General features: G+C 56.4%; 5 protein-coding genes and 1 non-coding gene across 19 annotated transcripts; 3 read left to right on the top strand and 3 right to left on the bottom strand.

Moving 5' to 3' along the window:
- Positions 1–7,556: 7,556 nt before the first annotated feature.
- LOC133064085 (small nucleolar RNA SNORA81) lies at positions 7,557–7,732 on the bottom strand. The gene has a single exon (XR_009694564.1). It is a non-coding gene; the product is annotated as a small nucleolar RNA SNORA81 (small nucleolar RNA).
- Positions 7,733–16,912: 9,180 nt separating this feature from the next.
- Positions 16,913–60,007, top strand: SUN1 (Sad1 and UNC84 domain containing 1). Of its 11 annotated transcripts, XM_061153853.1 has the most exons (24): positions 16,913–16,990; positions 26,017–26,153; positions 30,364–30,460; positions 33,931–34,080; positions 35,644–35,828; positions 37,465–37,491; positions 37,599–37,784; positions 42,305–42,505; positions 42,944–43,027; positions 43,215–43,325; positions 44,296–44,394; positions 44,920–45,013; positions 45,594–45,652; positions 45,804–45,949; positions 46,690–46,866; positions 47,527–47,613; positions 48,605–48,648; positions 49,944–50,079; positions 51,423–51,677; positions 52,216–52,300; positions 54,713–54,828; positions 55,941–56,108; positions 57,803–57,895; positions 58,250–60,007. In XM_061153853.1, the coding sequence occupies exons 3-24, from the start codon at positions 30,384–30,386 to the stop codon at positions 58,361–58,363; spliced, it is 2,694 nt and encodes an 897-aa protein (XP_061009836.1). In that variant the 5' UTR covers positions 16,913–16,990; positions 26,017–26,153; positions 30,364–30,383; the 3' UTR covers positions 58,364–60,007. The 11 variants fall into 11 exon arrangements, with proteins under 11 accessions (XP_061009836.1, XP_061009830.1, XP_061009828.1 ...); XM_061153845.1 differs by lacking the exon at positions 16,913–16,990 and having other exon boundaries at positions 26,023–26,153; positions 42,308–42,505; XM_061153846.1 differs by lacking the exon at positions 16,913–16,990 and having other exon boundaries at positions 26,023–26,153; positions 45,810–45,949.
- Positions 60,008–60,604: 597 nt separating this feature from the next.
- GET4 (guided entry of tail-anchored proteins factor 4) lies at positions 60,605–73,889 on the top strand. Of its 2 annotated transcripts, none has more exons than XM_061153843.1 (9): positions 60,605–60,783; positions 64,290–64,368; positions 64,582–64,663; positions 65,041–65,190; positions 66,620–66,758; positions 67,941–68,081; positions 68,218–68,293; positions 68,495–68,567; positions 73,187–73,889. In XM_061153843.1, the coding sequence occupies exons 1-9, from the start codon at positions 60,629–60,631 to the stop codon at positions 73,270–73,272; spliced, it is 981 nt and encodes a 326-aa protein (XP_061009826.1). In that variant the 5' UTR covers positions 60,605–60,628; the 3' UTR covers positions 73,273–73,889. The 2 variants fall into 2 exon arrangements, with proteins under 2 accessions (XP_061009826.1, XP_061009827.1); XM_061153844.1 differs by lacking the exon at positions 60,605–60,783 and adding an exon at positions 61,120–61,473.
- ADAP1 (ArfGAP with dual PH domains 1) lies at positions 73,777–109,736 on the bottom strand. 3 transcript variants are annotated; one of them, XM_061153840.1, is made up of 11 exons: positions 109,606–109,736; positions 94,371–94,501; positions 87,892–87,983; positions 85,158–85,240; positions 79,183–79,295; positions 78,530–78,676; positions 76,786–76,869; positions 76,430–76,492; positions 76,049–76,117; positions 75,650–75,878; positions 73,777–75,570 (listed from the first exon to the last, which is right to left on the bottom strand). In XM_061153840.1, exons 1-11 carry the CDS (start codon positions 109,685–109,687, stop codon positions 75,542–75,544), a joined length of 1,122 nt encoding a protein of 373 aa, XP_061009823.1. In that variant the 5' UTR covers positions 109,688–109,736; the 3' UTR covers positions 73,777–75,541. The 3 variants fall into 3 exon arrangements, with proteins under 3 accessions (XP_061009823.1, XP_061009824.1, XP_061009822.1); XM_061153841.1 differs by lacking the exon at positions 109,606–109,736 and adding an exon at positions 108,864–108,883 and having other exon boundaries at positions 73,833–75,570; positions 76,049–76,120; XM_061153839.1 differs by having other exon boundaries at positions 73,834–75,570; positions 76,049–76,120.
- Positions 109,737–118,486: 8,750 nt separating this feature from the next.
- LOC133063912 (cytochrome c oxidase assembly protein COX19) lies at positions 118,487–131,682 on the bottom strand. Its single transcript, XM_061153837.1, has 6 exons — positions 131,262–131,682; positions 130,560–130,628; positions 130,255–130,391; positions 122,350–122,713; positions 121,639–121,754; positions 118,487–119,081 (listed from the first exon to the last, which is right to left on the bottom strand). Exons 4-6 carry the CDS (start codon positions 122,429–122,431, stop codon positions 119,010–119,012), a joined length of 270 nt encoding a protein of 89 aa, XP_061009820.1. The 5' UTR covers positions 122,432–122,713; positions 130,255–130,391; positions 130,560–130,628; positions 131,262–131,682; the 3' UTR covers positions 118,487–119,009.
- LOC133063913 (cytochrome P450 2W1) lies at positions 127,065–133,937 on the top strand. The gene is made up of 9 exons (XM_061153838.1): positions 127,065–128,678; positions 129,591–129,753; positions 129,989–130,138; positions 130,206–130,363; positions 131,735–131,908; positions 132,207–132,345; positions 132,607–132,791; positions 132,952–133,093; positions 133,209–133,937. The coding sequence occupies exons 1-9, from the start codon at positions 128,511–128,513 to the stop codon at positions 133,403–133,405; spliced, it is 1,476 nt and encodes a 491-aa protein (XP_061009821.1). The 5' UTR covers positions 127,065–128,510; the 3' UTR covers positions 133,406–133,937.
- Positions 133,938–137,031: the final 3,094 nt, after the last annotated feature.

Here is a 137,031-nt window from a genome sequence, read left to right as displayed (position 1 = left end):
CCCCAGCTCCGCGGCTGCCCTCTGGTGCCTCTGGGTGTCCTTCCTCAGCACCACCTGGAACCTGTCAGAGATGCGTGTTATCTGGCCTCGGTCCAGACCTATGGGCCGGGGACTCCTGCCCCGAGAGCATGCGTTTTCACATCCAGCAAGAAGCCCCATCTTCTGCCTCTGGTCAGTCGGTGTCATGGGAGCCAAAAATAAACAGCAGAGAGCTTGGCTAGGAGGACAACACATGCCCGATCCCTCACCTCCCACACGGCCGGGGCTGGGTGCCCCCCACTGCTGTCCAGCCTGGCTGCCATCGCGGTGTTAGCAGTGTGCGTTTGCTTCTCTGCATCATTCGGGGAACTATGCAGAGGCAACATGGCAGTGAATCAGGACACCCAACACAATCTTAGCCTATAAAGGGGTAGTAATCTTTTTTTTTTTTTTTTTTTACCACACCCCATGGCTTGTGGGACCTTAGTTCCCTAACCAAGGATTGAACCTGGGCCCTCTGCAGTGACCATGCCGCGTCTTAACTACTAGAGCACCAGGAAATTCCCAGAAGTCTAATTTTTCAATTTGTTTTTTTATGGATTTTGCCATGATGCTGTATCTAGGAAATTTTTGATCAACCCAAGGTTTCACTTCCTAAATTTAAGAAGCTCAAAAGGTTATTTTCTTAAAGGCAATTTATCTATTTGCCTCAACCCATGCTGTGGTTCAAAAACAAGTTTTACTTCCTTTTAAAGTCTCCTTTCCAGGACCTACATGAAAATAAGACATCCTTCTAGGGCTGAGTTGGTTGGCTGAAGATGAAATACTTACCTTTTAGTAGCCAGAGATAGCCGGATATGTGCCAGTATGGAATTAAACTTCTAAAATAAATTGTAACAATCAAGGAACACTTCACTGTGTATGGAATGCACCTTATGTAGGGACTTCCCTGGTGGTCCGGTGGCCAAGACTCTGCACTCCCAATGCAGAGAGCCCGGGTTCAATCTCTGGTCAGGGAACTAGATCCCACATGCTGCAACCAAGAGATCACATGCCACACCTAAAGGTCGCGTGTGCTGCAATGAATATCAGAGATCTCGGAGCCACAGCTAAGATCTGGGCCAGCCAGATAAGTATTTTTTTAAAAAAAACAAATGCACCATACATGAAAGGAGAGAAGGAACTGCCTATATGTGCTTTATGTGCAGGAGACATTTCTAGATTACAAAGAAATTGGTAAGGTGTCATCTTACCATTTGATGACATCAAATTGGTGTCATCTGAGGAGGGCACCTGTAGGGCTGAGGGACTGGAGTGGAAGTTGGGTCTGTGCCTTTTGATACCTTTTCATTTACTTTTCTTACGCACGTGTTCATTAGTTGTAAGCACATCTCAACTGAGACTTAACTGCCAAATCAGAAATCCAAATTGACTGTGGGTGATGATCTTGGCTCCTGTCAGCACACGTCCAGGGAAGGACGTTCAGGATGAAGCAAAATGTTTACCAAAAACTTGTCTCGTTGAGAAACGAAAACGCAAAGACTTGTACCCAAGTGTTCATAGCTGCTTTATTCCAGCCCAACTGGAAATCACCCAAATGTCCATTGACGTTGTGAATGGATGAACTGTGGTATGTCCACACAACAGAAGACAGCGATCACAGGGCACCGAGCACTCTCAGGCGGTCGTGCACTCAGACCCTAGTCTGCAGCCAGCCAGGTGTGAAGAGTGCCTCTTTTGCTGGACTTCTAGAACAGGCAAAGCCGTTCAACGGTTCTCTCTTAACCACTGAATCAGTGATGGATGTTTAGGTACCTTTTCCTGTCTGCTCTACTGGTGTGTGTGTGTATCTTGTGTGAATTTTTTCATAACTGAAAGTATCAAAACTTTAGAAACAATCATTGGTTGAGTTTGGAAGTCAAAAGCTAAGATTAAGTGCTCTCAGAGGCTGCCTCCTCCAGGCAGGAACAGCAAGTATGGTGTTGTGTTACCAAAGGCTTGCCTCTCCACTACCAGTTACCTTACAACCAGCCTGGAAAATTAAATCCTCTCTAAAGATAAATCTTTCTTCCTGATTTTTCCCCATTTTCCAGGACTCTAAACAGTCGAAGATGTCTAGACACCCAGGCACTGCCTGTGTGATGCAGACAAGAGGAACAATTACTGGGTGATACTTAAGGTGACAGGCTTCGGATACACTTTTTTTCTTTGTTTTCCAGACTTGAGTCATTTATAATGTTAATGGCAGGGTTGTAGTACATGACAATTGGTATCTCAGCCAGGGGCTATAGCCTCCATTCAAGCATTACCCTCTCAGCCCTCTCCTTTGGCCCTGAACCCTCAATGGTGTAAGTTGCTTTTCTGTGACTCTTCCTATAAGCAAATGATGGCTTCAGAAGCTGGCTGGGACACAGGTCTGGAACCGGTCCCAAACGCAAAAGCACCTGCTCCGTTGTTCTTAGGAGTTTTCTCAATGTCTTAGTATAATTTGAAGAGGCAACCAGTGCCCTGGTTGGCTGACAACACATGGTAACTACAGACAAGAGAGTCCATTTAGAAGTTTAGGTGCTCTCTTCCTGCCTAACTGATGGCGCTTCTATCTTCTCGGATTACATTAGTTCCTTTCTATTTCTATTCTTGAAAAACTGAGTTGACAGTTTTGGCTAAGATTGAGAGTGAACAAAAGTGGTGAAACTGGCAAATGTAAAAATGGGGACAACAGTGGCCTTTTCAACTACTGTAGGGGGACTGGGTTTGGGGCAGAACACTGGCCCTTTTCCAGCCTCCCAGTGACAGGCGTTTGAGTTGGGGTCTTCATCCTCCGGATCAACTGTCTGAGGCCCTGTGTACCTGGGGTTTCACAAGCGCACACACATCGGTCTCGCTGCTCGCCTGGCTCCAGTTGGCCAAGGCTGCTGCGGGCAAACCCAATGGAAACGACCCTCCTGGTGGCGTTGGTCTTCGTGTGTGATGACACCTTTAGCAACTAACGCTTCTCATGGCCTCTCATGGAAGTGCTTTAGCCTGTACCTCTTCCCGTGATTAACGAGATGGAATTAACCTTTCAGAAACTACTGTGAATTTTTCACATGGCTTGAAATCCTTGATGACATTTAATGGCGAAACCAAAATTAGGAATTTCGCTTTGACGTATACAATCCCTACAGGACAACCGTATCGCCCAACAACTCAGCGACAAGGTTTCTCCAGCCCGCTCCGTCTTAGCCCAGAGGTCCCGGCGGCCGGGCTCCGGCTCCGGGGCGCGCAGCTGCGGGAGCTGACGAGCTTCGGACCCGCGATCCCGGTCCTCACGAGGGGTGCGCGGCCACCCCTCCCGGCCGCAGCTCCGCGTCAGGCAAGTGCGCGCCGCCGCCTGAAAAAGAAGTGCGACCAACACCGCGGCCGCTGACGGGCGCCGCATCCGCGCCGGCTGGCGGCCGCACTCCCCCGGGGCTCGCGCGACCTCCACGTCTGCACCCGGCCCTGCCGCACCGAACGCCCCCGCGACCGCGCGACTCAGACACCCCCAGCCCAGACAGCGGTTCTCCCAGCGGCCCTTGCGGCGAGGGCGCGGCCACGTGACCCGGACTCGGCCAATCGGGGGTGCCGGCGGCGCAGAGGCGCCTACGGCGTTGCGTTCCGGCGACCCCGGCCGCGCCCCCTCCCGCCCGGACCCTGCAGATTAGCGGCGCACCGCGCTGACGTCTACAGTGTTGAGTGGCCGGTTTTCCAGTCAGGGCGGGTTGACGTTGCTGTTGCTTTCTTGTGGAGAAAAGGAGCCAGAAACCTCGGCAAACTGCATTGCGGTCCAACCACGTCTTTTTGGTTGAGTCGCTGAAACCTGTTTAGCTTAAGCCAGTTTGAGCTGCACGTTTTGATACTTGCTCGATAAAACGTCAGAATTTAAACAAATACTACCAGAACGACCTGGAAAAAAATTCATTTTTCATGTCCTAGTTTTGTGACTCACTAAGAACGTCTTCGAGCCGACAGGGACTGTACTCCCATTCCTCCGACTGGGCTCCCCGCCCCCCCCCCGCCCACCATCCTCCAGCCCCCAGAGATTTGGGAGGGACAGGGGCGGGGGTGCTGCTCACAGATACCTTTGTCAGTTGGCAGGTATCCCTTTCTGGTGACGCTCTGAGACCCAGCCATTGCCCTTCCGAGTACAAACTCTATACCTCAAACACAACTGGGGGTCCTGACAGGGGCCCAGCGGGGCGCAGTCCGTGAAGAGCCCACCGCACCTGTTAGCAACATCCTTCCTGAAGGGAAGAATAGGGCGGGAGAAGTGGGCGAGGCAGGAGTGCCCTTCCTTCTCACCACACCCTCTTTCCTTCCTTCGGGCCTAGGGTAGAGAGCGCTGCAAGTCCACCCACACACATACCTGGGCTTCTTGAAGAAGTGACTGATTCCAGGGCTAGGTCAGGGAAAGTCCAAGGTGAGCCTGGGAAGTCCTGCATTGCCAGAAAGGAATGGCTCCAAAAAGGATGGGGACTCAGGAGCCAACCTGAAGGTTCTCCTAGTGGCCAAAACTGGAACTATGTGCCTGGCAAAATTAGTAACAAAACTGTTGGGTTGTGAGTTACAGAATAATGTAAAATAAATATCCACGAGTCCCTAGTGATATAAAAAAAATAAGTCGAGAATTCCCTGGTGGGCCAGTGGCTAGAACTCCACACTCTCACTGCAGAGGGCCTGGTCTCAATCCCTGGTTGGGGAACTAAGATCCCACAAGCCATGTGGTGCGGCCAAAAAGAAAAAAGAATAAGTGAGGCAGGAAGGACAGGCCATCCGTACAAAAATATTCCAATAGATATAGTAGGAATGAGAGAAATAGAAAATCAACATTAGGCAAACACCTCAGTAATACTTGTCCCAAACAAGATCTACTGATGATTTCTAAGATTAGTGGCCAAAAGTTTTGAGACAGCTTATTACTCAAATATGTCCCCCAAGATATTTTTTAATTACTAAGGGATTAATAGTAACTTCATGGTGGAGAAACTTGACCAAAACACCTTAACCAAGTGATGAAGGTATAAGAGATAACATTGTTGACACTGAGAAATGAGACAGAGTACATGGGAACTCCATACCATTTTCACAAAATACAAGGGAGTGAAGATGAATTCCCTGCTCTCATGGGCAAGGTGAGCAAGGAACCTTCAGAACTGGGGCTAACCCTTGTGTCTCAGAGCGGCTGGGGTGGATGGGCTTCTGTGGAATCTCTGCTGCCCAGCCTGTCTCTACTGTATTGGCAGTTATGGATGCCGTGAACAGGGACAAACTTGGCAATTTGGAGGAACAGCAAGGAGGCAGGACAGGAGCTTACAGATGAGTGAGAGGAGGACAGTAAGAGGTGAGATCAGACATACAGCATGCGTCAGACCATCAGGACCACAGCAGGTGAGGGTAGAGAACATATTCTCCCCTACCCCTTCATGTCTCCTCCCACGTCCTTTTTATTATAATTCTGTTATTCTTGTACGTTTTCCCTAAGTACCTGTGTGGCATTAAACATAACCAATCCTTAGACCTCTGTATCTTGTCCCACAAGCTTTGGATGGCATGGTGTTCTTTCCCCCCAATGGAAGAAAGGGGTCCTGTCCTTTCCTCTGCCTCTCCCACTTCCACCCACCTTCCATCACCCAAACATTTGCTTGAGTATTGTCAAGATTAGTCTTTACAGTTTGAATGGGTTGAAAATGCTTTTTCATGCTTTGCTTATAGATTGTAGAAGCTCCCAAAGCCTGTCTTTTCCCCTGGAGTTGTCTGTCTCCGAGCCCCGGTCTCTGTCCAGACCTGCTGCCTGGCTGTCACTGCGGACGTCACACGTGGCCCACCAGTCCCTCGCTTTCTCTGTACTTGGTTCCAGCTTCACATGCTGAAGTACATTTTAAGCATGTCCTCAGAAGGGGATGTCTTTATGTATCTAAAAAGGCTTTTAATTTGCACTCATAACTTGGCATCGGTTTCTAGATCCCAAATTTTTCCTCAGCATTTTGAAGGCCCAGCTCTGTCATTATCTCACAGTTGACAATTTGATAGTCATCCCTTTGGAGGAGTCACGAGTTTTATCTTCAGATGCTTCTGAAACCTCTATCCCTAATACTCTGACATTTCACAAGAACAGGTCTAAATGGGGATCTTTTTATTCATTCACCCTTCTCTGTTCTCGAGGGGACCTTCCATTTTCTACAATTTTTTGTTTGTATTTAAGAACTTTCTTTCCGTTTACTCTATTCTCTTCTTCTGGAACGTCTGTGTACATGAAGTTAAATAACCTGGACACATCCTCCACGACTCCATCATTTCTTAACTATTTTTTCTCCTCTTCCTCTTCTTTTTCTTTTTGGGTCATTTCTTCTATGTCCTAAGATCATTTTTTTTTACTTTATTTTCTAAGTATTTTATTGATCTTTTTATTTTTTACCATTTACCTTTTAAGTCTTTTTCTATAAATGAACTTTATTGAGGCTTAATTTATATACAATGAAATGGTCCCATTTTTAAGTGTATATTTTGATGAGTTTTGACAAATATATACAACTGTGTAATCACATCACAATCAAGGTATAGAACATTTCCCCCAAGTTTTCTTGGTCCCCTTCCCAGTCAAACCCCACTCCACATCCAGGTCCTGGGTAGTCACTGATCAGATTTCTGTCATTACAGATTAGAGTATCATTTCTTTATTGTCATGCTCAGCATGTGTTTTTGAGACTTACCCACGTTTTTACATGTATCAGTTGTTCATTCCATTTTTATTGCTGAGTCATATTCCATTGTATCATAGCTTTTTATCTGTTCATCAGCGGAAGGACATTTCAGTTTATCCAGTTCAGTTTTGAATAATAGCTAAAGACATTCATTTACAAGTCTCTGTGTGAACATACATCTGTATATTGCCTGAGCAAATACCAAAGGGCGGAATCGCTGGATGGCATGTTAAGTGTATGTTTAACTCTATAATAAACTGCTGATCTCATTCCCAAAGTAGTTGTACCACTTGATGGGCCCACCAGAAATGCACAAGCGTTCCATTGCCTCCGAATCTTTCTCATCACTAAGTGGGGTCAGAACTTACTTAGTCACTCCAGGTAACTTAGTGTCCTTGACAGGCCTGTCTCCTAAATAGAAAGGTTGAGGGGAGTGTCCTTTCCAAGGGTCAGTGCTATCAGGTATGCCAGGCCAAGGGAGGAATTCCTTGGGGAGCCCCACCCCACTCTAAAAGCAGTTTGCTTGGTTTCTCTGGAGAAGAGAAGCCTGGCCTTGGGACCAGGGCACCAGGCCAGCTGCCAGCTGCTCTGTGGCCTGGGTTTGTGAGGGAGCAGTTGTTCATCCCCAGACCTCTGGTTAATCCCCAGTGCCAGCCCCACCTACCCTGAGCCTCTGAGACCAGGACAGACAAGCCCCTGCCTCCGCGCAGCGCTCCTATTCTGGGATGCTGCTCCCTCTGCCCACACTTCCCCAAATTTGTTGGATGCCCCCGTCTGCGGACACCTCCCGTGCCCACCCACTGCCTTTCTCTTTTTTTTTTTTTTTTTTTACTCATTTATTAGGTTGGTCTAAAGACATATTGCACCAAATCTTAAGACAAAGGACACTGGACATTAAGAAAGAGGTCCATCCCAGTCTTTACAATCTAGTGCAGTTCCTCTTCTTCTTGTGTATACTCTGCTAGCGTTATTACAAAAACCAAGGTTATCTTGGTTTCTGTAATTTTAGCACAGTGCTTATACAAGAAGGTTCACCCACTGCCTTTCTGTGCGTCGCTGCCAATCCTTTCCGTGAAGAAGCCTTCAGGGAGAAGACAGACAGGGTGTACTCAGTTCTCTGCACTGAGACCTCTGTGGGCAGAGATGAGTGCATGCTGAGGTGGAGAAGCAGACTGCAAAATGGCATATATGGGGCATGTATTTTATGTTAATAAAAATATACGCACGTTACTGCTAAGTCACTTCAGTCGTGTCTGACTCTGTGCGACCCCAAAGACGGCAGGCTCCCCCGTCCCTGGGATTCTTCAGGCAAGAACACTGGAGTGGGTTGTCATTTCCTTCTCCAATGCCTGAAAGTGAAAAGTGAAAGTGAAGTCGCTCAGTCGTGTCTGACTCCTAATGACCCCATGGACTGCAGCCTACCAGGCTCCTCTGTCCATGGGATTTTCCAGGCAAGAGTACTGGAGTGGGTTGCCATTGCCTTCTCCAAATATACGCATATGTTCACAGAAAGTGACAGGATAGACATAAAAATGTTTGTAAGAGTTATCTCTGGGTGATGGGGTTAAAGTGATCTATGGGTTTTTAAAATTTTTTAAACACACGTTTTCTAAACTGTGGGCGTGAGTGTGGCAGTTTGTGTAGTGTCTGAAGGGGAGGATCACATGGATCTGATCTGGATTTTCAGATGGACAGGAAGGAGGGCACAGGTGGGGACTGACCTCAAGTCCCAGGTGTGACAGGAAAGTTCTTGTAAACCAGCCACAACTTCATTGTCTCCCCAAGACCACAGACAGTCTGGGGCCACTGTGTGAGCTCAGGGACACGTTGTCCCTTCATGCTCTATGGAGCTGAGTAAAGTGACATTTCCACATTCTGAGATCAGAAGTAAGACTGTGCTAAGAAATGTGCCTCCTGCCCTGACAGAGGAGAGCTGACCCTTCACCTCTCACCCCAAGGAGACTTTCCACGGGCTCCCTAAGACCCGCACAATTTGGCACCAAAACACTGTTCTTTCAGCTCTTGGCTACTTTGATTGGAAGTAAGGAGTTTCAAATCATCTTTTTCAAGATTTATTTTATTATTTTAGGCTGTGCTAGGTCTTCATTGCTGCACTGGCTTTTCTCTGGTTCTGGCAAGTGGAGGCTGTCGCCGTGCGTGGATTTCTCTTTGCGGGGGCTTCTCTTGTGGTGGAGACAGGCTCTAGGCACGTGGGCTCCGTCATGGTACAGGGGCTTAGTTGCTCCGTGGCATGTGGGATCTTCCCAGGCCAGGGATTGAACCAGTGTCCCTTGCATTGTAAGGCAGATTCTTAACCACTAGGTCACCAGGGAAGCCCTATTTTATTTAAAATTATTCTTTATTTTCTAAATCTGTGTTTCTTTTTGTGTGCATCGGGTCTTAGAAGTGCTGTGCAGGCTCTTCATTGTGGTGCACAGGCATCTCTCTAGTTGCCCCGTGGCACATGGGGTCTTAGTTCCCTCACCAGGGGTCAAGCTGGCATCCCCGGCATCCCCAGCATTGGAAGGCAGATTCTTAACCATTGGACCACCAGGGAGGTCCCAGATCACCCTCTTGATGTCTGGGAAGAGTTTGACGAGACTGCAGAATACACAGAACAAAGATTGTTGATATCTTGTCCGCAGACAGACTCAACTGTGCTTTCCATCTACGTGCTTGTTGCCAGTGCAAAGGTAGCTTCTGGCAAACCCCATCAGTCAGGGATCCTCCTACCAAGGAAACAAACAGATCATAGCTGCTAAATGCCCTTCAAGCCCTTGTACACAACCCTGCGGATAAAGGTGAGCCCTGCTGACCTGATACTGGGCTTTTCATAGTGAAGGTTGGGTCACCTTTCACTTTCATCAGAATGTGCATTAACAAGGAGATTTCTGACTTTACAGAAATGGAAGTAGAAGCCTCTTAGATACTCCCCTCAAGAAACGTGTCCTTACGTGTAAATCTATGGCTGATTCATATCAATGTATGACAAAACCCACTGAAATGTTGTGAAGTAATTAGCCTCCAACTAATAAAAAAAAAATATATTTTAAATTAAAAAAAAAAAGGTATAAAAAAAAAAAAAAGAAACGTGTCCTTGTTGCGTTCAGAGAAAAGACGTTCACATGCTGGTCTGCCGTTGAAGCTTCTCTCTCAGTGCAGACGGAGGAATGCCTCTGGTCTGGAAATTCATCAGGGATGAGAACGGAGAGACAGCCTGCCCAAAGACAGAGCTTTATGTGCTTTTCTCCAGCCTCTGAAGGCTCTTTGGAGAGACCACAAGTGGATGAGCTGGCTGCACCTGGCTAAGCGATGTTCCTTGTAGCTGCTGACAGTGACTCAGGAACAAACACTGTACGACAGAACCGCTGCAGCGCTCAGAAGATCCTGCTGTGGTTTCCCATCCCAGTCCCCTCTGTGCTCTACAACCACGCCCCCGAGAAGGAGAGGGTCCCCTTACAATGACTTCCAGTACGCTTCGGGTGTTGAAGAATGGACATTTGGACATGGGAGCATGTGTGATAAACTCACATATGCAAAGGGCCTGACGCTAAACAGCCAGTCACCGGCACATGCCTGCAGCTACCAGGCAGGTGGGTGCTTTCTGAGACTGGGAACAGCCCTCCACAAGTCCTAACCCTGGTGCTACAGGAATGTCGTCGTCACGCGAGTGAGGCTGGGAGTCGGGGTGTCACGGCTTCAGAAGAACAGAACTGCTGCTCAGCGTGAAGTGTATGTTCACCTGTATCCGGTTTCCTGCTGCAAGAAAGAAGGGCGTCCTCAGAGTCCAGACAAGTGTTGTTAGGGAGGGACAGGAGGAGGGAAGGCCTCCTGCTCACCAGGACAGGGGGTCTCGCGTTTTCGCCTCGATTAGTCCTGCTGTGTGTGCAGCCTCCTTTACATTAAAAAGGATACAAATACTGATAAACGCACCAACTTGGGTGAATCTCCAGGGAATTTTGCCGGGCTTAAAGAGCCAACCTCAAAAGTGACACACCATAGGATACCATTTAAACAACATTTTTCAAATGATGGAATTTTGGAAAAAGAGGGCAGGCTAGTGGCTTCCAGGGGCCAGGTACAAGGGGCAGAAAGGGGGGTGGGGGCTGCAGAAGGCACAGGAGAGACCCTTGGGAAGCTGAAGCCTCCCAGCACCTTTATGCCTGGGCACCCAAGCCTGGATGCCTGGATACCTGGACGCCTGACGACTGTGCCCACGCTTGGAGCGGCCTTCATTCTTGCCCCTCCAGCTTCCCGGGGCGCTACTTTCAAGCTGCCCTTCCCCCTCAGGAAGGTCGAAGCCCCCAAGCAGATGAATTTTATAGTCAGTGGGAGGATTTCTTCCATGGGAAGTACCTCGACAGGGCTGCTTTCCAGATGCCACAAAATTGTACTAAAGTTCACAAAACATTTGCCATCTCAACCACTTCTCAGTGTCCAGTTCAGAGGTGTCTAGAATATTCACGTTGTTGTGCAACCATCACCACTGTCTGTGGTGATGGACAGAACTTTCTCGCCTTCCCAAACTGAGACCCCGTCTCCATTAAATACTAACCCCACCCCCCTCCCTCAGTCCCAGGTGCCCAGCCTCCTCCTTCCTGTCTCTGTGACCCTGACTGCACCGGGGCCCCTCCCCTGAGCTCGCTTGGGCCCCCCGCATGCCCGCCGGTACTCGTGTTGTCCATTCTGACTGTTGCCATGTGATGGGGTAGAGTGGCGTGCAGTTCCCTGAATCTGCATTTCGCTGGTTGCTAAGGGGCCAAAGCGACTCTTCATGTTCTTGTCATGCACTGACGTTTCTGTTTCTGCCCATTTTCCTGATGCCTTTCTCTTTTCTTTGTTGAGTTGCAGGAGGTTCTTGTATATTCTAACCAGTCATCCTGGTCTGTTTTAAAGACAGCAGATATCTTCTGACCTGTTATCTGTCTGATTACTTGTTCACGGTATCTTTTGCTGAACAGACGTCTTTCACTTTGATGGAGTCAGACCCATCAATGTTTCGCCATAAGCTTTGTGCTTTGGAGGTTTAAGAAACGCTGCCCCCCACCCCCCACCAGGAAACAGCTTCCTTCAGTCTCTTTCAGTGTCGTCGTGTTCCTTCTCAGGTTGTCACTCATCTGGAATCTAGTTTTATTTCTTTTAAAATTTTTTCTTTAAAAATAAAATTTCAATGAGGAAGGATGGCAAAATATTCATAGTTGTTAATTTAGGATAATGGAGTCATTAAAGTACAAGTCATTATCCTAAAGTACAGTACAAGTCTGTACTTTTTCCATAGTTTAACATTTAGAAATGTTAACATTTAGAAACTTTTAAAACTTCTAAAAATTTCTCAGTATTTTGTGCAAAATACAGGTAAACTCAAGTAAGAAAAGGAAAACAATCTACGATGCCCCTACTTGGATAGAATCACTGGCAACATTTTTCTGTGCCCTGTGTGTGTGTGTGTGTGTGTGTCTACACACACATGGAATCAGAGAAGCTACCTTTTTCAGTTAACAGCTTATAATTTCCTGAGGACATTTCACACCCTGGTCTCTGCACAGATATGACAGTGTGAGCACTGTTTTCTTTTTCAAGGAGAACTGGCTTTGTTCTTGGAGCTGTCTCTTCCCTCCCTTAATTTAACTGTAAGACGTCAGGGCCTTCCTTGGTGGCTTAGTGATAAAGAATCTGCCTGACAGTGCAGGAAACACGAGTTCAACCCCTGATCCAGGAAGCTCCCACATGCAACTGAGCCCAAGCGCCACAACCAGTGAGCCTCTGCTCTGGAGCAGAAGCTGCAACTACTGAAGCCCGTGCTCCTTAGAGCCCGTGCTCTGCAACAAGGGAAGCCACAATAAGAAGCCCTCACACCGCAACTAGAGAAAAGCCCTCACAGAAATGAAGGCCCAGCACAGCCAAAAATAAAAATAAATAAAGGTTCCAGGTCAACTTCCCTCATTGTGATCCTCTTACACTGACTGAAACATTCCCCACCCCACCCCCCCATCTAGAAACCAGTGTTTCCACCCGTTTTGCTTTTTTCAGTTCAGTTCAGTTCAGTCACTCAGTTGTGTCCAAACCTGCGACCCCATGGACTGAAGCATGCCAGGTTTCCCTGTCCATCACCAACTCCCAGAGCTTGTTCGAACTCATGTCCATCGAGTTGGTGATGCCATCCAACCATCTCATCCTTTGTTGTCACTTTCTCCTCCTGCCTTCAATCTTTCCCAGCATCAAAGGAGTCAGTTCTTCACATCAGTTGGCCAAAGTATTGGAGTTTCAGCTTCAGCATCAGTCCTTCCAATGAATATTCAGGACAGATTTCCTTTAGGATGGACTGGTTGGATCTCCTTGCAGTCCAAGGGACTCTCAAGTGTCTTCTCCAACACCACAGTTCAAAAGTGTAAATTCTTTGGTGCTCAGCTTTCTTTATGGTCCAACTCTCACATCCATATGTGACTTCTGGAAAAACCATAGCTTTGACTAGATGGACCTTTATTGGCAAAGTAATGTCTCTGCTTTTTAATATGCTGTCTAGGTTGGTCATAGCTTTTCTTCTGAGGAGCAAGCGTCTTTTAATTTCATGGCTACAGTCAACATCTACAATGATTTTGGAGCTCAAAAAAATAAAGTCTGTCACTGTTTCTATTGTTTCCCCATCTATTTGCCATGAAGTGATGGGACCAGATGCCATGATCTTAGTTTTCTGAATGTTAAGTTTTAAGCCAACTTTTTCAGTTTCCTCTTTCACTTTCATCAAGAGGCTCTTTAGTTCTTCACTTTCTGCCATAAGGGTGGTGTCATCTGCATATCTGAGGTTACTGATATTTCTCCCGGCAATCTTGATTCCAGCTTGTGCTTCATCCAGCCTGGCATTTCACATGATGTACTCTGCATATAAGTTAAATAAGCAGGGTGACAATACACAGCCTTGATGTACTCCTTTCCCGATTTGGAACCAGTCTGTTGTTCCATGTACAATTCTAACTGTTGCTTCCTAACCTGCAGACAGATTTCTCAGGAGGCAGGTAAGGTGGCCTGGTAGTCCCATCTCTTGAAGAATTTTCCAGATTTTGTTGTGATCCACACAGTCAAAGGCTTTGGCGTAATCAATAAAGCAGGTGTTTTTCTGGAATTCTCTTGCTTTTTTGACGATCCACTGGATGTTGGCAATTTGATCTCTGGTTCCTTTGCTTTTTTGAATTGTGAATTCTTGCTCTGTGAGCATAGGACACATGCTCAAGCACACGTGTTACGCATGGCTCTTCCCCCTGGAATACAGGTGTCAGGTGGGCAAGCAAATTTGATTTTCAGTGGTGGATCCCAGCTCCTACTAAATATGGGACACACAGTAGATATGCAGCAAACATGTTAAATTACTGCAGTCCCAACGAGAAGGGAGACTGGGAGCAAGCAGCCAAACAGCTGTCCGGGTGGGCACACTGGAGACACAGGTGGGTGGGGTGAGCGGGGAAGATTTCTTGGAGTAAGAGGCCTGCGGGGGAAGGCGGAAAGCAGAGGAGACACGGCCAGCACAGCGAGAAGGGAGGACTCCCATGGCCCCCGACAGTGCCGGCGAAGTCTCTTCCCGCTTGGGCCTCGGCAGGGCTGGGTGCTCTGCAGGTGTCTGTGGCTGTGCTGAAGGTCACGGGGCAGCTGCAGTGCAAGCTGGACTGGCTCACACCCACAGGCTGATACCAACGAGCCGAAGCACAGACTAGAGAAGCCGTCAGGGCGGACACAGTCCCTCCAGGGAAGACCTCCAGGCGTGTGCCTGAGTTGGCGCCAGGGGCTCTGTCCCCCGTTTCAGCCTCCTTCCACCAGGGATCTGTCCCTGGTTCCACAGCCCATCCCCACCAGGTGGAGGAGGCAGGGACTGAGGAGTCCTGCATTTTCCCATCACCGGGGCCTGAGGTAGCGGCTATCAGTGCTGCTTCCGCCCTCGGGGGCCGCTTGTTTTCTTTCACTGGGGAGTGTTTCCATTGTTTTCAGCTAGGAGCACTGTCCCCTACCCCTATGCCGCACTCCCTGCTCCCCAGCCTGGAGGTCTGAATGGTGAGCAGCGAGGCTGAGGACGGTAGGGGCGGGGCCCAGGATGGGAAGCAGGGCCTTCTACTTTCAGAGGTTTTCGTGCCTTTCCCAACCGGGCCTGCTGCTCTCCCTCAGACCTGGCCGGTGGGGGCTTACCTGTCAGGACCCTTAGGATTTTGCAAGCTCCCTTTCATTATGTACTGGGGGTTCCACAGAGCCCCACCAGGACTTCTTCCCCTCCTCTGGTCTTATGGCATGTGGGTTTGCATCCTTCCTTGTCTGTTGTTGCTGGTGAAATATTTTTTTCTTCTTGTAAATTGGCCTCGGTCGTTTTGTAATTATTGGAAGGAAAACGATGGACTCTGTGACCTGCCTTCCATGTGGAATCCTTATCCAGAAGTGTCCCCCCAACATCTACACCGCTGTCCACTAGGGAACATCATGTGTGTCAACTATGAAACTTTGCATCTTCTAGAAGCTGCACTAAAAACTCAGAGAAACAGATGAAATTAATTTGATATTATGACAGAGAATGAGATGGTTGGATGGTATCATTGACTCGATGGACATGAGTTTCAGAAAACTCCAGGAGATAATGAAGGACAGGGAAGCCTGGTGTGCTACAGTCCATGGGGTCCCAAAGAGTCAGACACAACAGAGTAACTGAACAACAGATGTTTTATTTAACCAACATATCCAAAATATTGGGTTTCCCTGGTGGCTCAGTGGTAAAGAATCCACCTGCCAAGCTGGAGACAAGGGTTTGATCCCTGTGTCAGGAAGATTCCCTGGAGAAGGAAATAGCAATCCACTCCAGTACTCTTGCCTGGAGAATCACATGGACAGAGGAGCCGGGTGGCGTACAGTCTGTGGGGTCACAAAGAGTCAGACACAACTAAGCGACTAAACAACAGCAAAATCCAAAATATTACAACTTAACAAATAAGCAATATTTTAAAATGAGATATTTAACCTTCCTTTTCATACTTAAGTCTTCAAAATGCACAGCTCACCTCAATTCCAACTAGCCACATTTCCAGTGATAGTAATTACATGTGGCCGGTAGCTACTGCGGACAACTGGAAGGCCTAGACTTAATCCGGATATTTATTCTCCTCAATCCACTCCTCCCCCTGCCTTACACCCCACTCCCGCTCCGCCCTCCCAGGCAACACTCAAAAAACAAACCAAAACACAACACAAAAAACACACCCTTCTCTCCTCTCTCTGCACTGCTCCTGTTGACCACCTACCCTGCTTATAAAAAGGCATTTGTGAAATTTATACCGGGGATATGACTTCCTGCGAGCTCACCTAAAGACACAGCCCCTGTGCTGAGTTAGAAAAATAAGAGAAGAAAAAGGCCATCCTTTCTCTTAATAAACCCTACAAAGACAGCCAGCTAACACTGCATTAGTCCACTGCCATTATTGTAATAAATACGTTCTCATTAAAATAGCCCTTGCAACTGGTTTTTTCTTTGCCGCGCTGGAAGTCTTTCCGTGAGAGGCCAGTTGGGCAGTCTTCTCACCCTCACCTGCCCGCTAACCTGCTGGAGCCGCGTTTCCTCTTTTGTAAAGTAGGATCATAACAGCTTCTTCATCTACCTGGCAAATCGGTTCTGAAACTCAAAGAGATAATAAAGGTCGGGATCAAACAGCGCAACACCCCACCGGAGAGTGGTCTGTTGTTATCCGTGGGTGGAGAAGGCTGCAGGCTAGGAAGGCGCATGTGTCCTCCGCAGGCCCCGGAGCAGCGGCCTGAGAGCCCGACTCCGCCACCTCCCGCCTCGGAGGAGCGCACCTGCGACGCCTAGGGACGCGGGCGGAGCTCGGAGGCCGCACGGGTACGGGGTGTCGGGGCCGGGGGCGCGGGGACAGCCACGAGGCGCGGGGACGGGGGTCGCAGGGAGGGCGGCCTGGTTGCTCGGAGTCGAGACGGACGTCCTCCCGCGCCCGAGGTTTCGCTCGGCACGAAAACCCTGCGCGCCTCCTCGGAGCCCTCTCGCCCCGCCCGTCCCCGCGCGCGCCGCCTTGGGGGCCCGCCCACCTCCCCGCCCGCGGCTCGGCCTCCGTTGTCGATTGGGTGGGCCCCTCGGGAGGCCGCCTCTGTATTGGCCGAGGAGCTTCCAGAGGCGCGCCCGCGATTGGTGCGCGTCCGCGTTGCTCCCCGGCGCGGCGCGCGATTGGCTGGCAGGGCACGGTCTCGGGCCGGGCGGTGCAGACAAGGCCTCAGGCGGCGGCGGCGGCGGCGGCGAGCGCGGCGCGAGGCAGGTGAGCTGTGGCGGGGCTCGGGGTGGGAGGGCCGGGCGCGGTGGGCCCGGGGCCCCGGCGCCCCTCCGGGCGGCGGGGCAGGGGCGGCCGCAGCCTCTCCTCAGCCCCGCGGCCCCCGCGCCCCCTCCTCAGACGGTCGTCCCCGCCCGCGGGACGTGCGCGGCACCGCCGGACCCTGGTCGGACCGCCCCCCCCGAGGCCGCTCCTCCTCAGGCCGCGTCCCCTCTGCCGACCGAGCGCCCCGCGCCTCACCCGGCGCTTATTCAGCGCCCGCCGCCCGCTCCGCGGTCCGCCGCCCCCCGCCCGCCTTCGGCTCGCGCGCCCGGCTCGCCGCTCCGGCCCGGGGTCGCGCGTGCCCGCCGATGCGGGCGGGGGCCGAGGTCGGGCCGGCAAGGCCTGGTGCCCGGCACCGCGCCGGGTCCTCAGTGCCCGACCCGTTCCCTCGCCCCGCCCTCGCGGCTCCGAAACGTGAGCCGTCCGCGTGTGTTTTCATCCGTTTCATCGGACACTTCAGAGTTAAGTCTGGAAACGCGGGGTGACTGGGAAGTTCTGGAGAATTTTAATTTTCTCGATTTATTTGCTTTGATAGTTTTCTACTTTTTCTTTTCTTTTCTTTTTTTTTTTTTTCTGTGTGTTTGGAAATGCTACTGTATTTGGGCATTGGACCTCTTGATTTGTCGTCTTTATCTCTCCTATTTTCCACCGTTGTCTTCTTGTTTGACTTTCTAGATTTCCTTAATCTCCTAATTCATTTGTTGACCGTTTTGTTTTGGCCTTCGGATTTTACCATTTCCCAGGGGTTTGTTGATCGTTACTGTTTTTTCCTCCAAAATTTTGTGTCATGTTGTTTCTGAATGCCTTGGCGTCTCATTCTTCGTCCGTGGCCTAAGTTTTGGCTTGCTTGAGTCCTCCTGTCCTGAAACATCGGGGTATCTGAGAGTGGGACCCTGCCCAGCCCTTGGGGAGCTCTGCACCCGCGCTGGTCCTGTCACTGTTGGCTGAGAGGACGGGTTGGGTTTCCTTGAGCCATACTCAGTGTCGCTGCCCTTGGGTCCTTTGACTGGACTTTCTAGAGGTCCAGAGAAAGGCTTCCCAATCTTCTGCCTCATTTTAAAAGTAGGGTGGAAGACTGTGGCTGTGGGCTTCACAAATTAGCGAGGAAATGCTCTCTTATCCCCCGTTGCAGGAAGGCATTCTATAACTCGACTGCCCCTTGTACTTACTTGCAGGTCTAGAGAGCCCTTGGTTTTATGCTCCAGTCTTTTCTAGGGGGAGGCAGGAAGGGGAACCATGCTGTGTAGCTAACTGCTTTTTTTCCTTTTTTTGAGTTGTAAAAAACACCTCATACAATTTATGTTTTAACCTGTACAGTGCCTTGGCATTGAGTTTGTTCACAGTGCTCTGCAACCATCACCACTGCCTAGTTGTAGAACTTTTTTGTCACTCTAGATGAAAGCCCGGTACCCATTAGGAGTCACTCCCCATTACCCACTGCTCCTGGCCTCTGGCAGCTGCTAAGGTTTTTTCTGTTTCTATGAATGTGTCTGTTCTGGATTTTGTTTTTTTTTAATACAAATGGATTATTACAGTATGTGACCTTTTATGTTGACTTCTTTCACATAGCAGAATGTTTTTTTGTTTTGTTTTGTTTTGTTTTAGCAGAATGTTTTTAAGGTTTATCCATGTTGTAGAGTGTGTCAGAACTTGGATTCCTCTTTGCAACTGAATAATACTCCATTGTACAAATATATCAATTGCTTATCCATTCATCTGTTAGTGGGCATTTGAGTTGTTTCACTTTTTGTCCATTACGAATAATGTTGCTGTGAACATTTGTGTACAAGTTTTTGTTTGAGCACCTGTTTTCATTTTTGGGGTATGTGTCAGTAACGGAGTGGAATTGCTGGGTCACATGGTAACTCTATATTTAATTTGTAGAGGAGCCACCAAACTATTTTCCGCAGTAGCTGCACCATTTTACATTCCCGTCAACAGTAAGGGTTCCACTTTCTCTGCATCCTCTCCAACACTTTTTCCATTTTGTATTGTTTTATTATGGCCATCCTAGTACTTGTGAGGTGGTGTGTCAGTTTGATTTTGGTTTGCATTTCCATAGTAACTGATGATGTTGATCATCTTTTTATGTATTTGTTCGCCTTTTATATATCTTCCTTTGGAAAATGTCCATTCTAGTCCTTTGTCCATTGTGTAATTGGGTTATTTGCCTTTTTGTTGAGTTGTAAGAGTTCTTTACATCTCCTGAATACTAGACCCTTTCAGATACATGATTTGTGTATACTTTCTTCCATTCTTTGGGTTGTCTCTTCACTCTGTTGATAGTGTCCTTTGATGCACAAAACTTTTAATTTTGATGAAGCCACATTTATTTTCTCCTTTGTTGCTCAAACTTTTGGTGTCTTATCTAAGAGACTTGACAAATCCAAGGTCGTGGTGGTAAATCTCTATGTTTTTAATCTGAGAGTTTTATAGTTTTAGCTCATAAATGAAGGCCTTTAATTCATTTTGAGTCAGTTTTTGTATATGAGGTGAGGTAAGGGTCCAGCTTCACTTGTAGATGTCCAGATGTCCCAGCACCACTTGTTGAAGAGACTGTTCTTTCCCTGTTGACTAGTTTTGGCACCCTCATAGAACGTCAGTTGACCATTAAATGTATGAGTTTATTTCTGGACTGTTAATTCTGTCCTGTTAGTTTATATGTCTGTCATTATGACGGGAATACACTGTGAAGTAAGTTTTGGAATTGGAAAGTGTGAGTTCTCCAAATTTGTTCTTTTTCAACATTGTTTTTGGCTGTTTGGGATTCATTGCAATTCATATGAATTTAAGTATAAGCTTTACCATATTTACCAAAAAAGGCCTTTGTGATTTTGAAAGTACATTGAATCTATGCTTACTTAGGGGGGAGTATTGTCTGGTTAACAGCGTTGTCTTCCAGCATATGAATGGGGCTCTCTTTCTGTTCATTTATGTCTTTAATTTCTTTCAGCAATATTTTATCATTTTTAGTGTACCAGTCTTATACTTTCTTAAACTTATTCAACTAAGTTTGTTGTTGTTTTTTTTTTTTTGGTGCTCCAGGTGAGGAACAAACTCACAACCTCTGGCTAAGTTTGTTATTCTTTTTGTTGCTACTTTAAGAGCAGTTGTTTTCTTAATTTTGCTTTTAGATTGTTTATTGGTAATAAATAGAAATATAACTTATTTTTGTGTTTTGATCTTGTATCGTGCAATTTTAACGTGGCTCAGTTTATTAGTTTTAATAGTTTTTTGTGAATTCTTCAAGATTTTCTATAATGCCATCTGTGAATAGAGGCAGTTTTAGTTTTTGCTTTTTTTTTTTTTAATTTATGTATTTATTAGTTTTGGCTGCACCAGGTCTTAGTTGCAGCTTGTGGAATCTAGTTCCCCGACCAGGGCTCAAACCCAGGTCCTCTGCATTGGGAGTTCAGAGTCTTAGCCGCTGGACCACCCAGGGAAGTCCTAGTTTTTGTTTTCTAATTTGGATGCCATCTTTTTTTTTTTTTCCTTGCCTAATTGCTCTGGCTAGATCCAGTACAGTCTTGAATAGCAGTGGTAAAAGTGATGTCCTTGTTTTGTTTCTGATTTCAGGGGAAAGTTTTCAGCCTTTCACCATAGAGTGTGGTGTTAGCTGTGAGTTTTAATAAATCCCCTTGTCAGATTGAGGAAGTTCTCTTTTCCTAGTTTGTTCAATGTTTTTGTCACGAAGAACTATTGGATTTTGACAGATGCTTTTCCTGCACCAGTTGAGATGATCACATGGTTTTGCCTAGTTGCTTCTTAAACAGACTTTCATTGTTTGATTCGTCCTATATTTTGATTCCGTTCTACGTCTTTACTTCCAAGTGTTTACAGGTGTCACCATCTTAAGACTTTGGGGGTCCATGATGAAAACTGGGTTATTTCTCAGTGCTCCTCATTGAAAGCTTATGATTCCGCTTTTTCTGGCCTATGTCAGTTTTCATTCATCCATTTGTTTTCTTGTTTCCAAGTTTCTTCGTATTGTTTTTTCTCCTGTTCAGTAAATGCCAGGCACTTTTGGTAGCAGTGCTGGCGGGATGAAGCCAGCTTCAGCATTGCAACATCTGTCCGTACCTCTGTATTTCAAGGAGAGGTGAGAACCCAGAGAACTGCAGGGTATTTCATGCAGCCCACGTTGACTCAAGCTGAGTGGTCCTGAACACATCCAAAACTTGAGCACCCACATTGGGGTTCGCAGGGCAGTGGAAACAAAACAGTAATTCCAGTCAAGCACACGTGATGTTGCTGTGAATATTTTGGAGGGTAGTTGTGCTCTGTGGTTCCTGCAGGAGGGTTGCAGCATTATCTTGTTGACTGAAAACACCTGCATTTGCTTCCTCCCTTTCTTCCTAAATTGGGAACTCATTGCTATTTTGGACAGCTTAGCCCACTTGATGTCCAGATAGAAGAGACTAGACCGGCTCCATTTGAAACTATACTTCCTTTGGGCCAAAATAAATTTAGGATGGACAAAGAAAACGTGTAGACCGCAGTGCTGCTGTCTGTGACTTGCTGTTCATTATACTCAGTGCTGTAACTCGCTGCTCTGTTAAATGGCCTGTGGGGCTTGTTGGTCAGTTTTGCAGTTTGAGCTGTATCTGTAATCCTGTGTGTTAGTTGAGTGCTGTGTTTTTCATTTAGTGGCATAGGGGCACTCGGTGAACCATTATTGACTGAATTTTAGTTTAGGGAGTAAGAACCTTGTGACAGATGGTTTTAGATATTTGTGCAGAGTAAAGCTGCAGGGCCAAGACTTGAGTCGTGTGAGAGTAATTAAGCATAGATCAGTGGTTCCCAGGGTGGCGTGAGGGGTTCCCCAGGGCGCACACAGCTTCAAAACAAGAGTGCTTTGCCTAGTTGCTTTGCTCTTAGTCATTCTGTTTTCTTTGTTTGGTCTTTAATGTTATTGGAAGATGGGAGCCTCATCTAAAACATGAAAAACGTCCGTTTAAAGGTTCCTTTACTTGCTGTTTATGGTACAAACCCTGTTAATACTGGTGAACAGTCACTTTTAGCCCTGTGCTTCACATGCAGGAGGACAGAGCATTAGAAAGGGTGATCCCGAAATGGTGTGGATTAAGTGTTTTCATTTATAGCAGCAGTAAAATCCTATAATTATTGTTTCTGGTTGTTCCCAGTTATAGTTGGAAATGAAGCAGCAGACACCACAGTTCTGATTAGATGAGGAAACACACGATGTGCTTCAGGTTAATTAGGAGAAGGAGTTTGGGGACCAGATGTGTAGAGCCCTTACTGCTCTTTAGGAGTTCATCCAGCATGGGGTGGGGGTGCCAAGAGAGGGATGAGGGGAACCAGGAGTATTTTCAGGTTAAAGGCAAAGCAGTGTGATAGCGACGACTTCTCCCATTTCTCTAGGCACCTGTGTGATATTCATTGGTTCTACAAGTCAGGGTTAGCTCCTGCCCTCAGAGAGTTCACGGTCTAGTTGGAGAGAAAGACTCATTGATCAACAGATACCACAGTTCTGTTATGTGGTTAAACACCAGGGACCTCTAAAATTGGCACATAAGTTGGATGCTTCCTGGAGGTGGTCTTTCAGCTAGAGCCGGAAGGTGCATAGAAGTTACCTGGGAGCAGTTGGGGTGGCAGGAGACCAAGGGAGTGGGAATCAGGATCAGGAGGGCGTCCCAGACAAGAGAAGGGCACCAGAGTTGTAGGTAAATGGAGCAGAGGGAGAGGGCTGCCTGGGCCCGGCTCTTGGTGAAACTGTGATGTGGTGGTGGGAGATGGGGCCCCGGACAGGGGTCTCATTCGTGGGTGCTGGGAAGCCATGGGATCTGAAGGGAGGGAGATGGTTGAATCTCTCTTTGGATCATTCTGGCAGTTTTCTGGCTTGAGGAGGCAAGACTGGATAGGGGGAAATTAGGGGTGCTCGCTCCCAGGAAGCCAGCGAGAGATGGTCAGGGGGTGGGGGGCTGGCCCAAGGGAGGGCGCCGCTGTTCTGGGGGGGTAGTGGTTGCTCCCCTTGAATTCAGTGGGTGACGTGCAGAAGTAGAATCAGATGCCTGCCTCAGGTATACAAAGGAGCAACAGATGGATTAGATAAGTTAAAAATGGTGGGGAGTGCAGAGGTCAGATCTGCGTGGGCAGCAGAATCCATGACAGCCTGTTCCCAGGCTCTGGGTTAGGAAGGCCTTCCAGAGGAGGGCTGAGTGCAGGGGAGGGCTCACCCCTGGGCCTGTCACACACGTTTATTCAGCAACAGACGGGGGCCAGCCCAGGCATGTGCGACCTAAGTCCTGTGCGACGGTGAGAAAGAGACAAGCCTCCCGTGGGATGAGACAGAGGGCTTTCACCTGTCAGAGTTTCCTCTAGTGTCCCGAGGAGCCTGTGGGGTGTGGGGGCCCCGGACCACCACCCGGCGTTGCTCCGGAAGACCCTCCGTCCCTTGCTGTCACTGAACTCTTAGCAGGGGAGGTGCCGGGCGCAGCTCTTCTGACCGCACCGCTGGAAGGAGACTCAGTGCACTCTGGGTCTGAGAACTGTGGGGTCATGTTTTCTGTCTTCTAAAAAGAAAAACCCTTTACAGTAATAGGCAGAAAGTAAGTAATTTGCCTTTGCTGAAACACTGAGGCAGATCTCCCTGTCAGAGGAAACACAGGTTTTATTAAAACCTTCTGGAGCGCGTGTCATTGGGAGATGTAAGCAGGTGATAATGCATCTCCATGTAGAAGGAGTTATTTCCCCGAAAACGCTGCTATTATGTAAACAAAGCTCTCCAGCCTGCCTCTTTTCCTACTTCATCATTTCTGAAAAAAGAAACCTCAGATCTTGGCTGGCAGCTGTCAGTACAGAGTTGCTGCTGCTAATACCTGACTCCTGTTGGGTGTTCTCACTCTCGAGCTGGGCAGGCGGGGGGTGGTGACTGGCCGAGTCCTGCCGCAGCGCGAGGGCCAGGCTCCCACCACTGAACCTAACCCTAACCCCAGGTCAGGCCACCTCACACCGCTTCACAGATGAAGACCAGCCTTCTTTTTCTTTTTGAAAATAATAGTTACTGGATTAATTGTTCAAATTATAAGACCAAAACCTACTCCTTATTTTTAAAAACTTTTTATTCTGTCCTGGAGCATAGTTGATGAACAGTGTTGTGTTAATTCCAGATGTGCAGCAGAGTGATTCAGTCACACTCACACGTATCTGTTTTGTTTCAGATTCTTGTCCCATTTAGCAGACCTACTCTTTAAAAAATGTTGAACAGTCCCAGACGGGGTAGTCTCATTCTCTGAAATTTACAATTAAATTTAGTGTAGTATTTTTCTTGAAGTTTTAAAAATATATTCAAGTATATATATAAAACAGATATAATATTCTGTAAAGATCTTTCATGTATTTTTAGGTTATACTCATTTGTTTCTGATTAGCTGTTTTAAATAACGAGGTTATTTTTTAAGTAAGTAAAGTTGCTCAGTCATGTCCGACTCTTTACAAGTATAAATCATAGTTTTCCATAAACTAGCAATGTTTTGCTTCCTTAAAATGAAAACAGGTAGGTAATGCCAATTCCTGTTTATTATGTTGTGGAAGTAATTACATTGAATATGATCTTTGGAAAACAATCATTTCTAAGCCAGTTTATATTTATTTCTAATCTGTAGACAAATATAACTAATATTTTTAGTCTCTATGTTATGTAGTTTTTTTTTTTTTCACCTAGTCTCTATGTTATGTAGTTTTAACAGGATTAAGTCTGAGCAAGTGATTATGTTAAAGTAGAGTACTCAGGGCTTCCCAGGCAGTCCAGTGGTTAAGACTCTGCGCTTCTACCTCAGGGCGCGCGAGTTCAGTCCCTGGTCAGGGAACTAAGATCCCACATGCCCTGCAGTGAGGCCAAAATCACCAATAAGATACAGTACTGATTTTTAAGAAATCACTATAGTACTAATTTTTAAAGGGCACCTCTGAATTTCAGATTTAAAATTCTTCTCTACAAGGCATGTAGTAAAGAAATACCAGATCGCACAGGTGCACGTTGACAACCAAACCCTGTGTGGTGCAGAGTTGGTGGGAGTGAGGCTGGGCCTCGTGTGCAGGGGCAAGGGCCTGGGGCAGGCAGTGCAGCCTCCGCCATCAGCTCAGGGCCTTGGACATGGCCTGCGGCAGATGGTGTCTGGCCCTGTGCCCAGAGAGGGGAGGGTGCTGTCTGGCGCCGACCCCTTGGACGGCCGCGCTTCCTGAGGGCGAGGTTCGGTGCTCACAGGGGACTCTGGCGAGGGCTGACAACAAGGTCGTGTTGCCCCTGAGGATTTGTGCAGGGAAGCCGTGTCAGCCTGTGTCCGTCAGGCTCACTTCTGGGCTCGGCCCACTTGGTCAGCAACCCCATCAGTTCATAGAAACCTTGATTTGTGACTTGCTTGTCTTTATAAACACAGTGCCTTTGGAGCAAATTCTGATAGCCTTATGCATGGTTCAATAAAAAATAATTACCTACTAGATGATGATGCTTGTGGTTTATAATAATGAGAAGAAATGCTGCAGACCATTTTTAAAGTTTGATTTTTTTCTAGTTTTATTTAAGAACTGATAGCATTTCCTAAGAAAATATTTTGTGCTAATTTATTTCAGTGCTGTTTACAGTTTTATTTTCTTTCTTTGGTATTGCCATTTGCTTCAGTCTCTATTTTCAACCATGTGACTTGTAATTTTTAATATTTTTCAGGCATGTCTTCTAGATTGTCACTTGATGAGTACAAATGTTCTAAATAGTAGAGATTCAAATTATATGTCGTGGTAGAACTAAAATCCACTTTTGACCAAAGCATTCAAGAACAAAAACTGAACTTTTTATTTTACTTCTCCCACATGGTGTAAATATTACAGTGTGCCCTGGGCAAGGGGAGAGCTTTAAAGGAGAAGCCAAGTGTCACCGATGAGGCATCTTAACTCATACTTTAAAGCCCCGCTAGGATCTGCGTGTTGGTAACGACACTTACTTCATTTCCTAGGTTTGAGACCAGCGTCTGCAGCCTAGACAGAGGACCTTTTTTTGCCCGTGCGTGCTGGCCTGTGTGCGTGGCCGCCAGGACACGATCAGAGGGTGACACCGGAACTTCCTTCTCCACTCACGGCCGCATCTGCCGAGGTGAGCGCTGCACCCCCCGCCACCCCCACCGCCTCCACTCGGGACTGGCAGTTTGAACACTGTTCAAGAGCACTCTTTCCCAGGGAGCACCCCCTCCCTCCCCCCCACGCTAGCCTGCTGGGCCTGGAGGCTTCCTGGTGTGAGCCCGGCTCCGCCGTGCGCCCCGCCATGTCCACATTAGGGGCGCAGAAGACACGTGGCCCGTGAGGAGGTCAGCCCGGTAGTGACACCGTTGGGAGAAGGGTGTGGCCTGAAAGAGACTAGAGAAATGAGGACAGTGAAGCCTGCACAGGACAGCTCCTTATAAACACACGTATTTGCAAAATGTTGACTTGGAATTCTTTTCAGGATTTTCTGATGCTGATGAAAACATTTTCAATTCATTATTTCACTTGCTCTTTCAATACTGCTCAGATTATAAATGCAGATCTGATCTCCCTCAAGTCACAGGCCCTGCTGCAAGTGGGAACGTTCTAAGGTTACACTCGGGCTTGAAGTAGCAATGGTGTAAGAGGAGCCGGGAGCGGCTCTGGGGACACTCCAGGCCCTGCAGCGGGGAGACCGCTGCTGGGGGTCCTGCTGAGCCGAGGCTGGGGTGGCCTTCTGCCTGCGGGCTCTGGGGTGCGGCCATTTGAGCTGCTGCCGGACTTTCTCTTTCACTGAGGCTGGGGTGAGTGACTCTTCAATCTTGGGGATTATTAACTCAGAAGACAAAGAAAAAAATCCTTCTTTAAAAAACAATTAAAACAGACTTTGTAATTGTATTCCACAAAATAATTAAAGCTTACTTGATGAGTATTTGCCATGTATCAGGCATTGCTTTACATGCATCATTTAATTCTCCTTTGCTTTATTTTATTCTATAATTTTATCTAATGTTCGTGTTTTATGAAAGGAACTAGAGATTAATTTTAAAGTGTTGTGAAGCCACATCATGATGTGTCCAGGGAGGCAGACTGAGGCAGCAGAGTTGGCAGAGGAGAAGCGGGGTGTGGAGAGGAACAGCACGCCTGCACCCCGAGCCGCGTCCACACTGAGCACAGGGCAGCACACCTCCCCCTTCGGCGCGCTTCTGAGTCAAGCTTGCTGCAGCCTCTGTACCCACCTGCTGCTTTGGGAGGATCTGCGTGGGGAGGTGGTTTTCTGGGCACTGGAGGCAGTCAAGGCCAGGGCGGCATTTCCCTGAGCCGCAGGTCTGATTAAACAGGGGTGGGTTCTGCAGAAGATGTTACACGTGTGTACTGAACACAAAGTCTGTGGTTACAGAAGTGAAGTCAGCGTGAGTAGGGAAAAGTAAGAGCACTGACCTCAGTCTCCCATTCCTTCCACTCCTGTGGCCGCTGAGCTCCAACCAGCATGGCCAAGACTGCCCTCCACCGTCTCCTGTGTGCCTTTCCTCCAGACCTCGGCTGGTCTTCCTAGAGCTGTGTGTCCACACCAGTGCTGTCTCCACGGTGTTATCCTTGGGCGTTTTACGTTTGAAGCTCCCCTCATAAAACATTTAGCCAAAAGCCTTCCACGTGCCTGCCACCAGCTTGTGTCTGTGTTGTCGCCTGTAGGACGTTTACGCGGTCACTTTGCTGTAACCCTATCCTGCTCGTGGTAGGAGACTCGTCTGATGGCCAGTAGCTACACTTGGTTCTTGGATAGAATTTTATTTCAGAGACAAGAAGTCACATTTCTTTTTGAATTGTGGCAGAAGGCCTCTGTTAAGCCTGACAAGGGTGGTATTGCTCAGCTTCATCTGTCTTATCGATAGGAAGAACCAGGCTGAGTGGTGTGGTTGTAGCTGGTCCTTTGCTTCTGACAGCTTTGAAAACACTGTTATCCCCCCATTAGAAATTAACCTCTCTTTTAGGTAGATGAAAACGTGAGAACATATTAATGTAACTTTTCTTAAAATAAAAAGGCTGTACTAGGCAGACAACAGGGACCTATTGTATAGCAAAGGGGACTGTATTCAATATCGTGTAGTAACCTATCATGGAAAAGGATAAAAAATACTTTGTGTATATGTTTGTATGTATATATAGCTGAATTACTTTGCTATACACCTGAAATCTTGTAAATCTACTATACTTCAAGTAAATGAAGTTAGAAAGTATTATGGATACATTGCAAATAGAATAAAGTAAAAAGGCTGTCAGTTCTTCCAATGGCCTCCTCTCCAGACTCTTCTCTTCTCAGTCATGGGCTGGCCCTCACTGCAGCCCTTCTGCGGCCTTGCCTGGAGCTCTGCCGCCACTCACAGAGCTGCCTGAGTGTGAGGAGCTGGCGCAGGCAGCCAGTCAGCTCGTGGCAGAGCTGAGGTCAGAGCCCAGACCCGTCGGAGTTGGCCTTGTTCTCAGCCGGGCGTTCTGATGTCTCTACGTCATCGTCGTGATACTTCAGTGCTGCTTGGCTTTCAGTCACCTGCCACTCAGTCGTTTATAACTTTGCAAACGACTTTGTGTGAACCGATCCAAATACTCAGCTCACTAGGTTGTATTCAATACGAGTTGTAGACACATTGGTCAACATCTTCTGCAGCGGGGCTTCCCTGGTGGCTCTGTGGTGGAATCCACCTGCCAATGAAGGAAACACGGGTTCGACCCCTGATCTGGGCGCTGAGGAGCAGCCGTGTCCATGCACCTCAGCTGCTGGGCCTGGGCACCTGAGACCGGGCACCTGAGACCCTGTGTACCACACGGAGCAAGAGAAGCCGCTGCGGTGAGAAGCCTGTGCCGACCGCAGCGAGAGCAGCCGCTGCTCGCTGCAACTGGAGAAAGCCTTGCAGCAGCGAAGACCAGCACAGCCATAAATAAATAAATAATTTTTAAAAAGGTACAGGTTTGGAAATGATGAAAGAAAACCGTCATTAAAACAAAAGCAGCAGTGAGAACCGCTTTAACCTGGGGATGGTACTGAGCGGGTGGTAGACAGCCAAGTGAAAGGTCGCTTTGGGAATGAAGCTGGGGCTGGGAGCAGATTCCGTGTTGGGGCTACTCTGGTTGCCTGGTAAGCTCGCGGAGCTCCGGCAGAGCCATTGTTACCCTCTGCTGGGTGCAGCCCCGCCCGCGGAACCTGTGCCGAACCTGGGCTCCGCTGCTGGAGGGGGACACAGGGAGGCCCGTGGGCGGGTGCTGAACACAGACGTGGGCTCGCCTCAGGTACTGCTCTTGGCAGCAGGAGCTCCAGGTGTCTGTTAATAGAGTGATTGTCCTTGTCTGGCGCATGTGCTGCCTGGGCCCACGAGCCAGGTCCCCAGTAGGGGCGGGGCAGTGTCGAAATTAGTCGGCATGGTGACAGTCCTATCATGTAAACAGTGGTGTTTGTTTTTTTGTGTGTGTGGTGTTTGTTTCTGTGGGAACTTAGTTTTTAAAAGTCTACCTGGATTGTTTCAAAGAATATGGGGTGAATTTTAAGTACTTTTGGCTTAGTTTATAGAAATCAGTCATTTATGCGTGAATTTTTTTTGTCCAGGTTTATCTGCCTTGGTTTTTGAACAACAGATTAAGATTCATGTTACTCCTATGAGGGTGTGGTGGTGGTTTTTTTTTTTTTTTTTTTCTTTTTTTTTGAAGTGTGTATTTTTAGCCAGAGGAAAATTTGAGTCATTTCAAAGAAATCTGGATGACAACCTTGAAAACAATATGTTCAAAACTTTTAAATTTAAAAATAATCTGTGTTTTTTGGGGGGAAAAATAAAAGTGTAGCCAGAGCTTGTAGCTTATCTCTTATTCAGCCTGCAGTCTTCTGATTCTGAGGCACTTGTATAATTAAAAAAACTTGACCTTCGAGGAAAGCATGGGGGTGATCTTCACCGTGGAACAAGAGTCAGTGCTGTTTTACTTAATAACAACGAAAATTTATTCCCAAGGCGTGAGAATGTTTGGACACCTTCAGGAATTTAAAAAATACGCTCTGAAGAGGGTTCTGAGCTACTCTCTGTTTTCTCTTCATTTTCAGTCAATCGGTCTAGGATTTCCCCCTTTGCTTTTGTAGATTTATCATTTTAGGGAACTCAGTCTGACAACTAACTACACTCTGGACTTGGAGCCGTGAGAAAACTTGTCTCCTTTGCTTAAAAGGAAAAAAGCAACCCTGCTTTAACTTCTAACTGGCCCTGTTTGATCAAAGTGTTGACGGCAGCTCTTGAGTCAGTTTGTACAGGGCTCCTCTGTGTGTCCCAGCCTTTAACAGCCTGCGTTGCTTTTCCCACTCTCTGCAGTATGCTTTGAGACCGTGAGCATGGACTTCTCTCGGCTCCACACGTACACTCCTCCCCAGTGTGTGCCCGAGAACACTGGCTACACGTATGCACTCAGGTGAGCTGCACGTGTGCGTTGTCTTGAATGCCGGGGGGTTTTTGGGGGGTTCATAGTACTTGCACCCAGCTGCTTTGTGTTGAAAGTGAAAATGTCTATGAACTTTATGTTATGCTCTGGTTTTACAAAACTGCTAAACTGACATGGAAATTATGAGGGTGTTTTTTGAAAACCAAACGTTTCTGATGACTCAGTGATTCATCACTGCAAATGACTGATTTAGTCTCCACCCAGGGGGCTGTGGTCTCAAGAGCACATCTGTGTGGTCATGTTGGGGTTTGTGATTTATGTTGATGGCTGAGCAGTTTAAAGTTGACAGAAGTAACCTGGAAAGTGATTTGCCCTTGAGAGGAGGCACCCTGAGCAGAGTCTTGGTGAAGCCTCGGTTTCTGGAGCACGGCTTCTGGCGGATGCAGTGCCGGGTCTCCTGTTTTTATTTGTATTGTGATTTTGTGCTGCGCCTGGAAGTCTAAGTCTTAGGAGGCATTGACTTGCTCTTTGCCTTTCTAGTTTACCAAGTAGAAGGGACAGTTGAGATGAAACTTAAGTATGGTAAAGTTATGGGCCAATGGCAAAGGGATGATGTTCCTAGGTTGGTGAGGATTTGATTAGCAGACAGAAAAATCTTTGCATCCTGGCAAGATGTTTAGAGCACACAGGAAAGATGCTAGTGTCAGTTTTATCAATGGCTTGTCTTCTAAAAATTAAAAGTGTGATCGAAACTTAAAGAAAATTGGAAGGTATTTTCAGAAACATACTTCGTAGCAGCATTACTCAAACCTGATAGTTAATGATTTGAGTTTTTAGTCACAAGTTTAGATCATGTTATGCTTTTCCATAGTAACATGTACTGTTTTTATGGAAAGTCTGTAGTATTTTAGAACAAAATGAGTGGGCCAACTCAAGTAAAACTCTTCCTTATTCTGTATTTGTGGAGCATAAAAATAATTCTTGGTAATTTATTTTTAGTTTTTATAACCCATTTAATTTTGTTTTTATAGTTATTTATCTGTTTTTATGATCCATTTTAAATACAGTCTTTAAATATCCCTTTATCTGGATCTCTCCCTTGGGAGAGCAGCACTGTTTGTTTCAGTCAGGTCACTCTAGCAGAGCCACGGAGGTGGATGAGGGCTGGAGTGGGAAAGGCAGGTAGGCTGAGGTGTGCTGGTGGGAGGAGGGCAGTCAGCACAGGGTTTCCACCCAGAGGGGTGGGACCAGGTTTGTGCGGGTCTTCAGAATGGGGACGGTGCTCTGCAGAGCCTAGCAGACATTCAGCTGAGACTCCGTGGGGACAGGGCTCGGGCAGTACTGGGCAGGGTGTGGGGTTTGGGAGGGAACACTGGAGGCCTTGTGGTTGACGGGAGCGAGGGTCAAGGGTGACTTCGTAGCCTGGGAGGGCACCGGAGGAGGGCCTGGGAGAGGACCAGCTCATGGGAGGGTGTGTGAGACTCAGGCTCGAGAGCTCTGTGGGCGGCAGGCACCGTCTGGCCCTTGGCCAGCCCAGATGGGAACCCCAGTGCCCCGGGGGTCGAGGCCTACATCTCGGAAGAGGAAGTTGGTGGAGGGGTGTTAGTCCACATCTACGTGGTGAATTCTGACTTGAAATAATTACAGTTTTCATTTAAGAAAATTATGTAAAGTAATTTTGGAAGAGTAATAACTATATTTTGTATTAAAATTATGTTGAGCTTAGCATCCTCACTATTCAGTGTGGGTTAGTGCAGACTTTGTCCTGCCTCCACTCCAGCCTCTAAAGTTAAGAACCTTTTCCTTAAGCTATCGGTGATGCCTCAGATAGACACGGCAGCTTGAAGCTGTTTTGTGTTGGTTTGATTTAACATGGTCAGACCTAAAGTGGGCTTCCCTGGTGGCTCAGAGGGTAAAAATCTGCCTGCAATGCGAGAATCCTGGGTTCGGCCCCTGGATTGGGAAGATCCCCTGGAGAAGGAAATGACAACCTACTCCAGTATTCTTGCCTGGGAGAGGAACCTGGTAGGCATCAGTCCATGGGGTCGCAAAGAGTTGGACACGACTGAGCCACTAAGCACAGTGTCAGATCTAAGTTTATAATGAGCTTGATTCTGAAAAATTTTTTTGTGATTGTATTTCTTTATTCCTGGCTGTGCTGGTCTCTGTGGCTGCACGGGCTTTTCTCTGGCTGTGGAGGGTGGGCCTGCTCTCTAGTTGTGACGTGAAGTTTCTCAGCGTGGTGGCTTCTCCTTGTGAAACATGGGCTCTACGGCATATAGGCTTCAGGAGTTGCAGCTCGTGGGCTCAGTGCTCGAGACTCCTAAGCTCTAGAGCACAGGCTCGATAGTTTTGGTGCAGGGGATTAGTTGCTCTGTGGCATACGGGATCTTTAGGATCAGGGATCCAACTGTGTCTCCTGCATTGGCAGGCAAATTCTTTACCACTGAGCCACCAGGGGCACTTCTGAAAATGTTTTTATAATATAAAGTAAATTGCAGAAATGTAAAGCCCATTTACTTTACTCAGATGCTCCTGGTTACCCTGGATGTCCAGATCCTTAGCCCAGTGGTCTGCTGTCTTGACTGGGGCCTGTTCTGCTGCCTTGTGGACATGCCCCCAGGTGTCTCCAGAGTCTCCACCTCCGGCAGATAAACCACTGGGCCTGCCCGGGGCCTCCCAGGGAGCAGGTCTCCCTCCGCTTCCAGAAGGCCTTTGTTTGCAAATGGGCCCAAGTTCATGCAGCCCCACCCTTGTGCCTTCGGCTGCAATATACTTTTCCTCTGCTTTGCTCCCTGTGGCAGCTCTGCCCTCTCCCTCCCCTACCTCCTTCCTGCCGGGGTGTGAGCTCGCCTCCTGGAGGTGTGGAGTCCTCACTGTCCTGCTTAACTGCTGGACTGTCTCTAGGACCCCCGCCCGCACGAGGCACCGAGCAGGTTCTCCACTCATGTTCCCGGATCTGGAAAGCTTGCTGACAGCGCAGAAGGACCTGTGTTTTGGTTTAAGGAAATTACATGGAAGTGGGTTTTCTTTGTACCATCCGTCTCTGGACTTAACGATGAATCAGACGCAAAGTGGCACTGTTGGCTCAGTCACTGGCTTTTCCTTTCCTCTTCTTTGATTATTCAGCAGCTTCCTGGGCTCCCTGTCTCATTAACTGCATTATCAGGCAGGGTCCACTATTAACAGTAAAGGTTGTAGTTTTCTGACAGTGTTGACTTCACGGCCTATGGAGGGATGCTGGTGACTTCAGCGCGTCTCTCACACTTCCCAGAGCCAGCCCTAGACCTGAACCCCAGGCAGGGGCTGTGGTCAGAGCCCGTGGAGGGCGTGTCAGCTGTGGGCCGGGTTGGTCCCAGCTTGCTTTTACTTTGTAGGAAAGGCTTCACATCCTAATGTCTGTTTTTAAAAATTCACACTAGATTGCACGTTCTGTTAGTTTGCTTTAAAAGTGGTGCTGTAATTGGTGTTTATCTCTGACAAGGTTTTTTTCCTTCTAGTTCAAGTTATTCTTCTGATGCTCTGGATTTCGAGACCGAACACAAGTTGGATCCTGTATTTGATTCTCCAAGAATGTCCCGCCGCAGTCTGCGCCTGGTCACCACAGCCCGCGCTGCCGGGGACGGCCCTGCCGGGGACAGCACAGCCAGGTGAGCGAGACGGGGACCGGCGCTCCGCGTTCCGGCTTGTAGACCCTACTGTTGGCAGTTTGCCGTTACGTGTGTGCACACAGACCGGTGCGCACATGGCTGTAGCTCGGCTGTGGACCAGGCTGAAACCAGGCCTGGGGTATGTGGGTTGTCTGGCGTCGGTCTAGAGGGCGAGGACACCCTGCTCTCGGGCCAGTGTCCCCAGCTCGGCCGCGTGCGGGCTCCCGGGGGGAGGGAGGGGGCCTGCCCGCCGTCACACAGCCCTGCAGCGTCTGTGTCATCAGTGCGGCAGTCTGGTCACAAACTCTGTGTGGACTGATGGGCACAGGCCTAAGTTTAGATGTTTACCTGTCTTTATGGTTGTCTTGTTGACTTGATTTTGGAACTCTCCACATGCCCATCACTTATTTGTGCCCAAGAAGGAGTGTGCAGGATCCCTCTGCCATTTAGAGATGAAGAATGAAATTAACAGCTCTCCTTTAGCATTGCTCACGTTAAGAGCGATGAGTCTCCAGCCTGAGTAGTTGTCTCTCGGGAGTGGGGATGCTGACTGGTGGGAGGACAGGCCTCTGGCCTGACAGCAGGGCTGGGCGTGGACGTCCGTGGCGCCACCGCCCCGTCCACAGGACCGCTCACACACTGTGCCCCTGCGGCCACGTGGGGTTCACTTGCAGTGATGTTCTTGGACGTCCTGGTTCGAGGGCTCACTGGGGTGGCTGTGGGCACCCTGGCTCTGCAGGCTGCTTCTCTGTCCCCAGTGGCTCCAGGATCAGGTTTCCTGGTGTGCGTGCTCGTGGGGCCTTCCTGTCTCTGCTCCGTCCCTGGGGAGGAGGGCAGGGAGCTCGTCTTCCTGGGCTTCGTGTCCATTGTCACGGTGGGTCCAGTGCAGAAAGGATTGGTGACAGCCTCTCCTCGCTGTGCTGGACGCGACTCTGCCTTCACTGTGACTGAGAAACCGCAGGCTGTGCCTGTGGTGCCGTGACTTGTCTTTTTTTTTAACCCCTTTTGGGTCACGAAGTGAAAGTCGCCCAGTGGTGTCCAACTCTTTGTGACCCCATGGACTGTAGAGTCCATGGAATGCTCCAGGCCAGGTCGCTGGAGTGGGTAGCCTTCCCTTGTCCGGGGGATCTTCCCAACCGTGGGATCAAACCCAGGTCCTCCCGCATTGCAGACAGATTCTTTACCAGCAGAACCACGAGGGAAGCCCAAGAATACTGGAGTGGGTAGCCTTTCCCTACTCCAGGGGATCTTCCAGACCCAGGAATCAAACTGGGGTCTCTTGCATTGCAGGAAGATTCTTTACCAACTGAGCTATCAGGGGTCCTGGGCCCCCAAGTAATCTGCAAAGTACCTGTGCATACAATTTTCAAAGGAGTTCTTGGAGGCTAGCTTAGCAGTTCCTTTTTTAGATTAATAGGTGTTTTATTACAGCAGGAAGGATGTAAGAGAATGTTACTTTAACAGCACTATTCATTGTCAGGCAAAGATTTTGTGTTGGTAAAACGTAATCATTTATATTCACTAGACAGTTTGTAGACTTGTTCCTCACTGTTTCCTCTTTAGACTAGCCAAACAGCGCAGCAGCACACACAAGTCGGCATTTAGTGTCCACCCCAGCTCAAGGAAGGTCCTGTCCTCGGCTGTCAGCCATGGCGGCTCGGGCACCGTGCAGGCCGCAGCCTGTCCACGGCCTCCCGTGCTGGATGAGTCTCTGATCCGTGAGCAGACCAAAGTGGACCACTTCTGGGGTGAGTTGTCTCTGCTGATTTCTCTGGTTGTCCTGAGAGGAAGGAGTGTTGTGGCCAGTTTGTTGCTTTGCCCCTTCATGGTGGGGGGAGCCCAGTGAACGTTTGAGGCCTTCCTCTGAATCAGATCGGAAACGCCAGGAAACCACCTCCCATGGCCAAGTGTGTGTCCTGCTGCAGAAGGTGGCGTGGAGGGCTCGGGCCAGGCTCATGACCGTCTAATGCAGGACTTCTGTGCGCTGTTGACGTACCATCACTGGTAAACTCAGCAGCCTGGTTTCAGGTTCTGGGCCGCAGTTTCTGATTCATCGGGAAGAACCTGGTGAAGACAGACGGACTCCAGAGGCAGTGTGGCTGTGACCTGACCCCCTGAGCAGTAGCAGTGCGCCCCATCCTTGCTGCAGAGGACACGACAGCCACAGGGGCCACGGCTTGAGTGGCCGAGAGCTGCTGTGTCCCCTTGACGTTCAGGCTGCCCGTTCTGAGGCAATGCAGAGAGCAGACCAGCTCTCGAAATAGCGTGTGCTGGTCTGGGGAGGCCTGGCCTGCATGTTGGTTTTGTTTTGCTCACCAGCAGAGTAGTGCCTGGGCAGCAGAGGGGCGAGTGCACTGGCGCTACGGTTCCTGCCTGCTCCTCTGCTCACAGGGGTGCGTGAGCATGTGAGACGAGGGGTGTGTGTGACTGAGACGGGGGTGTGTGTGACTGTGAGATTGTGTGTGACTGAGATGGGGGTGTGAGACAGGTGTGTGTGACTGTGAGACGGGGGTGTGTGACTGTGAGATGGGGCGTGTGACTGAGACGGGGGTGTGTGTGACTGTGAGACGGGGCGTGTGACTGAGACGGGGGGGTGTGTGACTGTGAGACGGGAATGTGACTGAGATTGGGGGGGGGTGTGACTGTGAGACGGGGGGTGTGACTGAGACGGGGGTGTGTGTGACTGTGAGACAGGAATGTGACTGAGATGGGGGGGTGTGAGTGTGAGATGGGGGTGTGTGTGACTGTGAGGCAGGGGCGTGTGACTGAGATGAGGGGGGTGTGACTGAGATGGGGAGTTGTGACTTTGTGAGACAGGTGTGTGTGACTGTAAGATGGGGTGTGTGTGACTGTGAGATGGGGGGTGTGACTGAGACGGGGGTGTGTGTGACTGAGATGGGCATGTGACTGAGATGGGGGTGTGTGACTGTGAGATGGGATGAGTGACTGAGATGGGGGTGTGTGACTATGAGACGAGGGGTGTGACTGTGAGATGGGTGTTTTGAGCATGTGAGATGAGGGGTGTATGACTGTGAGATTGGGGTTGTGAGCCTTGTGATATGGGGTGTATGTGAGCATATGAGACGGGTTTGTGAGTGTGTGTCAGATGGTGTGTGAGTGTGTGTGAGATGGGGGGGGTGTGTGTGTAGGATGAAGAGTGTGTATAGGCATTTTCCTCAGAGATGCACTTTCTCCTGCAATGGAAAGCAGACGTCTGCAGGTACCTAGAGGAATCTTCATTAATTGTAGGCCTTATAGGAAGTCAGTCTTGACCAGGGCCATAATATTCATTTATGAACCACTGTAACCTTTATTTTTGCTTGTGTGCATTTTGTCCTGTTTTGATCATTTTAGCTCAACAGCAAAAAAATGTGTGTTTTTTAGGTCTTGATGATGATGGAGATCTTAAAGGTAATTATTTTCATCCTTTTCTCCCCCACATTTCTCAAGATGGAGGTTTTAGTTAGGTGTCTTCAGACTGTAACAAGCAGGTGCCATCTCTTTTTTGCAAACTCCAGGTGGGAATAAAGCCGCCATTCAGGGAAACGGTGAGGTGACCGCTGGGGCCACGGAGGCGGCCGGGAGCAACGGCTACACCTGCAGCGACTGCAGCCTCCTCTCCGAGCGCAGGAGCATGCTCACCGCCTGCTCTGCAGCCCGCGGTCCGGCCTCCAGGGTCTACTCCAGGGACAGGAGTCAGAAACGTAAGTCTTGCTCTTTTAAAAGTGAGGAAAAGGGTTCATGTCCAAATACTAGCTATTTCATTTTCTTTTTATCAGCCTTGTCTTACAGACTTCACGGTCTTCACCATAGGTTTGAGCTCAAAGTTATTCTTTAAGAGATGCACCAAAAATGAGCTCTGTTCCTCCTCCTCCTCTCCCAGCCTGCGTTTGATGTGGTGGGTCTTGTACCTAGGAGTGTTTGAGAGTCTGTCTGTCTGAACTTTAGAGTAAGCAGGAGAAACCCTGTTCCAAATGGACCTGCAGACGCACTCTTCCTTCTTAAGGGCACACAGGCTCCATGTGCCCCAAGGGGCGGCAGGCCGTCTCTGGTCTCTGTGTGGGTCGCTGTCCTGACCGTGGGACAGCCCACCAGAGCGCGAGAGTTCTAGGTGGCACATGGCACACCAGCGTTTTTGGGAGGGCAGCAGGCATGGCGGAGGGTCTCACGGGGCGACCGCTGACTGGCAGGGGGAGGCCCTTGGGCCCCCGTGTGCCTGCTTGATCAGTTCTGATCAGCACCTGCCCAGAGAGAGTCAGCCTCTGCCAGGTCCCCACGGAGAACGCAGCTACAGAGGCTCCTCCGGGGGCCACCTGGCCAAGGTGCCCCGTCAGTGGCTTCACGGCTGCTGCAGTTGCTCTTTGCCTTCAGGTGTGGGAGGCTGGGCGCGCTTGACTTGAAATATGCATTGCCTTGTTTCCAAGCCCTTGGTCCCACGTCTGTGTGGTCTGAGCGCTGTCTGCTTGGCACGGTGGGGGGACACGCTGTGCAGGTGGACCTGGTCGGGAGGGGACAGTGCGGGAGGGCGGGGTGGGGTCCTGTGTGTGCACGAGGGCGCCCAGGTCCTGTTTCTCGAGTGACCGTCTCACCGTGAAGGAGGACGGTCCCAGGCTGACTCTCAGTTCCATTTCCGCACCTTAGCCCCTGGCTGGGCTCTCTGTTCTGTCAGTTGCCATGTTCCTGCCCTCCTCAGGGCTGGCAGAGCAGCAGGGACACCGTGAGGAGAAGGGCAGGGAATTGGTCCTGGGGTCGTGTGTGGGTGCCGTGGAGACTTGCGTCCCGTGCACTCACACTGCCCAGGGCTCTGCCCCATGACCTCCCCGGCCCTCAAAGCAGCCCTCCGGGACAGCTGTCTCCCTTGTCGTGGTCGCTGTTAGCATCATCACCCCCATCGTACAGACCAGTAAATGGGTTCAGCCAGCTTCAGACGCTTCCCGGCGAGTGATGGAACCTGGACCTGGCCCCGAGCCGCTGGTCCTCTGGGAGCTCCCTTGGGGCTGGGGCCCGGGCCCCACACTTGATGTGCTGCGTGTCGGGCATTGAGGCTGCATTTGAAGCTTGCCGTTGCTGCATGGAGCGCAAAGCCCTCCTTAGGGTGAAAGCGCGCCCCACACGCTGCCAGACGGAGCCGCCTGTCTGTGGTCGTGTCTGCTGCTCACCCCTGGCTGCATCTCTGTTGCTGGCAGCCAGCCACTCGTCCTGACAGCTGGGGACGGTGGCCTGAGCCCCGCTGCGCTATCGGCGGGGTCTTCAGAGGGCAGCTTCTGGATACTCACCCCACTTCCTGCTTAAGTCGATCTTGAGTGTTTTTGGGGAGAAAACCAGTTACGGATACTTTGGGCTTCTATTCTTACTGTGCTCCTTGTTCTTTTAGATCATAGCAATGCTCTGTAGAGCCAGTGCTAACTTACTACCTTTGAAAAAAATTTGTTCCTGATTATTTGAGTGAAACATTTATCAAAGAACTTTTGAAAATCCCAGAGGTGTACAAGGAAGAAAATTAGAATAACTTGTAACTTGAACCCGGAGGCGCTTTCTCTGTTGTGTGGTTTAGGTCATACTGTGTGGAATCTGTTATATGAGCATGTTTACTCAAAACATGTGTGACAATCGCAGGCCAACGCCACCCACACGGTTCTGTTTTTTTTTTTCCCTTACATTCTCATTGTGAAATCTTTAAGTAGCACAGATAAGTTGAGTCCCCTCCTTGTTCCTCCCCAGTTCCTGTCTGGTGTCCCTTCTGGAGGGACCGTCACCTCACCCTGTTCGTTATGGAACGTCCTGCTGTTTTAAGGAGGTGAAAGTCACATAACGGGGGCTTAACCATCTACCATTTTAGCGTATCATTTCAGTGTTGTGTAACAGTCTAAATTTTGCTTTCATGTTCCTACAGAAACATGGAGTATGTTTTTGTCTTTGCTTCCAATAGGTGATTTTGCAAGTTGTTTCATTTTAAATGGTAATTGCCATGAACTTAGATTCTTTTTGATGCCTAATGTTGCATTATGGTTGTATCAAAATTTGTTAAGTTGGTGTGGAGGTGGACATTCAGGCTTTGCTATTTGTACACTTCTACAAACTGTGTTTTCTTTGGGTGTACATGAGTTCGTTCACAAGTCTTCAGGGTAGGCAGGCCCAAAGCAGCACAGCTGTGTCACACGCCACACGTCCTGCCTGAGCTGTGCAGTTTCTGAGTCTGAAACCTTCTGATTTAGGCTGAGTGCATTGTAGAAAAAATGTGATTTTTTGGGCTACATAAAAAAGACCTTAAAAGCCTTGCACATACTTTCCTTGGACATTGAACAGTGCTGAACAGAGCAGGATGCTAAGACTTGCGCTCATGAGCAGACTCAGTTCTGCCGTGAGGATCGGCATCTGTGTGAGAAGCCTGTGGTGTTGGAGACGTGGAGATCGGCTCTGCCAGGACTTGCTCCTGTGTGTCTGCTGCCCCTCGGGCCTGCCTGGCCCCCTGGCTGACCCCATAGGAGGACTCAGGGAGCTGGAATCTGAAAACACAGGCTTCTGTGTTCTTTCTCTTCCCTAAGGTGACACACCTGTCCTCCAGTAGAAGGTGTAAACCTAGGAAAGAAGGATAGATGAATGAATGAAAAGTCATTCCTTTGAAAATTTATCAGTTGTCTCAGTTGCTTTGAACAGAACTTCGTTTCTTGAACCAGGCCTAGTCTTTAGAGAAGGAAGGACAGAACGTCTGCTGCTTCTGGGAGAGGGGTGGGCGACTTCAGGGTTGGAGAGCTGTGACCCCGAGCAGCTGAGGTTGAAGTGGACGGCGTGGCACGGCTTCTGTGAAGCAGCTGAAATGCTGCTGTCCGGCTTTGAGGAGGAGCAGCTCTGAGCCTGTAGAAACCACCATCAGCAGTTAAATATACTTAAAAATTGTTCCAGCTGGCAGCTTGTGAATCATTATCATCACCGCTGAAAGCAGGTGATGTATAGTGTCAGTTTAGATAGATTGTTCCTGTTGACCTCCCAGCAGACTGACCAGGACTGCTCTCCTGCGTGGCCAGCTGGGGGTCCCATTCATGTTCTGTTGCTAAGTAGGAGTCTGTATTTTTGTTCTCTTAAATGTTGCCAACCGATGAATGAAAAATGGATTTTGGTGTTTGTGTCAGTGAGACAGGCCATGGATTCAGGCCTCCTTAACTTTTTTCTGTTCTTACCAACCTCTGCGTGAAGTACACACCGTGGTGTCGCACGCAGAGGACTGTGAGTGGAGGCACACAGAGTGGGCCTGACGGGTTTCTGGTCCCAGTTTTGGTTTCTTTGGTTCAGATCTCCATTTCACAAGGAGCCTGCTGTTTCACTCAGGCCATGTGGGGAGAGGGTTGGAGCTCTGACCTTATTTCTTCTAAACCACTCGCACTCAGATCCCTCCAGTCCCCTTGGCTTCACGCGTGTGCCCTGACTTCACAGAGCTGAGTGGGGATGAATGGATGGGGCCGCGTCTCTCTGCTTCCGGTGGCCCAGGCTGGCGGCCCCGTCTCCAGGCCGTCCTGTGGTTGTCACAGGGCAGGCACGAGCCTCGTTCTTCAGCTGCCACTCAGTGAAGAAACTCTGTTAGTCATGGAAATTTCTAGCCACTGTGACGTGTAGACACAGCCCTGGGTGTTGCAGGTTACAGGGGTGGCACTGTCTGTCCTGACATGCTGGCTGCTGTGGAAAGGGAGCCACGGGCGGGCAGGCACCCTTGACCAGGCTCACCGTAGCTTCCAGAGCCTCAGTGTCTGTGTCGGGGTCTCTGTCCCCGGCTGCACGAGCTGCCAGAGCGCCTCTGAGGGGGCTGCTCCTCTCTGAGGGTCTTCTTGTGGCTGGGAGCACAGTGGGCTTGCTGGGCCAGAGGTCGGGGCAGAGGCCGTTTGCCAGTTCCTGAAGGCGGTGGTGTGTTGTGAAGTGTTGGGCCTGGTGTTCTCAGAGCCCGTGTTCACCACAGCTGGCCGTGGAGAGACGCGTGTGGCGCTGCCAGTGCCCTCAGGGCAGCTGCTTTGTGGCTCTGCCGAGCAGGGGCCCACTTAAAAGTGGGTTCCCGGGAATGCCCTGGCTGTCCAGTGGTTAAGACTGCGAGTTTTCACTGCCCAGGTTGAGTTCCTGGTTGGGGAACTAAGATCCCACAAGCTGCATGACACGGCCAAAAAAAAAGGTGGGTCCCGCCTTAGCTGAAGTGCGTCACCCCGCCTTGCCGGAAGAGTAACTGCTCACGGTCTCTCAGCAGGCCGCGCAGCCCGCCGTGGGGATGGCACCTGGTCGCTGGCCGCGCACACCTCGGCATCCTGTGCCTCGTTCTTAGTGCAGCTTTTCCAAGTGGTTTTAATGAAGCTCAATTATGAATCAGAAAAGTACAAATTGAAAAGTTGTGAATCAAAAGATCGTGAATCAAAAAGCTATGAGTCAGAAAGCCATGAATCAAAAGGTATTTAAATAATTTTTTTCTCCTTTTTCCACCAAATCAAGCGCTTTCAAGGTGGAGAAAACACTCTTCCCCATGCAACGCTTAGCTCATGCCCTGCCTTTGACCTGTGCGGCCTTTCTCTGTCTCTCTCTCTCTCTCTGTCTCTCTCTATTGCTTGCAGCCTTGCTCTGCACCTCTCTCTCTCTGCAGTTCTGGACGTTTCCTGGACGTCAATCATCATTTAAACAGTAAATAAAAAGTTAACACGCTCCTCTTTTTATTCTTATGACCTTTTTAAAGTAAAAAAAATTATTTGAATGGCATTTACAATGATGTTTCAAAAGTGACTGAAGCAGGCCCACCTTGTGTGATTGCGGGCGTGTCCCGGCAGGCGGCCCCCCGCCCCTCTGCGCCCTGCGGAGCCCCATTCCGGCTCAGCCCCTGTCACCTCTGTTGCAGCTCATTCCCGTCACTGTGGGAGGATGGACGCGAGAGCGCCCCTCGCCGAGGATGGCCACCTCCGTGCAAACGGGGCGTCGCTGTGTAAGTATGGCGGGCCATGCGGGCCCATGGCCCTCAGGCCGGGAGCCGGCAGCACCAGCAGCGCTGGCTGGGAGTTTGCGTGAATTGAGTTTCCTGGTTGTTTCAAACTGCCGTTGCTGCGCACCATTGAGATTGACAGGGTGTGTTTGTCCATCTGTCCGATTAACTGCTTGTCCCACCCCTGCAGGCGACGACTGTAAGGGGAGGAAGCGCCTGGAAACGCACGTCACCACCCACTCGCAGCTCTCGCGGCCAGGAGGGCTGGCAGGGACCCTGGGGCTCGCCTTGTCCCGCGCAGGTCGTCCGGCGCTTTTGTCTTGGTTCTGTCGTGTTTTCACAAATGCTCCTTGTTTACTGTTTCTTTGTGCTTGAAATTCAAGGGCTTAGTAAAACTGACAGGAAAGTAGTAACTTTGGTTTAAAATACGGAGACTATCATTCTTGAAAAGCTTCTCTGCAAGTGTATCTAGTGTAAATGAAGTGTGTGGAGAGGAGCACATTTGAGGCGAACTGAGTGGTTTTGTCTCTCATTGTTAATTAATAAATATAAAGCTATAGATTAAAAAGAAAAAAAGATAAGCCTCTAACACCATGTGTCTTTACACATCAGCTGAGTTGGAATTACTTAACATTTTCAGGAGTCAACACACACATGCTGTGTGAGTGTTTAACTTCCAGTGGTTACTCTTAAAAAATGAGAACAGGTGATTTCACAAGCAGTTTTCTGCCTTATATAATGTGTGATATTTGGGATCAAGTTTGTTGTGTTTTATTCTGTCATCCAGTGGGGCTGCCAGTTGGGATTCCAAGATATTTTCCACCAGTTTTCACCAGTGTGGGAAGATTTTCATTCTGGTGTCTGAGTGACCATTGTCTCGCCCAGAGCCTGTTAACTGCTGGCGAGTGTTACATTTACTTCCTTTATGTGATTGCGGTGTCTTTCTGGTACACGTTCTGCCCGCCGCCGCTGCACCTGCATGCAGGGCAGCTGCCAGCCAGCCCCCCATGGGTTCATGAGAAACCTCTGCATTTTATGTCCTACGTGTCCGTAGGCAGAAGTGAATGAAAACTGTTGCGACCCAGAGCAGGGTTTTCATGAGTTAGTGTCAGCGTCTTGCTTGGACGTAAACGAGCCGTGGCTGTTCCTGCAGGGAGGCCGTGGGCTCTGATGGGACGGGTGCGGGTGTGGTGCACACTGGTGCTGGCCGGCTCTGCCCGCGAGCGGGGCTGGGGTCTGAAGGCGCCCCTCCTCCACGTCCTCCGGCACAGGTCACCTCTCGGGGCAGGCGCTGCGCAGGGCCGGAGCCGCAGGATGGCGTGGGTCCCGGATGCTGCTGTCGGCGCTGTGCTTGGCCGCGGCCGCCCCAGGTGCTTGTCTTGGCCTTCCGTGTTAGCGCTCCTTGGCTTTTGGCGGCTAAGCACCTGCAGTAGACTGGTTACCTAACCAAGTAAACATTTCGTTTTCGCTTTCCGTGCCTTTATTCTTCGTGTAGCGTGCTCTGCCCTTTGTTAGAAATACTCTTTAATAGCATCCTGTGCTTTTAGCTGCATGGGCTTTCTTTGTTTCTCGGTGTGTGGGGTTCTGTGTAAGTCTAGCTGCTTAATTTCGCTGTAGTTGGGAGTGCATGGACTTAGGTTTTCCCTTTTGTATCTTGTCTTGTGTGTGACATGTTGCTTTGTGGCTTATTTATGTTCCTGTTTGAGTTATGGGTATTCCTGCTGTGATGACTAAGCATCATCCTATATACTTCATCCCTAACTTCATCTTGATATACTTTCAAGTGTCTGTTAACACATTTCCTGTGCTTCTGTCCCACCCTCACAAAGCTGTCCATTAGGGATTTGCTCTTCCTGAAGACACCCCCGCAAGACCTTTGGCGTTTTCTCTTCTAGGGAAGGCGGCGTCTGGAGTGTTCTGGTGGCTTGGGATTGGATGGTACCAGCTTGTTACTTTGATCTCTTGGCTGAATGTGTTTCTTCTTACAAGGTAAGGGGACCGATACCATGTCAGCTGGGTGTTTTAAAGAGCTGGTTTTATGCTGATTTCATGATCTCGTTTGATTTAACCATTTTATATTTTGCAAAGTGCTTTCATATTCTTACGTAATTTTTCAAACCAGTCCTGTGCAAAGGGAAAGGCAGGTGTCATCAAGGAAACTGGGGTGCAGAGGTTCAGCAAGGCGTCCTGGATCACACCGCTGGGAGGGTGCTCAGGACGGGGCCCGGCCCCTGGCTCCCTCCTGGTGCCCTCGCCCTGGCGCCAGGCTGCCTCCCTGGGTCAGCGCCTGCAGTCCCTGAGTGCCCTGCTGTGCACCCAGCCCAGCGTGTTGACAGTTATTGACCTGTTGCCTTGTTCACATGGGCCCTGAGGACAGCCCTGCATGGGCAGGTTCTCTTGTAGGCATCTACTGACCTTGTGCGTAAAGCTAGCTGCATCTCTTGGCCTGTGGACTTTCAGTTTAAAATGAGGGCGGGGGGTGTGTTTTGTATAAAATTACCTAGCAAGGTCAGGTATGTTGGTGAGCCCTGCTTTTCGCTTTTCCCAAGTTACTTCTTTTTGTTCCTAGGTGCCTTCGAAATATTTGCAAGTTTTTAATCTTGCTCATTCCATTATTACTTTTACTAGGTAAGTACAATTTTACTTTGTTACCTTACATGACTAGTATGTACACTGGCATATGTGTGTGAATTAGTGAAAAAACAGAGCACTTAAATATCTGTCATTTGAAGAGCAGTGTCTGCACATGTGTATACAGGTGCTTTTTCTCTCCTTTGAGGTGCAGGTGTTTCATTATGGGGCCAGGGTGACGTCTTTTCGCTCCTGCCTGTGTTAAACTGGACACAAAGCCACAGAGTGCAGAGAGTGGATGACCCCAGGACCACGCTCACACCCGCTGCCTCCCACCCCAACCAGCCTCTGCAGGTAATCAGTCAGGAGACGCACTTTCCTGGCATTGCCAGTCTGTTCTCCCAAGTGAGTTTCTGCATTCCTTGTAAACTCCAGGGCAGTTCAGCTGGGCTCCTTAACCTGTTCTGAAACAGTTCGAGTAATGCATACAGGCACACCTCAAGTACTGTGGATTTTGCTCCAGGATTACACAGATTTTTTGGTTTCCTGGTTCATATGAAAGTTATGTTTACCTTATGGTACTTTAAGTGTATATAATAGCATTACATCTAAAAAAATAATGTACAGACCTTAATTGAAAATACTTCACTGTTAGCAAATACTAACCATCATCTAAGCCTTTAATGAGTCATATAATGTTTTTGCTGGTGGAGGGTTTGAAATACTTTGAAAATTACCCAAGTGTGATGCAGCACAGGCTCCTCTGTGCAGTTAGGAAGGTGCATGGACAGACCTTCGCTTGTGAAAACGCAGTGCCTGTGAAGTTCAGTGAAGTTCTGTGTTTCAATTCATCTCATCATTCAGTTCATTTTCAGTTAAAGAGCTTTTATTACTTTGGAAAATGTAGAAAGCATAAAGCAAAAAATAAAAACCACCCACAGGCTGCCATGTAAAGGAACTCACTACTGAGGAACGTCTTTCTGTCTTTTCCTTTGGGCTGTGTGAGCTGTAGTTGACGTTCTCCTGTAGTGCGCTGCTTTGCTGTCTGGACTTGTCCTATCTTTTTGTCGCCTTTGGAACCTCTTACTCTCCAGGTTGGTGATGAGGCCTTCCACTGGCGTCGGATGAGTGAGGTGGAGAGGCAGGTGGCCATGTTGTCTGGACAGTGTCACAGTCATGATGAGAAGCTTGGACAGCTGGCGGCTTTGCTCCAGAAGCTGCAAGCTCGGGTGGACCGGGCGGACGGCAGCAGTGAGGGGGGGTCACCCCCGGTGAGGAGTGTGGGGCGGGGGGCAGCATCTCAAGGGGGCTGGTGCTGGCGGGGTCCCGGGCTCCACGGTGACACCAGGGAGTTCTCAGGCATGGAGCAGGAGGGCCCTGTGGTGGGGTGCTGCGGGGAGGGCATTGGCCGGCGCTCGGGTGCTCTGGACACTCCCGAGGAGAAGCCCCATCTGAGGACAGGGTGGGGCAGGCAGAGGGGCCTGTGGGTGTCTCCCAGGAGGGAAGGCAGGCTGCAGCTGGACACGTGGCTGTCCCTGGCCTGCATTTTATTTCGTGAGTGGATCGAACACAATTGCATGAAATCTTACTGTCGCTGAACTGAAAATTTGCTCAAATCTGTTATTTCAAATATCTCAAGATCATGAGATAGTTAAGAGCAGCTACTAGTCCTTATGGAGCCATGAGCTTATATATATTTATATATATATATATATGTTTCATGTCTCATCTGTTTGGTTCTCAAAGAAAGGATTGTCAGTCCATTTTCCTCAGAACCACCGTAGGGCAGGTTTCAGACGTCTGAACTTAGACCCAGAGAGGATGTCCTCCCTGCGGGGTGCTGTGGAGGAACGGCATGGCCTGGCTGACAGGTTTGGGCTTATTTGCTGCTTAATTTTCTCTGCCATTTTTCATTCATTTTCCCTTTCAAGACCAACTATGTGACACTTCACCAAGAGCATGAATTGCGCATCTCCAGCCTGGAAGATGTACTTGGAGAACTAACAGAAAGATCTGAGGTATTCATACACTTGACCTTTCACTTTTAGCCCCCGCAGTGCGGTTTGCTTGACAAAAGTCAGCATCAGCAGTGGCTGTGTTCACATCCCCAGCCTCTCTGAAGGTGCTGCTCTAGGGCGTTTGCTGTCGTCCTTCATGAGACTAAAAAGCAGTATTTCTGACTGCCCCCTTTTTCCTGGGTGGTTCCAGTGTTGCTTTAGTGCTTCCCACGTGTGTCCAGCTCACGGGCTCCCATCTGTCTTTTCGAGGGGAAGGGTCTGAGCCAGGTGTGGGGTGGGGACGGCTCTACTCGCTGCCTCCTGCCTCCACGGGGGACGGTGTCTGTGGACCGGGGGGAGAAGGAGCAGCGCTCTGACCTGTCTGCAGAGGATTTTCTGGGGGAAAGTCTGGCCTCGTCAGGTGTCGCGGAGGCGGGGCGGGGGAGCTGCTGCTTCAGGGGAGACCGTAGTCCTCGGGGTGGGGCTGGCCGCAGACGGCATCCGAGGCGGCGGTTTGCGTTGCTCGTCCATTGGGAGTGTCCGCGGCCGTCCCACGCTCGTGTTCTGCCACCACGGAGCGGGGCCTCTGTCCAGCTGTGCCTGCACGGCTGTGAGCAAACCGTGTTAACGAGGCACAGCATCGTGTGCAAGCCTGCTCCTCCGCGCCCTGCCACGCTTAGGACACTTGGTGGGGCTGGCGGAGTCTGGCTTCATGGCCTGGGTACTGGTTATAGGAGCTGCTTGCTTAGTTTGAAAATCTGTCAAGCTGCTCCCAGGTGAACTGTGTGCCTCGCTGAATGGACACTATGTGTCTTTTAAAGTCTGTTGTGAAAAGTAAAGTAAACATCCCTCACCTGCCTACCAGCAGCCTGGGCTGGGCTTTAAATTAAGGGGGAGAATCCCAGATAAATGTGTATTTGTTTCTATTTACATGTATGTAGTCATGTATGTGACTTCCGGGAAAGTTGGTGCATAACATGTGTATTTAAACATTGTTTCTCAATCATTTTAGGCCATCCAGAAGGAGCTAGAGCAGGCCAGGCTAAGAACAGTCAGGTAGGACGTTTCACACAATTCCTCTCCCGCCTTCTGGCCTCCTCGGTGTCCCTTGGGCCGCACCGTCTCAGCACAGGAGTGGTGGGCTCCTGTGTCAGCTCCAGCCGCTGTCTTCCTGGGAGGCTCTCAGGGCACCTGAGGATGGAGGAGGCTGGGGGAGGCTTGTTGCCATCCACCTCCACGCCGCACCAAAGATGCGGGGCCCGTGTGCTCTGGGGAGCCTCCCTCCCTGGTCGCGGCTTGGAGGGCCACCCCGGGGTAAGGAGCGGCTGCGGGCTCACGGCCGGGTGCGGTGGGCCTCCTGCCGGGTCCTCTGCTCGCCCTGGGGCACCGCAGTGCGGCAGCCCCTCGAGGAGACCTGCCTTCCGAGCCGGCGTGGCTGTAGCACGGCTGGGCCTCCTCTGAGCCCTGGCCCTCAGCAGTTCTGTGGGTGCCATGTTTGGTCATCACACCCTGCTTGCTCCTTCTCCGCACGTTTTCCCGATGCCCTCAGCCACGTGGCGCTTCCCTTGTCTGTGAGCCTCAGAGCTGCCGTCTTTTTCACACACTTGGTTTTGTCACCCGGGCTCTCCTGGCCCTTGTTACCCTTCTGTTACTCCAGTAACTCACTTGGGAGAGAACAAGTGGGGAGCTCTGACCTCCAGTCTTCCTGTCTCTGGCCCCAGTGTGTCTGTGGGTCCTGTGTCGTGTTTTTAGGCCTCAGGACGATGTGAGTGGCAGACCTCTTAACTCTCCTTCAGGGCCTTTATGTGTCAAAGCCCCTCTGACAGACCGTGCAGACCCTGCAGTGTTCACCCCCGAGGGCACTCTTGTGAGATTTGAACTGTTGGTATCTCCACAACTGTTCCTGCCTATAAACAACTATAAATATAACACTACCATTTCATAACATACAATGGCTGCATTAAAATAGGATTGTTAAAACCCTGAAGCCATATGTTTTTAGTTTAGTTTTTTCTTCCAGTAGCATGAAAAATTCATACTTGACTTTATGGTGATTACCAATAAACATAGTCTCATTTATGAGTTTATGAAGTCTCAGAATTTTAAGGAGATAGGTGTAGGTTTTACATATTAAATGGTGTTTAGGAGGTGCCCTCCCCCACCCAACAGAGGTGTAACCACTGCTGATGGCAGGTGTGTGTGGTGTGTGTGCGGGTGCGGACGTTGAGGTGGGAACAGTCTCTGGGCCCTTGACTTGAACCGTCCCTGTGCTGGGGGCAGGGGGGTGTTGCCAGCCACCCTGCCTGTAACGGGGCCTCTCCCCTGATGGCGCTGTTGTCCTTCCCCTGCAGCGGGGCTGGCGAGGAGCAGCGCTTGCTTGCCTTGGTTGGGCGTCTGGAGCAGGAGCTGGGGCACCTGAAAGCAGACTTGTCCAGCTGGCAGCATGGGCAAGCCAGCTGTGAGAAGGTGGAGGCCATCCATGAAAAGGTCAGTGCCTCAGTTTTTATGTTTTGTCATGGAAAATAAAAACACTGAGTTGGTGCCTTAATTTTTTTTAATTTCAGCTTTCTTTAAAAATTTTATTTTAACTTTATTTGAAGTTTCTTGAACATTTTAAATGAAATAATTAAAAATTCAGCTCCCCTCGAATTCCTTCCATTCCAGTGACACGAGGTGTGGGTGCTGGCCTATCTTTCCCTCCGAGGGCGCGCCTGTGTATGGGTTGGGGGGGCAGTTTGTCTGTCCCCAGAGCAGACGCACGTGCCTCACATCCGCGCGTCAGGACGTTGGCTCAGGGCCGCCCATCCTCACACAGAAGCAGAAGCCCCTACGCTTGGAGCTGCAGGCGGGGAGAGCTCTGACGCTGCAGAGACGCAGGCGCTGCCGAGCTGGGCAGGCAGGCGGGGGTGGGTAGGTCTGTGGTGCCGGGAGCCCTGAGGCTGAGAAACACCGATGAATACACAAACAACTGTAACTGTAACGGTGTACTGTTTCACAGCACACAACAGCTGCGTTAAAATAGGACTGTTACAGCCCTGAAGCCGTGTGTTTTTAGTCAGACGCTAGGTGCAGCCCAGCCTGGCAGGCGACCTGTCTCCCTGAGTGGGTGGCAGGTTGCGGGAACACCTGCTCCTCGATCCTCAGGTTGGTGGGGTGGTGACCGTCCCTGCAGGGGGCCTGGGGGACAGGGGCCTGCAGCCTCCTGGGGGAAGGCCCTGAGACGGCCATGGGCCACAGAGACTTTGTCTCAGAGACAAGCAGCCCCACTCTGGGGACTCGGGGGCAGAGGTGAAAGAGCCCACGCGGGGGCCGTGGACACGCGTGCAGAGTTGTGACGTTGGTGCTGAGGTGGCCTGAGGCGGGGCGGCGGCTGACATGCGTGGTGGAACATTCCAGAGCGCGCAGATGGGGAGGTCACTGGCTGGCGGCGTGACAGGAGCTGCGCTTTCCCGGGTGTCTGTGTATAAACCGCACCGAGACACTTCCTCCCTGCGCAAAGTCACATCTGCAATTGTGTATGGGATTGTTAGCTTCTCAGACTGAAATTGAAGCTGGGGCCCCGTCATCTCTGCACCTCACCTGGGGCAGGGCCCCCTCCAGCACCCAGAGCACCCAGACTTGCTCTCCTCTGTCCCTGCCCCTTGAATGTATCCCAGTATCTTTGGAGGGTTCTTAAGTTTTGTATGAAAGGAGAAACTTTGTCGCGTTTCTGCCGTGGGTTTTGATCAGCTGTGTGGTCCTTCCAGGGTGTGTAAGGGGACTGAATGGAGAGTTGGAAAGATTCATCTAAAATAGTACGTTCACATGACAGTCGCCAATGATGTTTCTAGGTGGATGTCCAAATCAGAGAGGCGCTCAGACTCATGTTCTCTGGAGATGAGCATGATGCTTCTGTCGACTGGCTGCTCCGGAAGCTGTCCGCTAAGTTTGTGAGCAAGGGTGATGTGCAGGTTTTGCTACGAGATTTAGAGCTGCAGATCCTGAGGAACATCACGCACCACATTTCTGTGACAAGAGAGATGCCGACCTCCGAAACTGTAGTGTCTGCTGTGAGCGGAGCAGGCATTTCGGGAATAACAGAAGCGGTGAGTAGACAAGGAACGTTTAAGTCACATGGTGATGAAACTGCCCATGTGGTTATTAAGCTGGCAGATGCTGATGTCCTGTTCTGACGATGGTTCCTTAAGGATGTCGCGATGGTGTAAAAAGTGCTTAGCTCCAGGTGGGTGTGGGGAAAGTAGGTTTCCTGTTGTCAGACTACTTCTTGGAAGTGTTACACTTCATACTTCATTAATCTTTTTGTCCCAAAGATTTTGTCTACCTGGTAGCCACATACCTTCTGGAATTACACAAAAATTTCCCACAGTGCAGTCCCAGTTACCATCTCTAATGCTAGCCCTTGCTTGTCCACTTTCTATGGCACCAGGGGTTCTGGCTCTGAGCCTTTTGTGCCGTGTTTGAACCCAGGTGTCTGGCTTTGGCCCCCTCGCCAGGGTCCCCGTGGTCACAAGCAGGACTCAAGTCTGGCATTGCTGAGATGCCCCACATAGAGCTCACTGAAAGTCTGTCTCTGTCACTAACACAAGTCTTGTCTCTGCTCCTGTGGGCGCCGCCTCTGCCCAGCAAGCACGGGTCATCGTGAACAATGCCCTGAAGCTGTACTCCCAGGACAAGACGGGCATGGTGGACTTCGCCCTGGAGTCTGGGGGTGAGTGCCCGACTCCTCAGCCAAGGGCAGGGGCGGGGACGTGGGCAAGTACGTGACAGCCTGACGGGGAGCGGTACTCCAGGTGCGCCCCTGCGGTCTGGTGGAGACACGCTGGCTCCCCAGAGCACGGCCTGAGGGGGAGCGGTACTCCAGGCGTGTCCCTGCGGTCTGGTGGAGATGCACTGGCTCCCCGGAGCGCGGGCTGTGGGTGCAGCTAGATGACAGGCCACAGCAGAACCCCAGAACTACTGATTATTCACTTACAGTCTTGTGTATTGTAAAGTGTGTGGGTTTTTTAAAGTATAGAAGTCCACTGACTAGAGCATTTTTCAGACTGTTTCTCAGGACAATAGTGCTCCCTGTCAGCCACGTGCAGGGCCCATTGGGGGCATCAGGGACACAACAGTGAATCGGACGGTCCTTGCCCCCCAGAACCTCCCCTCCAAGGGGGAGACAGATGACAGAACAATGGCCGTTACTGTGTCAGAAGCCACAGCTGGTGGGTAGAAAGGATGGGCACTGTTCCGGCTTCTCAAGGCGGCCAGTCGGAGGTGCTGCATGGCCGTGGCCCCGGGTGTGCTAGAAGAGCCAGCCTGTGGTTCAGCGAGGCAGCATGTCCATGGCCCTCTGTCGCCAGCCCTCGGTGACCTGCAGGACAGCACCTGGGATCACACATGGAGATGCGTGTGAAAACGGGAGGGACGTCACGTCAGTTCAGGGAGCATTTGGCACCAGATGCGTTGGAGAAAATCCCAGTTTTCTGAATGTTTAGGGTCTCTTGAAGGAAAGTAGGTTCTTGACACACGTCATTAACCATGTGAGGACCTGTGGGAGGGGTGAGGGCAGTTGGCAGGCTAAGGACGGGGCTGGGGGGGCCGCGGGCCTCCCCTCACTCACCCTCTCGGGGCTGCTGCTCCTGCCAGAGGCAGCCAGGTTCTTCCAGCATCGGAAAGCAGTGAGGTGCCCAGCTGCTCCTTGTGTGTCTTTTGTTTAGAATGACTGTTTCAGAATATTCAGTGATTTTAGTTTTGTGTTTTGAAATTCAGTGGTTTCTGAGGGAACTTGCACAACTCAGAGACAGCACATGATTTTTACCAGTTCGATGGGACCAGTAGTTGCCATGTTTTCTTAGAGGTGTAAGTCCTCACAGGTTGGTATGTCACTGATTCAGAATTCTCCTCATCCCCAGAAGGCTGAACTAAATGTTCTGTTACTGAGCAAAGCATTTATTGGCTCTTCCTAAGTGAAAAAACTGAGTCACTGTATGTATTTAAGGAGACACTTTTTTAGATGGAGAATAAGATATTTTAAAAAGAATTCAGAAGTTTGGACCTGCCGATCAGCTAGATCAAAATCACGTTATTTTCTTGTTTAAAATTCTGTCCCATGCGCGCCTCTCCTGTTTGGAGGTGAGAAGCCCCAAGAGGGGCCGGGGCTGCATCTGCCGGTGTCCCCGGGGTGGTGGTGTGCAGCCAGCTGAGGCACCACTAGTCCTAGCAGACAGACGGCTCGGGACTGCTTGGATTTATTAATCACACACTTGTTTCCTTTGTAGTTTACTTTAGTTGATGTTTTTTTCCGCGCCAACTTGTTTTGACACCAACATCCTATCCCATTTACTGCTGAGAGACAAATTGGACTTTATTTCTTTTAACACTTTTTATTATTATAATTATTGAGATATAATTCATATAACAGACTTCACCATTTTCAAGTGTATAGTTGGGTGGCTTTTAGCATACTTCTCCTGTTACAGCGGTCACCACTATCTACTTCAGGACATTTGTGTTTATTTCCAAAGAGAAGTCCTGTCCTGTTAGCAGACACTGCTCATTACCCCAGCAGTGAGTAGGCCTTCTGAGAACTCCCGATGCCTGGTTAGATTCATCGTTCTTTATTTTAAAATGAGAACAGGAGTTCACTCAGAGTCACCACCCTCATCGTGGCAGGTGGGGAGCCCAGTGTCTTGTTGGCATTAGGACTGTGTGTCCTAAAACATTTGTGAACTATGGACTCTGAATTTGGAAAAAGTAAAGTTAGGAATGGAGGGGCTTCCCTGGTGGTCCAGTGGTTAGAGACTCACCTCGCAATGTGGGGGACCCGGTGCGGCCCCTGGTCTGGGAGGGCCATGTGCTGCGGAGCAGCAAGGCCTGAGCTCTGGAGCCGGCACAGCACACCCAGGGGGCCAGGCGCGGCCGTGAGCCAACCTCCCCAGTGCTGCGTCTAGACCCCGTTAGCCACGTAAATAAATACTAAAAAAGTAAGACTGGAGCTGCTCTTCATGTAAGATTATTTACATGACTAGAAACGTGAGAAGTTTTAGAACATTACAGACAGATGTCTAAGGTGAGAGTGATGCTGCTTCCGAAACAGTAGGATGAGATGCTGAGTCGCGTCTCCGCTCTGCTACAGGGGGGAGCGTCTTGAGTACCCGCTGCTCCGAGACGTACGAGACCAAGACCGCACTCATCAGCCTGTTCGGCGTGCCGCTCTGGTACTTCTCCCAGTCGCCCCGCGTGGCCATCCAGGTGAGCAGGCGTCTGGGCTGCCGCATGCGTCCCGGCCTTGAGCAGTTGTGGTGCGTCTGTGACCGTTTGGGGGTGTGTGCGTTCCACTTCCACAAAGGTGCAGGCTGGAGCATGCAAGTCCTGAGTCCACGGTCCAGGATGTGCCTCGCGCAGCGGCCCCAGACCCAGGAGCAGAGTCGCGCACCTCTCCGTCCCTGCCATCCCTGCTCGCTCAGAGGCGATTTCTGACGCCTCTGCTGGCTCTCCTTGTTTCTGGACTCGGGGCAGGCGAGGCTGCCCGTGCCGTCCCGTGCTGGGCTTCACTGTCTCTCGGGGGTGTCCCCTACGACTCAGACCCAGGCCTGTGTGGGAGGGCACAGCCTGGCTTGCCCCTGGGGAGCCTGGCCTTTCTGCAGGCAGGAACGACCCTGCCGGGGACCCAGGGCCCCAGGCACAGGGTGGGCGGCTGGGGCACTTGGAGAGGCGGAGATGAACACAGGGATGGACTGGGGGTGGTCTTGGCCTCTGGACAGCAGGCCCCAGGCGAGGGCTGCAGGCTCCTCCGCCGCAGTACAAGCCCTCTCTCAGGGGAGTGTTCCGCCTCTGTCGTCTGGGGCTGTCCCCACACACAGGGCGTGAACGTGGGCGCTCTGTTCAGCCGGAGGGTGGCTGCGTGCATGGTCTGCTCCGTGATGCCGGGGCTGCGTCTCGCTGCTCTGAGCTTGGTGCGCGGGGTGTGCATCCCCAGCGCATACAGTGGGTTTTGTCTGGTGGGGATTACTGTCTGCTAGGTGAGAGATGGGCATAGGTATTGCTTAAATTGTGGTTTTCGCGTTGCTCTGGGAACGAGGAGTCTCCCTGTGTCTGAGGTGCTCGCAGCGCCGTGTGCCGCCTGTTCTCAGGCTTACCCACCGGGCGTCACCTCGCACTGTGTACGTGGCCCTTCAGGATGAAGTCACGGATGCCTTTCCTCACTTCCTGTTTTTGATCTTTCGTATGACCGTTTCTTACCAACAAAAATTCTATGGTTGGTTTTTTTCAATATTAACCAGTCTTTTCTCTCACTACTCCTGTTTTTTCGAGTGGTTAGGAGCTTGTTCAGCTTTTAAGTGTTAGTGTTTGCCTTTCCTCAGCCTGACATCTACCCAGGGAACTGCTGGGCGTTCAAAGGCTCCCAGGGGTATCTGGTGGTGAGGCTGTCAATGACGATCTGCCCGACCGCCTTCACCCTGGAGCACATACCGAAAGCGCTGTCGCCCACGGGCAGCATCACCAGCGCCCCCAAGGACTTCGCGGTTTTCGTGAGTGCACCCAAACCCTGAGACCCCTCCTCAGCCCTCAGGGACTCTTCCAGAGATGAGCCCCAAGAAGGCTGGGACGCGAGTATACTGCCAGCGTCGCCCCTCGCATCCTCCCCTCTGCCCGCTGACCTCTGAGTATCCAGAAAACATGAAGGGAGACGTTCCCAGACTTTTCCAGGGAGGGAGGCTGTGGGAGGACTTGCCTCTCGTCTGCTCAGCGTGGAGTCTGTTCTGATTCCGGTGTGAGGACATGGTGAGGGTGCTGGGAAAAGGACACCCAGATCCCAGCACCTCAGCAGTCACCATTAACACTGGCATTTTCCCATAACACACACAGCTGAGGGAACGCCCCGCCGTCCAACGGATAGGCGGTGCTTCCAGTGACAGGCCCAGGCCCCAGTTGGGAACTAAGATCCCACAAGCTGCGTAGCTTGGCAAAAGGAAGTGCACAGTTTGAGACAACACCATTCATAAAATTTCACTTCCTACCTTAAAAAAGCAAATTGACCCTAAGAATTTGTCCATGGCAGTGAACGTCACTGTACGCGTTTTAGCAGCATCTGACACCTGGATACACTGGAGCATCACCTCCTGCCACTGCGCACTGGGCCGCTTCCCCAGAGTGCCCCTTTCCATGTGCCAGGTTCCCCAAAGCTGCCTTCCCTCTTCAGTGGCTCCCCAGAAAGACACTCAGGCGGCTTGATGTTTCGGGGGTACGAGGGGCCTTTGATCCATCAGACCGCATGTGTTGTTAGTATGAGAGGCATTCCTCATCTCGTGGTTCCCTTTCTGAGTCTTTTTTTAAAATCCCCACTAACCTGATGGTTCTTATTTTAATCTTCATGACTGTGTATTGCACATGCATGTTTCCTCTTTTTGTAGAGTCTGGTTTGTTTCTATCCATGTATCTTTTGGTATCTTAGTTTCCTTATGAACATCTTAGTTTTCTAATGTAAAAACATTGATCGTGAGCCATTCTGTTACAGATATACTTCCCACTGTCAGTCTTGGTTCCATATTTAGTTACACCTGCTCGTTGCCTGTAATCTCTTCCATGGCATTTTTACACCTAGAAAGTCCTTTTCCTTTTATGAAACAGACATCTAAATAGTCACTTGTTTCCTACTGGTTACTTCTTTATTGTGGTAAAATACACAGAACGTAAACTTAGCACCTTAACCGTCTGTGAGTGTGCAGCTCAGGGGCATCAGGCACACTCACCCTGTGGGAAGCCGTCGCCTCCGGCATGTCCAGAGCTCCCTCGTCTCACACGGAGACTGCACAGACACTGACTCCCGTCCCTCAGCCCCTGGCGCCCACCGTTCTCTTTCTGGCAGTGAGTCTGCCACACTCTGCTGGCCTGCTCTCCTTTCCCGCGCGCACCAGGTGCCCTGGGTTCCACTTTGGAGTGTGGAGGGCAACAGTGGGCCATGTGGCTGTCGAGTGTGGTCTGCTGCCTGGTTAGCGTGCCCGCTCCCAGCCTCAGTTTTCCTGATCTGTATAATGGGAAAATAATGCCTGCTTCACAGGCTTTGTGGTCTGTGAGAAGCCCTTAACAAAATGCCCAGCGCACAGCAAGCCTTCCTGGGCACTTCTCCCTGCTTTAATGGAAACGTAATCCCCCCCCACCCCACCCCACCCCACTACCTCATTGTCTTCTCCCTTTATTTAGTAACTAGATGGTTCTGTTTCAGGGGTTAGAAAACGAGTATCAGGAAGAAGGGCAGCTCCTGGGACGGTTCACCTACGATCAGGAAGGGGAATCACTCCAGATGTTCGTGGCCCCGGTAAGGACCTCGCACTTCCTGCGCATTCAGGGTCCCTTGCCACAGTCCCGGCCTCAGGACCCACAGATACTTGACAGAACGGTCCACGGGGCGTGAGGGCCAGCCTCTGACCAAGTGGACGCGAGCTTCCTAGCTTCTCTGTTCTAGAATGAGCCTTTTTAGTATGTAACTTGTTCTGCACAAATGTGTCATACGTAATGACCTGAACTTTGTGTCCTATGATGATATATTTCATGTTAAAAGCTTAATCTCCAACTTGGCTCCTTAATCTCAAGTCTCATAGCTGGGCAAGTGGTGGGGCTTGGGCATATTAATATGAAATGTGTGATTTTTCTCTTTTCCCCTCAATTGCAGAAAAAACCGGAAAGAGCTTTCCAAATTGTGGAACTGCGGATTTTTTCTAACTGGGGCCATCCTGAATACACATGTCTTTACCGGTTCAGAGTTCATGGAGAGCCTATCAAGTAAAGAGATGACTCACTATCCTTGTACATTTTGTATATACTGGACAGCCTGGAACACTGGAATCCTTCATGGACTCAGGCATAGAGAGTGCAGCATTAATTCACCCCTGAAATAAACATACCGACTGCCAGCAGGACACAGGGTAGAAGTGATGAATGCTGACCAGCTTCATATACCCAGCTTGCTATTCTGTCCCCAGGAAACACTGCATGTTGACTGCTTGGGATCAGAGACCTGACAGCTGCTGGTGGTCTCTGGAAATTCATTTGAATGTATGGTTCACACAGACACTTATTTTTTGGGGGTGGGGGGGATTTGATTTTGAACATAAAACTATTTGCTTGACATCTGGAACAAAGCAAAGAAAGTTGGAAAGTTTGGAGTGTTCTTGGAGCCTTGACAGCAGCCTTCACTGGCCCCTTTGAAAGGGCCTTTGGGAGCAGATATGTGTTCAACCCAACACATGTCTTTCAGGGAAGTCACCAAAGCTGAGAGCTGAACTCCCTTCCTTTAGGGTGAGATACTCCTCTTTTGGCAAAAGTGGTTCTTTAGTATCACCAGGTGTGGAAGTAATGGAAATGGGATTTCCTGCTTCGTGTGTTCCACCACTGAGAAGGATTTTCCATCATCCATTCAGGAACCGTGGAGAGTTTCCCTGTGTTGCACCTTTGAAGTGTGTCTGATTCGAGAGGGGATGGTCTGGATCTACACAAACATGTAAATAGAGTTCTCAGGTCTCCACTGGGCTCATCCCATCGGATTCTCCCTGCAGTTTCACTTCACACTATGAATAGGAACCAAGAAATCCAATCTTTTAGATATTTTCAGGTTTTGTTTTGAATTTTGCTGAAAAGCGAACGAACACTAACATGCTCTGTCTTTCAGAGGCTTATGTTTTTATTCCACTTACGGTTATTAAAGAAGATTGTCCCATGTGGCAAATTCATGAAACCAGGACATTTGGTGATGTTTTTCTTACAGCAGCACTTTGTACTGGCTCTGGTTGGATTTGCCTTTTATTACAACTTGGCCATTCTGTTTTGGTTATAATTAATATTTAATATTTAGACTATTTTACTGAGCAGACTTTATAAATGAGGTATCTGCAAGGCACTTAAAGTTACAGATGTTTTACCTTAAAAATTATTTAAGTTTTTTTGGGTTAAGACAGTTTTTTGGTGTACCATAAATGTTGTATTTTCAGAAAAAGACAAAATGATGGTGCTGACTGGTTTTCTGAAGAGTTTTATGTATATTGCACAACAGTCCTCAAATATACAAAAACTACATAAACTAGCATTTTTTTTCACTCTTGTCAGAATTGAAACTAATGCCTATGCAGTTAAGTTGGATAAAATATATACATATGTTTCATATATTACAGGATAAATATATAAATCAAAATTTCCTATAAAGCTAAATTTGGGAGATGGGGTGGAAATATTTTGAATATTTATTTTTAAAGATGCGAGACAGGACTTTGTGCAATGTATTTTTGTAAATGCTTTTCAACATACTTGTCTTTGGTAGAGCTTCTTTGCTGCCACCAAATTGGTAAGACGCTACCGAAATGTTTAAATAAAGAGTTTTAATTTTTAAAAGTGCATGTGACATTTCAAAGTAATAATAAACAGTATGTTTCTTTTCTCTACCTGCTTCGTCTCTGCCCCGGGCGATGAGGGAGACACATCGCGTCGAGCGACCCCTCCCCCGACCCTTTCGGGCCAGGGTCGTCGGGCAGCGAGCCTCGCGGCACGCGCGCCTCCGCCGTGCGCGTCCCCCCGGCGGCGCGCGCCCCAGGCGCAGACGTGTCTCCGCGTTTCCCACAGTTTCCCACGGACCACCCGCGAGCAGACAGCGGTGGGATCGGGTGTCGGGCGCCGGGGCCGAGCACTGTCCCCGTACCGCGAGCCGCCGGCACCCCGGTGAAGGGCTGGGAGCACGCTCTTCCCCGGAAAGCCTCGGTGTCTCAGCGGCCGCAGTCACGGCGGGGCGCGCCCTCCCGGCGCAACCGGGGACAGACGGCGCATGCGGCGCCTCAGCCGCCGCCATTGTGGCGCCGCCCCGCCCCGCGGCGTCGTCCGTGGACCCCCGCCATCCCCGCGCCCCGCCCCGCGGTCACGTGCCCGCGCGCGCCCCGCCTCCCCGGCAGCGCGCGGCTCCTCGCGGGCCACCGTAGAGGGCATCCGGAGGCCGCCGGGACGGAAGCCGAGAGGCGCTGCCGACCGCGCCTACGACAGCGTCAGCCCTGCGCGGAGCGCCGGCCCGATGGCGGCGGCGGCGGCGATGGCCGAGCAGGAGAGCGCCCGGAACGGCGCCCGCAACCGCGGCGGCGTCCAGCGCGTGGAGGGCAAGCTGCGGGCCAGCGTCGAGAAGGGCGACTACTACGAGGCGCACCAGATGTACCGGACCCTCTTCTTCAGGTAGTCGCTGCGTCGCGGCCGCCGCCTTCCAGGGCTTTCCGCCCGGCCGCGGAGGCCGGCGCCCCGCCCCCGGCCGCCCCCCATTGGCCGCGCCGCGCCGCCCCGCGCCGCCATTGGCCCGCGCCACTGCCCGTCGCCTGGGCGGTGGGAGCGGGCGGCGGTGAGGCGCCCGGGGGCGGGCTGCAGGCTGGGGAGCGACACCGCGGCCCCTCACCCACCCCCGGGGCCCCGAACCGGGCCCGCGGATTCCAGAGCCCGACACAGAGCCCCGGCCGAGGCTGGATCCCCGACCCGTGCTCCCACCCAAACCCCCGGCCGAGACCCCAGACCCAACCCGAAACCCTGACCGAGAATGCAGACGGCCCGGCTTCCGGACCCTGGCCCGGCCGCCCTCCCCTCCCCCGCCCTGAGCGCCGTTGAGTTTGAAACCCTCGCTCGGAGTCCCACGATTCTTCTCCCTCCCGGTCCGGCCGCGAGGCTGTAAACATATTGCTCCTCTTTCTGTGTCGCCCTTGCTCACCTTGTTTTGTTACTAAATCGGCTGTTTCCATAAAGCCAGTATTTTTGTTGTACCTGTGCGGCTCGCTGGCCACGTGCGGCAGTTGAGCTTCTGGAATGTGAGTCCCTCACAGGATGGGCTGTGAGTGTAAAAACTCGGCCTTCAAAGACTCAGCGCAGAGAAAATGTCAGGTAACTTCAGGAAGTACTGATGGCACGGTGAAGCGCCGCGTGGATATATTGGATTAAATAAGATGTCATCTTAGTGTGGCCTTCGGAGCTGTCAGGGCACTGCCTAGCTCAGTTTTGTTCTGGACTGCAGTGTGTCACACCGTTTCTGCTGTCACTACAAGCTAATGTTGTAGTTTCTTAGTTGTGCCTACGTGCGTCAGGCGTCCCTGTATATTACACAAATGCAATCAGTCTTCAGGTTTCTTGCCAGAAAACATTTGGGCCATTTGTTAGCATTTAAAGATAATTTTGGAGGATTTAATCTGATCTGCGTAGTTTTTTTTTTCCTAAACTGTCGCAGGACGGCAGATATTTTGCTGTGATGTTTATGGGCAGTCAGGTCTGCCTTACACCATTTAGGCCTAGATATAAATGTTTTCTTTTAACAGCAAGTTGAATCAGGGTCTTGGGAACTCTGGTAGTACTTTCTGCTTTGGTTGTAGGTTGGTTGGGACGTAGTGCGTCTGCCTCAGATCGTGTTTCGGCTCGGTGGCCCAGAGGACCAGGTAGGAGGGAGTTAATTGTCCTTCAGGGGATGAACCAAAGGTGTAAGCAGGTTTAAAGTCTCTAACGCGGAGCCTTCTGCTCAGCCAATCAGATCTGTAGGATGGGAGCTTTGTAGCACTTGAGATTTGTCCGGTGCTTGCTGTTCTCAGGGAATTGTATATAAATATTTGCCCCAGTGATTAATCAGCAAAACTGGATCGTCCCAAAAATAAACACAGCGTTCCTTGTTTTGAGCCAGTTTTGCAGTCGCTGCTGTACTAGGAACGTGATTGTTGATTAGCTTTGAAGAGGCCTCCCTGTGCCCGAAGTGTGCTTGTGGTGACCACCAGACCTGCCTTGACTCGGGTTCATATTTCCTCTCTGCTCAGTGACCTGTAACCCAGGACAACTTGCTGAACCTCTTCTCCAAGTCTTGGCTTCCTCTTTGGTCTTTGAGGGGCTCCTACAGGAGTTCAGGACTCCTGAGAAGTAAATGGTCAGCTGTGGACCCAAGCAAGGTGCACTAGCGGCTGTCCAGAGGGCCCAGTTCAGTCGGCCTGCAGGGTGCCGTAAGTGCTTTAAACATTTACATAAGTGTACAATTTGATGGGTTTTGACATACGTATTCACCCAAGAAATTTCACCAAAGTACTGAAAGTACCCCTCATGCCCCAAAGCTTTCTCTTCTGCCTTTATAATGAGTTTTTCACCCCTTGCCCCCAGGCATCCACTGATTTCTGTTAGAATACATGGGTTTGCATTTTCTGGAGTTTTATGTAAGTAGCATAATATAGTATGTCCTGTTTTTATTTGACTTTTCGAATTTCTTTAGCATGATCATTTGAAGATTCACCCTTACATGTGTCACTAGTTAATTATTGTTGAGTGGTATTCTGTTGTATGGGTGGACCACATCTTATCCATTCACCTGTTGGATAAGTTGACCAATCTGTGCTATTTTAATTCACTTACACTGTGTCCCCCAGCAGCCTGAGGAGGGGGAGAGGAATTGGGTAGCCCAGGAGGTTGGATATACTGGGGGTGTGCTGCACGAGGAGGGCAGGAGCTGCTGGTTCCAAGGAAGGCTGAGCTCTGTCTCAGGTGCCACGGGCACCCCCTTGTCTCTGTGGCCTCCTCTCTGCCGGGACAGGCGGGGTCAGACATGTCCCTCTGCGGCGTCCAGAAAGCGTGTCGGGCTTTGGGGCACCTGTCACTGCTGTGGGGTTTCCAGCAGCAGGCAGCTCCAGACCCAAGGTGATGGCGGTTCTCCCACGGGCAGGGCTGCCCAGGACTGTGTGGCTGTGGTCACTGGGAACCGGAGCTGCTGCCCCAGGAATGCGGCCTGTCTGCCTCTCGGGCCTCCCGTCCCTCCCTGGCTTTTTAGGAGCTTATCTCTAGCTGTGCTTCAGGGGGAGGATCCGGAGCCTGTCGTGTCCCTGGAGCAGAGCCCGCTGTGTGAGCGTCTCTGCCAGTGGCCGCACACGGGCTTGCTTTTCCAGAAGCCCTGCGTCGTGTCCATGCCCGGCCCATGCCCGCAGGTGCCCTGGGTGCTTCTCAGGCTGTGGGTTTCTCCTCCTGGTCCCACCCTGCGCGCTGAGGCTGAGGCCGCTGCTCCCGAGCTGGGTGCAGAAAAGCCCTTTTCTGTGGTTGGCCCTGGCCTGAGCCGGAGGGCAGCAGGGCTCCCGTGTCTCCTCTCCTGCGCGCCTGCTGGCCGCACACTTCTCACATCTCTGACTCGGCTTGTCTGGGCCAGGACGCAGGTCTGACCGGCTGGACAGGTTTCCTGCCTGTTTGTCCCTGAGAGGACATGTGGCCAGTGGACTTGGTGTCCTGCGCTCAGCTCAGTCCCGGTCCCGCCCCCGGATCTCTGTCTCACTTGTTGTGGAGGAAGCATCCTTTCTATTCTGTGTGCACCTCGTTGCCCATCAGGTTCCTGTCCGTCTGCAGTTGGGAAGCCAGCTTTTTCCAACTCCTGTCCCCAGTGAGACGTGCTCCCGGTGGAAAGCACTCAGGGCGGAGGGGACGGCCTAGCAGCCCATCGGCCCCGACGCGTGGCCCTGGCCAGGTTCTCCCTGCCTTTTGCACGGTCAGACCTGTGCTTGCAGCTGGAAGTGGCCCCCAGCCCCTCTCTGGTCCCGCTGCTGAGACCCCTGCCCTGCCCCAGGGAGGTACTGCTTTGTCGGAGAGGGTGCCTGCACCCTGTCACCTGTCACTGTCACCAGACGGGGGTGGGTGGCCGAGCTCAGCAGGCCTGTGCGGCGGGACCTGACGGCCCGCCCTGTCTCCCGCAGGTACATGGCCCAGAGCAAGCACTCGGAGGCCCGCGAACTCATGTGCTCCGGAGCCCTGCTGTTCTTCAGCCACGGCCAGGTGAGCTGTCAGCACGACCGGGAGCGGCCGGGGAGAGGTCTGGAGGGCGGCTCTGGCGCGCCCATGTCCCGCCTCGGTGCTCGGAGCTGTTTCTTAGGTGCGGTCGGTCGCTGGTTTTTAACTGGCAGCCAGAGCCACCGGCCAGCTTCCCCGCCTTTTGAAAACTGGCAGGAGCCTCTCTTCCCACTGACCAATCTCTCTAACACTTTACAGCAAAACAGCGCCGCTGACCTGTCCATGCTCGTCCTGGAGTCGCTGGAGAAGGCGGAGGTCGAGGTGGCCGACGAACTGCTGGGTGAGGCGGCGCAAGCCCCACCGTGCGTGCGCAGACGCACGCGCTTATGCACGCACGCCTGCATGCATGCGTTCATGTACTCACACATGCACTCTCGCACGCATTCACGTGCTCACGTACTCACGCCTGCACGGACACCGTGGGGGGGCGCCGGGTATCCGCAGCCCATTTCCCGCCCGCCTGCGCCCCTCGCGGGCCCTGCTGGGGAGGTGCCTGGTGAGGGCAGGCAGTCTGGTGGCCCCAGGGCCCCACCACCGTTCCAGCGCTGCTTCGCTTTTGCACCCTGAAGCGGCGGGTTTTCACTTGTTTGAGATGCCGGTACAAAGCCGAAGCGGCGCGCGTGCCTCTGGGTCAGGCCTGTGTGCTATCGTTTGCAGAAAGTTTGGCCAAGCTGTTCAGCCTGATGGACCCCAACTCCCCGGAGCGAGTGGCGTTCGTGTCTCGAGCCCTCAAGTGGTCCAGCGGCGGGTCAGGGAAGCTGGGCCACCCCCGGCTCCACCAGCTGCTGGCCCTCACCCTGTGGAAAGGTAGGCGGGCCCGGTGGGCGGCCCCGAGGAGGCCGCAGGCGCTGGGCCCTGCATCCGCCACCGCCACCCACCCGTCCGCACTCACCAATCTCTTCTAGACGGGCGATCGCGGCCGGGGCGGGCATCTCCAAGGGCCGGTGTGGCCTGAGCGTCGCCGCCCCATCAGCGCGGCGGCAGTCCTCGGGGCCGGGTGGATGCATGGCGGCCACGGGCAGGTGCTGTCAGACCGCACCAACCGGCGGCCTCGTTTGCCCCAGCCTGTGGCGGTTCAGAAGGCCTCGGCCAGAGGCCACTTTGCTGTGGACACGCTGGCCGGGCTGGCAGGCCCCCCTGTGCTGCCTCGTCCGCCTGCGTGCCCGGCCTACCCGTGTCTGCGGAGCCCGGGTTGTGTGGCCAGCGCCTGCGCGGAGGCCTTGTTGCAGTTGGGAGCTGTGCAGCTCTGGTACGCGTATATTAAGGATTTGAAGATCGGGGCAGGCGTTTTAAGGGTCTCAGGCACAGACAATGGGTGAGGTCGGCGGAAGGCTGCGCACACGAGAAGCTGCGCTGAGGGGTGCTTGCAGGCCCCCTCTGCGATGGGCGGCCTCCCGGGGGGTGTGCGGCAGGGTCCGACGTCCTGTGCAAGGGCCTGCCAGGAGCTGGAGGGTGCTGGAGACTTGCCAGGTTTCTTCTCTCACCTGGAGGCTGTGAAACCGCTTGGGGTTGGAGGGAGAGGAGACTGAGGAGACCCCAGAACTAGCTCTGTGTTGGAGGCAGCCAGGAGCTGGCCGTGACCTGGGTTTGGGGGTTGGGGAAGGCTTAACCCGGAGCCATGGAGTCTCCCCTGGAGGAGAGGGGCCTAGTGTGGTGGGTGAGCGGGACCTAGGGTCCCTGCCCTGTAGCTGGACTTCGGCCTCTGCGCCACTGACCCTGGGCGTCCCGCCTGCTCTGTAGCTCCTGGGTGGTCTAGGGTTGGGGTTGGGTGCCATCAGCTCCCCCAGCTGTGATGGCCAACAGTAGCTCCAGACATCCCAGTGTCTGGGGTAGGAGCTGAGTGGCTCTGGGTGGGAGCCACTGGCTGGAAGGTGGGATGGGGGGACGGGGGGCCTACGTATGTGAGGAGGGACCCTTCACGGCTCCAGTCCTCTACTGAAACTGGGCAGGTGGGGGCTGGGGTCACCCACCCAGAGGATAGTAGCCAATGTAGTCAGAGGCTCAGAAGAGCCGAGCAGCAGAGGACGGCTGGTCCCCAAAGAGCCCGCGTCCAATCCTGGCTCCTCGTCAGGGTGGCAGACGTGGACAGAGGGCCCCTGGGCTCCACCCCGTGTGCCCCGCTCCTGGGCGCCTCGGGTTCTGCCTTCCTGACTCACCCCCAGCTGTCCCCGCGGGCCTACACCCAGGTGGCGTCTGTGCTCGCAGCACTCACGGCCCCCCCGCCCTCTGTCCGCAGAACAGAACTACTGCGAGTCGCGATACCACTTCCTGCACTCGAGCGACGGCGAGGGCTGCGCCAACATGCTGGTGGAGTACTCCACGGCCCGCGGCTTCCGCAGCGAGGTGGACATGTTTGTGGCTCAGGCCGTCCTCCAGTAGGTACCCGCTTGCTGTCCTGCCCTCATGTGTGTGGTCTCCCGGGGTCTGAGGGCGGCCTCTGGCCGAACCTCACGCAAGGACAGGTCTGAAGTCACTTGGCATCCCACACACAGCTCACGTCCGCAAGCATGACTTTGCTGCTGTCCTCTGGGGACTCCAGACCTGCCCTCTCTTCGATCAACTTGTGATGTTTCTGTTGACAGTGGAAGTACTTTTTATGCTTTATTTTTTTGTTGCCATCAATTTTGTTTTCCCGTTTATCCATCACGTCTAGTTGGGAGGGAATTACTTTTTCGGTGGGACACACACATTTACTGGCTTTTCAGCACCACCCTGGGATGTGACGTGTCCGTATGACACGGGTTTTGCTCAAAGGCGGCTTGTCTTCCCAGACGTTTGATGTTTCCAGACACAGTGATGGGTGTCACCTATCAGCTTCCCACCTAGCTCTGTGTCTTTGCTCTTTTGTCCCAGTTGAGTCTTGATCTTTTGTGTTCTTTGGACAATTTGTTTTAAGAACAGTGCGGTACAGCAGAGTCGTTGGAGGCGTGAGCACCATGTCAGGCCCACGTGGTGGGGAGCTCACGTGAGGTGACTGGGGCCCAGCCTCTCTCCCCAGCAGACACACCGCTGTTGTGAATGAGATTAGCCTTCCCAGAGAGGACTTAGATCTGGTGGCCAGGCCTCGGGCCGGGCTGTGTCTCGTGTGAGTTGGACAGGGAGCTTCAGAGCCCCACCAGCACCACTTGCTGCTGAATCTGCGACTCCGAGACACCGTCCAGAGCGCCCTGACCCCAGCTTTGCACGTGGTGCCAACATCTCCTCCAGCCTCTGCCCTTCCCTGTCCATCTGGCTGTGTCGTGGGCCCCCACCGCACTGAAGTCTGGCCGCAGACACGTCCTCCATAGGAAGGAGAGCGGTGCTGGGCGGCATCCAGCACGTCTGCTCGCTGGGGGTGCAGGCAGGCGCCGGGCTCAGGAGCCGCTGCGCGCGGCGGCTCTGCTGCCCTTGCCCATGCGCCCCCTGGAGTCAGTCCCCACACTGTCAGCCCTGACTCCCTGCGCTTGCTGCGAAGGGCCTGGCAGGCACCTTTGGTGGGCGGGGCGGGGTCGGGGGCCCCCCGGCTCCTCCTCCTGTGGTTGGGTGCACCTGCTCACTGGGAAGTTTCTTATTTCCAGGTTTCTCTGTTTGAAAAACAAAAGCAGCGCATCGGTGGTGTTCACGACGTACACACAGAAACACCCGTCCATCGAGAGCGGGCCTCCTTTCGTGCAGCCCCTGCTCAACTTCATCTGGTTTCTGCTGCTGGCCGTGGAGGGGTGAGTGCGTGCGTGGAGGCGTGTGGCTGTGTGTGAAGTCACTGGAGGTGTGCAGAGGCGTGTGTGTGGAGGCATGTGGCTTCTCTCCGTGCCTGTGGCCCCGCGTGGCTGCAGTGTGTTGCCGCTCCTGTTCCAGGGGGAAGCTCACGGTGTTCACGGTGCTGTGTGAGCAGTACCAGCCGGCCCTGCGTCGGGACCCCATGTACAACGAGGTGAGGGGCGGGGGATGGGGGGAGGGGGAGGGGCTGGGGGAGGGGGAGAAGGGGGAGGGGAGGAGCTGGGGGAGGGGTGGGGAGAAGCTGGGGGAGGGGGAGAAGAAGGAGGAGGGGAGGGGGAGGAGTGGGGAGAAGCTGGGGGAGGGGGGTGGGGAGAAGCTGCTGGCGTGGCCCTGGCTCAGTGTCTGCCTCCCCCAGTACCTCGACAGGATAGGACAGCTCTTCTTCGGTGTTCCACCCAAGCAGACGTCATCCTACGGAGGCTTGCTAGGTGAGGGGGCTCCCGGGTGGGGGCCTGTGGGTGCATCTCAGAGCACAGGGCGTGTCCGGGCTGGAGCATGCCCGATGCTGGCAGGAGGGTTGCTGGCTCATCGCCCCGCGGCCCCACCCTGGTGGAGCTGAGGGCCTGTTGCCCCCAGTGAGTACTCTCCCCTGGGCTCCTGTCTGTTGGCCACAGAGTCAAAGCCAGGCGTGTGTTGTGGTGACGCACACATCACGTGCCGCATGCCGTGTGGCTGCCCTTCCGTGGACGGCTGTCTTGGGCGGCGTCCCACGCCGACACTGTCCCCCGCCCGAGCCCCAGCCCCCCGCCGGTCCTTGTGACCCTGCCTCCTCCAGGCAGCTCGTGTGATCGAGCCAGTGTCCGTGCTGTGCTGGCTGCGGCCGCTGCCGTGATCTTCCTTTTTGAGGTGATATGTGTCCCATCATGCGATGGATCACGTCTTGTTTATCTGTTCAGTCACCAGTAGGTGTGTGGGTTCTTCCCCTTTGCCCGCTGTGAACGTGGGTGTGCAAGTAATCTCTGTGAGGTCTTGCTGTCCGTCCTTCTGGGACACCCAGAAGCAGAGTTGCTGGATCTGTGTCATTTCTGAGCACACACCCTCCTCCCACAGCAGCCGTTGTGTTCTGCACAGCCGCCGGTGGGGCTGCGGGTCCGGGACCTCCGCGTCCCGGCAGCACTTGCTGTTCGTTTGTTGACGGCAGCTGACCGAGTGTGTGGGTGCTGGGCCTGCTGTGACGGTGCTGGTTTGTGTTTTCTTAGTGCCTGAGCACCTTGTGTTTCTTCCGTGTGCTTGTCGGCCGTTTGTGAAGGTCTGTTCATGTCATTTCCCTGGTTTTGAATCAGGTTGGTTGGTGTACAAGTTCTTTATACTGGGTACTTTATATACCTATAGAGTAGTACATATACTCTATACTGGGTATTTTCCTTAGCAGATACATGATTTGCAAGTGTCTTTTCCCATTCTGTGGATTGGCTTCTTTTTTTTAAAGCATTTAAGCAGTTTTACGTCCAAGCAAGACTAAGAGGAAGGTACAAAGGTTTCCTCCCCACCCAGGCACAGCCTCCCCCCCCACCAGCGGGTATACCTGTCATGATGCGCCTGCTCTGATAGGACCTCATGACCCAGAGCTGAGTACATCAGGGTCTCATCATCTGAGTACATCTGAGTACATCAGAGCCTCATCACCTAGAGCCGAATACATCAGGGTCACTCTGGCGTCTGTGTTCTGAGTCTGGACACATACACACCATTACTCTCCTGCTGCCCTGAAAACCCACTGTCCCACCTGTTCTTGCCTCCTCTCCCTCATCACCGTGTTATTCCCTGGAGTGTTTTTTTTTTAGTTCTTAATTGGAGGATAACGGCATTACAATACTGTATTGGTGTCTGGCACACGTCAGCATGAAACCCTGGCACGTCTTCCGATGCACAGATGTTAAAACTTTCATTCTGTTTGTCCACTTATTTTTCTCGCTTGTGCCTTTGGTGTCATTTCCAAGTTCAGTGTCACAAAGCTTTTGCCCTGTGGTTTCTTTTAAGAGTTGTGTTAGTTTAGGCCTTCATGTGGGTCCTGGATCCCTTTGAGGTGGTCTTTTCTCTGGTGGTTTACTTACATAAGTGTCCGGCTGTGTTGTCTGGCATGTGGATTTCCAGTTTTCCCAACAGCACGTGTTGGAAGGACTACCCTTTCCCCATCAAGTGGGCATACACCGCTTGTCAAAAATCTTTTACCACATATCCAAGGGTTCTTTTCTGGGTTCTCTTTTCCACTGGTTGAGGTATGCCTTTATGCTCGGACCACACTGTTTTGACAACTGTGTTGTTTAGTTACTAAATCGTGTCTGTCTCTTTGCACCCCAATAGACTGTTTATTGCCTGCCAGGCTCCTCTGTCAGTGGGATTCTGCAGGCAAGAACACTGGAGTGGGTTTCCATTTCCTTCTCCAGGGATCTTCCTGACCCAGGGATCGAACCTGCGTCTCCTACATTGGCAGGCAGGTTCTTTACCACTAGCGCCACCTGGGAAGCCCAACCTTGATGACTATAGCTTTGTAGTAAGTTTTTAAATGAAAAAGTGTGATACTTCAGTTTTGTTCAAGATTGTTTTGGCTCTTTCAGTCAAAGAGCCTTGAGAGTAGATTGTTTTGGCTATTTGAGTCCCTTGTGAGTACATATGAAATTTAGGATGGGTTTTTCTATTTCTGCAAAAAATGTTTTGGGGATTTGAGATTTCATTCAGTCTGTTGATGGCTTTAGGTAGTATTGACATTTTAACAATATTAAGTCTTTTTGTCTAGGAATATGGAATGTGTCTTCACTTAACGTGTCTTTCAGAAATGTTTTATACTTTTCATTGTGAAATCTTTCACCTTCTTGGTTCAGCTAGTTACTGTTTTATTCTTTTTGACGCGATTGTAAATAGAATTGTTTCTGTTTATTTTGTACTCTTTGGAAATTTTTACATGTAAAATCATACCACTTGCAGACATAATTTTACTTCTTTTCAATTTGTAATCCTTTTATTTTCTTGCCTAATTGCTCTGTCCAGAACTTCAAGTTCAGTTGACCCTTGAACAATGTGGAGAGGTTGGGGTGCTGACCCCCTGAGCGGTCGAAAGCTGGTGCATAACTCAGAGCTGGCCCACTGTCCGTGGGCTCAGCCAGCTGGAGAGGTTGGGGTGCTGACCCCCTGAGCGGTCGAAAGCTGGTGCATAACTCAGAGCTGGCCCACTGTCCGTGGGCTCAGCCAGCTGGAGAGGTTGGGGTGCTGACCCCCTGAGCGGTCGAAAGCTGGTGCGTAACTCAGAGCTGGCCCACTGTCCGTGGGCTCAGCGGCTGCAGACCCGGTAGTGCTTGAGTGTGAGGGTGGAGAACAAATGTGCATGTGAGGGGCCGGGCAGTGCACCCGGTGCTGTTCAGGGTCGCCTGTAGCACGTTGACCCGAAGTCGTGGGAGCCATCCTTGCTCTGTTCCTGGTCTCAGGGCAAGAGCTTTGAGTCTGTCCCTGCTGTGATGTTTGCTGTGGGCTCATATATGGCTTTTATCACATCGTGGTGAGAGATGGTTTCCTTTCTCAGTGTTTTCATGGAAGTGTTGACTTTGTCAAGTGTTTTATGTGTATCACTTGATGATCATTGGTGTTTTCCTTCATCTGTTGTGGTGTATCATGTTGACTGATTTTCACATGTTGAGCCATCCTTCCATTCCAGGAGCAGATCCCACTTGGTCGTGGTGTCTGAGTCTTTCACCATGCTGCTGAATTTGGTTTGGTAGTGTTTTGTTGAGGATTTTGCATCAGTGTTCATAAAGAATATTGGTTTGTAGTTTTCTTTCATTGTAGTGTCTTTTGGCTCTGGCATTTGAAGGACGAGTGGTCCTAGTTCAGCAGTTTCACCAGTGAAGCCGTGAGGTTCTGGGATTTTCTTTGCTGGAGCCTGATTCCAGAGTCAGTCTCCTGACCCTGGAGCCTGTCAGGAGTGTGTGTCTTCGGCGTTGGCTGGTGCAGGCCCTGACACTGCCTCTCGGGGCCGGGCCTCTCCCCATCCTGCCCTGCTGTCTGTGCTGCCTCTGTCTCGACTCCCAACTCTCAGTTGAGCTGCCAACCAGCAGAGTCCTGCACTCAGACGTGGGTTTTGACATCTTTAATGCTTTAGGTTTACTTTTGAGTAGATAAAACGTGTCTCGCAGAGTCCAGATGTGCCAGGCCCCACCACTGTCCCCGGGGGAAGTGCAGGCCAGGCAGCCTGTCATCTTAGCTTCCTTGGGGGGAACTTCACAGACATGCAGACAGCCCCTTCTCCACGAACCCACAGCCCCTGTCCTTCGCTCTGGAGCTGCCGTGGGCCTCAGGGCCGCAGGCCTGGGAGAGCGAATCCCTCGGAGCGTCCCCTGCCCGATAGGCCATCGCTGGCGAGCCTGCCCCATGGGGCTCTGCGGGGAGGCTGGGGTGAGCGTCGTCAAACGGTGCTGCTGCAGGGGAAGCTCTTCCTGTCTCCTGGATCATTTGAGAAGCTGTTTCCCCTTAGATACAAGTTGGACTTGACCTGTAGGCGGAGTCTGTGGCGAGGTGGGGGCTGCTCCCCTTTCCTAGGCTCTCACCGTGGCCACTCAGCTCGGGGGCCCCGTCCAGCACCCCCACGCCTAGGGCCTCAGCAGCAGCCCTGCTTTCCCCGCAGAGCTTGTCCTGGGTCCCAGAGTGCCGCAGCAGGCTGGGCGCGGCCGGGGGCACCACACGCCCTTGCCTCCTTGTTCCCGTGTGGGTTGGTTTCAGGCACTTTATAAACTCGACTCTGGTATTGATAGAGAAGTGGTTCTTTGGATAAAAATTAGGTAAAAAGAACTATCTGGCCCAACAAGGCCCACAGGTGACAGCAGTTAGTGTCGTTACCTGTGGCTTTAGAACCGTCACTGCAGAGATAACCTGTGACCCCAGTCACCTGTGACCCCAGGCCTGTGCTGGTGGCCACGTGGGTCCCCTTGATGGGCACTGCTGCCACCCCCCGCCCCGCAACCCCAGCAGGACACCTGGGTGTGAGGAGGGCGCCTCTGGGGCAGGGGCTGCCACGGGGTCCGGCCCTGGGCTGACGATGCCGTGCGCCTCCTTCCAGGGAACCTTCTGAGCAGCCTCATGGGCTCCTCGGAGCAGGAGGGTGAGGACAGTCAGGACGACAGCAGCCCCATTGAGCTCGACTGACGCCCGCAGACCTGCAGACTCGGCCGGGACCGTGGCGGGGTGGCTCCCAGCGCGAGTCCAGACCGCGGCCCCGGGCTTTGGCCAGGGCCCCGTGGCCGTGTGTTGGGTGTCCCGGGCCCGGGCCGTGGCCGTGTACCTTGATGACCCCAATAAAGCACAGGCCCTGCGGCGCCTCCTCCCGGCCCTTGTGTCTGGTTTGCTTGGGGAGGGCTCGGCGGGGCGGGGGGCCTGGCCACCGTGTCCTGGCAACAGCTGGGCGGCTGAGTGCCCAGCCACCAGAGCGGGTCTCGTCAGGAGGCTGCGGGACCCCCAGCTTCGTGGGGCAGTGTTACCGTCACTGGGTGATTGAGGCCTTGACCTGACGGTTCAGGTTTACCCAGGTGAGCAGCCTGGGACGAGCAGGCCTGTCCGTCACTGACGCTGCACCAGATGCCCGGGACGGTTACAAAAGGGGAAACACTTTATTTTTTCACAATTATAATAATAAGAGTTGTAGATTAATACCCAGTGATCATGCATGGGAAGGAACGCAGTACACAATTTTATTTACTGTAAAAATGGAATTTAAAGGAAGGTTTGTGTTCATTGTTGAGTTTAAATAAATCCTTTATACTGGGCTCAGCAGCAGTGGTCCTTTCTGAGGGAGCTCCTGGGGCCGGGTGTGGGCGGGGAGCAGCGGCCGGACGCCCCGGGAGGCCCGCGGGCGCCGGGGCCAGTGTTTCTCCAGCTGTCTGGACTGCATCCTTGGTGGGTGGCACCAGGTGGCCCGTGTTGGGAGAGTGTCAGGGGTTTAGGTATTAACAGTATCGTATCCAAATCTGCGGACAGGTGAGGCCCCCGGCCCCGCGAGCGGCCGGTGGGGCTGGGTGCCCTGAGCCCTGGTCTCATCGAGCAGGACGTGCTGTGATGTCTGCACGCAGGCTCTGCGCCTCTGACTCCCGCCCCCCCGTGTGGGTTCTGTTTTTTTCTGAGAAATCCTCTCTGCTGGGCCGTCATGCAGCCTTCTGGCAGAGCACGTGGGTGTGCGCACACAGACACGAGTGTGCAGAGCCCACGCTGACACAGAGCGGGCCGCCGCGACCCAGGGCCCGAGGCTGAGTCCACTAGGCTGCGTGGTCGGGAAGGTCTGGGGACCCTGGGCGAGCCCTCCTGCCTGCTCTGGAAGTCGAGGACCTGGGCTCCCTGGGACCTGGGCTGGAGGAGGCGCCAGGGGCAGGGTGTCTGGGGCTCTGGCCCTGGGTGACCTCACAGTGGTCCTCACCTAGCGCAGCCATCTTGGTGACCCCTGACCTGGCAAGCCCTGGCGGTGGCCCCAGTGGGGGGCGCGGGGGGCTTGTGGTCCCCGCTGGAGCCTGCAGCCCCCGCCCAGGGTGCGGGTTTGTGACGGGTCTGCACTGTAGGTGCTCGCGCAGGTGCGAGGGGAGACGGGCTCACAGGAGGGCGCCTGGCCCCATCTCTGGCTGTGGGCCCACCGGCCAGGCCAGGCCCGGCGCCCACCCTCTCGGTCCCAGCAGCTGGTCCAGGTCCCCTGGGAGCGTGTCGTGGCCACACAGGACAGCACCCGGATGACCTAGCGGGTGACCCCCACACACGTCCCACTCCACCACGCCCTGTCCCCCTGCCCGGGCACATGGGGAGGCTTGGGGGCGGTTACCACTGGCCAGCAGCTTGCTGGGCTGCAGACATGAGCTGGGCCCAGGCTCCATCCTCCGAGGGGTCAGAGACAGTGAGGGCGGGCAGAGACGGGGGGTCACGGTCAGCGCAGAGTCCCAAGCTGACATGGTAGGCACCCAGGGGCAGCCAGGCCTGAGGCTCGAGGCCCTGGGGCTCCCACCGTGGGGGCCCGACTCCCCAGACCCACACGTCGGTGCGGGTCAGTTCACTGAGGCTGGGGTCCACGTCTGCCACTCCGGCCCCCAGGACCCCACAACAGACACAGCGGGTTTCAATAAATACGTGTTGGGAGGGGGGCATGCAGGCCGGCCCTCTGTCCCCAGCTTCAAGGGTGGGGGGTTCCCGCTCAGGTGGGCAGTGGCAGCTGGGGGGTGGTCCTCAGAGGAACGGGGCTCCAGCGGGCAGAGGTTGGTGGGGGGGGGTGGTCTGTGGGCGTCCCATGGGGGGTGGGCAGCAGCATGGCGGGGTCAGGCTGGGCCAGCCCACATTGAGGTTCCAGAGACACGGGTGCTCGTGGCTGAAGCTCAGGCCCCGCTGGCCGCGACGGCCACGTCCAGGCAGTCCAGAGCCCTCGGGCCTCCGGGACCTTCTCGTACTAGGGCTTGTGCTTGAAGTGGGCTTCCACTGCGAAAGGACAGGGCCCTGCCGGGTCACGGCCACATGGGGCCGCAGGGCTCCCCCTCCGCCAGCCCGCCCGCCTCACCTGCGTACTCCTGGGGCAGCATGGGCCTGTCCACCACCTTCCGGAGCGCCTCCATCCACGCCCGCTGCTCCGACTCCGTCTCGCAGGCCAGCAGAAACCGGCGCTCTGGCGTGACGATGGTGATCCCGTGAGGCCAGTGGTGGCCCTGGGTGGATGGTGGGAGTCCGTCCAGCACCGTGTAGCCGCTCTCTCTGCTGCCGATGAAGACTTCCCCGCGGGCGAAAGCATCCTGGGGGAGAACCGGGTGGGCTGCACAGGGCGGCTGTGCCCGCCTGAGTCACTCAGCTGCATGCGGCGCCCGGCCTGGCCCGGCCCTTCACCCAGCAGACCACCCGGGCCCGCCTGCCTTGCAGTGACGGAAGGGCACAGCCACGCCTCAGGGGCCGCGTCTGGCCTTACCAGCGGGTCCTTGAAGTACATGAGCCTGCGGTCGTCCATGGTGAACCAGCGCTTGCGGAAGCCTTCTGTCTGCTGGGGGGTGAGGGCACAGGTCGGCCGGAGGCGCTGCCTCCCCAGGGGCCCCGTGCCTGCCCTCCGCACCCCCGCGGCGGAGACCCCGGGTGCACAGGGGCAGGAGGCAGGGCTCGGAGCTGACCAGGCCGGACCCAAAGCCCCAGGAGCGCGGGTCAGTGGAGCCCACGCTCACAAAACACACGGGGCGGGGCGGGGGGGGTGGTTGCTGGCACTGTTTATCCCCTACCCTGTCCCGCCCAGCCCCGGGTGATGGGGATGGGACCTCGTTGTGAGGCCCAGGTGTCCAGGTCGCTGGGTCAGACCCACCTTGGGCCCCGTCTTCTCCATGTAGCCCTCCTGAAGGTAGTTCCTGGACAGCTTTGGCACCAGCTGGGGCGGAACCAGGCGGCGTGGGCCTAGGGGCCTCCCCACCCTGCCCCAGCCGCAGCCGCCCCGCGCTGCCCCCTCCCTGCCGGCCACCACCCCCTCCCGTCCCTCCCCTTCCCCCTCCCCACAGTGATGCTGAGCCCCCTGGAACAAACCCCTGTGGTCTCCAGGGACTTCAGGCCACTTGGTGGCCGGGGTCTCTGGGGGCCACGTGACCCTCAATCGGCTCCCAGCTGCCCATCCCAGACGAGGGCACACATCCCCCCCTCGGAGTCACAGGGGCAGCTCCCACTCACGTCTGCGTCGCTGGCCCCCGGGAAGGCCACCTGCAGGTAGTGGAAGCGGGCGGCGCGGAGCGCGTTGAACCAGTCCACCATCTCCTGGGGTCAGAGGCTGGGTGAGGGCCACGCTGCGGGGCCCCGCCACGTCCCCCCCAGCCCCACCCGCCTGCGGCCCTCAGAGCAGCTCCCCTGTGCGCTGGCCTTTCCTCAGATGGGGCTGTTTTTATGACTGGACGTTGGCCTGGAAGGAGGCGTGTCTATTTATAGACCTACCCAGAGCCTGCTCTCACCAACTGCACCAGTGTTCTTAGGTCAGTCTCCCAAGGCACTTGAAATAAAAGAAATAAACAGTGGGACCTAATCAAAGTCGAAAGGAAAGGAAACTGAACAAAATGAAGAGGCAGCCTGCAGACTGGGAGGAAATACCTGCAAACGGTGCCGCCCATGAGGGTTTAATTCCCACAAACTCATTCAACTCAGCGACAGAAAAACAGCTCAATCCAAAAACGGGCAGGAGACCTAAACAGACATTTCTCTAAAGAAAACATGCAGGTGGCCAACAGGCACAGGGAAAGATGTTCAACATCACTCATGGTCAGAGAACCGCAGGTCAAAACGAGTGGGGCACCGTCAGACACCAGAATGGCCATCGTTAGTTACCAATAACACATGCTGGAGCGGCTGTGGGGAAAAGGGAACCACCTTCATTGGTGTGAGTGTAAATTGGTGCAGCCACGTGGAGAACAGTGTGGAAGTTCCTCAAAAAACAAGAGAACTACCATGTGATCCTGCGATCCCACTCCTGGGAGCAGGAGTAGAGAAAACTGACTCAAACAGATTTGTTTGAAGACGTACAGGCAGCCTGCGTGTCCATGGACAGATGAATGGGTGAAGATTTGTGTGCACACACAAATATTAGCCATTTTAGAATGAAATGGATGCCATCTGCAGCAATGTGGATGCACCCAGAAAGTCACTAAGTCAGGAAAAGACAAATACCATTTGAGGTCACTTACACGTGGAATCTAAAATACGACAGAAACGAGCTTTCATGAAACAGAAATAGCCTCACAGAGCGCAGACTTGGGGTTGCTGAGGGGGAGGCTGGGCCGCGCAGCCGCAGACGAGCTTGCAGGAGGGTAAGGGCCGGTCTGCTGGGCTCAGGGGGCTCTATTCCGCACCCTGTGGCAGACCACAGCGGACGGGAACGTGAGAAAGTTAAGGCGACTAGAGTTCAGTGAAATTAAACAACAAAAACACGAAACCCAGGACGGGCCAGAACAAACAACCGGTGCTGGGAAAACTGAATGTCCACACGCCAGAGAATGAGACTGCACCCTAACTCACACCACAGATGAATCAAAGGCTGAAATGTGAGCCTCAAAGCAGCAAAGTTTACAAGAACACGGGGCCACGACACTGGACTTGGCAGTGACTTCTTGACTATGAGCCCAAAGGCACATGCGGCCAAAGGAACACATTTTAAAACATTTTGAAATACTGTGCATCAGAAGACTGCAGTGCGCACAGCCCACAGAGCGGCCAGGCACACGGAGACCTCGCCGGAGTGACCCCCTGAGGCCAGACCTGGGGCTCTGCCCGGAGGCCCACCCTCGCCGGGCCCTGGGGCGGGGCTCCCAGGTCCCCTCCCCCGCAGGGCCCAGCCGACTCCCACTGCAGCCACAGCCGGTGGTCCGGGGCCAGGCAGGCTCTCCTTGGACAGTGGTGGTCCGGCCCCACCGCTCAGCCGTGCGCCCACCTTCCCGTCCTCATGGTAGACGAAGATGTTGCGGGTGCTGTTGTCCTTCAGGTAGGTGACCTGCAGGCCGTGCGGGTGGCCGATCTTGGCTGGCTGGAAAGTGGCGTTCAGATGCTCGATCTTCATGACGGCCTTGGGCTCCTTGGCCTGGGGAGCAGGGCCGGGCCTCAGCACTAGGCAGGCGGGGCGGATGCTGGCCCCACACTTGGGTGCTGTGTGGCTCTGAGCAAGTTACTTACTTACCCTTTCTGGGTCTGCGCTTCCTCGTCTAAGGGAACCACGCCTTGCCAGGAGGTGTGAGGGCGGGCCATCTGGTCCACCCCACCCTAGGCCGGGTGCCCCCTTCCTGCTCCCCACCCTGCCAGCCTGACCTCTCCCCTCTCCTTGCCCTGGGGCTGCAGATGCCCCAGTGCCCTCGGGCAGGGCCAGCCAGCCCCTCCACACGCTGCCCAGGGTCCCCCTGACCTGCCTGCAGGGTGCCAGTCCCGTCCCTCGAGGGCCTAGGAGTGCCCCCAGCGCCACCCACACCAGAGGGAATGGCTGTGACCAGCAGCGGGCAGAGGGTCCCCACACCGGGGGGGGGGGGGCAGTGTGTCTCCCGGGAGAGCGCGGGGCAGCTGGGGGTGTGGCACCAGCCCCCGAACCCCACTCACGTCACTCCTGTTGAAGTACTTCAGGGCCCCCTCGCGCTCCGTCAGCACGAATTTCCGGCTTAAGAACTGCCCGTTGTCCCGGCCGCGCTTCCAGAGGAAGCCTTCTCGGTACCCTGGGGGGAGGGCATGGTTGGACGGCCGCCCTAACGGGCTACTGGTGGTCGTGCTCCTGTCCAGGGGCCCGCCCCCCGGGGGTGGGGGGCTCCCGAGCGTCTCCGGACCGTGGGTCGCCCTCTTCCTTTTCCTGGGTGGGCGGGGGGCACGTGGCGCCCACGGGCTCTGCAGGCCTGGGGCTGGTGGCAGCCAAACACCCAGACACAGAGCACCACGGGCCCAGAGAGACGGGGCCGGGTGAGAGGCGCCAGACGCAGCCTCGGCCGAGAACAGGGGAGCCCCCGGGGAGCCGGCCCTGACCTCCGGGCCTGGGGTCTGTCACGTCGCTTGAAGGCAGCCTGCGGTTGGGCCCGCAGCGGCGGGCGGGCGAGGCAGACCCTCAGGGGACGCATCCACCCGGACCCCTCTTGCCCTTTCTTTCCCCTTTGCCTGTTCTGGGCCCCGTGTGAGTGTCACGGGGGCGTCACGGGTCGGGGCCCCCAGCTGGCCCTCTGGGCCGGCCTTGCCCGGCGCTGCCCCCTGCTGGCAGGGCCCGCAGGCTGCAGCTGTCCCAGTCGGGATGCCACCACGAGGTGCTGACCCCCAGCCTCCGGCTCCCTGCCCGCCAGCCGCCGGACACCACGGCCACAGGGCATTCCTCTGCGCTCCAGATGGGCGGCTATAAAAGGGTGGCGGCCCGGCATCGGGGCCGCGGGCCCCTGTCTGCAGTGCGACAGGCCAGGTGGGGCCTCCGACCACCCCCACGACGCGGAGAGCCCCCCCGCCCCGTACCCCGCAGTGTGGCGCTGTGTCCACGCCCCCAGCTGAAGCCGGGCCCGCCCTGGCACGTGTGCTGACTGACCAAACGAGCGGAGGCTCCGCCCAGGGCAAGGCCAGAAGACCCTTTGCCGGCCTCCCCGACCCGGAGTCAGCTACAGAGCAGTGCCCGAGACGCAGCCCTTCTGCGAGGACGGTCCCCGCCGGCACCCTGCCCGCACGGGACACAGCCGGCCAAGCATGCGCTCCGCTGTCTCATGGGCCCCAGATGGGCCTCTGGACAGTCCTGTGGTCACCCCCCAGCCGAGGACGCGGCTGAGGCGGCCAGGGGTCCTGTCCAAGGCCGCCGGCCAGCAAGCGTGCAGTTGCAGGCTGGGGCCGCCAGGAGGCAGCAGCGCCCCGGGCCGGCCCGGGCTGGGGCGTCCCCGCTGTGGCCCAGATGGAGCTCCAGCCGGTCACCCTGACCCCGCTGACCCGCCGCGGCCAGTGCAACGGGGCAGGCTCTCAGGCCCGACGGCGAGCGGCCAGGAGGCTCGGTTTCGGGTGTGTGACGTGGCAGCGGTGTTTCCGGGTGGGCACCCGCCAGCCTCCGACGCCCCCCGGGGGATGGGCGGCTCTTCGGCCACAGCGTGAAGCCCGCGGCCGAGCCACCCTCTCTCCGCGGCCCTGCGCCGTGAGGAAGGACGCGGCAGCCCAGGCCCTGCCGCGGGCACCGCCACCCAGCACGGCCTGGGCCCCAAGCTGGGTCCCGGGCCAGCCGCCCGCCAGCAGGCCCAGCCCAGGGGCCCCGAGCAGCGCCCACCCCGGGGGCCCATCTGTGCAGCGTGGCCGTCTGCTCCCGAAGGGCTGGCCAGTGCTGGGTCAGAGGTCACAGGGTTCACTCAGCACTGCTGAGCGCCAGCTGCGTGCCCCACGCGGGGCCGCGGGAGGAGCCGGGCTGCCCCCGACTCAGAGCCACCTCTGCTCCGGAAGCCCTGCATGGAGCGGCCGGGACGCCGGCAAAGGCTCCAGGTTCCAGTGCTGCCCACCCTGAGGACGACACACGGGAGCCGGCTCCCCGGCTGACAGTCCCCGAGGGGGCAAGCAGTGGGCAGCTTCTCATCAAGCTCAACACGCACATCCCACGCGACCCCGAGAGACGTGAAAACACAACCGCGACGAAAACACGCTCACGTGTCTTCAGCAGCTTCACTCGTCCGCGTCTCACACGACATGACAGACGTCCCTCAGCTGGGGACCAGCTGGTCCCCCGACCCTGGGCGCTGCCCACCAGGGACGACTGCGGGTCGGACGCGGGGCGCCGGGAGCGGCCGTCTGTGAGCGGAGGGGCGCGCGGACGCAGGGCGCCGGGAGCAGCCGTCTGTGAGCGGAGGGGCGTGCGGGCGGAGACCGGGTGGGGTCGTGTTTCCCGCTGGCAGACCTCTCCCTCAGGGTGTAAATCACATGTTAACCTTTACAAACTGCAGCAGGGACCGCACGGCCTTTCTCCGAGGAGAGAGGCCTGCTGGGGCCTAGGCCAGGCTTCCGCTCACAGAGCCGCACTGGGGGGTAGATGGTCCCCACACGGTGACTTCTGTCTGGGGGGCCGAGGTGCAGGGGGGCCCCAGGCAGGAGGCACTCAGGACAGCCGCCTCACCACCTCCCGAGGAGGGCCAGGACCTGGCTTCTAGGTTCTGTGCCCCAAAGGTCAGCGTGGGAGCCCAGGCCTCTACCACCTGGGTTCCAGGCTGCTTCGGCCAGAACGGGCAAAGGGAAAGGTGGGAGGCGGCCCCCCTTCTGGGATATTCTGGGAACGTTCCAGGCTTTGGGAACCACATGTAGGGTGTCTGCTTCTGGGTGTGGACACACGTGTGAACCTGAGAACTGCATGCAACTGGGCCATCTGAGCCCAGACTGAGCACACACACATGAACGTGTGTGATCTGTGGCTACACGCACTGCGGGAACACGTGTGAACACATGGATGCACATGAATGTGCATGCAGCGGTGTATGGCCACGCGTGTGAGCCCTGTGAGAACAAACACGGGCTGTGTCAGGGTGCTACAGACTCACTAGCCTTGCATGTTTTCGCCCCACCCAGGGCTGCCTCAGCCCGTGTGCCCCCCACACCACATCACTGCATGCTGCCCCAGCGATGGTGCACCCCACATGCGGCCCCGGGCCCCTCTGCCTCTGAGGGGATAGACCCCACGCACGGCCATGGGCTCCATGGTCTCTGAGGGGATGGACCCCACACGTGGCCCCGGCCCCCCCGGTCTCTGAGGGATGGACCTGTGAGGCTGGGCCAGTCGGGCCATGGCATGAAGCGCTGGGTGTGGGTGACGGGCGGTCCTTGGGACAACAGGAGCCCTGTTGCCTGTGAAAGGCGGCCTTTGAGGCTCGGTACAGGCGGGGACGGTCTGGGGACGGCGCCAGGAGCGGCCAGTTCCTGGGGTCAGCCGGCCGAGGGGCCTGTGGGCGGCGGGAGGCGCGGCCTGGCCTGGGCGCCACGTATCTCTGCCGCGTTATCTCGGGGCGAGCGCCTCCCGCACCCTGACCTTGGCTGAGGGCAGCGTGGGCAGCACCTGCTGTCTCGCTGCTACCGCAGCAGAGCCATTGAGCTGGGCTGGCGCCTGCGGTCCCGCCCACGGCCGCAGCCACACGCTGGGGGGCCCTGCCTGACGGGGGCACGTCAGCACCCCCAGGCGAGCCAACCCCGACCCGGGAGGTCACCCCTGCCCCTCTGTCCTCACGGGCACCTCATCCACGGTGGCTTCTGGGCGGGACGGTGCCCCCGCCCCTCGCAGTTGAGTCCTTGGATCCTGGGACGTGCAGTGTCCACCCGCTGCAGACTCCGTGACGCCACGCTGCCGCTCAGGCTGCCCGGCTCAGCCCACGCACCCTCCCTGCGGGCCACGGGCCTCCTTCCCCGCGGCTGTGGGTATGTCGGCCCCCCATGCATGTGAGAGGCCCCCAGGAACCCTGGCGCTCCTCGCGGGGGCTGTGCATTGAGGGGGCCGACCAGCCAGGGCAGCTGCTCCATCACCCTGGACGGGGGCACGGGGAGGTGCGGGTGGGCCCGAGGGCAGGAGATGGGGGCTGGGGGCCTAGCCCCCTCCATCCGGGCACAGCGCGGGCAGGGCTCCAGTCTCAGGGTCTCCGGCCAGCTAGCTGGGCAGAGGGAGCGGTGCTCCGGGTGTCCCTGGCCACCACCCTCTCCCCAGGAGGCCTGGGGAGGCAGGTGGGGAAGGGGCAGCCCCACCATGACCACAAGACAGGCCACTCAGGGCAGCGCTGGGCACCTCTGGGTCCCCAGGGCACCTCCCCACAGTACCCTGAGGGGGCCTCGCCCCAAGGGTGCTTGCAGAGGGCTGTCATGGGGTCCTGCATACCCAGGACACTTCCTGAGAATCTCAGGGCACCCGGGACTCCGCTGGGTGAGGGGGGTGGGGGACCACAGGCTTGGATTCCCAGGGCTCGAGGTGGCGGCATTTACCCTCGGTGGGTGGTGGCTTTGAATAAATGAGAAGAAAGCCTGGCCAGGGGTCGCTGCCCTGAGCCCGGGGGCAGAGATGCAGCCAAGGCCAGGGGCTCCCTACTCAGGGCCGAGTGCTCAGAGGAAAGCGGGCAGCCTCCCGCAGAGGAGCTGACGCCCAGTGGGGCCAGCACTGTCCCCCGCGAGGCCTGCACCGTGCCTGGTGGGCCCTTGGCAACTGCCCCAGCTGCAGTGCCCCTGGGGCCAGCTGAACCTGCTCGCCTCACGTGGCCCCAAGCGGGGCTGGCCCTCTGCTGCCCCCCATGCCACAGACGGCCCCACATGCCTGACACCGAACAGGTGACGAGGGCGCCTCCGCAGGCCGACCCAGCCACCCGCACCTCACCCCACCACACGCACCCTGCAGGCTCCCCGGCCCAGGCCCGTGTCCAGTGCCCTGAGGTCCGGGGGACATTTCAGGAGAGGGATGGCAGCAACATCGGGGGACCCCAGGACTGGGGGATCTGAAACAAGGGGCCCCAGGCCCTGCACCCAGCGGCACCTGCAGACGCCCCTGACGGAGGGTCAACGTGCTGCTGCTCCGGGAGACTCCAGAGTGGGGCTGGCTCGCGCACCCCCGGGCCCTGGGACTGGGCCCCCTGCCCCCCCCTGAGCAGTCGGGACCAGAGCTGAGGCCCCTCCCGGCACCCGGGGGAAGTGGGACCCGACGGCGTTTCCAGCCAGGCGGGAAGTCTGGAGCTGCTGCAGTGAAGCCTCCTCCGGGGGGCTGGTGCCACCTGAGGTGGAACCGGGAAAGACGGGCCACATCCTCAGGGCACTGACCGCTGAGTGAGCCCTGGGGTCAGGCTGGGCCTGGAGCCAGCGCCACTGCGAGCCCACCCTCCTGTCTGCTTGACGCCAACTGGGTTGGACCCCCACAGCCAGAGGTCCTGATGCAGGAACAGACGACACCCTGCCTCTGGCTCTGAACCGAAGTCACACGCCACACGCTCCAGACCCCTGAGGTGTTCGTACCTGGGAGACAGGAGCAGGCTGTGGGGTGAGCATCCCGGGGCCCCAGAGCAGGGCCGGGTCCCAGGCAGGATGAGTGTGGGAGTGCTGGGGCTGAATAGGCACCTGTGCCCACGGGTCCGTGGCTCTCAGGGGTGGATGGTAATTGAACCAAGGCCACAACCCCGTCCTGCGACCACATGCCAGGTAGGAGCGGGGTGCACACAGAGCCCCTCGGCCGACAGACGGTACAGGGGCCGGTCCCGCCTGCGTCTGATCACCACAGCAGCAGAAGGCCCTGTGCTGACTGAGCCCCCAGGGCCTGGCCCACCCTCTGCAGGCCCACCTGGGCCCAGGCCTGTTCCAGGCCCCTGCGGACAGCCCCGCCCGCCCTGCGGGGGCAAAGACACAGCCCCCAGGGGCCCAGAGGGCCCCGGGCAGCCCCACCCTCGGCCAGGGTCCAGGGCGGAGCTGTGAGCAGCTGTAGGACCCTTGCGGCCAGGTCAGCCAGCCGGTGTCGAGGGCCGGTGGATGGACATGGGCTCAAACAGTGAAGCAGCTGGCCAGGTTCCTCAGGGCCCTGCTCTGGTTCTGGGGGGCGAGGGGCGGAGAGGACGCCCAGGCGAAGGCAGCCTCACCTGCAGAGTAGGGCTCCTGCCGCTCGGGGTGCGTGAACTCTTGCCGCTCGTACTTGGCCCGGATCCACTGCTCCCGCAGGAGTCTGAGGAGAGAGGGCACGTGCTGGGCGATGCCTGGCCAGAGCTGCCCGGGGTGAACTTCCGATGGGTGGATGGGCCAGGCACACCCACCGGGAGGGGCACCCCAGATCACGGCTGCCAGGAGCAGGGGGCCCCACCTGCCCCACTGACGCAGGGAGCAGGAGGGGCCGGCCGCCAGCAGAGGCCAAACAGGGGGCTGGCCTGACCTCCCTCAGCCCGAGGTCAGGCACCAGGAACACGGGAAGGGAGCCAAGTCCTGGCCACTCTAGTCACGGGCCTGCTGCTAAAACTGACGTGTCCCTGGGAGCTGATCCTCCCTTTACCCAGACGGCAGGGGGCAGGGGCGGGCCCTGTGTCCAGAGACCCCACTCGGGCCAGACCCTGGCCTCCTGACTCACCACCTCATTTCATCCCAACGGCACCAGAGCCTTTGCCTGTGGGAGGCTGCTGCAGCCCCTGCACTAAGTGGGCATAGCTGGAGGTGCACTCCACGGTGTACACGGGCATTCACACGTCCCTTCCACCTCTGCATGGCATTCCACAGTGTACACGGGCATTCACACACCCCTCCCACCCCTGCATGGTACTCCAGTGTACACGGGCATTCACACGTCCCTTCTACCTCTGCATGGCACTCCACAGTGTACACGGGCATTCACACTTCCCTTCTACCTCTACATGGCACTCCACAGTGTACACGGGCATTCACACGTCCCTTCCACCTCTGCATGGCACTCCACAGTGTACACGGGCATTCACACGTCCCTTCCACCCCTGCATGGTACTCCAGTGTACACGGGCATTCACACATCCCTTCCACCCCTGCATGGCACTCCACAGTGTACACGGGCATTCACACGTCCCTTCCACCTCTGCATGGTACTCCAGTGTACACGGGCATTCACACATCCCTTCCACCCCTGCATGGCACTCCACAGTGTACACGGGCATTCACACGTCCCTTCCACCTCTGCACAGCACTCCACAGTGTACATGGGCATTCACACGTCCCTTCCACCCCTGCATGGCACTCCACAGTGTACACGGGCATTCACACGTCCCTTCCACCTCTGCACAGCACTCCACAGTGTACACGGGCATTCACACACCCTCCACTACTGCATGGTCTCCACGGTGAGCTCGGCTGTCAGCCCCACACCCTCCTGGTCTCATGGCTGCCTGGTCAGGTTTCCTTGTTGATACCAGCCCAGTGAGGGGCCTCTCCCAGGACCCCACCCCTCCCAGCAGACCCAAGCACCTGAGTCTGGGGAATGGAGTGGGCTTGGCTCCTGTGAGCCCTCCCCCAGCAGAGGTTTCCAGAAAGTGGGGCCCACTGGGATTCAGAGCACCCTCCCGCTGGCGCTGCCAGGTCACCGAGAGGCCCTGACCACACAGCCCTGCCAGGGGTACCTCGCAGGGACCAGGCCTGTGGGAGCCTGTCCGTGGCGCCGTCTCAGGCGGTGGGCCAACCGCAGGGCAGCCCGCGGACGCGATGCCATCAGGCCGCAGAATAGCTGCTGACCTGTGGATTCACAGGCGGGCAAAGCGGCCGGGCGTGGGGCGCCAGGAGGGGTGGGGCCGGGCAAGGGGCCTGCCCACGAGGGCTTGAAGGGCGGGACGCAGTGTGCAGAGGGAGGTCAGCCTTGGCCCCCCACCTGTCTAGTGGGGTCTGAACTGGCCCGCCTACCAGGCTTGCAGCTGGGTCACCACTCCCAGCCCCGCTGTGGCGGCCGGCAGCCCCCTCGTCTCCCACCCCTCATTTGAGCAGAACTAGAAACACACGAGCCTGGCATGCAGCCCGGGTCCAGGTGTCGTAGGCAGGGTCCCCGGGGTGTGGGCTTCACCAAGTGAGTCAGGGGGCAACAGCGTGGGGCAAAAAAGAGAAGGTGCCTCCTGGGGGTGGGGGCCGGATGCAGGGGCCTGGGAGGAGGCTGGGCCGCAGCCCCACCATCCGTTCCAAGGAAGGGACGGCCCAGGAGGAGCCTCATCACACGGCCCTCCTCTCCAAGCAGCAGGAGCGGCTTGAGGGCAGCAGGAGGTAGACGGGGAGGCCGATTGGGGGGGGGGGGGGAGTGAGAAGTGCTGGGGCAGAGCACCGCCGTGGGCATGCCGGGGGTGCGGCCTGTGAGACAGGCAGCCCCCAGGAAGGACCTGAGACCCCTGGTGGGCACCTCCCGCTGGTGCTGAGCCCGACATGCGGGCCTCCCCACCTCACCCCAGGCACCTCCCCTGACCTCTGGAACCTTCCAGAACCCAGGGGTGCCTGCAGGGTGGGCAGACAGGGACACTGAGGCTCAGAGAGGCTGGCGACTGGGGTCGTGTGGGGTTGTGCCCCCAACCCTCCCCGCGTCCATGCCCTGGGCACTGAGCCAGGCCGGCCACACGCTGGAGCAGCCGCCCAGCAAGCCCTCCAGGGGGCCGGGGGCGCCAGGAGGACCCCGGAACCCAGGCTGGGGTTCCCGCGGAGACCTGCGCTGCCTGGAGCCCAGGCCAGCTGTCCCCACGCTGCCCACCACCGCAGCCACACCAGGAAACAAAACCAAGCGGGGGAGCCCCAGGACAGGGCTCCCGGACACGGGCTGGCCCACCCTCCCGCCTCCGGAGCACGGCCAGCTGCGGACCAGCGACGCAGACAGGGCCCCTTTGTACTCACTGGCAGTCAGAGGCCGAGGGCCGGTAGTAGAACGGGGGCACTTTGGACTCAAACGTGGCTCTGGCGATGGCGTTCCCGCGGGAGGCCATGAACTGCAAGAGAGACAGCATCAGGGCCCCGACCCACAGCTGACCCGGGCCCCGGGGGCTGGCCACGGGAGGGGGCAGCACAGGCGGTGGGGCCCCGGCCCTCCAGAAAGGGCCCCTCAGGAGGGAGGCCCCCGGCCCACATCTGACCCCACCGGTCCTGGTGCACGGAGGCCAGACCGGCCCAGAAGAGGCCCACGGGCTGTGGGGCGGCCGGGCTGCAGAGAGCAGGCAGGGGGCTGCGCGCAGAGAACAAGCCTGCGGGGCGCGGACGGGCTGCCCTGCGGTGGGGGCAACGGGGGTCTCTGGAGCAGCCAGTGTGCGGGTGTCCGGGCACGGATATAGCACGGGCGACAGCCCTGAGGTGGAGCAAGCTGGGTGAGCCGGAGGGAGGCCCTTGGTGGCGGGGGCGGGGGGGGGGGGGCTTCCCGCAGGACCTCAAGGGCCGGGGGTGGCGTGGGTCCCGGGGCTCTGAGCCCGTCCGGCCCAGGGTGCGATGGATGACCGGGAAGAGCACAAACGATGAGACCCTTCAGCGAAGGCTGGGAGCAACGTGGGATCCTCAAAGCAGAGGCTGCTCCACGCAGAGAGCCATCTGGTCAGAGGCCTGACGGGAGAGGAAGCCGGCTAAGGACAGCAGCCGGCCCATCATTGCTAAGGACCAGCGGGACGAGGGCCCTTCAGTCTCTACAGAGAAACTTCCACGCGCCCCCAGGAGCAGAAGACACTGAACAAAGTCAGGCCACGCTCCAGGTGAGGGGGACGGAAAGCACGCAGTCTCCTTTGTTCATCTATGTTTAGCAATTCTCAAAAAAGAAAAAACGAAAACCAGGAATAGAATTTTCAAGAGCTAGAATGATTCTAAAGTTCATTTGAAAGTTAACAAGCAGAAGAAAATTGTGAGAAGGAAGACGCTTCCTCGCAGATATTAAAGCCTGTTATAAAGATACTGAGTCAAACAGTGCCAACCAGAAAGCCTAAAAGGTCCAGAAGCAGATCCAACGGGATCTCATATCCAGTATCAGCAGGTTCAGCAGGACGAGCCGGTACACAGTAGTGGTAACGTCTCAGATCCATGGGTGCTGATGACCAATGAGAAACTGGAAACCGTCGGAGAAAGGGGGTATGCCTTTCAGCAAAACAAAACTCCAACTTCATGAGAGGCTGAATTTCCAAAGCTAAGCAATCAAAATAGTAGACGAAGGGAATTCCCTGGCAGTCCAGCTTCCAGTGGAGAAGGCAGTTCGATCCCCAGTCGGCGAACTAAGACCCTGTATACCACACGGCAAAAAAATAGATGAAAATCACAGGTGATTTAAAACATGATTCAAGGAAAACATGGAAGGAAATCTTCAGGATTGGGGTTGGGAATGGTTTCTCGGTCACTGTGTGTGAAGTGTGCAAGTCTCTCGGTCGTGTCCAACTCTGTGCGGCCCCATGGACCACACAGTCCGTGGAATCCTCCAGGCCAGAACACTGGAGTGGGTAGCCTCTCCCTTCTCCAGGGATCTTCCCGACCCAGGGACTGAACCAGGGTCTCCTGCATTTACCAGCTGAGCCACTGGGGAAGCCCTTAGGTCTCTCTCAGGTTTCTCAGAGGTGACACCAAAACCACACGGAACAAAGAAAAAAAATCAACAGAACTTCACCAAAACTTAAAACTTCTGTGCTTCTAAGGACACCATCAGGAAAGGGAAAAGATGTATGAACCTTAAAAACATGAGGTTACTGAGAAGCAGACTTCTCAGGTCCTGAGACACAGCCGAGGACCACGTTGGTGTGAAACGTCCCAGACGGGCGAATCCAGGCAGGAGAGCCGCCTGGGGGTCTCAGGAAGGGGTCTCCCCTGAGGTGGGGACAACAGATGTCCTGGCAGCCGGAGGCAACGGCTGAACCAGATTGTGAACGTGCTTTATCTGCTTTTCGCTGCTGGGAGGCCCACGTACAGTGTTGGTTTCAGGCGTGAGACCTGGTGCGTCGGCGCTCGTTCAGGTCGTGAGACGCTGGGGACCCTGTGCTGCCGTTACCGCCCGTGACTTATCTGTGCTAGGACTGGAATCAGGCCTCCGTCTCCTGTTCCCCCACCCCTGCCCTCGAGCAACTGCCTGTTTGTTCCCCGTGCCTAAGGTCTGTTTCTGTCTTTTTCAGATTCCATATGGGAGTGAGATCGGACCTACTCGTCTTTCTGTGTCTGACAGGTTTCTCTTAGCATGAGACCCTCTAGGCCCAGCCCTGTCGTCGCAGATTGTAAAATACCACTCTCCTGGCTCAGGGATATTCCATTGTATAAGTACACATCTTCCTCATCAAGTCACCTGTAGATGCTTCCACATCTTGGCTATTGTAACTCACGCTGCAGGGAACACGTGAGTACATGTATCTTTCTGATTAAAAATGTTCTCGTGGGATTGTACCCACCAGGCTCCTCTGTCCATGGAATTCTCCAGGGGATCTTCCCGACCCAGGAATCAAACACTGCGGGTGTCTTCTTTACTGCCTGAGACACCAGGGGAGCCCCCATTCTGGCGGGCCGGCTTGGTCACATGGTAGGTCTCTCTCTTGTTTTCTGAGGAAACTCCACACTGTTTTCCACAGTGGCTGCGCCAGTTCACATTCCCACCGGCAGTGCAGAAGGCTCTCTTTTCTCCACATTTGTTATTTGTAGAATTTTTTTTTTTTTGTGGCCACATGGCATATGGGATCTCAGTAGCACCCCCACCAGGGATGGAACCCACGCCCCCTCCTGCCCTGGAAGCGAGGGGTCTTAACCACTGGGCCCCCAGGCAAGTCCCTATCATTCGTAGACTTCTTAATGAAGGCCACTCTTCGCACTGTGAGGCCGTCCCTCGGTGCAGTTCTGATTAATGTTTCTCTAATAGTGACGCTGAGTGTCTTTTCATATACCTGTTGACAAACCATATGTCTTCTTTAGAGAAGTGTCTGTTCAGGTCCTCTGCCCATTTTTAATTGGATGATTTTTGTTTTTTTCTTTTTGATACTGAGTTGTGTGAGTTCTTTGTACCTTTTGTGCAATAACCCTTTTAACACATGTATCATCTGCAAACATTTCTCCCATTCAGTAAGTGGGCTTTTCATTTTGTTGATAGTTTTCTTTTTGTGCAAAAGGGTTTTAGTTTGCTGCAGTCCCATTTGTTTATTTTTGCTTTTGTAGCCCAGAGGAGGCAGACCCAAACCCGACTTTGCTAAGATCGACATCGAAGAGCTTATGCTCTCTTCTACAAGTTGTGTGGTTTTGGGTCTTAAACGTTCAGGTCTTTGACTCCTTTTGATTCACTTTCTGTACACGGTGTGACACTGTGCAGGCCATCCAGTCCTCCCGGCACCTTTCACAGAAGAGACTCTCCTTCCCCACCGCGCCCCTGCCTCTGGGTTATTCACTTTCTAAGCATTTATTTTACGGAAGTGTAGTTGACTTACAGCACTGCATTGATTTCTGATGTGAGGTTGGGGGGCCCCGGCTCTATGCCCCTCGCTCTCCCGGTGCTGAACAGAGCCCCCGGGCTGCATGGTAGGACCCTGTTCCTCCATCCCACAGGTGCTAGTCTGCACGGGCTGCCCCGGGACTCCCCCGCCTTCCCCACTCCACCCCCCTGGGCGACCCCAAGTCTGTTCCCTGCGTCCGTGAGTTTTGTAGACAGATTCATCTGTGTCGTGTTTTAGATTCCGCAAGTAAGTGGTGTCATACAGTATTTTGTCTTTGTCTGACTTACTTTGCTTGGCAGGATAATCTCTAGGTTCATCGATGTAGCTGTAAATGGCGTTATTTTACTCTATTTTATGGCCAAATAATATTCCAGCATATATATGTACCACTTTGTTCACTTTAAAGTGGATTTTATATGAATCACCCCTCAATGATTCAAAAAATTACATAGATAGCTCCTTAAAGATATAAACCATACTTTTTCATTTTAAAAATATCATTTCAAAAAGAAAGTTAAAATACAACCCACAGAATGAGAAGAATTACTTGCAAATACTGAATCTGATAAGGGATTTGTGCCCAGAATATATAAAGTGCTCTTAGTAATAAAATCTCCTAACTCAGTAATAAAAAGACAACCCATTTTTAAAGGGGGCAAAGGATCTGAATGAACATTGCTCCAAAGAAGATACACAAATGGCCAGGAAGCACATGGAACTGCGCTCAGCGTCACTCAGCACCGGGGAGATGGGGCCGACACCACCAGGAGACGCCCCGCACGCCCCGCAGGAGGGCTGAGGAGGGGCTGCAGTCCGCGCATGTTGCTGGTGGGCCAGGCCGCTGTGGTGGGCAAAGCCAGCCGGCCCTCAACGTCAGGCAGCGCCGTGCCCTCCCAGAGAGCTGAGGGCACAGAACTGCTCTGAAGCCCGCTGTTCCGAAGGCCTGGGAAAACGAGACGACCCAGGTGTGCAGCTGGTGAACGTGGACAAGCTGTGGTCCACCCACGCGACCACGTGAGCTTGGCCGTGACGACAAGTGAACTGCGGACACCCCGACAGCAGGGATGAGTCTGGAAACCGAGGCTCAGCCAGAGGAGGGGGAGGCCTGGGACCACACGGGTGAGGCCACCCACACGCAGCGTCCAGGACAGACGGCCCTCCCGAGGGCAGGCGGGCCCTCTCTCGGCAGGGCCCGGGGCGGGGGGCCGGGGAGGGTCCCCGTGGGTGCGGGCTCATTTGAGGATATGAAAACATTCTCAAATTAGATCATGGCGATGGTCACACAGCCCTGAGAATTCACGAAAACCACCAAACTGTAGACTCTAGAAGGCTGAGGGGTGCGGTGTGTGAACGACAGAAGTCAAGCCGCTCTGAGTAAAAATAATCAAGGGTAAGGCAGGCCTATCTCGGTGTGCCGTAAACCCTGAAACCACAAAAGGCAAGGCTGATAAACTTGATCACTTCAAAATCTGAAAGTTTTCACCATGAAAACCGCCACGAGCAAAGTCAGGACAACCTCCGAGAAACATCCCCACCTATTGTCTCTGAGGGCCGTGAACCCACCTCTGTGAAACCCCCACAAAAGAAAGCAAGCAGCCCGGCCCAGGGCCCCAGAGTTCACACCCGGTTCTGCCGTCGTCCCTGAGGCAGGGGAGGGCCAGGAGAGAAGGGGAGATGGGAGGGAAGGGCCCGCAGGAGCGAGGGGGCCAGGCAGAGGCCAGTGGGCGTGGCCTTGAGGGGAAGCCGGGCAGAATCCTTAAAGTTACAGTCAGAGCCTTCCAACTTCCCCTCCAGGAACGGAGGCTGCCTTGCTGCCCGAGGCTGCCTTGCTGCCCGGCGGGACCACGAGTGCATGGGGCCGTCCACTGGCCCAGGGGTCGTCTGGGAAGGACGCCCCCCCCCCCCGACCCCGGGAGCACAGCAAGCCTCAGCAGGGCCCCCGCGCCCCCGGAGCCCTGCACGCAGACATGACCGGGCCCAGCCGCGCGGTGGGCGTCCCCGGCCTCATAAGGGGGAAGCACATGTGCGGGGGCTCAGGCCTGGTGCAGGGGTGGCGCGGAGGGCCGGGTTCCGTCTGAAGTGAGGGGAATGTCCTAAAGCTGACGACGGGGACATCTGCAGGACCCGGCGAGTGTGCCAAACACCGCTGAGGTGCGCTTAAAAGAGCGAGTTATACAACTTGTGAGTCACATTTCAATATAGCTGCTTTCAAGCGTGTGCTATAGAAAAATGCAAACTTCAGGGAAACACGTGAAAAGACAAAAACAAAGCACAGACAAGGGTCCCTGCGCCCAGCTCTCCACACCCCGGGCCTCCCGGGAGCTGGCCTGGCTCTTGCCCGCCGGCCGAGGACTCAGGGCGGGGTCCAGCATCCCCGCCCACGCCCACCGGGCCCCCAGGCGAGGGTCAGGCATGCTGCAGGTCCAGCCCCGCCGGCCCCTCGAGGTCACGATGGGAGCAGACGAGCAGACAGCAGAAGGGGCTGAGCCCCCTCACCCCCAGCCCAGCCCGGACTCTCTGGGCCTCCCTGTCTCTCCCTGCTCACGAGGCGCACTCGCTGCTGGCTTGGGTCGAGGCAGCCCCGCCCTGCTGCCCGGCCCTGGGGTGAGGGTGCTTCCAGCCACGTGGTGTGTGTCCACACACGCAGCACGGCCTCGCTAGGGTACGTGCGGACTCTGAGTTGGCATGGAGGTGGGGTGGGCCCGGGACTCTGGGTGGGTGGACGGCAGGTGAAGGCCTGACATCTGTCACCTTCTGCGACTCTGCGTAAGTTACCCATGAAACCCTGACAACAAGACGCCCGTGCGGGTTCCCTGGGCACCAGGACGCCCCGGGGAGGAGGCGGGACAGCAGGCACGAGGGGCCTGCGCGGGCCGAGCCGCGGGCTGGGTCTGAGGCCACCGTGGCAGCGGGCAGGCCCCCCCCACCCGGCACCCGGCCCGGCCGTACCTCCACTTGGACATCCTCCCAGCTGTCCAGGCGCACGGACTTCACCTTGCTGACGTGGGGAATGTTCCGGTGAATCCCAGAGCAGCTCAGACAGATGAACACCCCCAGGGTGTACGAGGCCCAGTCAGGATCTGTAAGACAAGACCAGACGTTAGGGGGTCCGGCAGACCCCCAGGGTCTCCCCTGGGGCGGGGGCACGGGACCACGGCCCACAGGCCTGCGCGCCCACCCTCCTTCCTGGGCTTTGTTTCCTCACTGGAGCGATGGGAGGAGAATGGGGTCTGAGGGCCCCGAGCAGGGGTCCTGCCCGCCCCCACAAAAGAGCAGCCCCCCGTCGTCCCAGGGACCCTCCGTCATCCCAGCCACCTCCACAAATGACCAGCCCCTGTCATCCCAGAAACCCCCCCATCATGCTAGCTGCCCCCTGAGGGCCTCAGGGGAGAGACTGGAAGCCGGGAGCCTGGGCGGAACACGGAACAGACTGGTGCGGGAGGAAGACGGCCGTGTCTCCACGAGGGCCCTCAACCCGGCCTCTGCAGACTCTCCGCTGGGGGCTGGGGGGCTGGGGGCATGGCTGAGCCCCGACCCCTAATAAGGGCCTCTGGCCACTGACAGGGCGGGTGGCTGCGGGAAGGGGCTCCTGCTGCAGCTGGGGCAACGGGTTGGGGGGAAAGTGCCTGGCCTGGGGACAGGGTCTGGCTCTCTGAGGCCACCGGGAGCCTGGCCCTGACCTCCCCCCAACACGTCGGCGGGTCCCAAGCAGAGCCGGTGCAGGGGCGGCCCAGACCTGAGGCCTCAGCCAGCTCAGAAGGCCGTGAGCGGGGGCCCCATCCTCCCCACACCCGCCGTCCACCCCCAGCTTCCTGTCCACTGCCCACATCCCCCAGCTGCACCTCTGACTGCGGGGCCCACAGACATCAAGTCAGTTCTCCAGGTGGAACCCCGGGGACTTCTCCAGCCGGAGGGTGGCACCCCAGGCATGGCCCCTGTGCCTCCAGGCCCCACTCAGCTGTGCCCCCCAGGAGGCCTCCGTGACCACCCGCTGGGCCCCGGCAATTGCTGGGGGGGGGACAGGGACAGGCCCCACCCCACGGCCCCCACTGCGACCCGGGAAGGTGCTCTGGCGGCAAGAGCACCTGGACAGAACCAGGCTTCTGAGTTCCTGGGTCCCCGGGCATGTGGGGGCCCCCGGCGCAGACACAGCGGGCTTGGGGAGGGAGGAGAATGCCACGACCCCCGGCTCTGAGCCTCCCGGGGAGCAGTGGGAGGGAACACTGCACATCAGGGACCCCCAGATGACCTCCAGAGCCGGGGCTCCTGGACAGAAGAGCCCCACCCACGACCACTCTCCACCGGCTCGTGGGACCATCTGCAGGAAGTGACGCGCCCCCCCCCCCCCCCCAATGGCCCTGGGGCCTCAGAGCTCTCCGCGAGCGTCACCCGGCCCAGCCTGCACGGCCACCGTGCCCCCACCCTGGGTCCAGGAGCACACCCTCCACGCCAAAGTGTGGACCCCGCAGGGAATGAGGAAACCAGGAGGGGAGGCCAGCAGGCCCGCGGGCACGTGCAGCTGGACGACGCGCACCGGGGCCCTCGTGGGGAGCCCACGTGCATGGGGAGGGGGCGGGTGAGGGTCACGGCTCCCTCGCCCGAGCGCCCACCTGGCCTCCCTCCGGGACCCGGCCCAGGAGAACTCACGGCCCCGTGGCTCCATCACACCCGCCACAGAGCCTTTCAGGGTGATGGTGGCCACTTTTTCACACTCAAAAGGGCTCCCTTTACCCTCTGCAGATCACACGCGAGAAAGTGCCGTTTGTGTGTCAACAACCCCAGCCCCGTCCCAATGCAGAGAGAAGCAGGAAGGTAGGGCCTGAAGGGCTGGTGGCTCCCGCGTCCTCCTGGACGGGCGTTGGGCAGCTGGGCCTGGAGGAGCAGCCGCAGGCGCGTTCCAGCCTCCCCGGGACCCCCACACCTGCTCGGGACGCAGTGCCAGCCGCTGGGGTCCTGGGGTCCGCGGCCTGCTCACCCTCGCTGGCCATGTTGCCGGGCTGCAGCCCCGCCTCCCGCTGCGGCTGCACCAAGGCCCAGGGAGGGTCCCTGGGGTCACGCAGCAGCGGGCGGCTGGCCCGGGTCTCCCAGAACCACCTTCCTGATTCAGAGCGGGTGGGTGCCGGAGGGTACACCAGCCAGCGTCCACAGGGGCCCCCGCCCAGTGCCCAGGCGGTGAGGAAGCCCGTCCTTCCTGCCCCCCTCCTGCCTGGGGTCCCCTGGCGGCGCCGGGGCAGGGAGATGCTTTTGAGTGAGTTGGAGGCAGGGGTGTCTCAGCCAGAAGCCTCCACACTGCAGCCTGTGGAGCACACGGTCTGCCTGCAGGAGTGCCCCCTCCATGTGCCCCACCTCTGGGCGGAGAGGCACCGGCCGCCCCGCCTGCCCGCAGCACGGGCGCTGGAGCCGCCCGCGGGCCGGGTGCGTGCCTGTGTGCCCGCTCCCTGCAGAGAGCTTTCAAACCCTCCTGGCGAAGCGCAGGGCATCCCTGGGGGCCCGGAAGGCGCCCCAGTCAGGTGATTGAAGCAAGGGTTCAGACCCTGCGGGGAGGATTCTGGGGGTGACTCTAAACAGCAGACCAAGGCCTTGGGGGTCAGGAGAGGGACTGCCCCAGCCCCCAGAAGCCACCAGAGCAGGAAGTGGAGACGAGCGCGTGTGCGGCTGTCCAGGTGAGCCGGCACCCTGCAGCCCCGCTGGGCATAACTGATGACCACTTCCGGTCCGTCTGGGCGTCTGCTCTTCAGCAGATCAGCAAGTCACTTGCCCAGCCCCTCCCTCCTCCTGGAAGCAGCCTCTCAGCACAGTCTCCTGGGGGGGGCTCGATGCCCACCCTGCGGCCAAAAGCCCAGGCAGGGGGTGGAGGCGGTTGTGGGAGGGGTGACCTTGGGCTTCCGGGGGCAGCCGTGCGCCCACGCCAGCACCAGGAGACGGCGCCGGGGCTGGGGTGTGCGCGTCCGTGCAAGAGCCTTACACTCTGAGCCCCAGGGTGGAGGGCACAGGGAGGGAGAGCCGGTCGGGCGCCCCGGCACCAGCCCCTCAGGCCCAAGCAGAGGACCCCACCTCCGGCCCAGGCTCTGCTCTGGGGGCACGCCCCACCCAGCCCCAAGGGCGAGGGGCTGCTCTGCTCCTCTGCGCACCCAGGACGCGGGGACCCCCTTCCCGACGGCCTGGACTCAGCCGCCAGGACCTGTGTCCCCAGCAGAAGCCGTGGGCCAGCAGCTCTGGCCGAGAGCACAGCCAGGGTGGGCGAAGCGCAGGGCCCTGAGGCAGAGGGGTGGTAGCAGGGCAGGGTCTGAGCCCCCCGCACCCCTCCCGGGCCTCGCAAACGTCGGGCTGCCCCGCGCTTCTCCAGGCTCCTGCACGGGGGTGGCCAGGCCCGTGGTCAGGCAGACTCTGCCCTGCGCCCCGCTTTCCTGCCCCTCAGCTGCCCCGCTTGCCTTGCCTTCTCCTGGGACACTCCGCGTGCCTCAGGCCCCTGGCTCTTCCGGGGCAGGTGAGACACGTCCTGGGGCTGAGGCAGGGGGAGCAGGTATGCGGGGGACGCCGCAGAGGGACTCGGGGTCGCCAGAGCCCGTGGCCCAGCTCCAGGGCCTCTGCCCCGGCAAAGCCACGGGCTGCAGCGGGGAGGGCTGAGCTCTTGAGGGGACAGCGGGGTGGCCCAAGGGGCACCAAGGCAGGGGGCAGGCGCCAGCCTCGGGGGTGCACCGCCCACACCCACCACAGGCACCCCCCGCTGAGCCGCTGGGGGTCCACCCTCCCCTCCCGCTGGAGCCCGAGCTCCGGGGGGCGGGCGGGGCTCCATCACTAAAGATGGCGCTGCATACAGCAGGCGCTGAGCGCCTGTCTGCGGCCACACCTTCGCCTCTCCTCCTGCCCAGTCCCCAGAGAGGCAAGCAGTGGACCCAGGCCTGGCGTGGCCTCCCCACCTGGCCCCCGCTCCCTTCTCTCTCGGGCCCTTCTCTCCAGCTCTCGGATAGCCCCCACCAGCGGGCAGACCCAGCGGTCAGAGCCCCTCTCAGGCCCGAGGGCCCCTCGCCTCCCAGCCGCCCCTCCGCTGCTCCCCGGATGCCCTCTGAGACCCTGGCCTCCCTGGCACCAAGCCCAGCCCTCCTGGACCGGGCACCGCCCTGGGTCCCCTGCCCACAGCCCCCGAGGCCACACGCATACCCCGCCAGGCCTCCGGCTTCCCATCTGGCCTCGTGGCTCTAAAGCCCAAGATCTGAGCTCGACGGAGGCAGTGGTCACACAACTAGGGAACGTCCTCAGGGCCGGGAAGTCTTCCCTTTCCACCGTCAGCTCTGCCTCGCGTGAATCTCGCCGCAGCGAAGGTGAAGGAAAGCGAACGGGGAAGCAGCCTCGGCCGCTTTGGCCGCCCCCACCCCTGGCCTCTCTGCTCCGGAACCTCCGTGAGCGCCGGGCCTCTCCACTGCAGTCCTGTCCCGCCATGTCCCCAGGGCCTGGACGGCTGCCCCTCTTCCTGCAGCCGCTCCCGCCCTTCTGCCCACACCCAGCTCCTCAGACTTCCAAGCGTTTCCAGGCTTTGACGGTCCCCCCACACCCCTCACTCCTCGACGGCCTCTGGCCTCCACCTGCCGCCCCACCATCAACCCTGAGCCTGCGTCCCGGCGCTGGACAGATGGGCTCTCCGCTTCCCCCTACAACAAGCGAGGCTCACCGGGGCCCAGCGGGTTCCCTCTGCGGGAGGAGCCGCGCCCCCGTGACCGGGGGACCCTGGCAGCCACAGTTACCCACCTGTGCCCAGGTCATAGCCCAGCAACAGCCTCCCCCAGTGAGCGCCCCCAGCCCGGCTGCACCCACTCGCTCCTGTCACTGAGGCCGCTCACCCCCACCCGGGGGCCCCGTTCTGACCGCTGCCTGGCCAAGGCTCCACAGCCCCCATTGCCCAATGCTTCCTACTCTCACGCACCAAGGCCTGTGCCAGGGCACCCATGGGCAGGGGAAGCCCAGCCCAAAGAGGCACGCCGGTTAACCCGGGGCCACGCGCGGGCAGGCAGGCAGGCGGGGGCATGCGGCCCCTCCATCAGAGCTGCCCCCCCCCGACAGAAACACCTCCAGCGCTGCCGCCTCTGGGGTCCTGGTCGCAGCAGGTGAGGGCCCTGCTCCCTCCACGGGGCTCCCACACCGCATCCCACCGACTGGTGACCCCGAGTTGCCCCTTGGTAACAGCGGGGTCCCCCTCCCCAAGGTCTCGCGAATGCTCGGCTGGCTGGGTCCCCACAAGGAGTGCCCGGGGCTCACCGTGTCCTCCAGCTCCCTCCCCCGGGCCCCCCCCCCCCCCCCCCCCCCGGCGCGGCTCAGGCCACTCCCCACTAAAGCCACCCCGGGCCGGCCCTCAGCTGAGGTGACCCCGAGCTGCCCCGTCATCCCCAGGCCCTGCAGCGGCCTCAACACGGCCAGGCGGGCAGCAGCTCCAACAGCCCGAAAGCTCATCCTCCAGATTCCAGCGGCGCATCTGCCCTGACCTCCGGGAAGGAGGGCCTCTGCACGGGGCCGCCTGCCACCCACACCAGAGCACAGAGCTCAAGTGAGGCACAGGGCAAGGCACCCCAACACTCACACACGGGGCCGGGCAGCACCCACTCTGGGGCGGATCCAAGGTCAGCCCCAGCCGGCCCCTGGCTCTGGGCGGGGCTGCCGTGGGCCAGGTGAGGCTGGCACCCTGCTGGCCACCTCCGGGCCTACACGCTGTCAGGGACAGCCGGGGTGGAAGGCCCATCCCGGACAAGATTCCGGGAAGCTGGTGGGGCAGGGAGCACCCAGAGTCTCTCCACCTGGAGAACCATGGCGCTGGCAGAATGGGACGACAGAACTGTCCGGAGTGCTGGACCCTGCGGAAGCCTCACAGCTTCAAGGGGCGGCCTGGCATCAACGGCATTGGTGCCGCTCAGCTTCAGCTCTGAGCAGAGCAGTGGCTACCCACCCCAAAGGCGCCATGTGATTAGATTCAAATGGCCAGTGTTCCACAAACACACGAGACACGCAGAAAACAGAGTGGGAACGGCACCACTCGTGTTCAGCAGACCAGGAGCTCCCGCCCGAGGAGTCAGGCAAGAAGAAGAAGTGAGAGTCATCCAGACTAGGAAGGAAGAAGCAAAAGCAGAACGATCTCACTCGCCAGCGAAATGGTCTTATATGTAGAGACGTGTAAAGACTCCACTAAAAAGCTACTGAAACTAGTAGATGAATATAGCAATATAGCAGGATTCAAAGTTAACACGCAAAAAATCAACTGAATTTATATATACATATGTATATATACACATGCTATATACGTATATACATGTAACAATTTAAAAGGAAACCACAAAAGCAATGTCATTTACATTAGCATCAAAAAGAATAGAGTACTTAAGAATTTTCTTAACCAGGGAGGAGAAAGACTTATACAATGTAACATACCTGAAAGAATTTAAAGAAGAAATAAATAAAAGGAAACACATCACATTCCATGGAGTGGAAACTTCATATTGTTCAAATGCCATCATTACCCAAAATGATCTAAAAAGTCAAAGCAATACTTATCAAAATTCCAAAAATATTTTTTTGCAGAAATAGAAAAACCCATCCTAAAATTCCTATGCAAATCTGAAGGGACCTCCAAAGCTACAGTAATCAAAACATAATCAAAATATATTGGCATAAAAATAGGCAGAGACCAAAAGAATAGAACAGAGAGCCCAGAAATAAACCCTCACATTTATGATCAAATTACTTTTTGCCAAAGGTGCCAAGGTCAATGGGAAAAATTGTTCAAGAAACAGTGCTGGAAAAAAAAAAAAAGAAAAAAAAAGAAGCAGTGCTGGGATGTTGGCTTCACATGCAGAATAGAACTGGACCCTGACTCACACCACATGCAAAAATCAACTCAAAACAGATCAAGGACCTAAATGTGAGACCTAAGACAATAAAACTCTGAGAATAAAACATGGGATGACACCTTCATGACACTGGATTTGAAAATGCTTTCTTGGATAGGAAACCAAAGGGCAAAGGCAAGAAAAGAAAAAAACAAGCAAACTAGATTTCATGAAAATTAATAAAAACTTTTTTTTGGTCACACCATGCAGCTTTGTGGAATCTCAGTTCCCTGACTAGGGACTGGACCCTGGCCCTCAGCAGTGAGAGCACAGAGTCCTAACCACTGGCCTGCCATGGAATTCCCTCATGAAAATATTTTAAATTTTGTGCATCAAAATATACTATCTACCAAGTAAAGAGGCAAACCACAGAAACAGAAAACATTTGCAAATCATATATCTGATAAGAAAAGAACTCCCAAAATTCAACAACAACAACAACAACAAAAAAAACAATCCAATTTCGAAGTGGGCAAAGGATTTAAAAAGACATTTCTCCAAAGAAGATGTATAAATGGCCAGTCAGCACATGAAAAGATCCTCAACATGATGCATGATTAAGAAAATGCAAATCAGGACCACCGTGAGATAGCACCTCACACCCACGAGGGTGACTGCTCCCCCCAAACCAAACCAGAGACGGTGAGGCTGGGGAGAGTCACACCCGTGTGCACTGCTGGTGAGTGGGGAGAGCGGCGCAGCCACTCTGGAAAGCAGTGCAAGATTACTCAAAAGAGTAAAAAAGAATTAACCATGTGACCCAGCAAGCCCACTTCTGAGCACACATCCAGAAGAACTGAAAGCAGACTCTTGAGATGTTTGTTCACCCACGTTCACAGCAGCATTGTCCACGACAGCTGAAATGTGGAAGCAACCTACGTGTCCATCGATGGAAGAATGGGTAAGGAAAATAGTCCATCCATACAGTGGAATATGATTTGACCGTAAAATGGAAGGAAATGGAAATCAAAAGAAAGCTGGGATAGCTATTCTTAGGGAAGAATACTCAGAAAAAAAAAGACTTTGAGACAAGCATTGCAGTAAGAGACAAAGAAGGACGTTACACAATGATAAAGAGGTCAACCCAACAAGACGCTGTAAATATTTAGGCACCCAAAGGAGGTGGTTGGATGGCATCACCGACTCGATGGACATGAGTTTGAGCAAGCTTCAGGAGTTGGTGAGGGACAGGGAAGCCTGGCGTGCTGCAGTCCATGGGGTCGCAAAGAGTCAGACACGACTGCGCGACTGAACTGAACTGAGGTACCCAATATAGGAACACCCCAAAATGTAGAGCAAATGTTAACAGACGTAAATGGAGAAAGAGATAGCGATACAGTAAGAGGAGGGGCCGTTAAAACCCATGTTCCTCAGCGGTTAGATTATCCACACAGAAAACCAATCAGGAAACTCTGGCTTTGGACAACACATGAGGCTGTGGACACACGTAGGAAATTCCGTCCAGAAGCCACACTGAGCACACATCCTCCCCAAGTGCACATGGGCATTCCCCAGGATAAATCATACGCTAGGCCAGAAAACAAGGCTAATTTGAGAAGGCTGAAATCGCATCAAGTGTCTTTTCTAACCATGGTGGTATGAAACTAGAAATCAAGAAATTGGACAACTTGGAAGAAACTGATTATTTCCTAGAAACATGCAACCTGCCAAGACTGAATCATGAAGAAGCAGAAATCTGGACAGGCCAGTGACTAGTGAGGAGACTGAGTGGGTAATCAAAAGCCTCCCAGCAACCCAGACGGCCTCACTGGTGAATTTTTCCAAACACTTAAAAACAGTTAACAACAGTCCTTCTCAAACTCTTCCAGAAACAGGAGGGAACACTTTGAAACTCACTGAACAAGGCCAGCATTACCCTGACACCAAAATCAGATAAAGATACCTGGTTTTCTGTATAAAGATACACAAAAAGGAAATCACAGGCCAATATCCCTGATACAAAATCCTCAACAAATTTTTATCTAACTAAATTCAACAATGCATTAGAAGGATCATATACCATCATCAGTTGAGATTTATTCTAGGGATGCAAGTTCAGTTCAGTTCAGTGACTCAGTCGTGTCTGACTTTTTGCCATCCCATGGACTGCAGCATGCCAGGCTTCCCTGTCCATCACCAACTCCCAAAGCTTGCTCAGACTCATGTCCTTTGAGTCGGTGATGCCATCCAACCATCTCATTCTCTGTCGTCCCCTTCTCCTCCTGCCTTCAACCTTTCCCAGCATCAGGGTCTTATCCAGTGAGTCAGCTCTTCGCATGAGGTGGCCAAAGGATTGAAGTTTCAGCTTCAGCATCAGTCCTTCCAATGAACACCCAGGACTCAAGTCCTTTAGGATGGACTGGTTGGATCTCCTTGCAGTCCAAGGGCCTCTCAAGAGTCTTCTCCATCACCATAGTTCAAAAGCATCAATTCTTCGGTGCTCAGCTTTCTTTATGAGAAACCAAAGACACAAGGGATGCAAGGACAGTTCAATATCCCCAAATCAATCAATGGTGGTGGGTTAGTCGCTGAGTCGTGTCTGACTCTTTGCGACCCCACGGACTGTAGCCCACCAGGCTCCTCTGTCCATGGGATTTCTCAGGCAAGAATACTGGAGCGGGTTAGCCATTTCCTCCTCCAGGGGATCTTCCTGACCCAGGGATCAAACATGAGTCTCCTCTGTCTCCTGCACTGCAGGCAGATTCTTTACCAAGTGAGCTAGGGAAGCAAAAGAATCAGTGCCATGCACCAACTGAAGAGTAAAACTCACGATCATCTCAACAGATGTGAAAATGCATTTGACAAGATCCAGCATCCATTTACGGTAAAAGCTCTCAACACAGTGAGTATAGAGGGAGTGCACCTCAACATAACAAAGGCCGCAAATGACAAGCCCTCAGCTGACATCACATTCAACAGTGAAAAGCTGAAAGCTTTTCCTCTAAGACCAGGAACAAGACAAGGGTGCCCAGTCTTGCCACTGTTATTCAACAAAGTATTGGAAATCTCAGCCAGAGCAAACGGGCAAGAAAAAGAAATAAATGGCATCCAAACAAGAAAGGAAAAAGTAAAACTGTCATTGTTTGCAAATGACAATATATAATATATGGAAAACTAAGACTCCATGGAGAGACTGTTAGAACATGAGTTCAGTAAAGTTGCAGGATACAAATCAATATACAACAATTTATTGTGTTTCTTTACACTAAAAAAAAACCACAGACACAAACGATTAGAGGCTTCCCTGGTGGTTCAGTGGTAAAGAAGCCACCTGCCAACACAGGGGACCCAAGTTCAACCCCTGATCCGGGAAGACCCCACAAGCCACGCAGAAACGAGCGCCACAGCCACTGAGCCTGTGCTGTGGAGCCGGGGAGTCACAGCCGCTGAAGCCCAAGTGCCCCGGAGCCCGCACTCTGCAGCAAGAGAAGCCTGCACGCCCCAACTAGAGAGGCGCCCCTGCTCGCCACAGCCAGAGAAAAGCCCAGCAGCAACAACACCCAGCAGAGCCAAAAACAAAACAAACAGAATAAAAACATCAGAGAGAGAAAGAAAGCTAACAACACACTTACAACTGCGTCGAAAAGAGTAAAATACCTAGGGATACATTTAGGCAAGGAGGAGAAAGACACGTATACTGAAAACTACAAGATGCTGAAGACGCAGGCAGATGGGACTGCACACCGTGCTCACGCACTGGAAGAATTAACACTGTTAAAGCGTCCGCACCCCCAAAGCCATCCTCAGTGTCAGAGCAGGCAACACAGAAATCCCTGTCAAGATCCCAGCAGCACCACAGAACAAACCATCCTAACGTTTCTGTGAACCTCGAAGTCCAAACAGCCAGAGCAAACTTGAGAAAGAGGAACAACGCTGGAGGCATCATAGTTCCTGATTTCAAACTACATTACAAAGCTATAGGAATCAAGAGAGTACATAAAAAAGTATAGTGTTAGCATAAAAACAGACATACACATCAATGGATAGAACAGAGAGCTTAGAAATAAGCCCGCACCTATGCGGTCAATTAATATACAATGAAGGAACCAAGGCTACAACGGAAATAGGACAGTGTTTTCAATAAACAGGAAAACTGGACATCCATGTGCAAAACCAGGACCACTATCTTACAAAAGGTCAACTCAGAATGGACTGAAGACTTGAGCGCAAGGCCTGGAGCCACAGAACCAGAGGAATGCAGGCAGCAAGCTCCCTGACGTCAGTCCTGGCGATGAGTCTGGGGGCCTGACACCAAAAGCGAAGGCAGCAGAAGCAGAAATAAACCAGTGGGACTGAAGACTGCGCAGCAAGACCATCAGCCAAACAAACAGGCAACCCACGGGAGAAAATATCTGTAAATCACGTGCCTAACAGTGGGTCTAAACACATCCAAAATACACAAAGAACTCATGTGATAGCAAACCAACAACAAGACTCAACACTTCAGTTAAAAACTGGGCACAGCCTCTGAGGAGACATTGTTCCAAAGAAGACATGCAGATGGCGTGGTGTGTGGAGAGATGCTCATACCACTAACCACCAGGGAAATGCAGATCGAAGCCACAGTGAGGCATCAGCTCACCCATGAGCAGAGCCAGCAAGAAAAAGACAGGAAATAACAAGCCAAGGGTGGCAGTGGACACAAGGATACATTTGGGTGACATTGCAGATAGAAAACAGAACGCAGGTTCCTCAAAAAATTAAAAATAGGACTTCCATACAATCTAGTAATTTCACTTCTAGATATTTTATTGAGGGAAACGAAAATGAATTCATAAAGATATCTGTACCCCCATGTTTACTACGGCACCATCTACCACAGCTAAGATATGGACGACTGGATAAAGATGTGACACATATGGATACTATTCAGCAGTCAAAAAGGAGACCTTGCCATTTCTGACCACGTGGATGGATCCTGAGGGCATCACGCTGAGTGAAATAAACCAGACAAAGACAAATGCTGTATTAACATGTGCAATCTAAAAAACAAAACCCCAAACCCCACACTCACAGAGAGAGAACAAGTTCTCAGAGGTGGGGCTGAGTGAAGAGGGGTCAAAAAGTACAAACTTCCAGTTACAGAATCAACGAGGCCTGCGGACAAATGCACAGCATGGTGACTGCAGCCGCCAGCACTGCAGTAGGCAGACACCGGGAAGGTGCTAAGAGAGCAGATCTGAAGCGTTCTCGTCACAAGGAAGAAACCCTGCGTGAGGGATGCGAACTAGACTTCTTGTGGTGACCGTTTCTCAGTATGCACAAGCATCGAATCACTGTGTTTACACCTGAGGCTAATACGATGTTGGAGCCAACGACATCTCAGCTGTTTAAAGGTGGGAAACCGTGCCACCTGGCCCAGCGGGACAAACGCTGCAGACGTTCCGTTCAGTGACACAAGTCAGACACGGAAGGACAGGTCCTGTGTGAGTCTGCTTGTCTGGCTCGAACCCACAGAGACGGCAAGGGGAAGGGTGCGGGCTGGGGCGAGGAGGGCGTCAGTGTTCAACTGGACACAGCTCTGTTTTGCAAGATGGAAAGAGATGGACTGAGAGATGGATGGTCGTGACAGCTGTGTGACAACGTGGACGTACACTGCGCAACAGTGAGAAGCGTGACTTTTACATGGATTTCACCACAATGGAAAAAAGTGACCTAAAACCCAAGCAGGCTGCGGCTCCAGGGAGCGGGGACCGTCTGCCCAGCCCACTTCTCGGCAGCCCCCTGCCGGCCACACTCTCAGGGGACCCTCTCCTAAACTAAGCCACGTTGCAGAGCCCCTCCCAGCCTGGGTCCTCCTGCCCCACTTCACAGCAACATCTGAAAAGTCACCTCTGCCTTGAAGCCTCCCGGGGCTAAGTGCGGACCTCCTGTTCTGAGGTCTGGCAGGCAGACGCTCCAGCCCCGGCTGAGCGGTGAGGACTGGCCCCCAGCCCCGGGCCCCCAGCAGGGTCTCCACACCACCGTCCCACCACCGTCACTCCCAGAAAGCGCTCCTTGACAAGCCCAGACCTCACCAATCAGAACTGTTTTTATCTGGTGGTGCAGGTGACAGGCATCAAAGCCCCATGGAAGGACCACCCACACCTCACCCAGGGAACGCGTGGAGGCCTCGCCCTTCCTGCCTATCGGAGGCCAGTCACCTGGTGGGTGACCGACGGGGCGGGTGACCCGGACGAAAGAAGTGCAGCCCCCCCACCTCTGGGATGGAGACCCTCCCATCCAGGCCTGCACTGAGGTGCGCTTCTGGGAGCCTCAGACCAGGCCCCGTGCTCAAGGGCAGCGGCGCCCACTCTGGAGCAGACAACTGGAGGGTCTGGGGGCTACAACCACCCCCAGACAGCCTCCCTGCCGGCAGCCCTCGCATGGCGGCCTGCCCAGATCTATCACCACAGCCCCGCGCCTGGCGGTTGGGGGCCCGGGGCCCACCCGCGTCCTGCCGTGCAAAGCCAAGGCCCTGGGGACCCCCAGCCCCGAGGCGCCGCTCCGGGTGGGCTGTAGCGGAGACAAGCAAGAGCACCAGCCGCTGTGGGAGGGCGCTGTCCTCCTCCGGCCCCCATCAAAGCCAGGAAGGGCTCCAGTTGCCCAGCTGGCCGCAGCGGGGACAGGAAGCCGCAGCGGCGCCCCAGGGCGGCCCCCACCACGGACAGAGCCGTGGAGCTGCAGCAGAGACACGGCAGGCGCGAGACGGGTCAGGGGGCCGGGCACCCGGACAGCGGTCACCCCTGAGGCCCCACGCCCACTGAGTCAGCTCCAGGTCTTCAGGCCTCGGTGTCCCCAGCTATAAAATGGGGGCCCACGTCCTGGCTGCTCCTCAGGCTGCCAGACAGATGAGGCGAGGATCTGAGGTCGTGGACGGAGTCTGAAGAGCAGAGGTGTGGCCCAGTGCCAGGCGGCGGCCCTCCTGAGCGCCTGTGCCCGCGGGGCGGGGGTGGGGTGCCCCTGGCGGAGTGGGTGGGCGGGCGCAGCGGCTGCAGGATCACCACACCAAGGAGGCCCCTCTCCCTCCTGCCAGGGAGGCTCGGGGTCCCAAGAAGCTCCTCTGGGCAGGGTGGCCTGACGGCCCGGCCCCTCAGACCAGGCCTGGCAGGAGACGTTGCGGACAGAAGACTCCCTGGCACGGTTCGCCCTCCTGACAAGTAGAAACACAGGCCCGGGAGAGAGAAGCAGGGTGGCCAGGCGGGCAGCAGCAGGCGGTGGCGATGCAGCCTCAGGGCACAGCGGCAGGCCCTGGGCAGCTCGGGAGGGAGGCCGCGGGTAAGGCCCTCAGCCCGCCCGCCTCCAGGGAAGCCTGCCGCTGCTTCCCCTCGGGGCCGCTCCACTCCAGATTCCCTGCACAGGAGGCAGCGGGAGGAAAGAGACCCCTCCCAGCCCAGTGGGCAAGCAGCGGCCAAGAGCCGGGCAGTGAATGTCCACAGTCCGTGTCCCCACCTTCCCTCTCTGGGGGCTCAGGCTAGGTGCCCCCTCCCCGGGGGGGGGGGGGCGCGCCCAGTGTGTCCCTGCAGGCCAGGGGGCCGCCCTAGCTGCTGGGGGCTGTTCCAGCCCCACCCCCACTGCAGCCAGGACCTACCAGGGACGCCAGCTCACTAGCAGGGTCCCCGGGGCCTGAGAGCAGAGCCTTTTCTCTTCCTGCCAATCCCTGAACAGTAGCCCCAGGACTCCGGGGCCTTGGAAATCACCCCAGAGCACCACCCAGGACCGAAGTCCAGGAGATGCCCGCCGGGAGACTGCACCTGCCCAGGGCCCCACCTGAACTGGCCACCTGCTCAGGGCTGCAAGCCTGGGGGCGGGGGGGCCCGCGACCCCTTTCCCAGCGGGTCCACGTGGCCGCGGCAGGTGCTTCCTCCCCCGCTCCCAGCGCAGGGCCGGAGGGCGGCTGCAGGCAGGGGCCATGACGTCACCGCAGGTGGGGGCGCCGGCGGACCCTACATCCCCGCGGAGGAGCCGCGGCCCCGCTCACCCATCCCCTCCCTGCCGCCGGTCTCCCGCCGCGATTTCCTCTTTCTTTGCGGAGCCCCAGGTTTCGCAAGGCGGCGGCTGCCGGCGGCTGACAAGACACGCAGCCTGGGGGAGGGGAAGCGGCGACAGAGCCGCGGGCCGGGGGCCGGGGGCCAGCGGGGACCGGGACCGCGCCCCACCGGAGCGGGGGCCAGGCTCCACGGCCCGCGCCCTCCAGCCCTGCGGGCGCCGCAGCACCCCTTCCCGGCCCAGGGCTGGCATCCAGGCCAGCACCCGGCCCGGGCCGCAGCCGCCCGGGCCCGCACCCACGCGGGCCCAGAGCACCCCGACGCGCCCGGCCGGCCCGCACCTACCCGGGGCGCCGCAGTCGGCGCAGCGCGCGTTCCCCGGCCGCTGCAGCAGCTCCAGCACGGCCTTCCGCCGCTCCTTGGCCATGGCCGCGACGCCGGGTGGGGAGCGCCCGCCCCGCCGCACTAGGGCCCCACGCAGGCCGCCCGCCGCCGCCGCCCCTGCGCCATCCTGGGCGGCTCAGCCCGCGCGCCGGTTCCGCATTCCTGCCGCCCGCCCGGCCCCGCCGCCGCTCTCCTCGCCGCCGCGGCCGCCGAGCGTGTGCCGGCGCGGGGCCCGGGGCGCACGGCGCGCTCTGGCCGGCGCGGCCCGCGGGCGGCCCCCAGCGGCGCGGGCGGAAGGGCGGGCGAACGGCCTCCTCCCGCGCCGGCCCGACGCCCCAGCCCGCGCTCCAGGGACCCGCCCAGGGACCCGCAGGGGCGGCCTCCGGGCCGCCGCCCACCCTATCCCCCTGCAGCGGGCCCACCTGGCCGGGCAAGACACCAGCAGCCACGGTCGGGGAGACTGAGGGTGGGACCGTCCCCGGTCATTCGCCCTGACAGCGCCTGACAGCTACTGTGCCCCCAGGGGCAGTGCCCCAGGCCCAGCGGGCAAGCAGGGAATGCATGAAGAAGGGGTGCAGGCGTGGCCCTGAGGACCACCTCCCTGTCCTCGGAGGAGAGGCTGGCGGGTGACAAGCCCCAGGGGGCTTGCCTGGCCGGGGGGCACTCAGGCCACAGAAGGGCCCTGCTCTGCACCCAGCTGGGAAGGGCGGGGTGTTCGGGGAGAAGGGTGTTCTGGATACAGCCTTCTGAGTCAGGAGGCCAGCACACAGCATGGGGGAGAGGAGGGGACAGGTCTCTGTTCAGGTTCTTTCCCTTTTCTTCTTAAATTATGAATGCAGTGATGCAGCTGGTTAGAAACAGCGGACAGCCTCCCCCCAACCCCCACCCCGTGACTGAGCCAACCACTGTCAGCGACTGCTAGCATTCTTCCAGAACGGTCCCCGGCCGGGCAGTCCGCGGCGAGGGATGCACTGCGGGCGTGTGCCGCCTGCCAGGGTCTCAGCTGGATGCTGTGCCGGCGTCCCGGGGGGCCCACAACCAGGAGAGCACCTCCAGGACGGGGAAGGGCCTGCCACCTCGCCCTCCACAGAGGCTGTGTGAGCACTGTCCACCGAGGCCTACTCTGGCCAACACTGGGGCGCGGTGCTTCTAGAGCCCTGAGGGTCTCTCGGGCAGGACACGGGAACCCACTTGGGCTTGAGTTTCTAAACCACAGGTCCTGCGTCATCGTGTGCTTGAGCTGGCCTCCTCTCTCTCTCATCAGATGGCGCCCTTCCGGGAGGGATGGGTGGTGTCCTCATCTCGGGGTCCCCATGCCAGGGTCAGAATGTGCCACAGAGCAGAGTGGGGAACAGTGCGTCACGAAGACACACTGGCATCAGTCACAACAGCAATTACTTCACTGACCGGTGGCTCAGATGGTAAAGCGTCTGCCTGCGATGCAGGAGACCTAGGTTCAGTCCCTGGGTTGGGAAGATTCCCTGGAGAAGGGAACGGCAACCCATTCCAGTATTCTTGCCCAGAGAATCCCTTGACAGAGGAGCCTGGGGGGCTACAGTCCGTGTGGCCACAGAGTCGCTCACGACTCAGCGACTTTCACTACATCAGGCATTAGGTCAAACCCCTTCCCATTTAATTCCCATTTTGCAGATGCTGAAAAACAGAGGCATAGAGGTGTTCAATCATACCCAAGGCCACATGTGGCTTCTAGGTGGAAGGACTGGGATGAACACACAGCTGGGGAACAAAGAGCTGAGCCCCCGCTCCCCCCGCCCCCAGCGGCAGGGATGCTGGGGGCCGAGGAGGGGCCGGTGGGGGCAGGGAAGCCAGAGGGGCTGGGAGCGCGAGCAGGCGGGGAGCAGGCTGTCGGGCAGCGGGTCCTTCTGCTACTCTGTCGTCCCGTGCGACTATGGGGGTGATGACACGGTCCAGGGAGGCGGATTCAAGGACAGAAGTCAGGATGTGAGAGCCTTAAAGAGACAGGCAGGACCGAGCTCTGCAGCCCCTGACCTGGGCCCCCAGGCCGAAGGGAAGCACAGGGTGCAGTGGGCTGGCGTGGGGCTCCCAGGACGCAGGGCACACGCAGCCCCGGGCGGGCCACGCCCGACAGGCCCTTGCCCAGGCTCTGGGGGTTGTCGGAGGGGCTGGAGGCCAGCACACAGGGTCCTGGCAGGGCCCTGGGGGGCCCCTCTGCTGAGGGGATGGGAGCGAGGGGAGTGACCACTCTGTCTGCCTTGTGGGAGGGGGCACGTGAAGGTGACTGGGGAGTCAGCCGTGCCTGCCGAGGTGTGGGGGACATGCGGACAGGCAAACACCCAGGACTCAGAGCCTCGTGGCCTGAGGAAGGCTGTGAGGATGGGGGAGGGCACAGCGCCTGGAGACTGGGGAGGGGTCCTCCTGCGGGCTGGAGACAGAGTCCAGGGCAGCTGACAGCATGGAGGCCGCGGTGGACCCCCCAGCAGGGCCAGGCAGAGGGGGGCCGGGCAGGAGGTGGGGGAGTCACGAGGACGGGGTGGAGGGCAAGGGAGGGGAGGGCCCGAGAGGCAGGACCCCAGCCCCAGGGGCTGCAGGGCGACGGGGTGCAGGCGCGGAGGACACACGCTGACAGGAACCCCACGGGGTGCCGGCCACCAGCCCCTGGCAGCGGTGCCCAGACTCCTGAGGGACTTCTGCAGTGCAGAGGAGTTGGCACTCTGGCCTGGGCAGGGTGGGGCGCCCAGAGGGGGCCTGCAGGGCGGCTGGGCCCTCAACAGCACCCTCGGCGTGCCTGTTCTGTGCAGAGCCCTGAGCAGCGGGGACCCGTCTACCAAGGGGAGAAAACGGGGAGCCCCAGGCTGTGTCCACCACTCCCACCAGTCCCCCTGCCTGAGACCTGGGTTTCGGGTGCGTGGGGGAGGGAGAGCGGGCACTGCCCTCCAGCCTTTCCTGGCCATGTCGTGGCTCGGGGCTGAGCAACCGCAAGGTTCCGGGGTGGTGTTGGGCAAGATGGGAGCATGGCAGGCACCCAGCCAGCAGCCGGCTCAGCCCGAACCCTCCTGGGCCTGGGGGGGCCATGGGCGTTCCTCCCCGGCACCCTCTGTCCCCCCCGGGCCTGCTCTGAGCCGCACCTGGGCTGGGAACCCAGGTCTTCCCAGGAGTGGACGAGCTGGGGGGTCGGGGTCAGTCCTCCGCTGGGGACTGGGTGGCAGCTGAGGGCAAGGTCCCCATGGGGACTCCGGGGGCTGAGGAGGCAAGCGCCTCCCAGAATGTGGGAGACGCAGAGACTCGGCTGACACGCCTGGCCACGAGCGGCGGCTTCCGGTGTGGCTGGCACAGTTCCTGTTTTAAAGCCCTCGCCCTCGTAATTCCTGAGCCTCAGCCTCCAGCCCCACCCCGATGAAGGAAAACAGAGACACCCCTGAGAGGCGAGCCTCGGTGTGCGGGGTGTGCACCCCTCCCTGCCCCACAGCCCGGGCAGCGGGGACGGTCCCGGCACCAGGACCGTGTCTCCATCTACGAGCAGAGCTGGCTCTAGAGACCCAGAAGGGTCTCAGGGGGGTCCCCAGAGGGGACGGGTGGGGTGGGGTCTCCGTGGGGGCAGAGCTCCAGGGCTGGTTCAGTGGGTGTGGGGACATTTAAAAAGAGTTTCTGCCTGGTATCCTGAAGAGAACCAGCATGTGGCAGGGGGACGTGTCTGCAGGCCCTTCGGGCTCCTGGAGACCCTGGGCTCCCAGGGTGCCCCCCTGGGGCGGGTGTGGGAGCCGGGGGAAGCCCGGGTGCAGTCTGGGGAGTGGGCTGCGGCCACAGTGATGCTCAGTCTCCTGGGCCCCAGCTCTTTGAGCACTGACATCCAGCTGGGGACTTAAAGTTCACAGATGAGTGCGACTCTGACAAGCCGGTGGAAAGAGAACCCCAGCAGCACTCTCTCCCAGGAAGACACACAGACGTGCAGGTGCCCAGCATCACGGCCGTCGGCAGACGGGACGGCTGCACCCGCGCAGACCCATAAACGGAGCAGCACCCACTCCACCAAGTACGCACCCGAGAGGCGGAAAGCGCGCACACACTCAGAAATGTGTACGTGAATGTTCACAGCAGTGCTCCTCACAGGAGCCAAAGCGGGGTGGGCCCTGTCCGGAGGCGTGGATACAGCAGGGCAGGACTTAGCCGCGAAAAGAGAGCAGCGTTACAATGCTACAGCCCGGACGAACCGCAATGGTCAGTGAGAACAGCCGGTTGTGAACGCCCACAGCATGCCAGGGTGCTCCCGAGGCCTCGGACCTGTCGATTCCAGCCCGTGCTGAGCCACCAGGCCCGCGGAATGGAAGGGTCAGCGGTCCTCAGGGGCAGGGAGCCGAGGCTGCGAGGCCCTGCTCACCTACGGCTTGAGGCTTGTCTGCAGGACCAGGCCCCAGGCCTGTCTGTGGACCAAGCACAAGGGACCCCGCCCCACCTGCAGGGCGAGGCGGCGGGAGTCCACAGCCCGTGTGGAAGCACCCCACAGCTCACCAGGCCCTGCAGGGTGCGCACATGGCAAGGCCAGGTCCTGGGCTGACACGTGGGGACAGGACAGGTCAGGCCGCGGACAGGGGGACGAGCGGGGCGTGAGCGGTCCTCGCCTTCCCTGGCAGGGTCTGTGCGTCTGCGCCCCACCGTGTCCACCCGTCTGCCTCCCACACGCCCTCCCCAAGGAGCTACCTGCCCCGCCCCGAGGGGTGGGGCCTACGGCTGCCCCGGGGTGTGGGCCGGGAGCCGTGAGCCTCCAACCTAGGAGGACCCAGTACCCCCACCTCCAAGACTTGGAGAGGACTCAGCTCCTGCTGGCGCGCCGTCTCCCGGAGTCTCTCCTGAGCCGCCACCTGCCAAGGCCCGGTGGGGGTCCCCCACCTCCCGCCCGCCCCCCAGCCGGCTCATGTGCCAGGCACACGGGTACGGCGTCATAGGGGCATCAGCCGCCACCTGAGCACAGCCCATCCGGGGCCGTGAGGACGGCAACCATCGGGCGCTGGGGTCAGAAGCCAAGTCTGGGGCAGCTGCCACCAGCGCAGGCACAGGGCTCTCCTCTCCAGAACCCTGCCCCCATCATCACGCCCAGGACTCGCTTCACAGAGCGGGGAGAAGCCCGACCCTGGCCCTCCCCCCGCGCCCTCTGCCCCAGGGTGGTCTCCTCTGCAGCGGCTCCACTGCGCCCTGGGCACACAGCCCGCAGGTGTGGGCGGCGAGCCCCTGCAGTCCCTCACTGGTCCCTGAGCCCGGGGTGACCAGGGGCGCAGGCGCTGGGGGCTGGCCCTCAGCTGGGGCCCCCACTGCACTTGGGGCTCCCGCCTCCAACCTGGCCCCCGTGTCAGGAGTATCCAGGGCCTCAGAGACGCACAGCCTGGCCCAATGTGTTGCTCCCGGAGTGTGGCAGCCACTGCACGTTCGCTGCGCCCGTGGGGGCCCCAGGGGACGGCCCTCCCACAGGTGACCCCAGGCACTGCAGCGCCACCACCGGCCAGCAGGGGCCGCCATGCCACCACAGTCTGTGCCCGGCTGCGGCCTCCGGGAGGGAGAAGGGCCCTTCCCACGCCCTGCTTCTGTCACCGGGCGGCTGGCGCCCTGCACACGCCAACCCTAACCCCCCGCGACGTGGTAACCCCGAGCTTGGTAACACGGCCTGGCACCTTCAGAAGGCTGTTCCCCTAGCTGATGTTTCTATTGTTTCTATAAAGATGATAGATGCTTGTTATAAACAGTCACAAAGAAAAACAGGTGGCCAGCTGTGCATGGTGCAGAGATGGCCCTGTTTGCCGAGGGCCGCCCGGGTCCTACTCCACACGCTCCCGGAAGCCCTCCCAGACCCCCGGGGCTGGGGGGCTGTCCTGCTCTGGGCTCCCGCTGCCCCCACGTGCTTCCCAAGGACAGAGAGCAGCCACCTAAGACCCCAGCTCCTCCTGAGGGCCAGGGCCGCGCCATCCAGGACGCAGGGAGGGCAGAGGCCGCGGGCTTCTCTGCAGAAGGAGTGAAGGGGCCAACGTGCACACCCTTCAGTTTCCTTTGAAGAACATCTACTGAGTAATCAAAACCACCACTCACCGCAAAGCGCCGCACACGATAACACATGAGCCACGTGTGTAAAACAAGCGGGGTTCTGTTGTGTCCCCCAGTTCTAAGCTGTTCACGTATATGAAACAAGCGGGGTTCTGTTGTATCCCCCAGTTCGAAGCTGCCCGTGCCTAGGGGGGCCCAATATCATCACGAAGGACCCTCTGGGGGGAGGGGGGGTGGGTCAGATCGAGGACGGGGGAGGAGGCAGTCAGGGAGGGAGAAGCCAGCAGCTCAGGACGAGGTCGGGCCACGGGCCACGGCACCTCAAGGAGCTGGGAGAGCAGGAAGTGGACCCTGCCCAGCGCCTCCGGAAGGAGCCAGCTCGCGGGAGCTTTTGAACATGAGGCAGCATAAATGTGTTGTTTAAGCCACCGAGTCTGTGCTGATCTGTTAGTGGGGGAGGAACCTAACTTGCTTTTTTTAATAAAAGCATTGCCTCCCTAAACAGATAGAGTAAAAGGTATTCCAACCACCTTGTTTTCCTCTGCTGGAGTTTTCCAGAGCTGTTACAAGGAGCTGGCTTGCTTAAGGCGGGGGGCCCGGCCCTGCGCCCCCAGCTCCCATCCCAGGGGCTCTGTCAGCATCGCACTTCGGGAAGGTGGCTGTGGGCCCAGGGCTGACGGTGGCCATCAGATTGCCCTGGCATAATCCTAAAGACACTTGAAAAACATTCTGCCCATTGTCTTTAGGTGCTTTATAGTAATGTCACTGGCTCACTGAGACAAGTATATACGACAAGTAAAATGCATTCTTTACTTGACAAATGATGACAACCAAAAATACCTCAAGGGAGCTTTGGCAGGACCAGACGAAGCCTCGTATTTTTAGCAGCGGTTGCATGAGCTACCGCTCCTCCGTGAGGAGCCCGCGGTCCATGTGGGGTGTCCTCCAGCCCCGCGCCTGCTCCCGACGCCACCACAGCTGAGTTCTCTGTGGGATTCCCAAATGTGTTTCAAAACACGAATTCACCCAGTCATGTATGTACAAAGTTCAACTACAAAGAGATGTGCATGGACCATTTTTTTAATTCTTTATTTTGAAATAACTCCAGACTTCCAAAAAGTTGCAGAAGCAGGCCAGAGTTTGCCCGCTTCTCCTGAGGACATCCCCATGTGCACGGACATGACGCGCTGTGACCGACCCGAAGCCCCTCGCCCGTCCTCGGGGTTGGCACCGAGGACAAGGCTTGTCCCTCGGGCCAGGCACGTCGGTGTGTCCTCGGAGACGGAGGTGACGCACTCAAGAGAAAACAGCAGTGATGCCGCCTCCTTGGGGCAGATCATGGCGCGTGCCATGGGGACCTTGCCGTCGGCGACATCCCAGAGGTTTCGGCTGATGGCTGAGTGCTTCCTGGGGTGTCCTCCAGAACCCGCTCCACCTAACGCTGCCCACCCACCTCCGGACACAGCGATGCCCGGATGCCCCGTCCTTCCACAAGGGCCGGGGTCGGGAGGAGGGCTGTCCCCTTCCTGCACTGGGACATCTGCCCTCCCTCAGCAGGGACTCCTGCGCAGGAACTGATGCTGCAGCCAAACCCAACGGTTGTTCCCGCTGCTGCCAACCAGGCCACTGGGAGCCCTGTCGCGTGCTCCTGACAAGCCCACCAAGGCTTCGGCAACTCCCTACTGTCTGACACAAGAGGGTCCAGGGTCAAATGGACTTTCTGGCCCTGGGTCTTCCTGCTGGAGAGAGGCTCAAATCAAAGAGTCAGCCGCCAGGCAAGCCCCTGGCTGCCAGGGGTCAGTGACCCCAGGTCCCCGGGACCTAGAGCAAAAGGATGTCTGTATGAACACAAGTGAGTGCATGCACACGCTTCTGCACAACTTCTGTACATCTGCTTCTCTACCCACGGCCCTCCCCCACCACACTGCCTTCTGGGCCCCAAGCTCCCTCTCACGCAGGGCCATGCAGGGCGCACGTGGTCTCCCCCAGTCCTTCCTGCAGCTGCCCCGGGCCCTGCCTTGGGGACAAGCACAGGTGGCCGGGTCACACCAAGGCTTTACAATTACAAACAACGCTGCAATGAGTACCCCTGTACATGTGAAACGTCACACTGGATACTTCCATGGCTCGGTTTGGTGATAAAAAGCAAGGCTTTTCATAAACCAGCTAGAAGCGTAGACAGAGACGATGCTCCAGTGACAAGGCACAGACGGAGCACCGGGGGCTGGACCCCCACGGGGCCAGCGGTGCCGGAGCCCCCGGCAGACGGCCGGCCTGGGAGGGAGCGAGGGGAGGGTCTGAGTGAGCACGGCGCCATCGCAGGACCGAGGGGAGGGACACCACACAGACAACTGGATGTGGCCGGGGAGGCGCGAGGGCTCCCTGCAGCAGGAGGGGGTCAGGGCACTCACCTGGGTCTTCCTGGCACCCCCCTCCCCCGCCCACTGGCCACACTGGGACAAGTCAGCTGACTGGGGCCAGGGAGACAGTCACGGGGCAGGTGCAGGGTCTCTGCTGAGGCTCTGAGCCCACGACAAGGCTCCCCAGAAACATTGCCCTGGGGTCTCACAGCACTCGGGCAGCACTCAACGGGCCCACGCTGCCCTGACCCCTCCTGGCCAAGAAGCGGGGCTGGCTGCAGGCTCGGCGGCTCCTCAGAGGAAAAGCGCCAGAGGCCGCTGCGCCGTCGCCTGACAAGGGCGGACGACCTGCTCCCCAGTTACAGCAGGCGACTTCTTGAAACTAAACATCTGACTGTACAAGTGTCACCCGATACGGATCAGAAAGACACATGGTGTTCAGGCATCACCAGCAAAAATCAAGAAGTCAGATGTGTCAAAACCAGTTTCCCCTTCCAGGTTTATCCTCTGTTTTTGTTTCAAAAAAAAAAGAAAAGGAAACGAACAAAGTATATGCTTATGAGTACAAAGAGCAACCCACTTGCTAGGAACGTCTTCCTGACAACGTCTAGGTAACTTCCATGTAACGTTCACACACAGCCAACGACGTGAACCCAGCACCTCACTGGTGCCCACAGTGCCCTGGGTGGGCACCGGACACCTCACCTCCCTGGGATCCCTGTCACCCCCGCGAACTTAGGATAAACCTTCACAAGCCTGAGGGAAACAGGAATCTAAAAGGGACACCACTTTCCCAAAATCCTTTCAGAAGCTTCAGAAGACGAGCCGTTTCCTAGCCTCAAGGCACGTCCCCAGGGAGGGGCGTCTGGCGTGGTTCCGAGCAGCATCTCGCCGGCACCCCCAGAGTCCCCTTCTGAGCCATGGTACCTATGAGCACGCTGTGGGGGCGGGAGTCCGAGCGACCCCACACAGCCACGGGCTTCCTCCCAGCACAGCTCAGTTTTTGTCTGATTTTCCATCAATCAGATCTCCAAATCCCAGCTTTTCCAGGGGTTCCTGTGCCATCAGCTGCCTGAAAGGAAAAGTGAGAGCTGTCAGGGGCCATGCGGCCGCTCAGGCCGGGCGCCCCCACCCCCTCCTGGGAGCAGCACCCTCAGACCCGAACCTGCCGTGCTCCCGACCACCTTCCTCACCACATGCTCCTGTGTGCACGCCCCTGTGCCCCTGCCCGCCACGCCCACGACACCCAGAGGCCTGGCAACAGCCCTTAGGACAACATCCCCAGAATCACAAACACCAGCTTGTGGAATCCACCCGGCAACAGATTCCACTACCCTCACAGTGACAGAATGCACGAGACGCTCCTAAAATCCAAGGAGGCAAGTAACAACAAACTCCCCCTACACCTTGTCAGAACACCGTTCTTAGAACCGGCCGCTCAGACACAACGTGGTTGACAGGGCCAGGGCCCCCAGGTGATGCCCTGAGCCCTAGAATCTGTGAGTGAGACCTGATACCAGCAGGAGGGGGTTGGTATTGAGGCTGCTGAGGAAACAAGGCTGCCCGTCAGCCCACTCAGAGAGGAGACCACCTTGGATTATCCAAGGGGACCCAACCTAATCCCAGGATCCTTAAAATCATAGAAACTTGGGTGCCTCTGGTCAGAAAGAAAAAATGTAAAGAGGAGGAAGGATCTGAAGACACAGCACCGTGGACCGTGAGCATGCAGGGTGGGCCACAGGCCAAGGACAGGAAGCCCGGGAACAGACAGGTCAGGACAGACCCTCCTGAGGGAAGTGCCTGGGCCACACCTGGTCGGGCCCGGTGCTCTCCCAGGACCAGACGCTCTACACGCTCCGCACCAGGTCAGGAGGCCTGGCCACCAGACATGCCAGGGCAGGCCCTGGACTTGAGGTCTCGGATCCCACGTGTATTCGCTGTGTCTCTGCTGACCGTGCAACCCCAATGTTAACAGAAGCTGCTGTGAGGAAGCGCAGCCCCCGCCCTCAGCAGCAGACACATCCACTCCAGGCCAACAGGGCCCGAGACCGTGTGAGCCAACTGACAAATTCTACTGCGGTCCAGTTCTTAAAAAGATGCATGTGAAGTACACGAAAGAAGGGTGTGGGATATCAGCAAAAAGGAAAAAAGTGGGAAGGAAGAAGCTTTTTAAAAGAGTGACAGACTCCAACTAATAAAAAAAAAAAATAAAAGAGTGACGGAAAAATAAATAAATAAAAGAGTGACGGAGAAGCAAGTGGGCAAGATACGGACCAAGTCAGAAACACACACCCCTCACAACCAAATGCGGCCTGACCAACCAGTGATGCCGCCTGAATCGTGGAACCCACAGAGCAGCTGACGCGTTCCCGTCTGCAGGCCTTCCTCAGAGGCCCAGGAGCAAACGGGAAAAAGACGGCCCTTCCGCTGGCCCTGCCGGGAAGCCCTCGTCACACAGCAGGCGTGGCTCTGCAACGAAAGCAACTGGACCCTCCAGGGGGCCCTGAGCTGGAGCCGCTGGGCCCTGTGCTGGCCCAGGGAGGACTGACCCGGGGACAGCGACCGAGTTCTGGGCAGGCGCAGGGCAGAGACGAGTGCCGAACTCCATCACCAAGGCTCGTGCCAAGAAGAGACTCCGCGAGTTCAGCTGTTTTGATTTGAGAGAGTGAGTGAAGCATGCAGACCCAACCGACACACCACGTAGAGATGACGGAGCTGGTGTCAGGCTGGCCCATCGTTAAACCTACAACACCTGTGAGCCTGCGTGACTCACGAGGGGAGAAGGGCGCCCCCTGAGGGCCGGGCACCAAGAAGGCCCATCTCCCTCAAAATCCCAAATGTCTGCAGAGAGCCCTCAACACACCTGGGGTCCAAGAAGCACAGCGGAGCTTGCCTGGAGGGGAATGCCTGAGTTTGTTAAGGAAAAATTGAAAACAGGCCCAGAATGGATTGCTTTTTGTCAACCTGTCTTCAGACAAGGCCTCTGCCAGACTGGGTTCCCTCGTGAGCAAACAAAGAGCTCAAAGGACATAAATAAAAGTTTCCACCCAAGCACATAATAGGTTACATGCTTTCCCCATGAAGCTTTACAATGGTACTTCTGAAATAAAATCTCAACGGATCAGTTAGAAGCGTTTTTGTTTTGTCTAAAGGTGGGTCTTGTGAACTCTGGTTGAGATGGGAAGAGTCACTCATCTTTCACTGTTTCTCGGGCCCACTGTCTTGCCTGTCACGCTACAAACAGCTCTTGAGTGGATATCAAACAAAACAGCGCGTATTTTTATGTTCTGAGAACGTTTAAAGGAATAAGCTCTGTACCCACAAATCTTTTGACTCAGCATTTTTATGATGTACGATTCTGAAACCTGAATGACACATCACACATTTAGAAAGAAAAAACTCTGAGGAATGCAATCACGTCCAAGGCTATCACTGGGGAAAAGGTTCCCACGGCTGCCAACAACTTTGAGTACAACTCATCTCCGAAATGCCTCAATTTCACAGGCAGGCAGCCCTTTGGGGCCAAACACAAGGAGAAGTCAGGCCTGGGTGGGGCCTCTTGGGACAAACATTTCAGCTGGAGACAGGGTGGGCGGAGAAGACATAAATCATGGTTGGCAGGTACTTGCCTCTCCATCCTGCACTCTAGATATTCTTTTGATTCATTTCTGCACAAAGTATTTTCAAAATTATTGTCCCGGAGACACTTCATGAATTTCTCTTTAAAGCTTTTACATTCACCTGGAACAAAACAGAAAAATAATTTCTTTTTAAAGTGAAAACAGGACATGCCCGCCCAGCAACCTTACTGGCAAGCCCTCCTTCTTCTCCTCTGGAAACTAGTTTCCTTCAGAAACACTCTGGAAACAGACGAGAAAAGACAAATGTTTTGGGTGGAACAGCGAGGGCAGGAAAAGGGGGACGTCCAAGCGGCGGTGCCGGGAGTTCCCTGCAGACGTTGCCCTTTGTCTGGAATATCTGGAATATCTCCCGATAAGACTGGCAAATAAAGAACCATCCGAAACCCATTTTCGAAGCCTTAGCTTCCGCGGAGGCTGCGGCGACCAGGAGCGCCCTCCGCTTCCGCACCAGACGCCTGCGGAACCCCGCGCGCGGGCCTCACACCCGCCAAGGATGCGGCTGCCGGAACGTTGGCCCCCGACCGCAGGCCGGCCTCCGTGTCCTCTCGCTGGCCCCAGGGCCCAGCGCCGTCCCCGCTCCTACCCCGGGCCCCGGTGGGAGGCTCCGGACCGAGCCGGGCCGTACAGAGCCTCAGAGGCCCCGCCCGCGCCGCGAGGCACCACCGGGCCGGGGAGTCCGGACCGCCCGTACTCACCGAAGTGATCGAGAGGGAAGCTACCCTTGTCCGGGGGACGCGGCTGGAAGCTCTTGGACCCGAAGTTCATAGCCGTCGACATGATGGCGGCACCCAGACTCTCCTAGGGCGACGCGCGCCGTACGCAGGACGGCCGGCCGATCGCGGAGCAGGCCCCGCGGGAGCGCCGAGCACGTCGAGCGGCTAGCCGCCCCTGACGGGCCTGGACTTGGAGGTACAGGGCCCGCCCCCAGCACCGAGACCCCGCCCCTCGTGCCCAGGCCCCGCCCCCGGGCTCCGAAAAGCCGGGACCCTCAGTCACTTGCTCTGCAGGTGGGGTTTCTTATCCTCGAGGCAACACAATGGCAGAGGGTCCAGTCGTCATCTATTTAGGACGAGGAAACGAAGTTCAGAGAGGGTCAGCAACTTGCCCAAGGACACACAGCTTCAATCCATAAGAAGCCCAAGGGCAGGAGGACGCTCCTGGAAGGCTGTCCCTGGCAAGGGTGAGGAGGGTCTCTGCATCCCCGCAAGGCTGCAGGGTCTGGGCAGCTTAGAGCAACAGAAATTCCTTCTCTCACAGTTCTGGGGGCCAGTTATCCGAGAGCAGGGTGTTGGATTGCCGACAGCTCTTGGTGCCCCCTGGCTTGTGGACGCATCACCCCGTCTGCCTCACCACGTGGCCTCTCCCTGTGTGTCTGTGTTCACACATCGTCCTTCCAGGACGATGAACCCTTATTGGGTTAGGACACACCCCCATGACCTCACCTCAGCTAATTACATATACAGTGACCCTGTTCCCAAGAAAGGTCACATTCTAAGGTAGGGGAGCTAGGACTTCAACATGTGAATCTGGGGACACAATTCAACAGATAAAAGAGTGAAAATGCATTATAAACAGGAAAGTCCCTGGTGGTCATTTATTATTGTTGTTATAGCAACAGTAAAAACAAGGAAAAGGCTGGGTGGGGGTGGGGGTGGTGGTCACTAGCTCTCTGCAGCAGGGCTCCTCCCAACCTTGTACCCTGGGCAGAGCTGATGGAGGTGGGTGGGCGCCCGCCTGCCACCCTGCTGTCTGATTCTTCCTGAGCTCCAACCCCTATTCACGCATCCACTCCACCCACGTAGCGGTCCCTGGCGCCAGCCACGTGCCAGGCCCTAGACATAAGCCTGTGGGGGCCTCAGCACCGCAGAGTCACCAGCTGACCCCCCTGGACAAGTGGTCTTCCCCCAGGCCCAGCACCACTGCCCCCTGTAACATCGGGGGCTTGCCCACCAGTCCCAGCAGCATCCCCTCCCCACAGGGCCTAGGTCGGATGCCCGCTTCTCCAGAAGCCATCCAGGATGCCCTCACCCACTCGCAAGGACCCCCATGGTGCACACCACCCGACCTCCGGGCCTGAGGTGGGATTCCACCCTGTTTGTCCGGAGCCGCCCAGAGTTCCACCAAAGTCAGCGGGCCGACAGGAGGGGCCCACAGGGTGGGCCCAGACCAGCGGGTAAGCCCAGCCCTGTTGTCTGGGCCGGGGCTGGCCTGGGGCTCTGGGCCCACAGAAAACTACAGGAGGAAGCTTGTACCTGTTCCCCGTTCCTGTCATATTAACTGTTGACACTACAGGAGCCAGGGGCCCCGAACTGGGTTACTTATTAATGCTCCAGGGCTGTGAACAATAGGAACGTTTATTACCTAGCAAATAGCACCTTTCCCTGCAACTTGATCACACCACTTAGCAAAGGAAGGGACAGTTCCTCCCCACCCAGGCTGCCATACCTCTCCCTCTCCGTGGGCCAGCCCTGGGGGACCCATGACCCCTGGAGGCCCAGTGACCAGGAGGTGTCAGCCTGCCAAGTAACCGATTATTGCTTCATAGGAGATGTTTAACAGTTCATTAAATCTTTAGGTCAAAAAGCAAGGAAAAATGCTTTTGGAAACCCTCCTACGTGCAGGGCTGTTTTACATGGGCTCACAGTGCTGGCACACAGTAGGTGTTCAGCTAGTGTCTTTTGAAGAATTCCCTGGCAGTCCAGTAGTTAGGATTTGATGCTTTCACTGACTGGGGCCTGGCTTCGACTCCTGCTTGAGGAACTAAGATCCCATAGGCCATGCAGCATAGCCAAAAATTTAATTAATTAGTTAATTAAAAATTAAAAATATTTGGGGAGACTTCTTTGGTGGTCCAGTGGTTAACAGTCCATCTGCCAATGCAGGGGACATGGGTTCGATCCCCTGTCAGGAAAGGTTCCACATGCCTTGGAGCACCTAAGCCCGTGCACCACAACTGCCAAGCCTGTGCTCTAGAGCCTGAGAACTACAACTGCTGAAGCCAGCGGGGCTACAGCCCACGGACCACTGGAAGCCCCTGAAGTGAGACGCTTGAGCACTGCAACAAAGAGTTAACCCGCTCGTCACAACCAGAGGAAGCCCATGCGAAGGAACATAGACTTAGGGCAGCCGAAAATAAAGAAACTGCGAGATTAAGTTAAAAATGATGTTTGAAGAATGAACACAGTTTTCAGGCATTATTATCTTCATGTCAGACATAGGACACACAGAGGTCAAGCCCCTTGCCCAGCGTTACACAGCCAGTGCATGAGTTTCCCACCACTGTAACAAACAGCCCTGACTCACGGGTGTGAAACAGCAGTGATCCGCTGCACTCCTAAACTCGGGGAGTGGGCAGGCCATGTGGAGACGGCCCCATGGGCCATCAGCCGGGGCCACTACACCTCAGAATAGGGAAGCCCTTCAGGACTGAGCACGTGTGGCTGGGTGCTGGGCCTGGTTCCTGGGGGTCGCAGCTCCTGTCCCCCTGGCCCTCCTCCCACCTCCCAGGGCTTGCTCCCAGGATGCTGACTGCATCCTGCATGCAGGATCCCAGAAGCAGTTAGGTGGAAGCCGCATGGCTTTCCCGTTCCACCTCCAAAGTCTCAGAATATTGCCTCCACCATGGTCACTAGCCCCCACCCAGGGTCAAGGGCACAGTCCCCAGCTCTCCATGGCTGAGGGCCAAGTAGATGGAGAGCTTGAGGGCTGGGAGCTGTCATTGGAGGATGCTGTCTCAGCCTTGGGAGTAGATAGAGGGGCCAAGTGTGGAGTCAGGTGTGTGCAACCCCAGAGCCCTCTAGGCAACAATCTGCACCTGGGGAGTCAAGGCCAGGTGTGACCTGAGCCCCAGGTGACCCCGGCCACTCAGTTCTGACCACACAGTTCCCAGGCTTCTGCTCGAACACCAGTTCGGGGCTGGTACAACTGCCCACTGGACCGCGCTGGGAGGAGGTGAGCCTGGGTGCAGGTGGTCGTCTGGCCACCAGGAGCAGACACAGAAACACCGCTTGCCCCACAACCCCCACTCCCCACCCCCCCAGCCCACCCCACCCCAGCCCAGCCCAGAGTGCCACCAGCAGACCCAAGAGAGAGGAGAATTCATCGGAATCCTGATGATGTCACTGGGCCCCTGAATCGACCCTGGCCTGAAACTAGATCTTGCTGATCTTTTGATGTTAATAAATTCTGCTGTCAAAGAGTGATTTTCAAAAGGCTCTCAGACTAACAGATACTGAGCACACGGCCGAGCTTTATCTTGCCCGTTAACGAGGGAAGAGGGCGGGACGACAAGGCTGCTTCAAAGAGAAATGTGCAAACGCCGACAATCACACCCAGTCAGAGGAGAGAGAGCACTGGATGAGCCCACCGAGCAGGCTCAGGACTGGTCAACGTCTGACGGGACAGCAGAGCCAAGCCTCTGGGTGACCTCCTCCATGAGACAGACGTCCTCTGTGTGTTTACGGGGGATCACCTGCATTTGTCCTGTTCTTGGCCGGCTTGGTGGCCTCTGGGCCCAGTTGATCATAGACAAGTCAAATAGAGCGAACCCCCATTCCCGGGGGGGACGAAGTGATGCCCAGGCAGGCGGTTAGGCGGCAACCCCACGAAGGGACCCGTGTGACCCGTCTGCCATGTTTCTGGAGTGGGGTGATTTTCTGAACCCTGCTCCCAAGGCCTCCCGGGGCTGCCCCAACAAGGGACATAGCCTGGGGGAGCAGAAAACACCACCACCACCCGCTCTGCTCCGGAGGCCAGAAGGCAGGGCGCCTCCTGAAGATGGCTCCAGGGGGGTCCTTCCTGCTCCCGCCAGCTTCTGCGGTTCCTGGGTCCTTGGCCTGTGGCCGTGGCCCCCACCCTTGCCTCTGTCACCGAATGAGGGGCAAGGTGACTTGGTTAGAGAGCCACACTCCACAGAGGCCCCCGTTCTGAGGCTCTGGGTGGACGTGAATGTTGGGGGAATGTCCTTAGACCCAGCGGCCTGCTCCAGCCGCTTGGATTTTCCCAGGACCCTCCCCGCGGTGCCCCCCTCACTGGATGGGATGCAGGCAGAGCAGTGGGTCACTCAGAGTGGACGCTGCAGGGCCCACCACATGCAGCCCTGGGGCGCGGGCCACTGCGCCACCAAGCTGAGCCCACTCCCTCCCCGGGAAACCCAGCCCCCCTGACGGGCTGTCAGCAGCTGGAGGCCCCAGGACAGACGCCAGGGGCGGTTCTGTCAGGAAGGGTCTTGAGACGGGCTCCCTGCAGCTCAGTCCTGCTGCGGGGGCCATGCCTGCTCCCCGAGCACAGCAGCAGCACCAAGACCTGGCCCCCGCCCAGCAGGCCCCTCAGCGCGGGCTTCACCGACCCAGAGCGGAGCCCCTGACAGGGATGCATGCTCCCCTCCAGCCCCGCAGCCACACTGCCATCCCAAGGGGCTGGGCCCCCAGTGTGGCTCCATGGCCGTGACCCAGGGCTGCCCAGTGCCCCTGCTCCGTGCCACCCCTGCAGGCTCCGCACAAGCTGTTCCCTCCTTACGAACGCCCTTCCTCCTGAGACCCACCCTCCAGCTCCAACACCCAAGCGGTTTTCTGTGCAAAGTCACGGCCATGTGCCCCCCGCCTGCCCCCGCTGGGCTGTGAGGGCACTTCAGGATCCCCGTAGCACCCATTCCTACAGCCCTAGCTCCTGGAGAGCCTGGTAATACACAGGAACTCAATACACGCACACTGAGTTAATTGCCTGAACTGTCCTGGGCAGACAGGCCCCCAGCCTCCGCACCCAGTAGGGACCTTGGGAACCGCTGCTCAGCCCGAAAGGCCCAGAGACTCAGCATTTAGAGAACAGGTCCCACTCCTGGCAGCCCCAGGACTGTGTATCTGGACGGGTTGCCTGTGAGGCACTGAGCACCCCATCACAGGAGGTGTGCAAATGGAGGCTGGGAGGGGTAAGGGCCCGTAGGCTGCCTTGGCTCTGGGGTGGGTGTAGGGGCACAGATGTCACCGCAGGGGACAGGCCCAGGGTGAGGGGCCCAGTGGCGGGGAGGGGGCTCCTGCTGCCGTATGTCGCAGGCCCAGCTGCTTCTGGGGCCACCAGCCCTCTGGCCCCTCGGAGTTCGATCCCAAAGGGGCACCTCCTCCCTCCCAGCTGGGCCTCCAGGCTTCGGAGCAGACTGCAGCCCAGATAGACAGGGCTCATAAACCCGCCACTTGCTGCCCCAGCGGCCTGGCCTGCAGGCTGGGCCCCTCTGCGTGGCCAACCCGCCCCCACGCCCACCCTGTCCCGGGAAGGCCAGTGGCGTCTGCCCAGGGGACCGGGCTCCCACAGCCCCCAAGGGGCACACTGTCACTCTGGCAAGCTTGCTGTTGGGCTCTGGAGCCCTGGCATTTGAGGCGCTGGCCATGTAGACGTGGTGCCCGCCCTCGCCCAGGCACAGAGGTGCTGGGTGGACTCAGGTGGTGGTGGGCTTGGGGGGGCTGCGGGGCTCCCGGGTAGGGAGGCTCAGAGCCTGGGGAGCGTGGGGCCCAAGGCCCTGGAGCCCTGGTTCTGGTGGGGAGACAGGGCAGAGGCAGATGGTGCAGGGGGCAGGCAGTCACCGTGCTGTGTCCCCCAACAAGGCAAGGGCCAAGGAGGCCCCAAGGGCCCAACTGGACGCCCGCCCCCCAGACCGTCCCCCGACCCCTGGCACAGACTGGCCCCCACATTCCACACACGCCTGTCGCTTTAAGCGCCTGGCTGTCCCTGCAAACTGCTCCTTCCACATTCTCAGGGTGGTGGGGTGGCGGGAGGGTGGGGTGCCGGCACGCCCTCCCAGGAGGCCCATAAGGCGCAGGGCAGGCGGCACTGGGAGGGGAGCTGGCCGCCACCCACCGGGCTCATGGCCCTGCTGCTCCTGGCGCTGCTGGTGCTGCTGACGCTCTGGGGGCTGCTCCGCGCCCGCGCCCACACCCCGGCCCCCCGCTGGCCCCCGGGGCCACGCCCCCTGCCCCTCATCGGGAACCTGCACTTGCTGCGGGCGGCACAGCAGGACCAGGCGCTGATGCAGGTGGGTCCACGCGGGCCCGTGGGCGCCCTGGGCCCCCGCCTGCCCCATCTGGGGGAAAGCTGAGCCCCCAGTTTCCAGGACTCCCATGGAGTGGGAGGTTCGTGTCCAGCCTGGCACTGGCCTGACACGGAACAGGAGACCCACGGGCCCACCTTGCCTCCGAGAAGAGAAGCACGGTCCACCCCAGAGGGAAGAGGATGGGCGGTCCAAGGGGCCAGGAGGGCTCCCTGGAGGAGGCAGCACTTGATGAGTGCCCACGGGAGGCCCAGGTTGGGGTGGCAGAGGGGAGAAGCTGGGTGCTCCTAGGAGCAGCACCTGCAGCCGCGGTCTGGAAACAAATGAGCAGGACCAGCACACAGAGGTGCCTGGAGGCGGGGGGACTCTGCGGGAAGTGGCTGCCTGAGCTGGGCTGAGGTTGGACCCCTCACCGCGCTCCGTGAGCTGACCCGGGGCTGAAGGCCTGGCCCGTCCCCAAGGCTGGGCAGCTGACGCCCGCTCAGCTCCGGCCTTGATCACGCGCAGTGGTGTGGCAGGGACCGCCCAGGAGGCTGCCTGGTGGCCCTGTGGGGGAGGGGAGGTGCGGGAGCCCCAGTCCCTCAGGGAACCCTGGAGCGCCCTGAGCTGGGGCAGCCACCCTGCCAGGTGGCAGGTACCAGGGCTCTCAGGCCTGTGCCCAGAGCCAGGCCCTGGAGGCCACCATCCGTGTGCTGGGGGCAGAGCCGCCCGCAAACAGCAGTGGCCAGCCCTGCTCTGCTGTGTGATCCACAGCAATTCACTGCCCACACCCAGGCCTCAGTCTGCCCATCTGCAGAATGGGCAGGGGAACGGTAAGGACAGAAGGGGCTGGTGGGGCGTGAGGGCCCCCCAGGGACCCGGGTGGGGCAGCGGATGAGCCCTGCCCATTTCCACCAGCTCGCCGAACAGTACGGGCCAGTGTTCACCGTGCACCTTGGGCACCAGAAGACGGTGGTGCTGACCGGCTACGAGGCGGTGAAGAAGGCCCTGGTGGGCGCCGGGCAGGAGCTGGCTGGCCGGCCCCCAATTGCCATCTTCCAGCTCATCAATGGGGGCGGGGGTAGGTGTGTGTGGGGGGCGGGGCATGGCAGGGGCCGCGGCATGGTGAGTGCTCCCATGAGGCCCAGGGGGAGCACCAGGGTGCCCGCGTGGCAGGCCGAGAGCAACGGGGGCGGGGCGCACCAGGACTGGGCCCGCCACGCCAGCTGGAGGGGGCGCTGGGGGCTTGGGGGCCCTGAGGCTCCGTCGGGATCCTGGCCCGGGGCCGCTCACCACCGGGCGTGTGCGGCCCGCAGGCGTCTTCTTCTCCTCAGGTCCACGCTGGCGGGCCGCCCGCCAGCTCACCGTGCGCGCCCTCCATGGCCTGGGCGTGGGGAGGGCGCCCGTGGCTGACAAGGTCTTGCAGGAGCTGAGGTGCCTCATGGCGCAGCTGGACAGCTATGGAGGTGAGTGGGGGCCGGGGCGCCTCCGCCCCACGCAGCCCACAGCCCTGAAGCCTCTCTCCCCCCACAGGCCAGCCCTTCCCGCTGGCCCTGCTCCGCTGGGCTCCCTCCAACATCACCTTCGCGCTCCTCTTCGGCCAGCGGTTCGACTACCGGGATCCTGTGTTCGTGTCCTTGCTGGGCCTCGTTGACGAGGTCATGGTCCTCCTGGGGAAGCCAAGTGTGCAGGTAGAGGTCGCTGTTCTTGGCCTGGGGACTGGGGGGGGGGGTTGTCAGAGAGTGAGGTGGGGGCAGGGAGAGGCTCCTAAACTTCACCAGCCACATGACCCCAGGCCAGTGCCCTGTGCTCCTGGAGAACCAGGGGAGCAGAGGGAAGGGGCCCCACCTGCCCTCCATCCCGTCAGTAACAGGCGCACCCGCTCACCTGTGGGGGTGGCCCTGGGCGTTTCCTCTCGGATATGGCGCTTGGTTCCCCCCAGGCCCTCAGAAATTCCTGCAGGGTCAGGAATCATGAGGACGGGCATGGATTTCCAAACCCCATGGCTGCATGCATTTCATTTTTCCCCAGAACTTAAAAATAAAGGAAGTTAGTCGCACAGTGGTGTCCAACTCTGTGCGATCTCACGGACTGTAGCCCGGCACGTCCACTGTCCGTGGAATTCTCCAGGCAAGAATACTGGAGTGGGTAGCCGTTCTCTTCTCCAGGGGATCTTCCCGACTCAGGGATAGACCCCGGGTCTCCTGCACTGCAGGCGGATTCCTTACCAACTGAGCTACTAACTAAAAGTGTTCCTAATCTGTAGGCACCACGACCAGTTTTAACTCTAACTCGCTCGGGCACGTGTGTCAGTGTGGGGCGGGCTATGTGTGTCTGGTGGCACGAGGCTCACGTGTACTTTCCAGCCCCATCTCTCCAGGACCTGAGGCCATGGCGGGGGGGCGGAGGCTGCTGGCTTCGGTCCTGATCCCAGTCACCCCCCCGAGGCTGGCAGAGCCTCAGTCAGGCTGGAACACTGGACTTCCCGCCGAAAGTAGCCTGGCCGAGGCCCTCCAGGGGGCGCCAGCAGGCCTGAGGCTGGAGGGTCAGGGGCTCCAGGGAGACAGAATGTCCCGCGGCCTCCCATACCTGCACCCTGAGCGACGGCCAGGTCCCGGGGAACAGCGTGGTGCAGGGGGCAGCTGACAACCGTGCCAGTCAGGCTGTGCTGTGGCCCCCGGCGCATGGCGTCCTGAGCTGAAGCTGGAAGTTGGCAATTCTCCTTTTTTCGGAATAACTCAGCGAAGTCAGTGACTTCCAAGGCGGGTCCTGCCCCGCCTTCCTCTCACCTGCTCTGCTGGGTGTGGAGCGGGGGCCACGGTTACAGCCGCCTGCTGTGACTTGCACGGACCCCGGGTGTGTTACCTGTCGGTTGGCCCGTCCTCCGCGCACCCAGGTGGAGGCTTTCCTCCGCGCCCCTGGGGCTGCCCGTCCCACGGGGAGGGAGAGGGAAGGTGGCACCTCTGCCGGGAGCCTGGGGCGCTGCCGGTCCGCACAGTTGGCCCCACCTGAGGGCGGAGGCCCGCCCTTAGCCCTCACAGCTCGGCCCTGCCCACCCCCAGCTCTTCAACCTCTACCCGCGGCTCGGGGCCCTCCTCCAGCTGCACCGGCCGGTTCTGCGCAAGATCGAGGAGGTGCGGGCCATCCTGAGGGCCCTCCTGGAGGCGCGGAGGCGCCGCACACCCCCGCGAGGGCCCGAGCGGAGCTACCTGGACGCCCTGATCCAGCAGGGCCAGGTGTGGGCGAGACCTGCCCCCGCCCAAGAGGCCGCGGGAGGGGGGAATCTTGGGGCCCCGCCTGGGGGAGAGAGCTGAGGAGGGAGCCGGCCGACCCTGCGCCATGCAGTTCCACTCCCTGGCCGGGCGCCTCCGAGCCTCGGTCACCTCACCTGAGACGCCGGGCGTCTGCGAGGCCGCGAGAGCCCGCGACGTAGGAGGCGCCTGTCTTCGACGGTTTTCTTGATCCCGGGGCTGGCTGCGTGGGGGTTCCACGGAGCCTGCCTCCAGCTGAGCGCGGCCCCGCCCACCTCTGCAGGGGAAAGACCCCGAGGGCCTGTTTACTGAGGCCAACGTGGTGGCCTGTGTCCTGGACATGGTCATGGCCGGAACGGAGACCACCGCCGCCACGCTGCAGTGGGCCGCCCTTCTGATGGGCAAGCACCCGCGCGTGCAGAGTGAGCCTGGGGCGCGCCTCCGCGGGGCCCTGGGCACAGGGCGGAGCCAAGGGCGAAGGGGGCGGGGCCCGGGGTGCAGGGCGGGACCCGGGGCGCTGGCGGCGGGGCCGAGGACGCAGCGCCGGGCACGGATCGCAGGCGGCCCGGCCGAGGTCGCAGGGGGCGGAGCCCGGGGCGCAGAGGTGGGGCCGGGGTCTCAGGGGGCGGGGCCCAGGGCGCAGGGCGGGGTCCCAGCATGCTGGGCCTCTGCCTCGCCGGCAGGCCTTGTACAGCAGGAGCTGGACCGCGTGCTGGGGCCCGCGCAGCTCCCGCGGCCCGAGGACGTGCGCGCCCTACCTTACACCAACGCCGTGCTCCACGAAGTGCAGCGCTTCATCACGCTGCTGCCCCACGCGCCGCGGTGCACGGTCGCTGACACCCAGCTGGGCCCCTACCTGCTCCCCAAGGTGCGAGGGCCAGGCCCCCGGCGCCCCAGACCCTCCCCCTCTCCTCTCGCCGCGGTAGATGGGGCTTGGGACGGCGTCTCAGGGACACAGATGCTGAGCAGGGCTTCCCGTGCTCCCCATCTGCGGAGAGCGGCCGGCCGCTCACCTGGCGCCCCCGCAGGGCACACCCGTGCTGGCCCTGCTGAACTCCGTGCTCCTGGACGAGACGCAGTGGGAGACGCCCCGCCAGTTCAACCCCGGCCACTTCCTGGACGCCAACGGGCGCTTCGTCAAGCGGCCGGCCTTCCTGCCTTTCTCCGCAGGTACTGCAGCCCCCGCCGGCCGTGGCCTGGACCCCAGGGCCTCGGAGCTCAGGGCCCCGCCGTCGGGGCTTCCCCCACGGCCTCCGGGACTCACCGGCGCCCCCTGTCCCCGCAGGCCGCCGTGTCTGCGTGGGGGAGAGCCTGGCCAGGTCGGAGCTGTTCCTGCTGTTTGCGGGCCTCCTGCAGAGGTACCGCCTTCTGCCCCCGCCGGGCCTCAGCGCCGCCGCCCTGGACACCACACCCGCCCCCGCCTTCACCGCGCGGCCGTCCGCCCAGTTGCTGTGCGCCGTGCCCAGGCTGCAGGGGCGCTGACTGCGAGGCCTGGCTGACCGAGGGCCCCAGGGTTGGGGAGGGGGGAAGCTGAGTTGCTCTGGGCTTGTGGGTGATGGAGACAGGATGGTCGGAGAGACACACATGCAGCCGCTCACCGAGCTCTCTGCTGCGGCCACCACGGGCTGTGTGTCCCAGGTCAGGGAGACTGATCTGGGCACCATGGGGGGTGGGGTGCCCCCAAACCGGAGGGCCCCTCCCAGCCTGGCCCTCCTCTCCCCCTCCCAGGCCCCACAGCCCAGGGCAGAGCTGGGTGTTGTCCCCGCTCCACCCCCAGCCCCTGGAGTGTTGCTGCTGCCTCTGTCTACACCGGGGCCCCTGCCCATCCTCCGGGGTCCCCGCAGCAGGTGCCGCACCCCCACATACCCACAGGCACCTCAGGCGTCCAGGTCAGGTGTGACCTGAGCCCCAGGTGACCCTGGCCACTCAGTTCTGACCACACAGTTCCCAGGCTTCTGCTCGAACACCAGTTCGGGGCTGGTACAACTGCCCACTGGACCGCGCTGGGAGGAGGTGAGCCTGGGTGCAGGTGGTCGTCTGGCCACCAGGAGCAGACACAGAAACACCGCTTGCCCCACAACCCCCACTCCCCACCCCCCCACCCCACCCCACCCCAGCCCAGCCCAGAGTGCCACTAGCAGACCCAAGAGAGAGGAGAATTCATCGGAATCCTGATGATGTCACTGGGCCCCTGAATCGACCCTGGCCTGAAACTAGATCTTGCTGATCTTTTGATGTTAATAAATTCTGCTGTCAAAGAGTGATTTTCAAAAGGCTCTCAAACTAACAGATACTGAGCACACGGCCGAGCTTTATCTTGCCCGTTAACGAGGGAAGAGGGCGGGACGACAAGGCTGCTTCAAAGAGAAATGTGCAAACGCCGACAATCACACCCAGTCAGAGGAGAGAGAGCACTGGATGAGCCCACCGAGCAGGCTCAGGACTGGTCAACGTCTGACGGGACAGCAGAGCCAAGCCTCTGGATGACCTCCTCCATGAGACAGACGTCCTCTGTGTGTTTACAGGGGATCACCTGCATTTGTCCTGTTCTTGGCCGGCTTGGTGGCCTCTGGGCCCAGTCGATCATAGACAAGTCAAATAGAGCGAACCCCCATTCCCGGGGGGACGAAGTGATGCCCAGGCAGGCGGTTAGGCGGCAACCCCACGAAGGGACCCGTGTGACCCGTCTGCCATGTTTCTGGAGTGGGGTGATTTTCTGAACCCTGCTCCCAAGGCCTCCCGGGGCTGCCCCAACAAAGGACATAGCCTGGGGGAGCAGAAAACACCACCACCACCCGCTCTGCTCCGGAGGCCAGAAGGCAGGGCGCCTCCTGAAGATGGCTCCAGGGGGGTCCTTCCTGCTCCCGCCAGCTTCTGCGGTTCCTGGGTCCTTGGCCTGTGGCCGTGGCCCCCACCCTTGCCTCTGTCACCGAATGAGGGGCAAGGTGACTTGGTTAGAGAGCCACACTCCACAGAGGCCCCCGTTCTGAGGCTCTGGGTGGACGTGAATGTTGGGGGAATGTCCTTAGACCCAGCGGCCTGCTCCAGCCAGTTTGGTTTTTTCCCGATGAGGAGTCCCAACAACACAGAACCCCTGAGCTCATGGGCAGAAGACATGAAGGGTGGCCCCCCAGGGGGGCTGGAGGAGCCCTTCTGGACCCCAGCGGTGCCAGTGTGACTGCAAAGCCCCAGGATTAGGAGGAAATGGAAAGGCTGGCCTGGAGCAGAGCGAGGGGCCAGAGGACGGGGGTGGGGCGGGCAGAGTGTGGGAGCCCCCAACCTTTGGTGTCAGGAATCAGGGGGTCAGAAAACGGAGGAGCCGCAGAGACTCAGGGCTCCCAGACCGCCAAGTCCGGAGGCAGGGCTCCCGCTGCCCTCGGCCCTGGGACACTGCGCACGGAGCAGCAAGGGGCCCCGAAGGACTGGTCTGGGCTCTCTGAAGGCCGTCCATGTCTCCTCCAGACTCCTCCAGAGCCTTGCCGCTCCCTCATCCAGGCCCCCGTAGCTTGACTTCCCTAAGGTGACAAAGTTGCCTGACTCCAGTGCGAGGTCACAGGTCATAGGTCATCTGTGTGGCCTGTGTCTCGCTTGAAATGTAAAAGCCTAAGTGTCCCCACCCCCCAGGTTCTAGAGATCAGAGGTCTGAAACTGAGAGTCAATTCCTAGGCAGGTTGATAAGAAGTCTGGGGGTCCCCAGGGAGAGAGGGGTCTGGAATTCTCCAGGAGGAGAAAAGGACAAACGTTTTTTCCCCTCTACAGTCTTTGGTCTTAGTCACATAAAACGTTTTTATCTTTAAGCCTCGAACTGATGATACACAAGAAACAACTCGGTTTGGACTCTTGTACTAAGGATTGTATAGCTGAGATGTATCCTGCTTGAGGATGGTTTCTCCTTCCTGAGGGCCTTCTGGCTAATCCTGTTATCTGAAATGTGGATTGTGGGAAAAAAAAAAAAAAAAGAAATGTGGATTGTGGGAGTGGGTCTAGTTAGATCTTTGCAACCTCCAGACATTCTTTTGATTCATTGTAATAACTAATTGGAGAGTATATAACTCCCTTCTTAACACTGGCGAGGGGTGGTACTCTTTCTGCCCCCTCCCCATGTCTATGTCAGAAGCTTTTCTATCCCTTTTAAACTTTAATAAAACTGTATTACACAAAAGCTGTGAGCGATCAAGCCTCATTTCTGGCCCCGGATTGAATTCTCCTCCGGAGGCCAAGAATCCCGGCGGTTTTTTGTGGTTCAGCAACAACATTTCGGGTGTTAGGTCTCAATACCCAAATGTGTCGGGGACCCAAATGCTCAGTCTGCAGTAGAAGTGGTGCAGAGCCGCCTGGGTCTCGTCTCATCCCAGAGCCCTGGTACATCAGTGAGACAGAAGGAGACTGACCCCTGCTTGGACCAGCCGCCATCCCGCCTGCCCACCTTCTCAACAGCAGGGTGGGTGAGTGAGGGAGTGAGTATCGCATGCTCAGTCATGTATGACTCTTTTTTGACCCCGTGGACAGGAGACCGCCAGGCTCCTCTGTCCATGGGGCTATCCAGGCAAGAATACTGGGGTGGGTTGCCATGCCCTCCTGCAGGGGATCTTACTGACCCAGGCGTCTCCTGCATTGGCAAGCAGATTCTTTACCCCTGAGCCACCTGGGAAGCGTGAACAACGGAACAGTGTGGGAAGTGCCCAGAACTCAGACCAGCACCCAGTGGATAGCATGTGGCCTGGGAAGAGAGCTGGAAGGGGAGGGGGAGGTCAGTGAGCTCCTCTCCTAGCAGAGAGGCTCTGAGGGGCTTCCCTGGGGCCCCTGCCGGCCCAGCTGCCAACCCAGCCCCTGCTCCCCTAGGGCCTGATCACCCTCTGCCCCACACCACCTGCAGACCTGCCGTTTCTGTGTCCACGCGGGTGCAGGCGGGCGGGCCCGGCTGGCCTCCAGGCGTTGGCGCTCAAAGCAGTGGCTGCTCCAGCCACGATCCATCAGCCTCTGGGCAAGTTATTCCCAGTTCCTGAGATCCAGCATTTCTCCTCTGCCAAGAAGAGCTGGGCAGCCAGGATGCCTGGGTCACTGGCCTCCTTGGCTCTGCCCCAGCCCTTCATCAAGCCCAACGCAGG

Source organism: Dama dama, chromosome 10 (assembly GCF_033118175.1).
Source record: "Dama dama isolate Ldn47 chromosome 10, ASM3311817v1, whole genome shotgun sequence".
Classification (NCBI taxonomy): Eukaryota; Metazoa; Chordata; class Mammalia; order Artiodactyla; family Cervidae; genus Dama; species Dama dama.
This window is presented reverse-complemented; position numbering and strand designations above follow the sequence as displayed.

Excerpts from the sequence above, each read along its gene's own strand:
- LOC133063913 (XM_061153838.1), top strand. The coding sequence starts at position 128,511 with ATGGCCCTGCTGCTCCTGGCGCTGCTGGTGCTGCTGACGCTCTGGGGG. Across the intron at positions 130,139-130,205 it reads GCAGCTGGACAGCTATGGAG|GCCAGCCCTTCCCGCTGGCC; the intron begins GTGAGTGGGGGC and ends CTCCCCCCACAG. Across the intron at positions 130,364-131,734 it reads TGGGGAAGCCAAGTGTGCAG|CTCTTCAACCTCTACCCGCG; the intron begins GTAGAGGTCGCT and ends GCCCACCCCCAG.
- SUN1 (XM_061153853.1), top strand. The coding sequence starts at position 30,384 with ATGGACTTCTCTCGGCTCCACACGTACACTCCTCCCCAGTGTGTGCCC. Across the intron at positions 35,829-37,464 it reads CAAAGTGGACCACTTCTGGG|GTCTTGATGATGATGGAGAT; the intron begins GTGAGTTGTCTC and ends TGTGTTTTTTAG. Across the intron at positions 51,678-52,215 it reads TTTCGGGAATAACAGAAGCG|CAAGCACGGGTCATCGTGAA; the intron begins GTGAGTAGACAA and ends GCCTCTGCCCAG.
- LOC133063912 (XM_061153837.1), bottom strand. The coding sequence starts at position 122,431 with ATGTCGACGGCTATGAACTTCGGGTCCAAGAGCTTCCAGCCGCGTCCC. Across the intron at positions 121,755-122,349 it reads CTTCCCTCTCGATCACTTCG|GTGAATGTAAAAGCTTTAAA; the intron begins GTGAGTACGGGC and ends GTTTTGTTCCAG. Across the intron at positions 119,082-121,638 it reads AGTGCAGGATGGAGAGGCAA|CTGATGGCACAGGAACCCCT; the intron begins GTACCTGCCAAC and ends CCTTTCAGGCAG.
- GET4 (XM_061153843.1), top strand. The coding sequence starts at position 60,629 with ATGGCGGCGGCGGCGGCGATGGCCGAGCAGGAGAGCGCCCGGAACGGC. Across the intron at positions 64,664-65,040 it reads GGTGGCCGACGAACTGCTGG|AAAGTTTGGCCAAGCTGTTC; the intron begins GTGAGGCGGCGC and ends TATCGTTTGCAG. Across the intron at positions 68,568-73,186 it reads ATCCTACGGAGGCTTGCTAG|GGAACCTTCTGAGCAGCCTC; the intron begins GTGAGGGGGCTC and ends GCCTCCTTCCAG.
- ADAP1 (XM_061153839.1), bottom strand. The coding sequence starts at position 109,687 with ATGGCCAAGGAGCGGCGGAAGGCCGTGCTGGAGCTGCTGCAGCGGCCG. Across the intron at positions 87,984-94,370 it reads GGGAGGATGTCCAAGTGGAG|TTCATGGCCTCCCGCGGGAA; the intron begins GTACGGCCGGGC and ends TCTCTCTTGCAG. Across the intron at positions 75,879-76,048 it reads TGTACTTCAAGGACCCGCTG|GATGCTTTCGCCCGCGGGGA; the intron begins GTAAGGCCAGAC and ends GTTCTCCCCCAG.